Here is a 117,369-nt window from a genome sequence, read left to right as displayed (position 1 = left end):
TACACTTAAAACCTTGCGTTTTGGGGTCATTTCCTGTAGTTGGTACAATTATGTTGTCACTCCTAACAAGCCGCACTGCAGTTCGCTTGGAAAAGGTCCAAGAGTTTTTCAGGCGTCTCAGTGTGGTTATTTGGTGCCACCTGACTGCGAATGTCATTGTTCCCACCTGCCCAAACAAGCAGAAATAAAGGAGTAAACACTCGTGAGTTTGAATAAACCACTCCAAACATGCTTGGTCTGAACGCACCCTTAGATTTTAAGGGATGTTTTCACTTTGGAGGCTGTTGCAGGTTGGCCTACCGTTTTACCATTTAACTGTTGATGTAGGCTACTAGTTAAAAAGAAAGGCATGATTAATTGCTGGTAAATTAGTATCGTAAGAATCTTAGACAAACCTTGCCTTTGTCCTTCCTGAATGACTATCCTATCAGGCCATTATAACTCTTAATAATTTTTAAGGCTGTCTCGACTTGATGTGTGTTTTGGATCTCATTCTTTTAGGTTGACATCCCCAACATCCTGAAGCAGAGGAAACAGCTGGCCAAACTGGTGCTGGACTATGATTCTGCCAGAGCGAGGTTTGTCCATCTACAGCTCACTTTGACTCACCACACATTACCAGAGTCACATTGCTCTTGCCTGACTGATGATGCATCCTGAGAGCACTTTCATAGAACTGATAAACAGAGACAAGTCTTTTTTTTTTTAAAACTAAACTGAAATTCTGTTAATAGCCTGGATAGCCTCATCTTAACTTACCAATGTGTCCTTGCCTCTCCAAACTCAGATGGTTGCAGGCAACCAAGTCGATAATCTCAGGAACAAACACGCAAGCACTGACGGCCAAGGCTGACCTGCTCAAGGAGGAGGTGGATGAGGCCATGAACAAAGTGGAGCTGTGCAAGGTAACAGGGATTATTGTAGAAGACTCTGACTCGACCTTTACATTAGAGCTCTTTAGGACTGTTACCGCATTATGGTTGTCTATCAAGTTCATAGGAGGCCATACTACGAGTCATATATTTTTAGGGTTTTGCCATTAGGTGAAAGGAAAACCTTTGCAAGGTTATGGCCCCCATAAAATAAAACCCTATAAAACTGCAAAAATCTTAAAGTAGAGGTCTTGATCTCATTATAGTACCAAATGCGTCTTATGTCCCTTTTTCCATCCCGCACCGTACAACAGTTGAAGATCTAGTGACTTTGATCCCAAATGAATTGGGAGGGTCAGAGGTCATTTGTGGCCTCGCTGGACTGAGCGAGGGAAACTGGAAATAGGCCTGGTAAGAACTTTAAACTGGGACCTCAGCAACAAGGGGACATTCCAAGACCAGACCCTTGGGATCTTTAGTCCAGTTCGTTGACGCACGCAAATGACTGAAAATGCCCCGTCAGCTCTGTATATATGTGTGTGTGTGTATGAACGCATCCCTTAAGCTGAGTCAGTGGTGTGTGTGTCTGTATGTGTGTGTGTGTGTAGTGTTGCGTGATGTGTCAGGCTTTCTGTCCAGGAAGCTTAGAGCCTCGTGTTTCCCGTTCACCAGCTCTCCCTCCGGGGCTCGTCGAGTCCGGCCAACAACAGGAGGATTTATGACTCACTGTGTGCGCGGCCCAGTGGCTTAGCTGACCGCTAACGCCCACCCTCCTGCTACCTGGAACACCCATTCATTTGATAGATGTCACTGTGTAATGGAGGCAGACGAGATCCTTAATAGACTGTTAATGGTAGACTGCAGCAACACTACACTTTCCCCCCTCGTTTGTCAGTGAGACAGTGAGGCATTCTGTCGCTTCGAAATGGAATTCCTTTTCATCCTTCATTCCTTTCCCAATTTAATTAGCTGTATTTCTTGTGCAGGATCAACTTGCTGCAGACATGTACAATTTCTTCTCAAAAGAAGGGGACTATGCCTGCTACTACGTAATGGTGAGTGCGTTTGCATGCCATTCCGTGGGAATTTTCACAGCTGCAGATTAACTGGGGAACAGAGAATTGGCCAACTATTTTATTTACTTTGCTGTCATGTCTTTTACTGCTTCTCTCGTTCAACCCTCCCCCTTCCCCTCTCTCTCTCTCTCTCTCTCTCTCTCTCTCTCTCTCTCTCTCTCTCTCTCTCTCTCTCTCTCTCTCTCTCTCTCTCTCTCTCTCTCTCTCTCTCTCTCTCTCTCTCTCTCTCTCTCTCTCTCTCTCTCTCTCTCTCTCCTCTCTCTCTCTCTCTCTCTCTCTCCCTCTGTTTTGTTCTGTTTCTAGCTCTTAGAAGCTCAAGCTGATTACCACAGAAAATCTCTCACTGTTCTGGAGAGTGTCTTGCCAACCATCCAGGATCAACAAGGTACAGTACGCACAAACATACCTTTACTTACACACACACACACATACACGCATTTTCCCCCAAAACAGGACAGCACAGTCTGCCATGAAGCTCCCCCCCCCCCCCCTAAAATAATTTTACAGCAAGGTACTAGCGTGCAGCACACCACACTGGACCATTTTATTTCCTGCAAAATGCACACATCACAGAACAGAACAGTCCCCTTTCTTCTTCTACTCCCGTTTTTGCTTGGTTCCAGCGTTGTTTAGGGTCCCCAAAATATATATACCATGTCCCCCTGAATCCTGGATGACGCTGAATGCCCAAACCCCGCCCCCTCCTCCAAGCCCATAAAGGTTTAACTGAGCATGGCAGGAACAGGAACTCTTGTCCATCAATAACACCCGGAGACGGAGGTTATTATGTTCTGGGCTTTCACTCATCAGAGAAAATTATTAGCTGTGTCCTATTTAATGAAAAAGTGGTTGGTGCTGGTTGTGGCATTATAGTACTAGCCAGTTTTACACTTGATTATCTTTTTTTATTCCCCACGTTAATTATCCTGGGAAAGACGACGGAGAACATATGCTCTTTTTCAGCAACACCTTGCTTCAGTTCACACACATTCACTTGGAGCTGCTGAGTACAACCACACTGTTCCACTGTTGGTTTCCAGCTGGCCTGAGGATTTGAACCAGTTACCTTTCAGGATTTGAACCATCTTTCGGTCACAACACAAATCTGTTTTTCTAACCTCTAGGCTAGTGCTGCCCCAATCTTTCTTTGTCGCAGTGTTTGCTTGAATGCCACAAATGAGCCGCAGATATTCGCCTCAAACAGAACATCAAGGAATAATCTTTTGTTTTGGCTCCTTGGCTTTCCATGCCACAATTATATACTTTTCTCTTTCACCCACCTAATGTCTCGTTGCTCACCCGCTCCGTTTTTCGTCTCTCTCTCTCTCTCTTTGTGGTCGTAAAGTCGTGTCTTGTTCTCGGGGCTTGTTTTTCTGCAGTAAACACATGTGGTCTAAACCAGACAAGCCTGGTCTCCCAGCATGTGGCGATGACTCACGTACTCCACACTCACACACCCACCCTTCTCACATCACACCCACCTGGGCTTTGCAGTCTCCCCCTCACTCCCTTCACTTGGACATGAGCTCACACACACACACACACACACACACATGCACACATAAGAAAGAAAAGTGAACAGTCTTGTCACTCCCGCTGGCTGGAAGCATGTGGTTATTATTTGACAGCACCCTGCAGGGGGAGTGAGGACCGGCCCGAGGGAGAGCTGTTGACCCAGAAATCTGCCATCCAGACTAGCACCAGGCCCACTTTCCCTGAATCCTAGCCAGCACTAGCTCTCTTACTGCATACCAGCATGACAGACGGATCATACGCATAACGTGCCACAGTTAATGCCTTATTACAAGGCTTATTTCAAGTCTTTCCAGATTTGAAACGATGCGAATGAAATCACAGTCATAAAAAACACCATTTCAGTGGCTATCCTCCCTTTCTTCTCTCTCTCTCTCCCCTCCACTAATCTCTCCCTCTGTGTCTAGACTCGTGGACGGAGAAACCAGCGTTTGGCACAGGGTTGGATGAACACCTGAAGAGGAGCAGCAGAGAGATCGCCCTGCCCATAGAGGCCTGTGTCATGATGCTGCTGGAGACCGGCATGAAGGAAGAGGTAACTGTGTAGAGATTAAGAGAGAGAGCAACAAGGGAAGGGGAGGGGAGGGATGTAGGGAGAGGAGTTTAAAGGGATTGAGAGATTAGACAGGAGGAGTAAAGGGAAACCGGTCTTATCCATAGTGTTATGTGATGATGTGATGGATGGAAAGGTGGAAGGAGTGATGAATGAGTGGAGCAGAACTGATATGGATCCTCCTCCTCCTCCTCCTCCTGTGAGGTGTGTGCAGTAACAAAACAGCCCAATGACTTATAGAAACTAGATTTAGCTTGTAATCTCACAAGAGTGCAAATTTTATGCTTAAGTGTACCAAGTTTTTTTTCCTTTTTGCTTTATTTTATTTTACTAATATGACTTATTTTCACTTATTGTTTTTTCTTTGATAACACTATTTAAATCTGTTTCTAAATATCTGCAGAATGTTGCCAAAACTGCAACACAATTGGTGGAAAACATTTTTTTTTACAGTGGAAAGCTAGGCAGACTAAAAATACATTAAAAGGCCTTGTGCCCTTCATCCTGTGGTCCTTGTCATAGTCTCATCCTGACAGACGTACGATTCTGCTGATTCCATCAGTTTCGCCGACTCTGTTCAGCAACAGTCTGTCGGCCTGAGCTCTGTCTGAGATGGAGAGGATGTTGTGAAGCTGAGGTTCAAATGTAATTGATAAAGAGTTATACTGGCAGTCAAACATGATTCAGGAGTGTCTACAAATCTGACGCCAAACCAGCTCCCTCTACAGTATTTGAAAGCAACCAACAAGACCTTGTTGTTGCTCCAATTTACAACTTGATTTTGGTCTGGTCTGGTTTGGTTTTTGTTTGGTTTAGTTTAGTTTGGCTTGGTTTGGTTTCTTTGTCCTTCCATATAAATTGTAAGGCACTGGTATAGCTCGCTGAAAGTCAGATGCAGCCGCGGCAGCCATCAACATAATTGAAACCAAGCTTGAAATTGTCTGTTCACATGAATATCTTCAGACTCAAGGAGGTGGGCGGACAGATGGACAGTAAACAGGGGAAAATCCTGCTTTGATTTCCGTAATGCTATTCCCACATCCAGAGAAAATGTCAGCCATTATGCTGCAATGGCGATTTATGATATGTTTATGTGACGTCCCCTCCCCACAACAAATTTAGAATACAATGGAATCTACTTGTCTCCTGTCCATAAATCAGATGTGTGAGTGTGTGTGTGCGTGTGTGTGTGTGTGAGAGAGAGAGAGAGAGAGAGAGAGAGAGTGAGAGAGAGAGTGAAAGACTGCAAGTGTTGATTGCACACAACATTATTTGTCGCCCCATTCATTCCCTGGTGAGTCCAGTCTGTGTCATTATGGTGCGAAGACAGGCTTTGTTTTTGTGTGAAAATAAAGGGCTTGCTGTGCTGTGAGTAGCGGGTGTGTTTGTTCGCCCGTTAATGTTTTTTAAGGTCTCGTTATGTGCAGCCGGGAGGGTGAGTGAACGTAGTGTATTTGTATAAGAGTCTGTCTGTGAGGGAGTGTTAGGAGAGTGTGTGTGTGTGTGTAAACTAAGCTTTGCCTTTGAGTGAGGGCACAGGATCTTGTGTGCACATTCAAAGCCTGCATGCGTCTTTATTGTTGTTTGTTGGCTATGTGCCTGTGGTTTATTTGTCTTTGTCCGTGTGTGTGTGTGTGTGTGTGTGTCAGGGTCTATTCAGGATCGCTGCAGGGGCGTCCAAACTAAAGAAGCTAAAGGCCGCTCTGGACTGTTCCACTTCACAACTGGAAGAGTTCTACTCCGACCCCCACGCTGTCGCTGGTACGTCCCGAACCAGTACCATTCTTGTTTTTTTTGTAGTGGCATCTGTCTTGGATCTCCTGTCTAATCTGTATTGTATTGACTTTTGTTAAATCAAAAAGCAAGTAAAGATAATATGGGAAATCCCTCTCAACACACACACAAACACATCCATGCCACATAAACAGCGTTTATCTATCCAAACGCCTTTGACGAGGAAATGATTAATCACTCTTATTGAAAGATGTTTTAAACTTACCGTTTGTGTTCTCATGTCAAATGTCAAGCCATTTTCACTTTTCACTTCATTTTACAAGCCACCTAAAATTTTAGAGCAGTATAGGACTTCAGAATCATAGTTGGTTACCTACCAAAGTGGCTGAAAGAGAAACAAATTTACCAGCCACCGCCAAATGTAGGTAATTTCTTTCCCTGATTGTATAGCTTTTGGGTGCAAAGCAGGAAACGTTTTTGCCTTCTAGCTAACGGGCTGATAGACTCCAAAATTCCCTGCCACATTTGATACTGTACTGGACAAGTTTTAGAATGAAATATTACCTCCAGATGATATTTGGCTGCCTGCCAACATGGATGATTCTTAAAACGTTGTGGTTTCAGGAGCGCTGAAGTCCTACCTGAGGGAACTCCCCGAACCTCTGATGACCTTCCAGCTTTATGACGAATGGATCCAGGCATCCAGGCAAGGCTCATAACTTTATCAACAGGGATGAAATGCATCATAAATGGATCAACCACTGTACTGCAACTTGGAAGAAAAGAGAGGAGATGAGAGGAGATATTTTTAGTGCATTTAGTCACCTGGAGATTGGACTTGTACTGTGCTCTGCTTTCAGCCTGCCTCTTTCTCTTTCCAGTGTGTCAGATCCAGACAAGAGGCTTCAGGCTCTCTGGGTTGTATGTGATCAGCTACCAAAGAACAACAAAACCAACCTGAGGTTAGCCACTACTCAACTCTTCTTCCACATACCTGAAAGCACTGAATATCTTGTGTTTATACTACGGAAGCTCCCTATTCAGGACTGTATGGTGCCATCCATAGAAATGGGGTCATGAGAGCAGTGTTCCAGTTTTGTCTATTGTGTGAAGTTGGGTCCACACCTTTACTCACTGTGTGTGTGTTGTCATGCAGGTATCTGGTGAAGTTTCTAGCCAAGCTGGCGCAGGACAGCGAGGTCAACAAAATGACTCCCAGCAACATTGCCATTGTCCTGGGACCAAATCTGCTCTGGGCCAAGACAGAGGGGTAAGAGGGGATCAGAGGGGGAGGGGGAGAAAGAAGAGAGGAAGTAGTGATGAGGAAGAAGGATAAAATTCACTTGCTAGCTACTGTATAAAGCAAAGGAAACGTAATCGTCTTTGAGAGGCGTGACTCCAGTCTAAACAAAGAGAAAGGGCAGTGGAGATTTCTTCAGATGATAGTCTGTTATTTTAGTTTATTTTAGAGTGGCCCTCATTATGTTGGCAACCATCTCATTTTCGCCCATCTGTGTGTGTGTGTGTGTGTGTGTGTGTGTGTGTGTGTGTGTGTGTGTGTGTGTGTGTGTGTGTGTGTGTGTTTGTACACCCAGGAGTCTGGCTGAGATGGCTGCAGCTACCTCTGTGCACGTGGTGACCATCATAGAGCCTATCATCCAGCACGCCGACTGGTTCTTTCCTGAGGGTAGGTTCCTCTGTGGTTTGTATTTTGCAGGTCAACTACAAGGTTTGATGCCTCTCAATGAGTTGTCTGTCACACACAGACAAAACAAAAGGAAGCTTTCACAATAGATCTATGCTCTTTCCTTAGATTTGATTTTTGTAGAAGCTCCAATGTAGAAAAATCTGTGTTACAATGGTTCCACCAAAGTTTGTGCGCTGTATTTATCTCGGGATGCGATCACACCTAAAGTTTGTTTTCTTTATTCCGAACCATAGTGGAAAGGTCTTGTAAACAAAAGTCACATGGAATCAAAAGTAGCTTGTTTATTGGACAGAGTTTTGGTAACCTGTAATCTCGTGAGGTTAGAGATTTTGGTGGCGGGTGGGAGTGAAAATAAATCTGATTCCAGCATTTAACTGAGCTATGATGCAGTGGTCTGCGCTATTTGCTGCAATTTACCTTCTCTTGTGTTCGTACATAGTTTACAGGTTCTCCCCATGTTCTCCTGGGAGTCAGGTGGATTGGAGACTCTAAATTGCCCGTAGGGTTTGTGTTTATCTGCCTATCTGTGTTCCCCCTGTGATGAACTGCCAACCGGTTTTTCCCAGTCTGCTGCCCAAGGCATGCTGGGATTGGCTCTAGCCTCCCCGTGACCCTGAATAAAAATAAGTGGCTAAAGAAAATTAATGAATGAATGGTGTTCATATCAGTTCAGAACACATCAGTCGAGGCTGCGGCTTAACTTTCTTACCCTCAGTTCATTTAGTTATTATTGTAGTCTTTCCAGTCATGACTAACTGCTGGCTATCAGATGTCAACATCTGTCCCATTATACCCATAAAACCTTGTGTTTTGGTTCAGACTACAAACTGCCTAACGAGTCTTGGTCCTGTCAAAGTATCCTTGAGCAAGACTGTGCACCACTACCTGCTCACTTATTATATGTCACTCCGGATGAGAACGTTGCCTAAAATACCTAAATTCCATAATGCACTCTTGAACCTTCTGGTGGTGTTGTGTAATTCAACAAAAGCAGCTGCCCTCCTGATAACCTCAGTGACAAACCTGCTCTCCAGCACTAAAAGCCGCTTTTCCTCCTAGATCAAGCCAAGTTGGCGCTCAGCCTAAATAGCACAAGTGTTAGTTAAACCACATTGTTTGTATTGGTAAATATTGCATTCTCTCTTGTCGTTCTGCAGATGTGGAGTTCAACGTGTCTGGCATGTTTGCGATGCCCACGCCTCCTTCCAACCACAACAATCACCTAGACTATGACTGTAGTACCATTGAGAGGAAGAGGCCTGGCAGCATGGTGGGACCGGAGAACGATGCGATGCGCAAAGACAGGTAACCAAGCTGCAGTCGCTCAGTACTGACACCTCCTATGCTCCCTCAGGAGCCCCATAGGTTTCCCTCCCTCACCACATTCAAGAACAGGCCTTGTACCGACACTTCTTACAGAGACAACGGACATCAATGGTTGAAATATAGAATTACTTACACCACTGATTGCTTTGTAAATGATTGTGCCTAATCTAACCAAATCAATAACAGATTTACATGTGTAATATATGGGTACTGAATCTGCTGTTTTTTCTAGTTTTACTTTCTGGTCCATTTCTCTTGCTTCTAGTGATAGAATTGCTGTAATATCCTTTAACACTGTTTTGACGCACCTTTCTCTGTGTGCTTTGGGGTTATGGTGATTCTCTAACATGGGTTAATCTTTGGGTTTCTGATCAGAGCTGTGGTGTTTTCTTTTTTTCTCCTTCACCTCCTAACCCCCTATAGCACCCCTAACAAGCACTCGGACCATTCTACCCTCCGTAGAGGCAGTAACACCTTAGGTAGAAAGCAGCACACTTCGCCCGCCTTCCAGCCTCCCTTACCCCCTGTGGAGGCTCCAGGGCCGGGGCACGGGGCCGGGCCTGTCCCCCAACCCGCGGCCGAGCCCCAGGCCCAGCCCCAAGCCCCACCAGGGGGTTTAGGGCCCGACGCCTCCCAGTCTAGCTTGGCGCAGAGTATGGCTGCTCTAGCGGCCGCTCAACAGCTTCTAGCCCAGCACACAGAGGAGATCAGGTAAGGGCTGCTTCCCTCCCTGCCTGCCTGCCTGCCTGCTGCTGGTGGGGAATTACACAGACACGCCACTGCATGTGATTGAGGAAATGAATTCATATGCTTTCTTTGTTCGTATTGTGGGGAGACGTCTGCGCCTCCTCTCAGAACGGATAAGATCCGTCTGATTGCCGTCTTGAAGCACAGCCGGTTATTAATGCCACGATTCACCCGTATCTTGCATGCACAGCCTCTTCATTTGGCCGCTTTTGTTCCGCTTGTGGTTCCCTAGCAAAACCACAAGTTTTCATACAGCTCCACCAGTTACAGCTATGCAGACAGCCCACTGACACAGCACAACAATGGCTGCTGTCATTCTCACTCCCAGGGCCTCGCTCCTTCCCAAGCCTCTGCTCTCCTCCCTAAAACACTGGAATCAGCAGCAAGTTCAGACCAACTGGACTCAACTGCCTTGGAAGGCCTGGACATTGGTGCCTTCTTATGTAACGATTGAAGGGGAGTCAGTGAGTGAAAGGACAGCATTCATAACCGAGGCGCCCCAGACAGATAACTCTATTCAGTTCAGCATTCTATTGATCCTACAGACTGTATTGGGAAGGTGAATCGAGGAGAGACACACAGAAACATAATTATAGATTATATGTATGAGGTTTCTCATTGCAGCGCCTGACATTGGAGATCAGTTTTCCGGGTTGAGAACGCACTGTATCTGCTTTTAACGGCTCCAAACTGCAATAAAATCCCTCTCTCTGGTGGATGCTTGTATCTAATCATTACCCAGCATTTCAGCAAACTTGAAGTTTTAACAGGCATTTTTTTTTCTTTTTTTTCCTCTCTATCCAGCAACCCAAAGCTACGTGACGCCGGCTCCACCTCCAACCCAACCCCTCTGGTCCAGAGGAACGGGTCCGGAGGTGGGGGGCAGGCTGGCATGGGGACCCCCGGGGCTGGATCCATGGGGCCCAGTCCCCACATGATGCGCAGAGGTGAGAGAGTCTGCAAGTTAATACCCCTTTCCCAACTGAAAACCAGTATTATTACTGTGTTTGCTGCTATTATTCATTAGATTAGATGAAGCTGTAATGATCCCTGTGGGGAAATTGGGTTATTGCAGCAGCAGAGGATAAGAGAATAAGATTAACTGAGTGCTGAAGATAACAAGTAATTACAACAACCAAACATAGTAAAATAATACAGCAAATATATGATGTAGTGTCTTCATTGACATATTTGTAGAATTGAATGGATGTACAAGTATGCATCGCGACCTATTCACATGTGCTAGTGTACAGATATACAGTATACAACATGCATAATAACAGAAATGTGTCCAGATGTGCAAATATGCAGATTTACTGATGGTAGTAACATGCGTGCAGAAAAATGTTCAGAGCATAGTGTACAGTTATGTTTTTCCAATTGGGAAAGAACTCTAAAATAATTTTTGTAATTAAAAAAAAAAATCTATTATATACCTAGAAATGGTAATTGCTGCTTTTATTTCCACTTGATTGTACTCTTGTCTGGTCATAACACACTCTCTCTCTCATATCTGCAGTTGGTTCAGAATGCAGCTGCCAGGCTCTTAACAGGCATTAGGAGAATAGACCACATTACTCTGATTTTTGCTTCCCTGCAATATAAAATGTATAATTGATTTTAAGTTCTTATTGATCACTTACAAGACAGTATGTGGTTTAGCCCCACCCTACATTTCCAAGCAAATATGTCCACATACTGCAGTGAGAGCCCCTAAACTCTGGAATGACTAAATATAAAGTTTGCCAAGTCTGGATCATCTTATAAGTCTCTTTTAAAGACCTCTTTTCATAAACGTTTTTGTATAATTCTTTTTTTTAGACATTATTTTATTGTTCTTACCTTACCTGTTCTTATGTTGTTTCCATTGTTCTCCTTTACCTACAGTTTTTTTTATTATTGTTCTGTTTGGCTGTAAAGCACTTTGTAAATTGTTTTTATGAAAGTGCTGTATGAAAAGTTTATTTCTATTCATATTAGTAGTAGTACCAGCAGTAGTAGTTTAGTTTTACAAATGGTTCACTTTACAGGAATATACCAGAAAGTATTTTCTAACTTGTTTCACACATTTATTGCATTAGATGGTGGTTTTCGGCCCAACTGTAGTGGAAAACAGACTGTTTACCCCTTTAGACCACAACTAACAAACCAGGAAATAATACAATGTTTAGGTCATGGAAGAGCTCCGAATTAGTTATGGAAAGTCATGGAATTTTACATCAGGATCACAGTGGGAGCCATGTACAATATATACAGTAATGTGTCTTGACAAGCAAATGGGGATTGTTGTTATTTACAGACGGAAGCAGCATACACAAAGACACTATAGAACAACTGATATGTTATTATTTTTATCTTTCACCAATTACAAATCTTGATGTAGAGATTCACCTTCTGCTTCCCAGGTACCAAGAAGCCGGCTCCCGCCCCTCCCAAACCGACAAACCCTCCTCCCAGTCAGCCCAGTAATCCGACGAGCCAGCCCCCCTCCTCGGGCTCCTCCCAGTCCCTCAGCCCCACTCCCAGACCGCTCTCCAGCCACTCGCCCACCTCCCCCACCTCCCCGACCCCACAGCCGTGTGCCACGCCCAGGCGCCACTCCAGCAACCAGCCCCCGATCCAGGCACCCAGCCACCCGCCCCCGCAGCCTCCCACCCAGGTCAGCCCCTCGGCCCAGCCCAGATCGTTCAGCCAGACCCCCGGGGAACAGCCGGGCCCGGACCCCTCACCTCCAGACACCCCGACCCCGCCGGACACCCCGCCGCCCTCCACCGCCACCCAGGACGGGCCCGGCGCCGCCCCTCCTCCGTCCCCCTCTCCCTTCCAGTCCGGCTCCCTCCCCCGACCGCGGCCCGTCCCCAAACCCAGGAACAGACCCAACATCCCCCCGCCGCCCCAGCCGCCCACACAGGCCGGCGATACCAACGGGATCTGTGCCTCTGCTTACAAGATCATGGGTGAGCATCCTTTCTGATTTGACTACACGTATCGTCACATTTTTGTATTGCGATATATTGAATTTGGATATATTTTGTCCCATCTCTATTTTGTACATTTATTTCACTGCTGAAATAGTAGTTCAATATGTTCCACATGCTTCCTCTCTAATAGTCTTGCATTGCAATACCTCCACAGGTTAAAGAGGCACTTGTGAGAGGTTTGTTGTTGATTGAACTTTGCATTTGCAGCTCCCGCACTTTTCGTTTGCCTTTTGAAACATCATTTATCACCGCGGCCATTTTGTTTTGCCTGCCGTCCACCTGGCCACCCAGACACCATTATAGCTATCATTTATCACCAGTCATTAACTTCCATTCCCAGTTATTGAAACATCTTATCAGTAACACTTTAAGGGTTTGCAACTGACTGTGTGTTTTTTTTTTTATAATTGCCAAATACAAATTTTAACTGCATTTGCAAAATTTATAGAACCGCAGTGTCATTTTCAAACCCTTTACTATCAATGGAAATATTTGCTCACTTAGCTTCTGTGGGATTACTTTCGCAAGGTTTTTATAGGTTTTTAAATGTGAAACATCGTATTTTGTTTTTCTCGTTGTCTGTCCTGTCAGTATTTTGAGTTTCAAAAGCACTGCCCCAGTATCAAGCATGTTCAACTCTGACATGCATGTCTGTCACTTGATATGTCTTGTCTCTGGTATGTACCAGCTGAACATGATGTACTGATGTGTATTCAGAGTGAATCGCACAGCCTGCATGCACAAAAGCATCCAAATCACAGCATATGCTCTCTGCCTTGCCTTGATTGATTATTGACTATTACTTTGTTTGTTTGTTTTAAATTCAATCTGAAATGGGGTTGATTATTGTTAGGAATTTACCAGTCCTGGTTCTATTTTTTATTCTCCTTAATGCAGTTAATCTTGTTTATTCTAGGAAAATACACATTCAGATTAATATATTCTAGGAAACATATTGATTAGTTTTAGCTCTTTAAGTGACTATTCTTTGTCAAACTATGATTTAAAATATAAATTGGGGATATGCTGCATCATATTTCCTGAACTTGGACTGAAATTAGCACTGTCATAGAGACAGAGTATTCCATTACTTATTGATTCCTAGACTTCAAATCAGACAATTTATCAATTCATAATTGATTTAACCCCCACTTCAGATTAACATAACCTTCTGTTATTTCACTTTCTATCCACTCATCACCACTGCTTGTTGCACTTCACTTATGACTGCAGTCTCTGGCCAAACAGCCCCACCTGCTGTTAGAAAGCTCACTGTGACAGAAACCTTCCTGTTTCACTGCTGAACCTCCCTGCTGTTCCAGCCATGGAAAATATTACACTGCTGCACTGGATGGCATAATTGCAGACAGTTTAAATGTTTTCATCCTTCTGGATGAAATTGCGCAAGTTTGTGTTTTTGGCTGTTGTTCATGTAAATGTGGGCATACATAGTGTGTTGGCCTTTTAAGGATATTTATGTTATGTTTTATGTGAATGCCTGTTTGCATGGGAACATGTTTGCCATAGCTTACTAACACCAAACAGTTGTCAAAGCATCTTGTTTTTATTACAAAAGTGAGTATTTTACAGTCTGAATATGAATAGCTTATCTTTAATTATAGCTTATTTTGTTTTAGTGAAACATTGTTTTGTTTTCTTTTGTTAAAGCTGCACTAGGCAACTTTGCATGTTGGTGGCTCCAAATGGCAGGGAGAGGTAACTGTTTGAAAAATCTCAACTTCAATACCCAGAAATGTTTATCCTATATACCAAAGTAAACCAAAGGGAAAGATCTAACGTTGGTGAGTCCAGCTTTCTCTGGACGGAGCGCTGCTCACTGCTGTCCAGGAGACAGTTTGGATTTCACTTTTAAGTTCATGGTCCTTTCCTGTGGGAGAAGTGACCATACTGACACCAGAATTTCATTTTGGCAAACAGGGCAAATCTACAGCGTCTCATTTAGTGAGGGTGAGACGCCCTTCTCTATTACAGCCCCACTTTGTGAATTAGGCTTATAAGACAGGTGTGTTTTTACATAAAAATCTTGCCTAGTGCAGCTTTAACTAAAGTTATCATCCTCAGTCTTCACCAGAGGCTTATCATTTGTTCTTCACAGTCAGCTGAGTGTGACTTGTGTGTCCTTGGTCTTGTGTTTCCTCTCCAGACCCGGCGATGTCTTTCAAAGGGTTGAGCCGCGCCTTCGTCCCTGAGCTCGCTGTGGACCAGCAGCCAGCGGCTTCCTCCTGCCTGCCTCCTCCCAAAGACTCTGACCTGGACTCTGAGAGCACTGTCCTATAAGGAGGAGAGGAGACCACACCCCCTGCACCTCCTCTCATCCATTCTCCTCCTCTTTTCATCCCAGCCCACTTCTGCAGCGCTCCTCAGATAGATAAACTTCTGCTGTTATATTCTCCACCTGTATAGAGGGCTTTCACATGACGTAACGCACCCTCTGGCGGCCATATTGGAGGTCCACAGTGGCTGTGAACAGCTGATTGTGTTTCTAATTGTACAGTTTGTCCGTCTCAACAGAACTGAATAGTCACACATCTGACTTGCGCACTGGCTAACTTATCTAGTAGAAGCTAGCATTCGCCATGGCTAGTTGGGACATTTTAACATTAACATCAGTGTCTTGCTAAATCTGCCTGCTGGCTAGTTAGCTAGCTAGTTTGTTCAGGTTAACTGAACTCAAGCTACAACTTGTAGTGCTTTATAGTAGAGGATAGGGCTAAAGACGAGAGCTTTCTGTGGGACAATAACCTACATTTAGAAGCAAACTGCCATATCGGACCACTCACTTTCACTGCTAACATCACTGAATTAACTTCCACCCACACCACAATAATCCTTTTCAGGTATCTGTCTTCTTCTAGCCTTGTTAAATATTTAGCTGTTAGTGTACAGTCAGCTCTCCACTGGACCTCCATGATGGCGCCAGACGTGGCTGCTAGGAGATTTGTGACGCAGCTGCCTGCAAAGCCTCTGTACTTCTATACTGTAACATTCGCTCCATGCAGACCAAACTCCAGACAATCAGCTACAAACAGCAGAACCCGAGGACTCGAGCCTCGTGTAAATTTTCCACTGTAGCAACGACAAAGTCCCCATAAAACTTTGTTAACGATGATGCGCAGCAATAAAGAGCTTGGATACTTTCAGTACATGGAGGAAACTCGCTTGTGTTTTGCCTGGGAAGTTGTACCTGAATGGACTGGGCAGGAGGGGGGTGTTGCTGAACTGTGGACTGATGAGACTTCTTTGGTATTTGGTGTGAGGTGTTTTGTATTTTGTTGATGTTGAAAATGGCCTTAGATCAAGAAATAAAGGAGGTGTTTCTACAGCACAGGGGAGAGAGGGGAAACGTTAGAGAGTGAAGTAGAAACCAAAACTGTTGCTGAAAGTGTAGCTGGTGACTGCAGGTTTCCAGTCGTCTCAAACACTTGATTTACCTTTTTAGCCTGTTTTTGTATGGAAACCCATCCTTTTGCTCTCTCTTGTATTTATTTCCGGAAAGAAAAAAAACACAAAAAAAAAAAACACACATTCCCTGTGGCTTGATGTAAGTATGCAGTCTTCTAAATGTAAATCATGCCTTACCGGTTCCTTCCAGAACCATATATTGAAAGAGTTACAGCATTATATATTTACTGTATGGAGGATACACTTTAGCTCCTGATGCTACAGTATTTCCAAGAAGCTAATATCTTGGCAACATTAATATTTCAGGGACGTAAAGAGGCGTTTGACCCTCTGTGGTGGAACTCTTGTTATATGGTTCTGGGTTCCACACAAGCCGTGTATTTAAGATGTGTTTTTGGATTAGATGGCTTTGGGTTTCACAAGCAGAAGTAGCAGCTGTATCTCCCAGCCTGGAGGCAATCAGTATTTTGCCTTTCTATTTTTCCATCTATCTATCTTGTTGTTTACTCTGGTGTTGCTGGGGCATTAGTGACAGGATCTGTATAAAGTGAATGTAGGAAAAGGACGATATCAAAGCACTCTTCATCCCGAACAGCGAGTCACATAAACGGTTGATTTTGCACTTGAGCGCAGCCCAAACCCGAGGAGTGGTTTTTGTAGTGAACAGGTTTCCTTCAGTCTTTCCCACTGAGCTGGGTTTTACGCCGCGCTGTAAAATAAACTCAGTAGTGAGGTGGTGTTAGATTTTTGCCAGGTCAGAAAAATCGCTTCCTTGTATTTTTCTGTGTAAGCTTTGCTTTTGGCCTTGAATATAATTCAGAGTTTGGTTCCCAGAGAACTGACCCGACATGGTACCAACGGGGAAAGTCTTGGATGCTGCAGTTGCCCTGAAAGCAGATTGATAAACTGCTTTTCAGAGACAATCACGCATTATAAATCCCCCCTTTCTCTCTCTCTCTCTCTCTCTCTCTGCTCCCGGACCTCGCTGCCTTATCCCCCTGCATCAAGACTCCTTGGTCTCTCAAGGCTCTTCAAGACGAACAAATGCCATTAAACTAGAAATGATAATGCTGCAATTTTAAGCTCCATAGTTTTTTGTATGTATGCTGTCTGGTGAGCTTAAACATGAAATAAAAAAAAAAAACATGTAATATGAATGCTTGGTTATACCCCCTTTCCAAAGAAAATAAAGTATATGAAGAAAAGCTTGACTGCTAGTCATCATTTATATTTTATACAGTAATGGACAGGTATGTACTTGTGAATTAAATCATATCTAAGAACAAAAATCTTCTCAGGTTGGGGGCTGCATGGGGGAAAAAAAACAAATGGGAGTCTATCATTATATAAGTTACTTTTGATGTTTTTCTGTGAACAATGAGTTTTCATAAAAGAATTGACTGACACCTCCCGTTAAAGCTTAGGTCAAAGGTCAAGCTGTTTTCTAACATAAATGTGTCAGGAATATTATGGTGATACTACTGGAGATCAAAACAAAAACAAACAAAACCCTTAGTCGTTGTTAAGGTCACTATAACCTCAGTGATATTATAGTGATTTTTCATTAGGAGGCACAGGGATGTCAGGCAGTTTTATTTTCAAGCATAATACTTTTTATAGGTCAAAAACATATCCTTCATTTGAAAGCATTTGACCAAAACATATAAAGGTAAAACATAACCGCACGACATAAACAGCTTTCCATGAAAACATATAAAACAGTTATAAAAGGGAAATTGTAGGCAACGAATAAATAAACTTAAACTAGACTAACAGAATCGCTTGTATTTTAAACCTAACTATCCAGGGAGGGTGAACAGCTCCAGATCTTTTTACATTAAAATGCACCAACATGCAAATGATTTGGACGAGAAACACCGTACTACACTAGTAGCAGCTAGGATCGCATTTCAGGAGATCACACAGTCACCTAAGCCTGACTAAAGCTGTGCAGAAATAAAATTGTGCTTTCCTGATGACATTCTTGAAATTCCCATACGAAAATAAATGATGTGTAATGTGGATTTTTAGGACTCACAGGCGTACAATACGGAACAAAAACGATGAACTGTGCATAGCAAACCATGAATGTACAATCTAAACAATATCCCATCAACGTAAAATACAATATAGCTACAGGTACACCGTGGATGAGTCATGACATCACCATGACAACCAGGAGAGTCAGGAAATAACAATTTACAGTAGGAACTTTTTTTTTTTTTTTCTCCACGCCTTTGACATTATACATTTTTTCTTCTTCCATTCAGCAGCCACCCACTTGTTTAAAGCGGGCTTGTGTTTACAACGCTCTAATAATACTCTAGAAAGTGCAGAACCATTAGCCGTCCTCTCTGCCAGAAGCACACAGCGCAGCCTTTTCACATAAAAGCTGGCGTTTATCTTCATATTTATGAATCGACAGAAAAAAAAAACGCTAATTGTTGAAAAAACGTTTTACTATTCCACCCACGCATTTCATGGAACTGAGATGATTTATGGGCCGACGTCCACAAAGTATCTCATATGGTGCTGATATAGGATCAGTGTTGCCGTTAAAGGTGCCACATTATTCAGTTTCCATCATGTTCTCACACATACTATGGCTCAGGAGAAGAATAATGTTCTTCATGACTTTTTGCACATAAATGTAGTTTAGTTAAAAGGGTATTTATTAAATTCATTTGAAGACTAAGTCCTCACAGGCATAACAGTCACAATACTGGACCCTGATTGGATGATGCAGTGCCTGTCCAGCCAATCAGGAATCAATACGTCTCCTTGTTTTGATCTGTAATGGTAGCGCCCCCCCTGTTGGCCCAATTAGTGTTTGAAAATGCTGTAAAACAGTGGTGAGATGCATCATGTCCCCAAGTTTCATCACAATCTGTAGCGCCCCCCTCAGGTAAATCAGTGCAATTTTAAAAACGGCACAATGGAGCGATGAGATGCATCATTCCCCGAAGTTTCTTGAAAAACCCAATCAGTGGCGTCTGAGATATTGTGCGTAACGAATGGACAGACTAATGATTCATAGTCCCTCCCCTGATCTCATTGTGGGGAGCAATGAGACAAACTTGCTGAGCAAACTTTCCTCATTGGAAGGATTTTAGTAATTGTTTAGTGATGGGAGCCAATCAGGATCAAGTCCAGTTGTGATGCGTTGACTGGAGTTAGTCTGAAACTGCCTGGAAACAAGGATGGATTTTGGAAAATGTAAAATTCAACCACTGAAGTAAAATAAATTTTGACAGTGTCTTCATTAAATATATTCGATTATAAATAGAGGAAAAGCTTAATTCCTGTAATTGCGCCCCTTTAAAATCACAACAACATTGTGCTTTTAATTGTGATTTGTGCGAGAATGACTTGATCTGTGATTCTACATCAACATAAAGACTGAGATGCTTTGTGGAAACAGACTGTGGTAAACAATATCTATCATCAAATAATTATCTATGGGAGTCAGTAGGTGTGTATTTACCGTCTCATTAAACACACTGGGGGTTATTAAACCAAACCCCACTCCCATAAACTCCCACTACACTTAAAATGTCTTGATTCCAGATACATCCGGTACAATCAACTGGCATCAGTCTACATCTACACTTAATCTTTACAATTTTCAAATATGATCTGATAGAAAATATATACTTTATAGAGTCATATAATAAACATAATTAATTTGTAAATATTCAGACCAGTTGTTTCCATCGCTTATATCTCCTTTTAATACTTATACTGTACAGCAACGAGATATACTGGAGCAAACGAGTGTATCTGTTGCCATTTAAAATTTTGCTATATTAAAAAGAGATGTAAGCAATGGAAAAACTGGTCTGAGTGGTTTCAGTGTGCGGTGAATTCCTATTGACTTTGGACACCTGAATGTTCCTGCTCTAACCAGCACCTGAAATAACACACTCACAAGCTGCTGCCATCGTTAAATCAATCAATCAACCAATAAATATATACAATTCCATTATTATCGGGTTTTTTTTCCTATTTGCTATAGATGATGAGTTCTCTGTTCCTGTCGGTTCGAGTGTCTCTGTGTGTGATCTTGGCACTTTGGTTGAGGAGAGCAGAGTGAAAACGGGTTTTTTGGCCGTGTTTCCCTCTTTTCTACCAGGCCAGAGGGGAAGACAGTCTGGGGCTTCTGGGGTTTTCTGAGCCCTGCGTCTCACTGAGCGCCCTCTGCAACACAGAAACCAGAATCAGTCTGATTTAAGCTTATTTTGACTGGATACTAGCACACATATCATTTTCGGATTAGGAGTACAATTAGTTATTTCCACAGAGGGCTGCAAAAATCCTTCAGAGCTTTAGCTGCTTTATGGCTTTATGGCTGCAGGCTGTTGGTGTGTATGAGAGTGTTAAAGCTAAATGTGTTGCAGTTTTGAATCTGTGTCAGACACCTGCTGTGAATCTGTCAAATATAACAGAGTGTTAGTTCACCTCAAACTTTGACATGAACTCTGCAAAGATGCCGAAGAAGCCCTCTGTGCTGGTGGCCTTGCTGTCCTCTCCGAAGTAGGAAGCCACCTTGCAGAACTCCTCCATGGCTCTGGACTGCAGCGAGTCCAGAGACTGGACCGCAGGGTGGCTGTTCTCCAGGAAGCTCTGTGGTGCCAGGGGTCAAGGGTCAAACACCGGGGTCGCTCTCTGAAGAATCAGTTCTGCGTAACTCATTTTACTACCACTTCTATCCATGTTAAAAATGGATGGACTCCTGCTACTGTAAGGCCTGTTGGATCAAAGTGTCCGCAAAATGGCAGATGTCATGTTACAGTGCATGAAGCATGCAGTGGAGTTACAGATCAGAAATCAGTAGAGTGCTGCACAATAACAACACATTACATACTGAACCGTATCTCTAACATAAATGTACTGTTAGAATCTGCATGCTGTTGCTGCTTATAAAAGGGCTGCTTTAATGGTTACTATATATTTACAGCGATGTATGTGTGCCGATATATTGGGTATATTGGGCTGATATTGGCTTTTTATTAAATATCTACAAAAACAGTCTATAAGCCTGCAATGAAATGTTATGTTCTTCAAATTCCATTTATTAATTTAATTGTTCAGTCATTTCAAGTAATTTAAAGGCAGTAATGTATCCCTGAGATTCACCTGCTATTGAATTGGTGCAGTGAGTCATCCTGCTTTTAAGAGCTGCTAACACTAAAATAATTTCAATATAATACCAATACTTTCTCCTAAAAGAAACTGTATTGGTTTCAGTGGAGAGTTTTAGTATCATTTGATGGTCTATATGCTACTGAAAGCCCTAATTCATATCCTAATTTATATATTGTTGATATATTTTTGATTTATTTTATATTCTTGGCTGGAAGGATACGCTCATGACGGAGGCGAAGTGGTCCTCGGAGGTGGCGGTGATCTTCAGACAGGCCGTCCTGATGTCCTGGATGGTGGAGTGCAGGTCGCTCAGCTCAGCTGTGATCGCTCTCTGGTTCACTGCACAGAACAGAGGAATTATTACTGAGGAGACTCATCTCCAAAACACTACCAGCTACTAAGTGTTCTTCAGTGGTGGAAAAACTACTCAAATACCATAAGCAATACCATAATGGAAAAATACTCCAGTAAAAGTAAAAGTTCTGCATTCAGAATCTAAAAGTATAGAAGTATTAGCAGATTAGCAAAATGTAAGTATCAAAAGTAAAAGTGCTCATTCTGAAGAACTGAGCGTTTAATTATTGATAACTCTAACAATGCATCATATTCTATGAGCTTATCGTATGTTTTGCATGTACATTCTGCAAAGTAACTGGTAACTCCAGCCGTCAGATAAATGTAGTGGAGTAAAAAGTACAATATTTCCCTCTGAAATGTAATGGAGTAAAAGTATAAAGTCTCACAAAATGGAAAAACTAAAAAGTGCCAGTACCTCAAAATTGTACTTAAGTCCAGTACTTGAGTAAATGTACTTAGTTACTTTCCACTTCTGGTGTTAGTCACTGGTCTAAGACAGTGGTAGTGGGAGTTGTGCTGACTGCTGCCCACAAATGGGAGCAAATCAGGGAGGCTGTATTTTTATACAGTACAGCCTTCCAGTTCAGTCTTAAAATGTCAAATGAAAAAATGCAAACATTATCTTGGTGTAATATAAAAAAAAACAAATCTTAAAAACAGCAGCTGGAACAGTTACAGACACATAAATCTGCATGAAATGAGGTGCTTTTAGTCCCGGTCTGCTGCTCCTGCTGTGAAATTGAAATGCAGAACACTGTGTACTGTATATGAAGCGATGGCATTTCACAGGATGGAACAAATGCATTCTGCTGCAGAACTTTTCAGGAAGGAAAGCAGAGGGAAAAAGAGCCCTGCTGCTGTAATATCAGCGTACCTTTGGCTGCCAGAGGAACTGTTGTAAGGTCTCTGGAAAAGTTGAGCAGCTCGGGGAAATGTTGGCACAGAGATTTGGCCAGAATGTGAAGAAAGGTGGATTTCCCGTCTACTGTTTTGGTTGTGCTTAGCTGTAAGGGACAGACGGGGGAGAATGAGACACGATCATCCACAGACTTGGAAGCAAAGCTGAACCAACAATTCACAGGGAGCTAAATACCGATTCCCAACAACAACAACAACAGCTGAGATGAACATAAAATAGTTCAAGCACAAGCCTCCGTACCTCAGTTAGGAAGTTGATCTTAAAACTAGTCGTCCTGTGGCTCTTGGGCTGGCCGTTGTTCAGGTAATTCCCCATCGCAAGCACAAACTGTGGACCAAGAAAACAAGAAATTTTACCCCTAATGTACTAAAAACTACAATCTCTACACCAGGGAAACTCAAATACCTTCATTTTCTTTTGGTTTTAAATTTTATAGTCACCAATAACCAACAGTAATACCACTGACATCTCACAACAGTATCGTGTTTTACCTCAATTCCTTTATCAAAATAATCAAGAGTGCAGCCACTGTCAGAATGATTGTCGAAGCTTAATAAGAAAATTTCAAGGCCGCAATCTTTTCTTTTCTTGCGGTAGGAAAGCTGAATGGAAACGAGCGTGTTTAGTCTCTTAACCACAACGTTTAGGATTAGGATGAGATGGTAAAATGACGGAGAAGTCATAAAATTAAATACATATCAATGATTTAAGAGAGAAGGTTTTATTAATTCATCTTCATGTATTAATTTAACAAATTTAGGCTACTTATAGTGCATTAATATGATTTGGATGACTCTTTGCGGGCCAGATATGAACTTTGAGAATCTCTGCTCCAAACTGTTCAAACACTGAATGAACTGAGACGTTGTTTCCCATTCACTGAGTGAGAACCAGACTGACTTTACCTCCAGGATCTTGGCCAGTTTCTTGCTGCTCTTCAGCTCCACTGAAGCCTTGTAGATGTAATCGTAGGCAACCTTCATCTCCTCTGTCCGCTCCTGCAGCGTCGTCTTGAAGTGGAGGCTCCGCAGGCGCGTCTTGTACTCCGGCACCATCAGCATCTGACAGAGAGTATGAAAATCATCTCATCTTTGTTCTGGTTCATTTGTCATCTTTAATTTTCTGGCTTGGGAGTGAGATGTTTAAGTAAAGATGAACATTTATTGATTCCCTGTAGGGAAATAAGCTTGTTGCAGCAGCAAAAGTAATAGGATTCAGCAGGGAAAATAGAAGATAAAGACAAAAATAGACTGTAAAATAAGCAATAAAATATAAAAAATGCTAAAACCAATAAATCAATAAGCAATAGCAATAGAACATTATAGAACATTATACTGGCGGCAGTACCAGTAGGAAATATGGGGAAAGAGTATGGATTACTTACATATATGGATTAATTTACAGTTGTTACTTACAGTTACTTACAGTTTTTACTTATAGATGTATATATGAATAAAGTCAGAATCTTTAAACTCAGAATTCTGATTTTATTCTCAGAACTCAAACACATTTTTCACGTGACCCTAATCCTCTGAAGTCTTTTCTCCACTTTTTTTTTTTTATTATTGTTTTATCATTTGTATGCATGTGAAAATAAAGCAAACCTAACCCAGGTGTGTTGGACATGAAACACTGCTCCTGGTTTCTCCTTTGTTTCAGTTTGCATTGGGTAATAATTCAATTTTCAAGCGTGTTACCTGGAGGGTGAACTGGTCAGACTGTGCAGTGTGTGTGTGTTACCTGGAGGGTGAACTGGTCAGACTGTGCAGTGTGTGTGTGTTACCTGGAAGATGAACTGGTCAGTCTGTGCAGTGTGTGTGTGTTAGCTGGAAGATGAACTGGTCAGACTGTGCAGTGTGTGTGTGTTACCTGGAAAGTGAACTGGTCAGACTGTGCAGTGTGTGTGTGTTACCTGGAAGATGAACTGGTCAGTCTGTGTAGTGTGTGTGTGTTACCTGGAAGATGAACTGGTCAGACTGTGCAGTGTGTGTGTGTTACCTGGAAGATGAACTGGTCAGACTGTGCAGTGTGTGTGTGTTACCTGGAAGATGAACTGGTCAGTCTGTGTAGTGTGTGTGTGTTACCTGGAAGATGAACTGGTCAGACTGTGCAGTGTGTGTGTGTTACCTGGAAGATGAACTGGTCAGACTGTGCAGTGTGTGTGTGTTACCTGGAAGATGAACTGGTCAGACTGTGCAGTGTGTGTGTGTTACCTGGAAGATGAACTGGTCAGTCTGTGCAGTGTGTGTGTGTTAGCTGGAAGATGAACTGGTCAGACTGTGCAGTGTGTGTGTGTTACCTGGAAAGTGAACTGGTCAGACTGTGCAGTGTGTGTGTGTTACCTGGAAGATGAACTGGTCAGTCTGTGTAGTGTGTGTGTGTTACCTGGAAGATGAACTGGTCAGACTGTGCAGTGTGTGTGTGTTACCTGGAAGATGAACTGGTCAGACTGTGCAGTGTGTGTGTGTTACCTGGAAGATGAACTGGTCAGACTGTGTAGTGTGTGTGTGTTACCTGGAAGGTGAACTGGTCAGACTGTGCAGTGTGTGTGTGTTACCTGGAAGATGAACTGGTCAGACTGTGCAGTGTGTGTGTGTTACCTGGAAGATGAACTGGTCGGGCTCGCTGAGCTTGGCGGGGTCCTGGTCAAACTGCTCGTACTGTTTGACCTCCTCGTCGTCCGGAGCGTACAGCAGCAGCTGCTTGATGTGAGTGGGCTCCAGACGCTCCGTGGTCATGTTCATCAGGACCTGACGCAGCTCTCCTGGAGACAGCTTCAGGTGAGCGATCAGGATGGCTGTGGGGGGAGAGGTGGAGGGTGGAGGGAGAGGTGGAAGTTGGAGGGTGGAGGGAGAGTGGTTTAACCATAAGGATCATTTACTTCTGTTCGCCTAAGTCAACTTTGTTCAAGTCCCAAGTCAGTCTCAAGTCTTGAGGCACAAGTCTCAAGTCAAGTCCCAAGTCTAAATGTAGAACACCAAGTCAAGTCCATATTATTAATGTCAAGTCTCAAGTCTAAATGTAGAAACACCAAGTCAAGTCAGAACAAATCAAGAGTCCAGTATCAATTTAATATCCTAAAGCAGGGTTTCCCAAACCTCTCCTCGAGTACCCCTTGTCCTGCATGTTTTAGATCTCTCCCTGCTCCAACACAGCTGATTCAAATGATGAACTCTTTATCAACCCCTGAAGCTGCTTGTTAACAAGCTGATCATTTAAATCAGCTGTGATGGAGCAGGGAGAGATCTAAAACATGCAGGACAAGGGGTACTCAAGGAGAGGTTTGGGAAACCCTGTCCTAAAGAAAACTAAACTTTTTCAATGCAATATGGTTTTAATAGGATAAAAACTTGGTAAGAGCATCATGAGTTTGATTTCTATAATCAGTTTCAATTTCAATAAATTCAATCTTTACATACAAATTCAGAACACAGAATTTAAATTCAGTTGTCTGGTGGAACAAATCTTATCACTATCACTATCTAAGTCATTTACACAAACACAAGATCTCAAGTCAAGACTTTAGAAACCTTTTCAAGTCATCAGAGTACAAGTCAAAGTCAAGTCCCGAGTCACCAGAACCCAAGTCAATTCAAGTCTAAAGTCTTCTCTTCATGCATCAAGTCAAGTCTCAAGCAATTAAAACTGTGACTCGAGTCCAAGTCATGTGACTCGAGTCCCCACCTCTGCTTTATTCCCACTACAGACAAAACGTTTTCAGCCTTCTGTGATGCCGTGTAATTTTCCAGTGTATATTTTTATACTTGTCACCATGTTCCCGTGGTGTAAATTTGTATATAGCCCTGGGAATTAATTTTGAATAAATGAACTTGCATCATGTCTATTAGAGGATTCCCTCCAATGTGATAACCTGGGACCTTCCCTATTACAGAGGGAGGTGAACCCATCATCCACAGACACTGATGAAGGCCAGGAAGCCAAAAATGTTTTGTCTGCAAAGGGAATAAAGTGACTCTCGATTAAAGACTATTTTTGTCGAGTGTGACCCCATTTTCTTCAGGATAACGCTCCAAGCTGTCAAAAACTGAACTGACTCAAGTATCTAGCACCTACCATCATATAGTCAATATTTGTATATACTGTACACAACTCTTTACTGGCTGTATACTTGTATATTTATACCTATTTATATCGTTCCACCCCTTTGCACTGTTCAAAACTCATCATCTGTATATATTTACCTCCGCCAATGGAGTTGGATGAGGGTTTTGTTTTTGCCCCGTTCCGTCTGTCTGTTTGTTTGTCTGTTAGCAGCATTTCTCAAAAAGTTGGATTTACACGAAAGCTTGGTCATGGGGCGAGGAAGAACCAATTCACTTATGAACAGATTCACGTAACACCATCAGACTTTGTGGCCAATCAGCAGACAGAAGAAGAGGCAAACCCTCCATTATTGGCCCAATCAAACAACATGGAGGCACTGGAGAGCTCATTCCCGGTTTAGACAGAACCGACCTGCTAATTTTTCAAAAATTCAAAACTTGAGTCTACCAGTGGTAGAAGGGCAGCTCTAATGGAAACTGAACAGATATAGAGCTGATTGGTTAAGCTAATCAGCTAAAATGCTTATAAGTGTGTAGAATGTGAACAGGCAGATCTCATGTCCCATTCAGGTCCAGTCATGAAAATGTGAAACAAGTTGGTAATGTGGTGTGGAAATTATTAGCTTTTGGTGAAAATCCGACATGTGGAACCGGCATATCTTGACAATTCCACAGCAATGGTGGAGGTATGAACTCTACTGAATGCCATCTAGTTCTATTTTTTATTTCTATTACTGACTTCCATAGCTTCCTATCAGTGCAGTCAGGCTCCAACAGAAATCCCATTGAAAGAAATTTCTATTTTATTTTTTTTATATGCTACTTATACTTACATACCACTTTTTAGATACTTCTAAAAGAGACCTATTTCCTAAAGTTTTATTTTTTCATATACTACTTATATGCTACTTCTTATATACTACTTCTGAAAGAGTGGAGTCAATATTGAATTTTTCATATACTACTTTTTTCACTACTTTTTTTATACTACCTCTTAAGAGACCTATTTCCTAAATTTATATTTTATTTTATTTTATATACTACATATATACTACTTTTTATATACTACTTCTAAAAGAGCCTACTAAAACCTACTATTTCCTAAATTTCTATTTTTAATTTTTTAACAATTTTGTTATGTTAAATGTGACCTATCCACCAAGTCGAACACCTTATATATGCAAACTGATTCTGATTCTTGTCACATACTCAGATATCAGTAAAATCAGAATACTGAGCACAGGATTATGAAACGAATGAAAGAACATAAGCTTCCAGCTGTATCTGTAGGTGTTTTTCGGGCTGTGACATCACAGCTTTGACCTCTCGACCCCTCGGGCGTCTGTCATACTCACAGGCGTTGTAGGCTTTCTTATGAGACAGAATCTCCACCACGTCTTTCTTTTTAAAGTTCTCAGGCAGGAAGGCCGGCTCTGGAGGAGAGACTGATAATTTAATAACAGTGTAAGGATTCGTTCTCCAGGCACCGGGGGTGGACACTACACACACACACACACATACAGAGACACACACACACACACACAGACACTGGCTATAAATAATGGTAGGTCGATGGGTTAATGATACAGAGGTGCGTAACAAGAAAGCTCTTCCATTTAATTCCCTGGAGGCCAAAACAGTCTTCGAAGAATATCTGAGACTGAAAAAACAGTTCCCAATAAATAAAGGCAAGCTGCCCTTTTCTCATTGACAGAGCCATCTTGTTACTGAGCTCTGTGGAGATGGGGGGGGGGGGGGATGGAGAGAGGGGTGGTGCCTTATGGAGAATGGATTTGATGAGCAGGTGAATGGACAGGCTCCAAAGCAGGTTATGGAGAACATGGTAACTGTGAAGGTACAAACAAAACAGGTCATGTCAATAGACAAATATACATATATATATGTATGCCTACTGTATATACAAGCTTTCATATCAGGGTCAGAAATTAACCGGGGCTCATGGCAAAAATTCCCCAAAAAGTCCATAAAATACTTAAAAATAAGGTTCAAAGAAGTCCCAAAAAGTTCAAATAAGGAGTAGCTTCTTTTGTTTTCACTCTGTTCCCATTCTAGTCAGTGGGTTGTCATCATAGACTGTAAAAAAAAGATTGTCAAATATTCATGTGTGAGTGCAACTACTGTTCCTTGTGGGCCACCGTAGGTGATTTGTGGGAGGCGATGAGTGGGGGATTCTTTAAAATGCATTCTGGGAAAGAAAACGGATCGGTTTTTGATCAGAAAACAACCAAGTATGCAGCTTGAAGCAGTAGAAAATGATTGTTACTCTGTTTATGTGATGGTATATTATGATTGAAAATAAAGCAAATCTTAGTGGTACAAATGGTGTGTTTATTTACTAATGTGGAATGTAAATGTATAATTTCATAGTTCAATAAAATTAAAAAAAGGACCAAAAAGCCCCAAAAAATCAGACCTAGGGGGCAAAAAATGCCCTCTGGAAAAAAAAAGTTAATTTCTTACCCTGTGTCACAAACAACAAGCAAATGCCATTCACATTAATGGTATCAGCTACAGTATAAGGCAGCACATTTGTAAGCAATGATGACAGTGAACATAATGATAATGCAGGGTGATACAGGGTGAACAGAAGCACAAAACAACTTACTGGATCTGCGCTGAGTCCCAAAGTGCAGCTCCAAGTCCAGGTACTTCACCATGTCACTCAGCTTGTCATAGTCTGAATCCTCTCCGAGCTAAACATAAACAAAGACACACTCAGCACACTCAAGGTTTTGCAAGCTACAACTACCCAGCTAATAACTATTTCTGTAAAAGTGCAAATATCAGCCATTATCCACATTACAGCATGTGTTTTTAAATAGTTTACATAACAAAAACAAGATATTTTTCCTCACGTTGACATGAGCAGTCACAGATAGAGTAGATGAGTAATTCTTTCCCAATATGGCAAGAGGATTGTGGGAGATGTGAGAAAATTCACAGCTAAGGCGTGAAGATTCATAGTTAAGGCTGAATTCTCACAATAATAGAACTTCTACTCTCTTTAATCAAGTAGATACTGCTCAGTAAACAACAGATACGATTAGTAGAAAATGATTTTCTCAAGTGCTTTTAACCGTGATGAGGTTTGATAGCACACAGGTATCGATGAGTGAAGAGTCGAGACCTGACTGACTAAACTGAATCTGCCTCATATTGTGGCAAAAAAAAGATAAACAATAGAAATACCCAAATTTTGTCCAATGAAATGTAGGTTTCAGTACATTAAAAAAGTACTATTTCTTGATTAAAAATTTACACTCCATTACACCTTACAAATGTATTAACCGATGGAAAAGTACTGTAAGTATACAATAATATTTTGTTAGTTTAATGGAAAATCTCCCAAGCACTTACAAGGATCTAACAACAATGTAAGTCAAATAATTAAATTTCTTGCATCATGTATTAGGCAGATTTTCATTAAGTATTTAAGTTTTAAGTTTTAATCAAGTTTTATTGTGGTCTTTCACAGGGTATCTGCAGGTTTCAGAAAGCCAAATTTAAGACTTTTAAAGGACTTTAATGCTGCCGAAATTGAATTTAAGACCAATTCAACAACCAAAACTATTAACTACTTCCAATTGAACGTAGTTAATGAAACTTCTGAAACTATAAATGGGCAGTATTAGAAAAAGCCTAAATGCTTAAAAATAAACCTACATTACATGCAAAAAAATTAAGATCTCAATTTACTGTATTTAAGATGTATAAATATTTTTTAGGGACTTAAATTGGGATTTTTCAGACTTGTTAGACTTGTAACACCCCGTTACACCTTTCCACAGCAGCCGTCTGACTCACCTGACCCCATATGGTTCCCTCTGAGTTCTCCACCTGCTCCCAGCGCAGCCTCTTCACACTCATGTGGTTGGTGTCCGAGGCGTGGGGGCTGGATTTGGGCAGCGGAGGAGGAGCGCAGGGTGGGGGCAGGGGCGGTGGAGGGGGCGGGGGGACCTTGGAGAGCCATAAAACAAGATTTACAAGATGTTTTTTAAACATTTATTTAAAGTGTCCCGACAAACTAAACAGGGATGTTACCTTTTGCGACTGCCGCTCCTGCCGTGGGGTTTCGTAGGTCTTAGAGTGTGTGGGGAGGGTGGAGTGCGCGCTCTGAGTCTGGGACAGCAGCGAGGAGGCGGGCGGGGCTTGGCTCGGGCCGTGGCTCTGGTCCTGCAGGGACGGGGGCAGCGGGCCCTGGTAGCTGTGCTGGTGGTGGAGCTGGTGGTGCCGCTGCAGGACGAGCTGGCTGGGCCTCAGGAGCTGGGGGGACGGCTGGGGGGACGGCTGGCGGACCGGCTGCGGCTGGCTGATCTGCCGCGGGAGGTGGCTGGGGCGGGACGGCTGGGGCGAGCGGCGGGACGTCAGGTGGGACAGTCGGGCGGAGGTGGCCTGGAGGCGCTGGTGACTTCGCTCCACCATCTCCTCTCTGGTGGGGAGCACCTTGCGTAAGGGGGGCCGGCTGGACAGGAAGGCCCTGGGAGGGGGCGGCGGCGGCGGGATGATGGGGTGCTGCGGCTGGAAGGCCATGCGGGCGCGGGGGACGTGCTCCGGGGAGAAGCGGACGGGCGGGAGGGGGTCGGTGAACTGGAAGGGGGGCGGGATCGGGGTCTGGAAGGGCGGCGGGGGCGGGGGACTCTGAGACGGGGGCGGGGGGATGGGCTCGGAGCCGGAGGAGTAGGAGAGGGAGGTGGCCTCGTCGCTGCTGCTGTGGTCCTCGCTGCTGGCGCTGCTGAGCTGACGAGGCATGAAGCCCAGGTCCTGGTCGTCCTGGAAACTCATCTGGAGAGGAGAGAGGTTCACCCGTCAGACCCGTTCTTCACACACATCCTCCTCCTCCTCTGCTAAACTGCTCCTGTCTTGAAGCAAAAAAAATCCTTTCTACCTTCTCCTCTTGCTCTTATATCCTCGCCTATTCTCTATCGCACATGATGATTTCTAGGGTCACAGGAATATTTTCTTACATTTCTTATCAGGGAACTGTGGCTCTGGCTGCTTCTACTGTTGTTGATCTGGGGAATGAAGCTTCTTCTACTGTTGCATTTATTGTAAGTTGCTCTGGATAAGAGCACCAACTAAATCCTTAAAATGCAAAGCAAAAACCTATTCAAAAAACACTTACCTTCAGTTTAAATAGCTTCTGAACCTCTACCCATATATTTATGGAACATATAAAATGTGTACAGTAATGTTGTTTTTCTTTCACTCAGTTTACTGCAAACTACTATAAACTTAAAAATTTCTGTTTTATAACAATTGCAACCCATTGCAGTATGTATAATGCTGAAGACAAACACACAACCATCATGAAAGATGCAAACACAGCTGTTTGTTTCATGATGTTTTTATGTTCCTCTCAACCGATAATAAATACATCTCAGCTAATTGAGGCAGCACACCATTATACACACACCTTATAATTATAGTCAGAAATAGGTAGATATAATTAGTCTCTATTGTATAACACTAAGTAGGTTAATCATTTTTTACTTACAGGCACATCTCTTCTTCTGAAACCATGACAACCACCTTGATATATCTGTTCATGTGACACAAGTGTTCATTGTAGCATACATTAGAGTTACTCTAATGTAAACATGCAACACTACAATTAATTATGTCACTACCACTTAATTATGTCTATGATGTTTCAACATAAGCCTTAGCAAGCGTCTGTACTTCCGAATACACAAAGAATTGCTTATTAAAGACGCTGCGTGAAGCAATTTAACAGCAATGAAAAATATTTTGAGACTTTAGTGTAATTATTGTAAACAAAAAAGATCATCGAGAAGATTGGAAGACTCTAGCAGCCTCTACTGTACACTGCATTTTACTTTGTGAGCCACCAGGATGGATTTGGAGGGAAATTTGCTGGATTGCTTTACGGCACAAAACAGGAAGAGGCCGCTGTTCTTCCAGAGTAGGGCTGCAACTAACGATTATTTTCATTGTCGATTAATCTGTCGATTATTTTCTCGATTAATCGATTAGTTGTTTGGTCTATAAAATGTCAGAAAATGGTGAAAAATGTCAATCAGTGTTTCCCAAAGCCCAAGATGACGTCCTCAAATGTCTTGTTTTGTCCACAACCCAAAGATATTCAGTTTACTGTCATAGAGGAGTAAAGAAACCAGAAAATATTCACATTTAGGAAGCTGGAATCTGAGAATTTTGACTTATTTTTCTTAAAAAATTACTCAAACCGATTAATCGATTATCAAAATAGTTGGCGATTAATTTAGTAGTTGACAACTAATCGATTAATCGATTAATCGTTGCAGCCCTATTCCAGAGCAAACGGAGCTAAAGCTTTCAGAGTTTTTCAGAGTGAAAGGCCGATCACAGAGAAATCACTTCCAACATGTTTATCCTCTTTAGTGAAGCCAAAAAGAAAACAGTTGACAGAAGAATCAATATTCTTTTTGTGAGAGCAAGCAGCAGGGTTTATGGGAAATGTGGTCTTAATTTGAGAAACACTAACAATACCACTTGCGTGAGATATAGAGGCTGCCAATCATTTCAAACATGGTCTAATTTGTTTACGGTAATTATACCAAGGTATCACAATTAATTTGACACAATGATGATGCATTGATGTTTAAAAATGCTACACATAACACCTTTAATTTTAAAACATAAATAACAAATAGATTAAAGATTAAAGACTTTCATTAGGGCTACTTCTCTCACACTTTCTTATCAGGTAACACCCAACAAAACTACCATCCTAATCTCAAACCTAAGAAATATGAATAAAAGCCTTGATATGAAGACATAAACAAATCATGATCATATATGTATATATATATATATGTCATATATATCATCATATATGTGTATGTATGAAAACAACAGCTGGTGTGTCTGATGGCAGCGGGTCTCCCTCACCTCCTCATAGTCGTTCTCCCCGGGGACAAAGTCGTCCACCAGAGTGACCCGGTGGCCCAGCTGCTCGCTCAGGGCGTCCAGGAACTTGTCGGTGTCGCGGCTGCGCGGCGGCCGGGAGAAGGTGAACAGCTTCTTGCGGCGGGTGAGCGGGCTGAGGGCGTCGTCGGAGTGCTGGGGGGAGGCGGGGGGGCTCTCCAGGCTGACGTAGGGGTTGGAGTCCAAGCTGTTCTGGTGGTAGATCTCATACACGGGAGTGGGCAGAGGCTCCTTCCAGGACAGGGACAGGCCGGACTTCCGGCTCCCTGCAGAGAAACAAAATAAAGTTTCAGTTCAGAGATGGCCGCCGCAGTCATGGCGAGTCAGTGTTCAGTGCGGCTTGCGTGACGTTCGACCCTCGCGCTGCAGATGTTGAGGCCATTTAGTGATGGGAATTCTTTTTTACCAGATGGGCTCGGGTTGTAAATCATGCTACTTGACTTTCTTGAGGGAATGATGAGTGACATTATTTGTTGGCGATGTTTTCCCCTTGAGGACCGTTTCCTCTGAGAGGTTACCATGGCAACAAAAAGGGCATGAACCACATGCTTGTGTGTATATGTAGACTGTAGAATTTGAGTGTGTGTGTGAGTTAGAGCAGCGGTTCTCATGCCACGTTCATGTCTTATTGGGAGAAGCAGAAGGACACGTGTTTAACTCATTTTATTTATGAATTTAAAATCAGCTGTAAAGGAATGGCATTTCGTAAGTAAAGTTGATTGTATTAGTGTGAATATAACTGATCATTTAGATTTTTTTAATGGATTTGCTGCCATGTTTTGAGGGCCAAGGGGGAGATATCAGAGCCTACAAAAAAATTCCCACATATCCTACTTGTAATTACCACTAGTAGGCTGACGTGAATAATTTTTCCCAGTCGGAAGTTCGTATTTACAGTAAATCCGACATGACATGAACGCAGCATCAGCCATGTGCCATCAAGGCCCAAAATTATGCAGGTTTTCATTCCAGCCAATCAGTAAACCAGCTGATTTCACTAATACTGGGTTCGAATGAATACCTGTAGACTTTTGGCCTTGATGGCACGTCGTTGAGAACCAGATAGTTGGAGAGAGCATGTGTCTCTGTGTGTGTGCGCGTATGTGCGTGTGTGTGTGTATCTGTACACACCTGTACCTGTCATAGGGGGGAGTGTGAGGGGGGAGAGAGAGCGGTAGCCCTCGGTCTGTCCCAGCCCCTCGGGGTCTGGAGAGGAGCTAGTCTGCAGGGGCGACACACTCTTCCCTGCGTACACGTTCTCCAGCTCTGTGTACACACCTGACATCTACGGGCGGAGGCATGACCAGCGGGTTAGCACACATCACTGCAGCTCAATCAGTTTGAAGGTCCATGTGCACGCTGCTCTTTAGTTATTTAGGAATAATTTGATGACCACAAGTGAATTGCAGCCACAAATTCATTTAAATATCACATAACATTGAATAGCAGTAGTTATGAGCGGACCTTCAAATGATGTGACAGCAGAAAGCACAGATAACATAACCAGCATTCGTAATGCCGGTTGCCGATTGGCTAGGCGCTGAGAAGCTGCGGTTATACCTACATGTTTGAGGTCGGGGGACTCGGGGAAGGAGGTCCCGTCTCCGCACTGCCTCTCCTCCGGACTCCCAGATTCATCGACATGAATTCCTAAAGCACAATAAGGCATGAGCCGGGACACACGGACATACAGTAAGCATCCCCCCAGTTCATCCACCTCAAGCCAAGAGAGGAGAGGATGAAGAAGAAGAAGAAGAAGTAGACAAATAAGAAGAGAACAGCATGGAGGAACAACAGGCAAAGCTTGGCTCCTGGTGCAGGAGTTAGCGATGGAAATGGAAAACAGGGGAAAACGTGAATGAAACCTGGAACAGCCTCAGTTGGAAATAAATCCCACTGAAGTTTGTGCTTTTGAACTGAGAGTTTTGAGACCTTTTCAAAAGCAAAGCCAACTGAGATATGGACTTAGACTTCATGGAGGAACGATTGATGAGATTTTTTGTCTTATTTAGCCTTTATTTATCCAGGGAAGGCTTTGCTGAACACAAACCTTTTTCAGCAACAGCCTGTTTGACATTCTTACAGTTATGCTCATCCCCACCTGGGAGCTGCCCAGTACTCCCACACTCTTATACTGTTTGCTACTAAGCAGGTCAACTGGAGCAATTGCTGGTTAGATGCCTTGCTCAAGGGAACCTCAGTGGCAGCTGTTGAGGGAAAGGTGAGTATTGCTCATTCACTATCCCTGCCCAGATTTTCCTGTCCAGGGATTCAAAACCAAAGAAACGGTCCAGTATTAGTATCTCAATTCAGGAGATTCCAGTAAAAGTTGCTTTCATAACAAAGCTGCAACTAAATCCTCTGTTGGTTAGATGCTGATTCCATGCCATGGTGAAGAATTACCCTCCATGTTTTATTTGCTCATCATGAAACACAAACACTCCCTAACCACAGAGCGTGTTTGCTTTGAAGTTGTGTTTTTCCGGTGGGAGAACTGGCCGTAAAAGCAGAGGTCTGCAGAATGAGATAAACGAATGAACCTCCTCCGGCGTCAGGGTTCACAGAGTTAGTGCTGCTGTGTTCATTCATTTCAGTCAAGCTCCTGCTTTTTCATGAACGACTGGAACATTTCCTCTGATCTTAACTGAACAGTTTCATTTCTCGTTTTATCTCTTCCCTCCTGTGTCGGTGTGACCTGGGTCGATCTCATTTCACCTTTGTTAAAGGTAGGGCTGCAAGTAACGATTATTTTCATTATTGATTAATCTATCAATGATTTTTTTGATTAAACATTAGTCTATAAAATGTCAAAAATAATGGCAAATGCCCATCACAAGTTACCAGACCCCAAAGTGATTCTTATAATTGCTTACTTAGTCTGACCAGCAGCCAAAAAAAATGAATGATTCTGTGAATCTGTAACCAGAAAATGTTTGCTATTTTTACTTGATAAATGACTAGGAGCAGAAGTTTTGCACACCTGTAGATCGACAGGTGCGTAGGAGAAGACCATGGGCCGACTGAAGTTGAACAAAGGGAACAACGTTTCGGTAAAATAACCTGATGAAGGTCTGTGTACCGAAACGTTGTTCCCATTACATTTTTTCTAATTGCAAGTGAAGTAGACAGTGTGCGGGAGTCCTTTGTTCAACTTGATAAATGACTAAAACGATTAATTCTTGTTCATCAAAATTACAATCGATTAATTTTCTGTTCATCAATTAATTGATTAATCAACTAATCATTTCAGCACTAGTTAAAGGTGCATTAAGTAATCTGTGATTTCTATCGACCTCTATTGGTAACCAGCAGGAATCACAACAACATCGACAAGTCTCTGGCACTGCCCCCCCCCACTCCCACCCCTCCCAACCCCTTGAGCTATGGTGGCCTGTAATTGGCACACTCAATAAAGTGACATTTTCACAATAGAGACGAGTAAGTTAGTTAATTAGAGTAGAGGATCCAACAGAAGTCGTAAAATTCCAGGGGGGTCGGGGGTTTTGATCCAAAAGTACGGGCCAGAAAGTGAGTTTTGAAAGCCATAAATCAAATAAAAATAATTGTTGAGTCACTAGTATTGATCAACAACCGTATCAAACCCTGTGAGAGGAAACACTCTTTGTTGTTGTTGTTGTTGTTTTTGTTGTTGTTGTCGTGGTGGTGATCTGCAGCCTACCCATTCCCAGGTGCGTCCCGATGATGCAGTCGTCGGAGCTCCTCTCCCGGACGATGCCGCGGTACGAAGTCCCTGTCACCCGCATCGAGCTGCTCCTCCGGTGGTGCTCCGGCCCCAGCTCGGGCTCCGCCGCTCCAATACACACACACACACACACACACACACACACACACACACACTTAGTATCACCTTTTGCTTTGACTCTGCAGCAGAGATTCGCATGATAATTTACATAACACATGCTTTACATAATAATTACATACTGCTGCTCCCTTGTGTCTCTGGGAATTAACAGTACATTACATCTCACACCAGGTGGTTTAATACAAAAGCTAACTGAAAACAGTTTCCAATCCAAACTGCCATTATATTATATTTGAAGACAAAAGTAATCACATTTAAGAGTTGCTGTTTTTTTAAGATCATTTTTTTAGGCATTTTTAAGCTTTATCGGACAGAAGAAGAAGGAGCTGGATTCGAACCCAGTCTGTCATGTACATGGTTTAAATCTTAACCAACTGGGTGGCCAGGATCTCTCACATTCAGAAGTTTTGAACGCAGATGTGTATAAAAAAAATGGAAAGAAAATCTGGGGCTCAAATGTGATGCAAATGAGGATTTTAAGAGCAAGATTTCGCTCTGAGCAGAAACGCCACGCTGTTTAAAATCAACCAAGAAACTAACTGATCGTCTGCTCATGCTGATAAGTATTAGTGAGGGTTATTTTTTCTTTCTTCCAAATGCAGTTAACCCCCCCGAAGGCCTGCGGTTCTGGCTCACCAGCGCTCTTGAACCCCAGGAAGCGTGAGATCTTGCTTTGGCAGTGCTCCTGTTCGTCGTAGGTCAGCAGCTGGTAGATGAACTCCCAGATCAGCTGTTTGGCCGGAGTATCCAACACCGGAAACACGTCGACGATCAGGGTGTCCACGTTCCTGCAAACACACACACACACACACACACACACACGCCCATACACACATAAACGTCACAAACATGTCACCGCCCCCCTGTTCTCACTGCTTCGTATCATAACTGATTGCAATTCGGTGCAAGGATTTAAATGCCAGATTTAAATTCTCTGCATCTGTAATGAGAAGTTCAGTCGAGAACGAGCGATCAGGATGAAAACAGATTAGGAAAACAGGTAGGAGGACAGCAGAGGAATGTCGGATACAGAAGGATTTGTTGACTTGCCTTCAGGTGTTTGCATGTACGTACAGTAGAATTAAGTTTTTAAGCCTGCCGCGTGTCACGCAAGACGTTTGGATCGTATGTTTGGATCAGAATCAAAGACGCGCACGTAATCCGATTCCTGGTTCCTTCCTCAGCTGCAGTGCTAATCACCATCCATCTCTTCCCTTCATCCCTTCGCCCTTGGAGGAATATCTTCAGAGGTCCACACACTTCCTGCATTCCTCCAACTGCATCACTCTATTTCTCATCGATTCCCTGTTTCTTCTCGTTTCTTTTCCTCTCACCGTCTATCCCTCCACATCCCTCCACTTGGAAGAACATCCTCAGCAACCTTATTCCAGTGTCCCTGTCTCCATCTACGTTCCTCTATCCTCTCTCTCTACTTTTTCCCTCCTCTGTCCCTCCCTCTATCCCCTGACCTGTGTTGGAAAAGCATAACCCAGAGGCCTGACAGACAACACTCTTATGCTGTGTGCCATTCAAAATCGGAAGTCAGATATTCCCAGCTGGTAGGTCGTAATTACAACAATTCATGCCTTCCAGTGGTCCAGCTCGGAAAAAATTGGGGAAAACATGGATGCTTGAGAGATTTTCTTTGCCTAATGTAAAACACTGTTCCCCATGCAACAGCAAATGTTATGATATTTGGCAATGTTAGCTAGCTAGTAAGCGCAGACTGTTAGGGATAAGAGGAGAAAAGTAACATATGATAGATAAATTCCTCATACTCTATTCTATATGGATTGCAAACTATTGGTTTATGAACTGGATCAAATATACAGTGTTGGGCACTAATGGATGCAGATGCAGATTTTGTCCTGTATGTTTATGTTTGGATGATGTTTATGTTTTTGTTTATGTTTATATTTATGTTTGGATGATATCTATGTATTGTGCTGTTAGATGATGGTGGGTTAACATGCCAGAATGAATGTTTGGTTTGTTGTTAGTTAATGTGTCTGAATAATTCCATGAGGGATGGGTCATGTAAATAAAAATAAAATATTCATTCATTCATGTTAGAAGAAGTACAAGTTTCAAATTTATACGTTAACCACACAGGCGTCAAACAATGCTGAAAATTTAACTTTAGGTTACACTAGGCTAAGATTTTTGTGTAAAAATACACAAAAATCAGCCTAAACCACAAAAGAGTATCCAATCTGTGTCCCTCCATCCACTGACCTGTGCTGGAAGAAGGTCTCCAGGGCCTTGCAGACGGTGTACCTCTCCTGGATGGTCAGCAGGTGCTCCAGCTGCTGGCTGAAGGTGCGTCCGTGGACCTTGATGCTCGGCGGGAGGATCTCCGCCACCCACTGCAGAGAGCTGAGGGCCGGAGACCTGGACCGGGGGAGCATGCACTTTATTTTAGCATAATTTATTCCATTCATACATTTATATTTAAAAAAACCGAGAACATCAGGATTTTTTTTTTTTTTTACTGCAGATTGGCCTCAGGCTAGCTGCCATTTTAGGTAGACAGCTCATTGAGATGAGTGACAAGTGTTGGGGCGGGAACTTAGGCCAACTGAGGGGGAAGGGGGCGGGACTAACAATACACTTCCTCTCTCAAAAAGGCAAAAACTTTTGTATAGCTTATTTAGTAGCTTATTACGATGTATTTTAAAGTTTAATCTAATTTAAATCTAATGTGAAATGCAATTTGTAGTTTTTGTATCATTCTCCCAAGATTTTATGGTTACTGAGCTCAGTTCTGTTTATCTTTATCCTCTTGACTTATTCTTTCTTTTGGTCTTTTGTGGTTTCTTTGTCTCACCTGCTCACCTTTGTATTTCTTTTCTCCTTTATTCAGTTTTTAGCATTTATATAAGCAAACAAACCGTAACCTATGACAGAACGAAACAGAACAACAGCCAACCCGAGGGACACCTGACGTGAACTGCTCAAAATGTCAAATCCAAATGTCAGGTTTGTCGTCAGCGTATTGACCTGGAGCGCGGTGCGGCGGCGGGGGCCAAGGCGGGCGAGTCCTCCGGGTCGGTGTGGTCCGAGGAGTAGTCAGACGGTCCGTCCTCCACCACCAGGGTCGGATTCGCTCCGCTGCCCTGAAGCATGGACACCACCTTCTCATGGGAACAGTTCCTGGAGAGAGAGAGAGAGGAAATGAGAGAATAAGGGGGAGAATCTTGAAAGAGAGTGTGTTTGACTGATGCAGGGCAAATCTGGGCTGTATTGGTTTCCAAAAGCAATTTTAATTCACTGTTCACCAATAGAAACACTCATAGCCGATCGATTAGAGTAGAGGATGAAGCATTTCTGAGGAGGATCTCTGTAACACTTAGACAGCAATAAAATCAAGAGAGAGAGAACAAGAGAGGGAGATATGTCTGAGTGTGTTTGTGTATAGTATGGTATATGATGTATATGATGTATAGTATGTATATGATGCAGTATATGATATCTAGTATGTATATGATGTAGTATATGATGCATATACAGTATATGTAGTATGTATTTATGATGTAGTACAGTATATAATGAGGTAGTATGGTTAGTATGCTTGAGAGAAAGGGCTATATAAGTAAACATGACTAGACTATAGGGACAGAAATAGATGATGGAAAAAAGGAGATGATGGACTTTATAAAGGAAACAGAGTGAAGATACATTTAAAGGGGCGTAAAGTAATCTATAACCTTTATAAACCTCTTCTCTCCTTCTACCCAGGTCCCTGGCGCAGCCCACCACCCGCTCCACCCCCCTCATCCCCTTCAATTTTGTTGGCCTGTAATTGAAGAAAACAATAGAGTCCCGTTTTCACCACAGAGATGAGTAAGCTGGCTATTCAGAGTAGAGAGCCAACAGGAACAAGGGGGGGTTGTGGATGACTGCAGGACCTCGGCACCTGGCTATGTAATCGCTGAGTCACTGATATTGATCAACATTATCTATTATGGTCATTTCGTGCCGTGGAGCGGTAAGAATCAAACTTATTGCCCCCAAACACTCTTCTTCTCTGAGGTGAGCAGTCTCTAATGCGAAAAAAGAAATAGAATCTCGTCATCACCGAACTCCAAGGGACTCTGAATCTGCTCCTGCATTGTGTTACATAGATCAGTGGTTCTCAACGTGGGGTCCAGGGACCACCAGGGGCCCTTGAGGGGGTTCAAAGCGGTCCCCAGCAAATTGATGATTTGTTAAACCTCACCATTATTTCATTTACAAGAAGTTAACACAATTAGAGAATGTAGAAAAATGACTGTTTTGATCTTAATTTCACTGTTATCTCTCTACTTGCAATAGAGATAGTCGTGGAATTCTGGACAAAATCATATCTGACAATAAATATATTCTCAGATTTGGGTTCGAGAGACAAAATCTCATCAAATGGGGGTTCGTGGCCCTAATGTGGACTAAATCAGGGGTCCTTGATATGAAAAAGGTTGAGAATCACTGATATAGATCATGGATAAAGCCTCCTGATGGGGATAATGTTGGATAAATCTTACTAACACGGAAGAAAATTGCTCCTACTGTAAAACTAGATTTTGGGTACAATATATTACTGACCAAATAAATCCAAGTCAAACCTATGATCCTCTATGATTTCAACACTTCAGATGTAGATGACAGGAAGGAGACTAAGAGGTTAAAGGAAGATGTTTTAGGGTTTAGAGACGTGGATTGTGCAACAGCAAGCATCCCGCAGTATTTGGAAAGTGTTTTTGTAAACTGCGTGTACATCTATGTTGTATACTCCCACATCATCTCGTACTTATTTTTCTTTCTCCAGTGAACAACTCCCACTGCTCTCCTCAACACCGCCCACTGCTGCAGCAGCGCCGTCTTATTGGGGCGGGCGGGCGGGCAACAAAAATTATACAAACAAAATCAGCGGATCGCACAGCCACGGGAACAACTGTGTGATTCTTATTTCACATGGCTATCAGCGAGGCAGGGCGGGTAATATAGTGTATCTGCTGGCAATATTGGATATACTGTATTGACTTGAGCTCTCACAAGTGCGATGCAATTTTCATCCGGGGCTGAATTCTTATCTGCACTCCTACACTCGTTCTGTGAAAGTGAGTCTGGAAGCAGCGGAGAGAAGGTCACGAAGTTGCAAAGGGCACGAAAGAACAAGAACTCCCACAACAAAGCTTAGCCTTCACGAAAACCTGTATGTTCACGTGCACACACACACACACACACAGCTGACACCGCCTCCATTCTCACCCCACACACACATACTGTACATACATAGGCATGTCTACTTTACATTTCCCTCCAATCGTTTTGCAGTGCATGCCGTATGTAATTCGATTTTTTTAACATTTACTTGTTTTCTGTCATTTTTAAAACACAAACTTCACAGTGTCAAACCTAGCTTGAAATCAACTGTCCCGGCTGACAAAGACGCCCTAAAATTTAGTATAATAAAAAAGACAAGGATGTGACAATCAAGTTTTAGAGGTGACATGTTTTTGAGGGATTATTTTCCTGGAGGAGACTTCCGTTTCTTCCAGTGGGTGTCAGGTGATTGACAGCACAGCGGAGCGGGAACATAACGCAGCGCTGATATGAAAACACTCAACTCGGGCACAATGAAATGATGATAAAACTTTTGACAACACCGAAAGAAAGGCTTCGTGTTTGCTGTTGATGGATTCTCTCGCTCTGTGGAAGCTGTTTTTCATACCGGACGAGAATGAATGGCAGCTAATGGCTTCTAAACGAGCGCTGATATCTGCATCTATGCTGACTGTGTGCAGACACAAGGGAGGAAGAATATAAAGGAGAGAGGCGACCTAGATGCTTGGCACAAACTTAAAAAGACACCAGTATTATCCTATAAATGCAGACCTCATGTCCAGTCCGTTGAGGAAGAGGATGCGATCGCCCGGTTTCAGCCCACAGTCCTCAGCAGGACTATCTGAGAGGGAGACAGAGAAACAGAAATTCATCAGAGATTGAAAAAAAAATATATATTCTGGTACGACTTCACAAGATGCATGGAACAGGCGGGTGAGACGCCGGGAAAGAGGAAAACTCCAGCAACACACATATTTCCTAATGGAGATGATGAATAATGTACTGCTGTCAGTGTGCGTGTGACATCCAACAAATGAGATGATCTCCCCGCAGACACACGAGGCCAAATCTCCTTACGTAAGGAAACAAATGCCGAGCGCCTGGGGGGGTGGTGGGGGGGGTGGGGGATTGTTTTGACAGCGCTGCGGTGAAACACATCAACCGCCGCTACCTCATCTGTCACCTGCTCGGCACTGAATATCCCCCTAAATCGAAAGTCATGTCATGTCTTTTACCTGACGTTTGGGATATTGTATAACAAGCTATTCATGTGATAATGTAGTATGTGCTTGTCTCGGCACATTCACGGGCCACGAGACAGACTTTGTAGGATCTCTGTTCGAATCACGATGAGAGACATGATATCCGCCCCCGCTATCTCCATATCAGCCTCCATAAGGCCCACTGAGTCAGTCCGCTCCAGCAGAGATGGTGGTGGGCGGGAGCAACGGCGTCATCGTCGAGTACACACACATACACACACACAGAAACACACACATACACACACACAGAAACACACACACACACACACACCACACACGCCTCCCCCCTCTCGGCACCGACACACAGAGGAATCTGCCAAAGTCCCTCGACAGAAACTTCACAGCTTCTCTGTCTCTCTGGCTGAAGAGTTTCATCCCAAAAAGATTTAACAAGTTACATGAAGTTCATTACTGGAAATTAACAAAAAATAAAAGTGGTTAAAATATCTGCCGAAGTGTTGATAAATAATTAGAGAATGGCTCAAGATAGCTGTACTTCCTTCACTTGTAGTCAACAGTTGACAGCAATCATTTAATCAGAGTAGGTGTGACATTTTCCAAATCTCTCACTTTAGGATGAAATTTTTAATAATTTCTCACTGGTTTATAACAAAACGTCAGCTAGTCTGTCTGTGTGGATTCACATCAGTCATCCAGGTATTAAGATGTCCAAAAAAAAATAGATAAAAACAGAGAGGCTTCATCAGTTATCAGAACTGATGAATCCTCCCGGATGAGTGTTGAAACGCCTTCAACTCTTCAGTTTAAGTCCAGTGGATTTTGTTTTTATATATTATTTTTTGGACATCAGCTAGTTTAAGGTTTCCATGTTTCACTTAAAATTCATTCAGCAGTGGAGACGCCCCAGTTGTTGGAAGATTGACCATACTGCTAGAAAAATAACACAGTAAAATGTCACAATAAATGTCAAAATTGCATATTTTGATGTAAGTCCACAAATGAAAGACATTTTTAAAGCACAACAGGTGCTAAAAAGCCAGTTTGGGAAAAGGACGGTATGGCTGGTCAATATGGACAACATTAATACCATGGTAATCCAATGATAGTAAGAAATTCTTTTTATATCAATATATAATGATATCTGCTAACATATGAAAAAATCATAAGTTAATCAAATGGATGTTCTTCACATTGAACTGCATGGTAATATAAAGTACGATAAAACTGTAATTTTCATACAGTATTCCCGAATTTGTTGTGGATCTCATTTTGTGAGAGATTTGAATTAGTTAGTTAGTGCTTTTTATCATGAATTTAGACAACAGACTGGTGCATCAAGATAACTCAATATCATATCATATCATTTCATCATGATATCATTCTACTGGACGACGATAAACAATAATACTGAGTTATTGCCTCGCCCTCGAACATGATCATTAAAAATACCACTGCTCCTCACTATACAAAAACACAGAGTAAGATTTTCAAAGCACTCCAACGCCAGATAAAAGTCTGTGTAAAATGAATAACTGCATAACACTTTGACTGACTCTTATAAATCAGCCAACATCTTTCAAACACCGCCCTCTTTTATTGGACAGCACAAAGTATTTTCCTCTCCACATCTGATTGGTGAGTCACACACATCATCCACTTCCTGGTCCAGTCATAGCACACGCACACACACACACACACACACACACACCTCCGGATCACCTACAAAAAACCTCAGTGACTGGCACTAACAACAGATTCACCCACATGAAGCACCTCCACCCCCCTCCATCGAACCAGCAGCACACACACACACAGAGAGAGTTTGAATAGAGAGACGGTACCTGACATGACAGAGTCGATGCAGACGGGGGCGTGGCCTCTCAGCGTGAAGCCGAAGCTCTTCTTCCCCCTGTAGACACGAACGACCCTGAGGAGGGGAGAGAGAGAGAGGTGAGGCGGACCGGGAAAACTCATTTGTAGTCAGCAGATATACAGACGGAGCCATGGGAGTCGTTCTTGGAAGTCTTGAAGTCACAGTGAAATGAGAAATGACTTTTTTCACTTTATTGGCTAATTCTCCATATCATACTGCACAATAAATGCCAAAAAAATCAATTAAATTTTATATTTTCTTGTATTTTTATATTAAATCCCATTACTTCTTCCTGGAAAAAGTTATATTTTTAGTGGTTACTTCATGGCGCACCAGTAGGCATGCATGCAATTTACAACCAATAAGAATAACAGTATCACAGACTTTTTAACACTTTAACAGTTCTTTCCCACATTATAACCCGCCCCAACATCCCGTTTCAAAAGGAAATATGTAGAATTATGAAAGCAAGACACCATCGAAATGCCGATTCCTCGTGACTTTAAGTATTTTTAGTGAATTTGTTTTGTCTGGGAGCTGAGATGGTGTGTAAACAGGAGAGATTTGACGGTAAATTCGGTAAAAAAAGTATTTCAATTCCACTTTATGATTACTGCCGTCTCTTTCCAGTAAAGACTCTCACTCTCTCTGTGTTGTTGCTGTCATTAAAGCTGCACCAGACAACTTCACAGCGTTGGAGTCTCCAGATGGCAGCGAGAGCCAACTGTTTGAAACATTTGAACGTGCGGAAGATGACGTCAGTAAAGTGCAGACAGCACACTCATGTTTACCAACCAGCCGGTCTGTGATGCTTTATACTAGTCATTCTCAAACTTTTTCATATCAAGGACGCCTGATTTAATCCACATTAGAGCCACAGACCCCCATTTGATAAGATTTTGTCTCTCGGACCCAAATCTGAGAATATATTTATTGACAGATATGATTTTGTCCAGAATCCTGCGACTATCTGTATTGTAGGTAGAGAGAAAACAGTGAAACTATGAGCAAAACAGTCATTCTTCTACATTCTCTAATTGTCTAAATTTCTTGTAAATGAAATAATGGTGAAGTTTAACAATTCGTCAGTTTGCTGGGGACCCCCTGGAACCCCCTCAAGGACCCCTGGTAGTCCCCGGACCCCACGTTGAGAACCCCTGCTTTATACCAAAGGAAAGAGAGAGGGAAAAGATCTAATGTTGGTGAGTCCAGCTTTCTCTGCTGCTGTTTAGGAGACAATTTTGGATTTTGCTCTTAAGTTTTGGGTCATCACACTTAAATTTGGGCAAACAGGGTGAATCTACAGTGTCTCAATGAGTGGGGATGGGATGCCGTTCTGTATTGCAGCCCCACTTTGTGATTTAGGCCGATAAAAATCTTGCCTAGTGTATCTTTAGTCCCACACCTCTCCACATTAACACTCATGAACTTGTGTTTTATTCCTTGTGTTTTATTCCACCAGTTTTAGGCCGAAATAAGAAAACAAAAAAGCTCAGGCACCATTGACATTTAGTGAGAGTGACACCTCGTTCTCATTGGAGGAAGACACAGTGAAACCTTCCCACTACATCAAAGATGAGACGGAGGACCCGTGCCATCTATCCGCGGCGCGTTGCCACGGAAACGACTCAAGGCAACACCGCGGCGATACGTAAACACGAGTGCACAGAAGAAAAAGAAAAAGACAAAAGGGACGAGAAAGCAGATAAATCTCTCCTCTGATAGCTATACAGTTACCGGCTGTTATGTAAGAGGAGCTAAATGCAGATGGGTGGGGGTGGAGGGTGGGTGGTGGGTGCTGGTGGGGGTGTGGGTTGGGCGTAGCGCTGTAGAGCCACAAAGAGCAGCGCAGCCTCAGCCTTGGTGTTTAGCGAGCGCACTTGAGAAGGCGAGCGTCGAGGGAGAGAGTGGCTGCGACTGTCAGGCTGTCAGGATGAAAAAGCAGCTCTCCCTCCTCAAGGCTGCCGCCGCCTTCCATCTCCGTATCAGCCTGAACATGAATCACAGCTCCGTACTTCTCCTGTATTTCGCAAGTCATCGAGCCCAGAACTATTATTTAACAACCCGAGAGGAAGTCGAGGTTTAATTAAGTCCGCTGAGACATCAACAACTGGCACATTGTGTAGCAACTCCACTCCTCGCTCAAATACTCGCCTAAAAAGACGATTGCTGATCCATACTGATTAACTTTCTGTATCTGATAGACGATTTTGCGAATTTGCCAGCCCATCAGGCCCCGGGACAATGCTAACTAATAACAAACTGCTCAGTATCGCACACACAGACTCAAAAATAATTGGATGGCTCACTTCCATCCTATTTGCCTTTATCACTGCAGCTGTCAAATAAACGCCACTTTCCACTATAACACCACTTTAAACAGTAGGAAGGGTTTCATTCCAAAATGCTACACATCCATTTTTGAAAGTGATTTGACTTGATGATCATTGCTTAAAAAATTCAAAAATACAACTAACTGTATCACTTGCGATGTAACTATTTTGTAAACAAAGGTCTTTAATCAACTGATAACTACAGTAATAATCCCTGAGGAGTTTTACCTTACTAACTTTATTGTTATGTCTTTTATTTCATTGTTATGTCTTTTTTATGTACTTATTTTTCTCTCTGTTTTGTAAAGCACATACTGCGTTTTGATAAGTACTATATAAATAAAGTTTATTATCATTATTATTATTATTACTTTCGTGTCACATTTATCAAATGGCTCTCTCATTTTGATGCATATTTGTCATGCATGTCAGAAGATCTATCTCTCGCTCTGTCGCTCTATAGATCTATTTTTTAGTTACTGTGGAAACACATCAATGTTACACAATACTCTTGAGGGGTTTGATCAGTTCAGGCAAGTTATCAGCATGCAGCGCGGTGCGGCTCCTTATTGTGATTGTGCCACTTACAGCCGCGAGGTAAATCTCTCCTTTAATACAATCAGCTGCCTCCTGTCGTTACATGACCTGCCAATATGATTATATGATTACACTTGACATATTCAGATGCATTCAGAAAGGATAACAGGGGTAAGCAGCTGGGGGATGGAGGGCGGACGGTGTGTAAAAGCCGGACTGGAGCAGAGGTGTGTGTGTGTGTGTGTGTGTGTGTGTGTGTGGGCTAGGTGCTAAAGACAATGGACTAGGCAGTGACAGTCCCATGTATGAAGACAGAGCTTTGGATTAGTTTGTTAGCTTGTAGTGGGAGTGTGGGAGTGTGTATCCCCCCCCCCCTTTAATCCTGCACCAAGTCCATTGTGGCATTATTAATTGGACAAGCATGTAATCACTGTGTTAGTGGGTGGAGAATAGAGTCGAGGCTCTACAACACTGCAGGATTAAATAGATGATGAATAGATGGTGATCTACACACAAACAGATGGCAGTTTCAGTGTCAGGGAGAAGCCAAAAACAGAATTATTTTTCAACATGGCAAATAAATCCCAACATTTTCTAACTTGTATGGGGCAGAAAATGTTTCTGATATACACACATTTGGGATTTTCTAAGCAGCCGGTTCTGTATTTGTGACTCTGAGCTTTATTAGTTAGAGTCAGAGGAAAACATGAGCGTGAGGATGGAGGAATCAGAAGAGGAAAAGAACAGGGAAATAGGAAAGAGAGAGGAAGACGAGGAGAAAGAGATGCGGGCTCTATCTGAAAACACACACTGTCTACTGGTTAGCATTTTCAATTCTCGCTCAGAGCATCTTGCCTGTAGAACATCAGAATAAAAACATGAATCCTTGACTGCAGATGCTGCTTTGAGTTGAATTCCTGTAGTAAACAATACTTTCAACATAACCAGAGAGACTCAAATGGGTGCAAAAGAAAGTTGGCGTCATATCATAACAAAAAAAAACAAACATGTACTGACCTCTGATTGGGTCCGGCGGCAGGATGTCCAGAGACGGACTTCCTGAATCCCCGGTCCCTCTCGCCCTCGCCCCTCCCCCCGGGCTCCCCTCCGTCCCGGGGCACGGAGCTGGCCCGCTTGGAGCCGTGGTGCCGCTCGGGGTGATCCTCGCTCCGACTGCGGCGGATCCGACCCTGCGGCTCGCTGATGCTCTTGCTGCGGCAGATCCGGTTGATCAGGTTCTGGGAGACGGCCTCGTCGAAGCGCTGCCGGTGCTTCTTGGGGATGAAGATCCTGGCGAACATGGCGGGAGAAGGAGAAGGAGAACGAGCATGTGAGGGAAAATAAAAGGGGGGAATGTTAGTTGTTTTTTTTTGGTCTGTCTGAAGACCAAAGAGTGAGAAACAGGATGGATCTACGTCACAGATCCCCCTCAATCCATCTTAAAATCATACAGTCCATAACCGAAAAGCTTGGGTCTGGCAGTCCGGTGGAAGTCCAAACCTCCAGATTGAGGCGAGATAAGAAGTGACAATCAACCCGATCAATACAATCCAAGTCTGAGCTAATTCAGTTCAACAGGCTTTCCTCCTGAAGACACACACACAAAAAAAACGGCTTTTGACGGACAGGTAGAGAGGTGTTATCCCCGCAGAAGACAGCTGTCCTTAGAGAGGAGAAAGGAGGAGAAGTTGAATGGGAAGAAAGAAGGAAAGAATATTATTCCTCTGAGGAGAGACAGGGAGGAAAATCTTGGCGTCACTCGCTGCTCTGTAGTGTGGAGTCTCACTGCTGCAGCGTGAGGTACCAGAGCCAGAATACAGCAACAGCAAAGGTGTGGGAGTGAGCGAGCATGGGATTTCTCTCTCTCTCTCGCTCTCTCTCTCTCACACTACCTCACTCTTTCTCTCCTACACACACACATATTCCTGTCCCCACTTCACCTCCGTGTCACACTCCATGAGTGTAGAGAAGAGCTGTCGTCATCTTGTTCACCGAACACTTTACCCATTTTCCCATTTTGATAAAAAACTCAATACTACCATTTCAGTTTTTTCAGCTCTGGTGAATCTGAGATGCGTAACAGATGAAATCCTCCATCAGAAACATATGAAGTAAAAGACAAACAACATATGTAATCTAATCAAAGACAGCGCTCAGTCTGTATAATGTAATCAGTAAGTGAGATTGTCCCTTCTCAGTGAAATGGTAGAGAATACAGACTCCAGTATCTTTTCATCAGCTTCATCTCAAGACATTAAAAAGCTGTAATTGGATTTGTGTGTCAAAAAGACAGCAGTGATAACATGATCAACAACCAGTTTCTTCACACTAAGACTGTAAACTGGCTCTTCACATTGACTCTGTAAAGCTTATAATAAGTGCATCCTCTCTGTTTGACAACAAAATATATTCAAAAACATCTGACTATAACTTAAAGATGAAGTATGAATAATATTTGGTATGAAAGGCTGAACAAAGTTTTGCCAGTGAGACAAATTAGCCCAGGTGGTTAAAGGTGGTGAATACTTTAAAAACAAGACATTTCTGTTATTGGAATTTTATACATACAGAAAAATAAAGATGTGTATGTGTATGTGTATGGCTGTGTTTCAAACTTATGTATATTTTAAAATCTATCAAATAAAATCAATCAATCAATCAGTCACTCCGAAGAACCATTTTTGCCACCTTTATATTTCTTTGTGTTTTTCCGTATGTACTTTCACATGTATTTCTCCAATTTCCATTCTCCCTTTCCCGACCAAAAGTGCCAAACGAGTGTATTTAGACGTTATTTTGCAGCGCAGTGGTAAGTCAAACGGGGTGGCGCTTGTGTTCCTGTACATGCTGCTCCATCTGTTCAGAGGGAGTGCTGGCTGTTTGTGACTGTGAGAATAAAACATAATGGGTCGTCCTCCACGAGCGAGGACTCAGCTGACAACACAACAACAACATCTCATTCAACTGATCAGAGCTGCTGCCAAGAGAACAAGACACCCACACACCCGCACACACACATACAGTATACGCACACACACACACACACACACACCTACACACACGTTTGTATTACTATACTTGTGAGGGGGATTCATTCTCTAACCTCTAATGCGTTTTAGATTACCTGCTACAAAAGCTACAAAGCAGTCTGACGTACCGAGCTACACTGTCACCAGTGGAGCAGACACGTGTTTTTTTCCAGGTGGTCACTGACGGTTCATGACATCATCACATTGGGTGCAACAACTAATGATGTCATACTGTCAGAGCTTTGTTTTGATCCCATTTATATTTTAAATATAAAGTGCTGCTAAAAAACTGCTAAAAAACTGCAAAAATGCTGCTACATTTTATGTTTTTCCACTGAAAATGAATGAATTCCTGTTGCTTTGTAGCCTGTAATCTGAAAACACCGTAACACCAACCTGAACCCTCACTACTACATGCCTAAGCTGCATTTCTGGGGCCATTTTGTTGTTTGGTGGTGTGTTTTTCTTCTTTGCGGATAACTGGCAATATGCTGACAACATCATGTCATGACCAGATATTTCCAGCAGCTACAATGGAGTTTAATAGCAGAAAAAAACTGTCAGTTATCTAAAACATCAGCGGTAAATGTCAGGTTTTGGTGTCAGTCCCTCAGAATCAAAGAGCGAGGGCTTCTTTCTAGAGCCGCCATTTTGCACCGAGAGACACTCAACAATCATACAGGGAGAAATCCATCATAGAAGAGGAGAGAGAGACCAATTTCTCCACCCACAGGAGCAGGAGAGAGATCAGAATGCAATGCAGCCACAAGAGTTGTTGGGTTTCGAGTAAGGGGAGAAAGTCATTCTGGGAAGGATTAGGAAATCACTGACTGAAGTGGAAGTAGACGAGGCAGGTTGAGGGAAAGTGGGTCCAACATTTCATTACATAATCACTCCTGCAATGAACTGAACATCACAAATCGATAATATCTAGCAAGAGTATTTTTCCTTTAACCCTAACCCTAACATAAACCTAATCCTAATTCTAACCTTACCCCAAAACCCCAAGTCCTAACTCCTGCACTAACCTCATAAAGAAGTAAGGAGCAAGGAGGAGGAAATTTGTGAGGATAGAAACATACTTATGGGTCCTCATAAGAGTAGAAACACACACACACACACACACACACAGCATGTAGCGTGTCTCACCATCACGTATTATCACAGCAAGACCCGAGGGACATGTGGAAAACACAGATTGTATTGTTTGATGAGAAACAAACAAAACCCCAAAAATCTCAGTTTTAACACATCAGCCGAGTCAGAAGTCAGTTAACTGCTGGTTACACGCTCGTCGAATCACAGCGGCTTTAAAATCAAATTGAGCGTGTCGCCTAAACTCAGATCTCCAAACACAACACCTACACCGGCCTGTTCTGACTGGCCGATCAGATGAATCAGCCATAAACAGACAGCGTGGTTTTTTGCACCGTGGAGCATTCTGTGAAAAAACAGCACCGGTCAAGTAATTAGCAACAAAAAGGGGGTGAAAGGGAGAAGGGAGAGACAACAGCGACAACGTTGTACTTGTCCAACAGGAGCTAATTATGGCGCGTGAAAACAACTTTGACAGCTAAATAAAGCAATTAGGACACAGTTATTGTACAGAGACGGAGAGAGAGAGAGAGGGGGGGGAGAGGGAGAGAGGAAAGCAGATATGAGTCCTGTCCACTGTGTTCATCTCATTAGCTTGCATTGTTCAAGCATTTTCTTACAGAATATTCAGATAAATATAGAGCGTCTCCAGCCTCCTCCTCACCTCCTAGTTTACAGATTACAGAAGCAAAAATTCACAGATTCTGTTAATAACACTGAGCTGGTCGTCTGTATGAAGAGTTGATTTTCAAAACACTGCATATATACTGGAAGTTCACCGTTCAGTATCGCTAAGATATAGAGGATCCAGTCTGTAAAAGTGTTAATATTTTGTTAATAATGAATGAAATTATTGGGCGCCCTGGTGGATCAGTGTGATACATTCGATGTAAATGGTACATTCTGGGTTTGAATCCAGCCCAGGACCTTTGTTGCATGTCATAGCTCTCTCTCACTCTCCCAATCTTCCCTGTCTCTCTCCACTTATAACTGTCTACTAAAGGCAAAATCTATTATTTTTTTGGCCATAAAAATAATGATTTTTTGGGCATAATCGAAACAAGAACTGTTCTCTAAAAAGTGATACTAGACATACTTTGGATCCTTCACTTGCTAGTAGAAAACTGAAGAAAAAATGAATTCTAAAAAGCAGTCACCAAAAATATCATGATTTGTCTTTTTTTTTTTTTTTTGCAATGATAGTTGTTGTTTGCTGTTTTTTAAATGTGGATAAATACTGTTGAAACCAGTCTCTTCATGTAATGTAAATACTGCCGATAGGTTAGAGATTATTTATCTGATGCTCTCTCCATAGATGATGGACTGCATTTGACACAAACTTGATTTAACTCTTGCTGTGTTTCTATAATAAAAGCAGATACAGTATATTGTACTTGCATTCAAGCATATAATCTACTACTATTACAGGTGCAGGTAATCAGACACAGGAGATGCCTAAAAGTTAACTTTCAAAACGCTTCATTCGTTTTGGAAAAACAGAAAAACATTATCTTAAGTTTATTATTATTAAGTTTATTATTCTCAAAAATATAGAGGATATAGACTGTGAATTTGTGGTCACATTGTTAAACAAGGACTTAAGTTACCTACCATCCTCTTAAAAAATATGATCATTTGTTTTAATTTTGTGCTAACAGTCATTATAACGGCGTAGGTGCCACTTTCTAAAATGGCAGAAATCTCATTTTGGAACAAAACTCTTCAGTTACAGATATAGGCCAAATATTCCCAGCCTGCTTCATCCTCTTCATCAGGTTTACAGACATTTCATGGAAGCTTGGGACAGACTTTCCTGAGCACATAGCCTACCGCCGGCTTCAATAGGCAGACTCCTTAGATAAAAATAAATGTACTTTAGTCATGTGGGTGTAGCAGCCCACACAGCCGCTCTCTGTTTTCTATCTGTAGCTTCTCTGGTATTTGCGATCTATTCATACCACAGCGCTAATGTGTACCTGCTGATATTGATATGTATCTGTGCACGTGCATGTGTGTGGGCACGTGCGTGTGTGCGTGTGTGTGTGTGTGTGTGTGTGTGTGTTTGCCTGCCTGCACACCTGCTGCTGCTATCGGCGTCACGTTCCTTCCAAGACAGACAGACGCTCGTCCCTCACAAAACACAACGCAGCCATCTGTTGAAACAGCCGCCTCATCACAAAAAGTTTTTCGACGCCGCCTCTTTGAAACTAAATGAGTTCTGCTCTGATTTGACCTCGTTTATAAAGAATGGAGATCTATAATTATCTGGAAGTGGTGGTGGGGGGGAGGTGGGGGGGAGTGGAGGAGGAGGAGGCAGGCAGGGAGGAAGGGATGGATTTCTCAAAAGGGAGGAATGACATGCAGAAAACTATATAGAGAAGACCTCATTTCACTTCTAGTGTCCAGATGTGGCTGTAATTCAGGCTAATCTGTGAGTTTGATGCTGTGTGAGGTGTGGTGACAGTATGTGTGATCAAAAAATAAAGCGGTTTGGGCTGGGGAGAGTCTTCTTAATTATTTATTAGCTCGTTTTTTTGTTTTACGCTAACAGAGAGTTAAGCACAGCTGCCTGAGTGGTAGGCCACAGATTTAAGGATAAAGCCAGTGGAATTAAGGGATAATTATATGATTTCAAATCTGTTATTAGGGCCACTGGGTTGCTGGTTGGTGTCCAGGATTTGTCAAAAGCAGATGTTTACAAACTGTCTGTGGTGAAACAAGGTCAGACATTCATCATTCATCATCCACTGTGCAGAGATATAGATCTGTTAGTGTGATTCAGCATGTGACCGATCGCTGTGTGATCATGATCAGCTTGGTGATAAAGGGGATCCAGATAAGAAATAAAGAATAAGAAACAACTGTCTGTGGAGTGTGTCAGGATTTCAAGCAAGTTGAGAAAAATGTTTTAAGTACATAAAATGGGATAATTATGCTTTTGATATGTAAAAGTACAAAAATCCAGGTTCAGGCAAAAATGTATACTTTAATTGTAATGTATACATACATATACACACACACACATATATGTGTATATCCATGCCACTTTAATAACATGATGATGTGGATTTGTCGACACCACTGTGTAGTTTAGTCCCTACACAAGATGTACTATGCTGCTGAGGCTTACTGATGATGCTGCTGCAAGGCTGAGCTCTCAATAACTGTACGTTAATGAATATGATTCAGAAGTTATGCTTGCCGGCTGTTTTTTTTTGTTTTTTTTTGCTGTTTTGTAATTTGTTTGTTGAATTTAAGACGAAGCACCAAAGGTGAAAATGGTGATTTTGGCTGGATTGGTCAATTTTTGAGATATTACAATATTTTGTACCTCAAGTACCTGCTCCATTAAGTACAAAATTAACCAATAAAACTAAAATAACAACCATTTTTTTTCAACTCAACTAGATATTGCCACAAAGTTTGACATGCTGCTTTTAACAAAAACAGCTATTTACTATACCTATTTGTTTACAGCTACTAAGTATTTAGTTATTCATCTGAATGAAGCAAGAAAATGCACTCTGCCTTTATCCACTGAGAACAGTTTACGGTAAGCTGATATGCAAATTGATGCATTTTTAATGAAATAAAAGCTAATTTGAATATGTTAATAATATGTAGAAGTCATAATACAAAAATTGGTTCTTGTTTATGTCCATATTCAACATATAATATTTACTTCTGACAGTACTGGATTTTCCATGATGGTCCTTGTTGTTTTCAGCCTGAGTAAGGAGATGACAGGTGTCAAGCACAAGAGCGTGTTCAAGTCAAATCATTATTTGTACTCATATAGTATTGTATATTTCACCTAAATGCATCTTTTATAATTAATAAAGACATGCAAGAAGCCAACAGGTTACATAAACCAGCTACCTCATTTTATCATTAAAGATCAATGGATTCTGGTAATTTATTCCACTCCACATTAGCAATACTGGCTTAAGTGCTGTATCTGTGGTGAGGTACACAGATACAGCACTTAAGACAGTATTGCTAATGTGGAGTGGAATAAATTACCAGAATCCATTGATCTTTAATGATAAAATTAGGGGCTGCCTTTGTAAAATAATTTGCAAGGTACTTGAGGGCCTCTGTCATTTCTGATCTTGTGTAGTGCTGACAAGCTCCAGGAACTAATTTACTGTAAAAAAAAATAAATGTTTTTTTCTAATTTTGAAGCTACTTAAGGGGAAATCTAAGGGGAAAATCAGGGTGCAAGGGGTTAAGTGAACAGTCCACCCTCAGAAACCATGTGTTCAAACTGCCCACATGACTCCTGCAGTCCAGATCAAATACGAGCTTTATCAACTTTTATCACTCTTATATTTTCTAATCCACCATTACTTATGACTGTCAGCAATAAATAGCAAAAGACACTGATAGAAAAATGGTTTAGTTTACAAGGTAGAGCCATAACTGACTGTAAATGTTTGAAGATGAAGATGTTAGTTTGATGTTTGATGAATAGTTATTAAAATCAGAACTGCCTTTCTCTTGCTATTCCACAAAACAAAGCCATGAGCAAAACATCAGGCAGAACAGAGGAGAGGTCAGCAAGGGTCGGCTGCTACTTTCAGAACAGACACACACAGATTAGGTATAATATGGGCGGATAAAGTTTAAAAGGAATATTTATATAATCTAGAATTCCACATGATGCCAAACAATACACACACACACACACACACACACCAAGAGATTACAGCCTAAAAGAGGTGCATCACTCATCCTGATGAGTTCTGTCTCTTATTGTAAAACAGGCCTTTATGTTGTTAACTGTTTTACAAGTGGTTGCTGTGAGGGGTGCGGTCGACAAACTGAATGAACAAATTATCAGTAATGCTGAATCGCTTGAATTGATTAATTATTGATTCAAAGCTCTAAATGGTCAACCGGAGAGGTTGAGAGTGGAGCTGGGAGACAAAAAAACAAAAACATCAAACATTAGCAGCAACATTTTGTGCAAGATTTGTCGTACTGCACATACACAAACGCACACACACACACATACACACACACACACACACACCATTGAAACATAATTTACAACCTTTTAATAGAAATTATATACAATGCATGTCAGGAGAATTTCATGGGCTGATGCCACAAATATCGCAGGCTAGACAAAAATGAAAATAAAGATCTAAAAATAATAGATATTACTTGTGTATATTTATCCCTACCCTACTGTGATTCAAACACTCACACACTCACTCATTCACACACATATACACACAATACACACACACACACGCGCACACTCACACACACACACACACACACATACAAAGTGTGGTGCAAGACGATAATTTGTTAATGTGTCAGCCAGCAGCTCATGCATTAAATCATATTGAATTACAAAGCTCATTCTCCTCCCACTGTACCTGCATAATTACATCTATAACTGTCACTTTGCAGTAAAACCAGTGCAGGTGCCAGAACTATAAACAACATGACAAAAATGAATAAAAACCTCCATAAATAAATAACCATATCTGGGAACCTCAGTTTATACAAAACACACTTGAAATGAAACTGAGTGGAGCTGAATTGAATAATATACTCACCCCAAACAACTCATCGTTTTAGCAGTCTGTCATAGTTCACAAATAAACCAAACCTAGGTAGAAGTTGCAGCATCTAGGTACCAGGTAGTGTTGTGCGTGCCTGCTGCTACAGTGCTGCTATCCCTAAGGTGATGAAGATGAGGGGAAAAAGAGCGTGGTGCATTCAGGAAGCTGCCTTCAGCAAATGTCAGGGGAAAACGGCCACCGCACAGAGAGCGGGGAACAGCCAGAGCTCAGAGCAGAGAATAATGAGAAGAAAATCCATCAGAGCTAAACCCTCTGAGAGAGAGAGAGAGAGAGAGGGAGAGAAGGGGGAGAGAGGGAGAGAGAGAGAGAGAGAGAGAGGGAGAGAGGGGGAGAGAGAGGGAGAGGGAGAGAGAGAGAGGGATAGAAGACAATAGAGAGATGGCATTTATAATGCTATTATTGGTGCTTGTGCAAATAGGAGCATCTCCTCTCATAACACCAACCCTACGAGGGAGCGCGCTCAGTCGACACCTTTTGAATTATTCATGAGCAGCTTCAGACAGAAAAATCCACTTGTGCTGCACCTCAACGCAGGTAGGTAGAGGATAATGAAACTGCCTGGCCTCAAACTCATGGGAAACATTAGTTAGAGTATATCTATACCGCTACAAAGAGTTAAAAAGTGTGATTTAGTATCATGCAGTCCAATGCAGTCAGGGAATAAAAGCTCTGATTGGCTCTCGCAGGCTCGTCATTTGCAAAGCCTCCTGTTGGGCAGCATCAGAGACCCCCCCCCCCCTCCTCCCCTACACACACACACACACACACACACACACCCCAGATTATGATTTACAAATGCTGCATCTACGTACTTTAAAGCGGCACCATCGAAAGTGACAGATAACTCTTCACTCTTCTTTGTGCACCGACTGCAATCTGTGGACAAACTGTCTGGGGGATAAAAAAGACTTCAGAGGAGAGCCGGCTGGCTGGTGGTTTTGGCACAGAGACGCCCAGATAATTCTGCCTGTCTGAATGCTCTTTCACTTTTAGATATCTAAAGTGAGTTATTCCATTTCACAGCAAATGTAACACACCCTCAAAAAACCTTTCAGAGTCTTGGACTAAACCTCTCGCGCCCAGGAAAAATGGGACTGCATGCCCAAAAGCATTGGTAGGATGAAGAGAATACTAAACTAAAACTGTCTTTATCTTCACCAAGCTTACTGTGGATCATCATCACAGACTCCTCCATGCTGTGACTGCGCTACACGTTGCCAAGCCTCATTTACTCCCTCATTTACCACTAAAAAAAACACTAAACTCGAGCGCTTCCATGTCCGTTTAGACTCTGAGACCCTGCGGCTTCACTGGCTCCAATGACATTTTAAGCGACTTGGAGGGTCACAGTGGATTTACGCTGGCTGGCAGATGGGACCCACCTAAACCACTGAGCGTATAGCTTCATAATGGTTGACACTAAGCAAGACCCCCTCTAATCCGTCCTCCAGCAGAATGAGCAAAAGGAAAAGCCTGTTGACATGGTCATTATGAATTAATCCCTGCAGATTATGTTACTTTTCACTGGGACTTGAAAACGAGGACTGGGGATGTGTTGGATACAATACTGAGGGACAAAACTAACAAATAGGGAGACAAAACTAGGGGTTTTAGCTATTGAGTAACAGCACATAACACTCACTCTTATGACTATTATGTCCCAGGAACATACTCAGGCCAAAGAAGTAGAAAGATAAAGCATTTTTGTGGTAATTACCTGGCCAATTTGTTCAGTTTCACATGGTTTTTGAGGGTGGACTGTTCACTTAACCCCTTGCACCCTGATATTCCCCATAAATTTCCCCTTAAGTAGCTTCAAAGTTAGAAAAAAATAGAAATAACCGCCTCGCGGCTATATGACTCCGCCAATAAACTTTGTTTTATCATTGCAAGGACAATCTTTATTTATCGAACATATATAATTAATGTGATTATTAGGTCAACTGAAAGGATTTTGGTGTCTGCAAAAATGACAGCACTTCCACCGTTTTTGTAGAATGACCCAAGATCGTTTTCTCAGCTACAGTGGTAAGCAAAACATTATGATGTCACAGTGAAGTTGACCTTTGAACTTTTGGATATAAAATGTCATCACTTCATCATTTTATCCTATTAGACATTTGTGTGAAATGTCAGAATTAGCGTATGAATTCTTGAGTTATGGCCAAAAACGTCTTTTGTGAGGTCACAGTGACTTTGACCTTTGACCTTTGACCACCAAATTCTAATCAGTTCATCCTTGAGTCCAAGTGGACGTTTGTGCCAAATTTGAAGAAATTCCCTCAAGGTGTTCCTGAGATATGGCGTTCACGAGAATGGGACGGACGTACAGACAACGGAGGCATACATTTTTTTTTCCATAAAGTACAACAATGCCACATACTCTATATATATATAGAGTACTGTATATAAATATATACTCTATATATTCTGTATCTGCTCATTCCAGTGCTTCATTAAAGATAAAGCACGCTTATACTGACTGAAATATTCAAACCTCAGACGCTGCACCATCACATCAAATGGAAAAAATCTAGATCATCATTATACACATTTCCCTCTAATTCTGCATGACATATTTGGTATCTTTGGAAACCTTTGGATCTTGACTAAAATTTAAAAGAAAGTTCTGTGGGTTAGAATAAAGTTTGGCCGTGCAACATGCGATGGTAATGATGGTGGAAGAGGTTAAGAAATCAAACACTGACTTGTCTTTCAACTTTGAATTTCCCAACCTTTCCACTGAACTTGTAACCATCTTTCAACTCTTTTCTCTTCTTTCTACTACTGTGCCATAAAGCAATCCAAAGTGACGGGAGCAGACACCTGTGAGTCTCACCTGATGCTGGAGATGAGCTGCCGCTGCTCATCGGTGATCAGTACGTCTGGCAGGACTAAAGCCAGCCAATCAACTTTCTTCTCCGCTGCGTACTGCTTCAGCACAGCGAAGAGTCTCTCCTTCACCTCTGGATCATCACCCAGAATCTGCTCAATCTGACGGGAGATGGGATGATGATGTTAGAGGTTTGGGTGGTTTGGTAGCCCGAGGTATAAAAAAAAGGGCAAATGCAGTCCCCTCATAGTCTTACAGCATTGCTAACCAGATTTTTTGTGACCTTAACAAAACTTTACCTGTCATACAAAGATACAAGATAAATCCACTCAGGGCTGAACTACATGAGTCTGGTCTCACAATCACTTTTTTGACTCGTCTGGCCTATTTTGACTCAGACTTGTCTTGGTTTCTGCCACTAATGAATGCTCTACTTTTTCCCACCTACCTAAACGTTTTCCACCTGGTCCACCTTTGTGTATTTTCTCCTCTGCACTATAAACAGTTTAAGGGATTACATCTGGGTATTGTGTGGACATTAAACTTCTAAGCATTGATTAGTCAAAATCCTACATTAGATGTTTACTACAGTTTAGTTCGTCCTTAAGAAACTCCTTAAGCATTATTTTTACATTTGGAAAGATATGTACACTCTTTACTGTCTATTTTGGTCTTGAGTAGGACTCGATTTGTTCTGGTCTTGGTCTTGACTTGGTCTCAACCCTCTGTAGACCTAGACTTGACTCGAACTCGACTGGACCTGGGGTCAGTTGCATGAACTTGGTCAAGACTAGTCTAAACCTTAGACTGGTCTTAGATTATCAGGTTAGGCTAGTATAATTAAGATTTTCTGTTGGATAAATATTAAGACTGACTTGAGTTTAGGCCGACTTGTTGCCATAGCAACAAAATCGGCCTAACCTCAGAGTGCACAATTTAAAGACCCTATAGACAACTTTTTTGCTTTAACTTATCATTATGAAGTAAATGTTGATTGCACAGTGTAATGGCTATAGAATAATGACACCATCAGCGTTTAGATTGGTTCCCTATAAGCCTCGCTTTAACTATGCAATTCTGTCTGCCACCGGGTACAATCTCCCGGGAGAATGAAGGCTCAATTTACGGCACAAAGGAAGTGCGTCATCCATTGCGCAACCAAAAGAGGAATAGGATAGTTTTCCCCGGTAGCTATTGGTAGCGTTAGCCATGTTGCTAACGCTACCACTAGCAGCCAGAAAACAAACCAGGAGCTACAAGGAAGCCAGGACCAGCCAGAAACAAACATCTATGTTTGTTTCTGAAAGAAAAGAAACAAACATCTAACTGTTTGTTTCTACTGTTTGCTAGCGTTAGCAACGTTAGCCATGTTGCTAACGCTAGCTATGCTAGCTAACGCTAACGCTAGCAGCCAGAAACAAACAAATGATCCATTGTCCATTTGATAATCTAAACAAAGAACACGTTTTCTTGCAGTGGCCTTTCTAAAATGAGCAGTGGTGAAAGTTACTATATTGTGTTATGATCAAGGAGTTGATAAGCAGACAGATGGTTTGTTCTATTGCACGGAGCTAGGCTCTAATGGAAAGCGATCCCGTTGTCTTTGCGACAGCGGCGCAAACAACAATACCACTTGGAAACGCTAGGGGGGGACAACGGGTGGAAAGTTGAAAAGTTGTCTGCATCCACTTTAAATACTGTAGCTATTTCATACAAGATGGCAAATTTTTGTTTTTTGGAAAGAGCCTTTTCTAAAGCCTTTTCTTTGAAAAGAGCGCTTTCTTCTAAAAAACTCTGAAGAGTTTTTTAGAAGAAAGCGAGTGTTTAGAGACAGAAACAAGAACTGGTGGAGCGACTGCGATTTCCGAGAAAATCTGACTAGGTTTATGTGTCTGCAACTGGCCCCTGGTCTTGGAATTAACTTGAACCTGAGATGATGATCTTGACTTCAGCCTCGACCCCACCTCACTCTCTGAGCTCACCTTCCTGTTGAACTCCAGAGCCTTGTGTTTGCGGTCCAGCCTCATCCCGTCTATTCCCAGCTGACTGTCCTCTATGCTGCTGCTGCGCTTCTGCCTGGAGCCGAGGCACAGCACGCCCAGACGGAGCGTCCTGCCCTGCGAGGCCTTGATCAGCGCCGCCGCCGTCTCGTGCTGCCGGACGGGGATGCCGTTCACCTCCATGACGTAATCCCCGGCCCTCAGGCCCCCCCGGCCAGCCGGAGAGCAAGGCGAGCAGTCCTCCACCAGCAGGGGGCAGTCTCCAACGATGGTGAAGCCGAAACGACCGTCCGGACCTGGTGTGATGTCCATCTAGAATGCAGGGGGAAATACATAAATACATAAAAGCTGCTAGATAGACTGTAACTAACTGTAACTGTAACTATAAATGTTATCACAGATACAACAAAAATCCCTCATGTCAAGGAATGTTTTTACTCTTACGTACAATTACACACCAGACGCAATTTCACGAGGTGAACAGTTTGCCCCCATTCATTGTCTACGAGAAGCGAGTAATCATGTGCAGACAGTGTGACGGGAAAAGCGGTGATGCGAACCAGGCGATGAGCAAAAGTTGAAAAAGTTGTATATTATGCAAATGAGCTCAAAATGGTCACGGCACAAAAACCAATCACATTTGGGCAAAAATCCAGTTCAATATTGGCTGATAATTGGAAAAATAAGAGACTTGGGTACCTAGCCTACAATTCCTACTGACACAGGATGAATTATATTCATTACTGATTGTGAATTTTTAGTTAAACACTCTCCAAAATTGGACATGCTGACGTGTTAACTAGCTAGCTAGCTTGTTAGAGTAAAGCATTATTTCAAGATTACATTTTCCAGACATCTAATTATTTGGGCAAAATGAAATTAAGAAAATGATAAAATACAAAATAGGTCTACATGAACAAATAATATTAAACAAACAAATAATTTGCTCCGACGCCAGAATAACCTACAACCAGTGAAACTCCCACAAGTGATGACTTTTGATAAAGCAAAGCAAAGCGAAGTGTTCACGGTCGTGGTTGGTCTGCATGTACGGTTACTGCACTATGAAATATAATTCCAGACACATTAACCTATATATGCATTCGTGCGATGGGATTCAAGAGGCGGGTGACCTGCTGTATGCGCGACACCACTCCGATGCTGGGCGGGATGTTCTTCTGGGTCTGGGCGATGGCGATGACGGCCTGCGAGCCGAGCGTCGACACATTGTGGCCCTCGATCTCCAGGACCTGGTCCCCCGGCTGCAGCCCCGCCAGGTGGGCGCTGCTCCCCTCCTCCACGGACAGGATGTAGCTGGGTCCGTGCCCTCCCAGCTGGAAGCCAAACTCCTCGGGCCACCCCTGGTTGGACGTCGGCATGTTGAGGACTTGAGGGAGGGGAGGGCAGGGAGCGAGGTGGGAGATAAAAGGATGTTAGATTTGGGAATGGAAAAAAAGTGAAGAGAAGAAGTCTCATAATCCAACATCTTCAGGTCTTCTTTGGTAGTTTGGAGGACAAAAACCTGAGAGGCAATGACATAGCATGCTAAAACAGATGAAGACTCACACATACTTTATACACACTAACATTCAAACACGCAAACACTGGCATACCTGCTAATAGCATCGATGTCAAACCTATCAGTTTCAAAAACAAACCCTGGGATCAAATAATCCTTTGCATGTTTTAAAAGAGATTAAATGCTGGGTGTTCGCGCAGTGTCTCTCCTTCCTCCAGCTATCTCTCCTGTCTGGAGTTGTTCTCTCGAGTGCGGCTCTGTAACCCTCTGCGCTGAACCATGACACGCTCACTGGTCCCTGACCTGGTTCACAAACTCCAAAGGAGCCAATCAAATTAAGGCATCGCAGAGATTTTGACCTTGATGAGCCTGAGGGGAAAAGTTCCTCCAACAACTCTTTCACTCAGAGGACATGCAGCTCTTTGCTGTTGAATGGCTTTGTAAGCAAGCTGCATACAAAACAGCATTAAATAATAAGTAAAAAAGAGAGAGAAATGACAAATATATAGGCCATCATATCTTAAAGGCCAAATTTTGGACTTTGAAATGTAAGCTGGAATATTAAAGTGAGAATGAATTAACCCACATATTACATTTTTCCGAAAACATTCCTGATATGAGTCTTACTACTGCCAAATACAGAATTACAAAAATGTAGATCTTTTGTTAAAGATAATCTACCATTAACCCTACAGTTCAACAGGAGGGTGATGATGTGCTTCACAGCCTCCAAAGCCACGGCACAGCAGGATTCACACAGTGGACGAAGCTGATGAAAGACTTACAGAAATCTTTAGGCGGATACCGAGAGCCCCGTTTGCTCTGCCGAAAAGAGTATCTGCCTTTTTTGACCTGCAAGAACTTCTTCATCTTGAATATCAAAATAGCAGGCGGCCTGCTACCGGGCTAATATCCAATATCTGTCCTCTCAAATATAAAAGTACAGCAACAGAGAAAAAAAACCACAACCCTAAGTCAAACTGAAGGGGTGAAGATTTCAAAACACTGCCCCATCATCAGAGTCCTCCACACTGAAACCATAGCAGCCTCCACATGAGCACGGGGTGACTGTGCAGGAAAAGCGAGTGAAGTCTCTCTGTGAGTGTGTCAAGGAGTTAGTCCTGCGTCTCATCCCTGATTCATCCTAGGGCCGGCCCGCTTGCACAGTGTTAATCAGAAAACTGGGACGCGTGCACCCGCGCCACTCCGTTCCTTAATAATTCTCTCTCCAAAAAGGGTATTGTGAGGCCTCATTTTTCTATAAATACACCGATGTGTCTTTTTCCTCCTCCTCCTCTCTTGGCTAGGTGGCTCTCCAAGGGGCCGCTCCTGGCCCAGAATCACTCAGCGTCGATGCAAGAAAGCTTGATGAGTACTAACTGGAGCGTCTGCCTGCCTGGAAGTCTGTGTGTGTATGTGTGTGTGTGTGTGTGTGTGTGCATGTGTGTTTCCCTATATGTGAGCAGGCCTAAATGCTAAATGTTCAGTCCATTGAGAAGGAGCAGGGGCAATTTAAGACTTTGGCCCATAGGATTAGCAGGATTAAGGGATGAATCTTCAGATCCCCCTCCACCCCTCGTGTGTCATGAACAGGAACACACGCCCCCCTCCCTCAATCACACAGAGAGCTGTGAAAATCCTCACTGACCCCTGGTAGGCAATATGCTGTACCCTCGGGACACAGCACTTCAGCGTGTGTGATAAAAACACTGCAGTCACAAGATGCAGTCTATGTCAGACACTGAGCATCAGTCAAAGCTGGAGAGGACATGCAGGAAAACACTCGGGATTTTACAATTTAGTGCAACAGCAGAATGAGTTTCATATTCTAGATCAGTGGTTCTCAACCGTTTTGGCTTGTAACCCCTTAAGATGAAGAAATTCCTACTTGCGCCCCCCCTGTCACAGACTGCATATGGTGGTAAACAGATCAACCAAAGAATGATTTTCCTTTTTCAGGTTGTTTCATTTGATTAATTATCAGAGGAGGCCTAGAGGCTGAAAACTATTCAGAATTTATAAGAAAAAAAGCAAAAATTTGAGAGAAATCTGAAAAAATACACATGATAATAAATTTGTATAGTAGAAATATGTTTTTTTTTCCTATCCCAAATAGAAAAGGTGGGAAGCTGTATAATGCACAAAACAAGAGGTTTATTTGCTGTAAATAGTGCTAAAAAATACAAGCACTTCAAAGCAATAAATGAACAGAAATATAGGCTTGGTTTAGCAGCTACTCAGATGCAACACGTTTCAAGCTTGGCGCTCTTCCTCAGGCAGACCATAAATCATGTCGGGACCCCCCCCCAAAATGATCTTGCGATCCCCTGGCCGGTCCCGACAACCCAGGTTGAGAACCACTGTTCTAGATCACCAACATTACAGGCAACCAGTAATAAGGAGTGCAAGGGCCAGTGACATGGTGTCCTCACAATACTCTTGTGACCCTTAAATGATCATGTACTAGAAGAAGAAATAAGAGAAATAAGAGCTAAGGAGAGAGGCAGAAGGGTTTTGCTTCAATGTGAGAGTAGAGGAGGAAGATATGGGAGAGAGGATATGATTTGGGGGAACCCTTGCTGGGAAATGTGCATTAACTTTATCTGACAGTAAGTCAGCATGTGTTTGATGATGCCACTGCAGTTAACAAGATGCAGTCAACACCGCTGGAGAGAAAGTACCTGAGATGCAGCCTACAGCAGTGATTCTCAATCTTTTTCATATCAAGGACCCTTAATTTAGTCCACATTAGAGCCGCAGACCCCCATTTGATGATATTTTGTCTCTCAAACCCAAATCTGAGAATATTTTTATTGTCAGATATGATTTTGTCCAGAATTCCATTCCATGACTTTCTGTATTGTAGGTAGAGAGATAACAGAGAAACTATGATCAGAACAGTCATTCTTCTACATTGTCTAATTGTGTTAACTTCTTGCAAATGGAATAATTCTGAAGTTTAACAATACATCAATTTGCTGGGGACCCCCTGGAACTCTCTCAAGGACCCCTGGTGGTCCCCGGACCCCATGTTGAGAACCACTGGCCTACAGGACAGGTTGGCTCATATGAGTGAACTGTCATTAGCGGCAAAGCAGACAATAAGGAGCAGCCAGTACGTTACCAACTGAATAATTAAACACAAATGGTTGTATTTCCAAACAGACGCTGTTCCCTTCAATCAAACTCTCCTCTTACACCTCGGCCAAGATGGATATTTTACTCGTGTGACTGAGTAAGGGAGAGCGAGAGAAAATGGACATTTCACAGGCAATTGAGTCGGTGGTAAGAGAGCTTCAACCTGTATTAACCACTTTGTCAAAGAAAACTCACATCATACTGGTAATCTGGTATTTTCTAAATTAACATTATAGACTAACAATTAAGGGACCTGCAAGAATGAATAAACTGGAAAACATTTAGAAACAGTTCCCAATCCCAAACTATATCTACAAATATACTAAATGCTGTGTGACCTATCAACTACCCCACCATAAAGAGATACCCAAATTGATCAAAGCCAAAAGTCCAGTATGATCATGCGTCCCGTACCTTTTTAAACAGCATCCATAGATGTGCGTGCAGCCTGCAGGAGCTCTCCAGCACTGTGGACTGTAACATGAGTGCCGGGGCCAAGTCGGCAACCAGATCCAACAGGTGTCTTGTGATGCCTTGTTGCATTGTGTGGAGCAGTAGGTGGCAGTGGAAGAGAGAAAAACATTAGATCACTGAGTAAGACGTTTAGTTAAGACACTGAAGCCAAGAGTGTTGTGTACAGTTTTAATCTGAGCTCCAATAAAAATGAAATAGACTGGAAGCTTTTTTGTACGGCTTACTGATTTCACCACATCTCCCCTTCATCCAGGAAACGGGGTTAAAGAAATATTTTGAGATCTTGAAAAACAGACTGAAGAAGAAGGCTGGAAGGCTTCTTAGCTCTGATGTTAAAGATAGTAGGGTTGGGCACTCTGCGGGAAAAGGGGTCTCCCATGAGGAAAAAGAGATCCAAGACACTCTAAAATATGTTCAAAAGCCTTTCTTCTAGCCTATTTGACTATTACAAACAGTGCAGCATTGGGCACAGTTTTGAATATTTTCATAGTGAATAGCCAAATACCTATTTTGGAGTGCCTAGGCCAGTGGTTCTCAACGTGGGATCCGGGGACCTCCAGGGGTCCTTGAGGGGGTTCCGGGGGGTCCCCAGCAAATGGATGAATTGTTAAACTTCGGCATTATTTCATTTACAAGAAGTTAACACAATAAGAGAATGTAGAAGAATGACTGTTTTGATCATAGTTTCCCTGTTATCTCTCTACCTACAATACAGACAGTCTTGGGATTCTGGACAAAATCATATCTAACAATAAAAATATTCTCAGATTTGGGTTCGAGAGTCAAAATCTCATCGAATGGGGATCGGTGGCCCTAATGTGGACTAAATTAGGGGAGAATCACTGGCCTAGGCTCTATTTCCTAAGGCTTTACAAGTAATGCATGGATTGTGGAAAAGTGTGTGCAATTAGTGTCCCCAGTATTTTGCACTTATATTATTTTGCTGTCCTAATATTTTGCATAATCAGAGCTGACATATATACAACCATGTAGTTAGAGATCCATTCAACACCAGCCTCAGCAGGTTAACAAAACAATGCCTGTCCTCCTATTCATCAGCTGTTAGCTTGGCAGTTAGCCGCACCGATGCTAAGGAAGTAGCATTCCCACTGTTTACAGAACATGGACCGAGAGTAAAGCGGGTGGCTACACCACCAAAACAACTATGTTTACTTAAGATAAATCACTGAAAGGCAGCTATGTGTTACCTGTGACAAAAGGTAAGGGGGGGAATGAACGAATGAATAGCTTCAGTAAAGTAAAGAAAGTAGAGATATCGCTGTGGAGCTTTGCTAACGTTAGATAACTGACCTAGCTTGCTAACACAACTTGTTCATTTGAGGCGGTTTTTTTAGGAAGACAAGCTTTAAACTTAACTGAATCGAAACGGAATACGTAGGAAAAACCGATGGGACCTACAATGTAAACCTTGGTTGTGTTGGTAGTCAGCTGTTAGTGAGTTTTATAGCATAAACACCTGTTGTCTCCCTGTCTGAACCTGCCAGGTGAGCCATGGATTTCCTCACTCTTTTCGCTGTCTATGTCGCGGTGGTGCTGACATGCATAGCTCTGGTCTGCAGATACTCAGGCCAGCAGCAAACCCCCTTTAGTTTACTCTTCAACTACATATCAAAGGTGAGAGTGAAGAATCTCCCAACTGTACTTCTACAAACTGGCACTGAGCGGCGCTGTAACATTGTAATACCTCAATACATAGACATTAACTGAAGCTGTGGCTCGCTCATGAATAACTGATTTTTTGTTTTTCTTCACAGCTAACTGCACCTTTTACGCCTAAATGGCTTCAGAGGTTTTCACAGTGGACCTTGCACAGGCTGTTTCATCAAAGGTTTGTAGTGAAAGAAATCCACTCTCATGCACATACCAGTCAAAAGTTTGGACACACCACATTTGTATTTATTTTTACCATTTTCCACATTTTAGAATAATAGTAAAGACATCATAACTATGAAATAACACAAATGGAATTATGCAGTGACCAAAATCAAAACTATCTTATATTTTAGATTCTTTAAAGTAGCCGCCTTTTGCCTTGATGGAAAGGCAAAGGCTTTGGAAAGAAATTCATACATAGGCATCAACTTAACTATTTATATACAATTTACAATTTACAATTTCACATTTGGCAGACGCTTTTATCCAAAGCGACTTACACATGAGATTTGCATACAACACAAGCAAGTTTCTAGATAGGAGAGAACAACGAGAGTAAGTGCTATAGAACTAAGTTCTGGTCCAACAGGACAAAGGTGCTACGAGACAGTGCAACAAGCTAAGTTATATTTGTCTAAGAAACAAATTTCAAGTATTTAAGCATAAGCCTTTATATCAAAATGGCTTTAAGAGAATGAAAAACATAATGCGTACAGGGAGTTGTGTCAAAACTGGTAGTATATATATTTTCAAGTTACTCTGAGATGGGTCTACTCTTGTATATCTGCCTTCAGTCTAGGGCTGGGCGATAATTCAATATTATCGTTTATCGTCTTTCAGTGGAATCATATCGTGATGATATGAAGATATTTTGATATCGTGACACACTTTTTTGCTGTCTAAATTGATCATGACAAGCAAATTTTACTTAAAAACAGATAAAATGAGGTATGGTAGGAATATTATTTGAAAATTTCAGTTTTGTTTGACACCACACCTAACATTACCATTCGGTTCAATGAGATGAACATTCATTTGATAATTTAACGTGATTTTGCATACATGAACCATATCGTGATATATATTGATATCGAGAAAAATCTTTATGATTATCATGATATTGATTTCAACCATATTGCCCAGCCCTACTTCAGTCTTTGTGATTTGGCTGTCTTTCCAGGAACAACATGTTCATCTACCTGCACATCCTGCTGGAGGGCGCTGTGTACGCAGAGTTCACCTACGAGGTGTTCGGCTTCTGCAGGGAGATGGACACCACTCTGACCAGCCTGTCTGTGCCTTACGTCCTGCTGGCCGTCAAATCCCTCTTCTTCTACCTCTGCATCAAGAGAGATCCAGGTTTTTAACTGGTTTTAACTGTCACACACGCTCCTTAGCAATGGGATGTAAGATTAAATGACATGAGAAAGGCCAGGGAAATGTCTGACTTGTATTAGTGTAAGACTTGTACACCTTGACATTTAGAAGGGAAGTCCGCGTTCATCAGCTGACATCCTAACCCAAACTCTTACCCTAACCCAGATGCCACAGACTTATTTGTTATGAGTGTGTGGCTATACTTTAAAGTCTTTAGCCATCTCTGGACGTCATTAGTATTACCAGGGGAGATCCGTAATTTGATTTTACCCATTTACACCGGTAATTTCAGTCGGTTATCTGGAAGGTAAAATCATTTTCTGGGGGATCCTGGTAATCCCCGGACACGTCACACCAGGTCACCCACAGTACAACAAAACACACATACACTCTTTTTTTTCCATTTCCATTATTGTATATTTTTATTTAGTCTGTTTGAGTGCTGTTCCGTATCCGATTTGTCTTTTTTTCCCCGCTGCAACAATCTAATTTCCCCACAAGGATCATTAAAATTTGATCTAATCTAATGCAGTAGTGGGTAATTTCAGGTAATTTAATTTATTTAACTAGATCCGGAGGTGGGTTGACAGATTAAAAAATAACATTCATGTGGGTTTCAGTGAGCGTTTCATCTGATAAGTAAGAGTGAAGTGTAGAAGTCCTTAACTCCCTACAGTATGTGCGTCATGTTAGTATAAAGTTTAACAGGGCATTATTTCCTCTGAACCCCCCTCCTCTCTCCTCTCTCCTCTCTCCTCTCTCCTCTCTCCTCTCTCCTCTCTCCTCTCTCCTCTCTCTCTCCGACAGGCACAGTGACGAAGAAGCGGGTCGCCGGCCAGCTGCAGATTTATCCGTACGACCGGAGGATGTTTCACCCCGGAGTCTCCTGTCCCACCTGCCAGCTGCTCAAACCCGCTCGCTCCAAACACTGCAGTGAGTACATTGTTGAATACGTTTGTTTTATTAATTGCTCTAGTCCCCAAATTAAATTAATATTGCATTCATGATTGCTTTCAACACCATTACAACACATTGTACATGTCCTTAAAAAACCCCGGGATATCCATTTTCCCACAGCTAAATTTTAATTGAAATTAAGCAGCACTTAATTTCAATAAAATCTCAATTTGCTGAGTTGTTTCACCGGCTATTTTCCTAGTCGTTTTCCACTATTGGATTTTAGATTTTAGATTGGAACAAACAAGAAAATGCTGCTGAAAATGCTGCTTTAAACGGCTCCTCTGATTGGTTACACAATCACCGTAGGGCCGTCCCTAATCACTGAGTTGTACTTGCACTTGTATTACAGAAGAAAAAAAAAATTGAGCAACTATCATATTACAAGTTGCAGCTTCTATTTCATTCCATTCATTCAAATATTGACTTGAACATTTGTAAATCCTGTCTGTTAATTCAAATTTAGGACACAGGTGTGTCAATATTTTCTGTGAATGTGAATTCAAATATGCAAGTTCTCAGGTGTTTTGCTACAATAATAACACCCCCCACACACACACACACACACTCCCCCACCCCCCACACTCCTTAATTATAGCAGTGGTCTGTAATTAACACAAACAATAAAGTCTCAGTTTCACAATAGTGCATTAGAGATGAGCAAGACTCGCTAATTAGAGCACAGATCCAACAGAAAGGTCTAGTGAAGAGATGATGTATTGCCATGGTGAATACTGGATGATGATACTGCTTTGTCATTTTTTTTTGGATTGTAAACAAGAATTTTTAGCCTTTGTAGCTGAAATAATAATAATAATATCTTTATTTGTATAGCACCTTTTAACAAGACTGTTTACAAAGTGCTTCACAGAATAAAAAGGCATAAAAACAAAGAAATAAAACAATCGTAAAAAGGACAACAAAGGATAAAATTTTAATACAAAAAAAAAAACACTAAATACATGTAAATCAATTTACCACCAGCTAATTAAAAGCAATGGTAAAAAGAAAGAAATGTGTCCGACATCATTGTGTCGGAGTGTCTTGAAATGGAAATGAATGAATTTTTGATCCAAACGAGAGTAAAGTGAGTTTTTAAAGCCAGAAATCTCAGCACCTGGCCATGTAATCATTAGGTCATTGGTACTGATCAATAACCCTATCACCCCTTACTCCAGATATATTATGGTTGTTTTTTTCCTACGGGGCAGTAGAAATCTCATACTCATTGCCCCTTTGATATCTCAGCTGACTGTCTAAACACACACTCTTGTTTTCCAGGAGTGTGCAACAGGTGCGTCCAGCGTTTTGACCACCACTGCGTCTGGGTGAACAACTGCATCGGGGCCCTGAACACGCGCTACTTCCTGCTCTACCTGTTCAGCGTGTGCGCCATGGCGGGGGACATCGCCCTGCTGACGGGGGACATGCTGCTCCACGCCGTGCTGCGTTCAGGGCTCCTGAGGGCCAGCTACCTCGACGAGCACGGCCAGCAGCAGCAGGCGGGGCCTCTGTTCGTCATTCAGGTGAGACTCAATGCTGTTGTAATAATGTGAGAACTACCTGCTGATGTTGTAATCATCAAGACAGCATAAATAGTTTTTTTTCAGGCTATAATATCACACATTAATCAGTTTTCAATGTTAAACGATGTTAACTGTTAGACTAGTTAAACTGATGAAGGCCATCTCAACCAAATCATGATACTTGTAATAGCAATAGTAATAGGGTTTTTGTTTTTTTTATTGACACAGATGATTACATACATAACAAGAAATATACATAACAAGAAATATACATAATAGAAACTCCATACTTACGTCCCACTTTCCCCCTATAGAGTATTTGATCACCTTGCTGCATACATTTGCATATTAATGAGGAAAACTGATTTTCTAGAAACTACTACAGTAAAACGCTTAATAAACGCGTTAATGCTTTAACGTACTGAGTTCATATTAATACCACCCACGTGTCATGTGAAGACAAGTATTTTGACTGCTAATTATTGCATTCATTGGCGCAATTAATGATCTCGTTAGCATAACTGATTATGTTTAATATATCATGGTGATTATTGGAAATTCTTTATTAGGAATAACCCCTTGAGATGTACCATCTCGTTTTCAAGGGGGTCCTTAACAACAAAAATACAATATAAACATAATTAGACAAAACATTTAACAAGACAAAACAAAACAAAACAACAGAAAAAACAAACCCCCAATAAATATCAAATAATAAGACATACAAAATCAGGAGATCATACTCCAGACAGAGCATGAAAAATGGATCATTCATTCATAGATTATAGAAAAGTATTAAAGTATTAATGATTATGGCAGGACATTAGGCGGTTCCAGTGCTTCTTGTTCAAGTAAAGGGCTTTTATTAGCTCCTAACTTAAATATTGTTTAATCTTGATTCATACTTTCATGCCAGTAATCATTTTGTCAGAGTAGGAGTCATATTTTTCAATAGTTTATCTTATTTTTAACTCTTTAAATAATTGTGTTTGTCTTCGCTCTGTCCCCCCGCCTCTCCTTCCCACAGCATCTGTTCCTGACTTTCCCCCGGATCGTCTTCATGCTGGGCTTCCTGGTCTTCGTCTTCTTCCTGCTGGCGGGTTACGCTCTGTTCCACTCCTACCTGGCGCTGGCCAACCAGACGTCTAACGAGTGGTACAAGAGTCGAGGCTTCGTCTGCCGGCACTGCCGCCCGGCCGCGGCGGACCACCTCTGCAGCCCGGCGCCCGACCGCTCCAGAAGACACTACTACAGCAGAGGGATCGTCCAAAACCTGCGAGAGATTTTCTTCCCTCCACGACCCGTTCATAAAAAGGACAACTGAAAAACACTGGCTTGTATTGCATTATGCTGCGTTCAAGTCCCGATGGATTTACCAACCAGGAAAACAGTTCACACCAGGTTCCTAGAGGTGATTACAAGTAGGACATGTGGGATTTTGTTGCGGAAGTGTCACATACTGCGTCCTATCCACTGATGTCGGCAGTCCAATAAATAAAAATCTAAATTATCAGTTATATTCACGAGAAATGTCTGCTGCAGTTCGTTTATGGATGATTTTAAATTCATAAATAAGAAATGTTTTGGATGTGGCCGTTCCAACGAATTAAACACTTGAACATTTCCAAGTTGAGGCAGTTGTGGCATTAGACACATTAACACTGCTCTTGAATGTGTTGTACTTTATATGTTTTTTATGAGGTAATGTTCTATTTTATGGGGAGCTGGGGATTTGAATAAATTAATTTTTTTAATTAATCAGTTTCTAGAGTTTAATTTCCTTCCCTCTGTCATTGATGTGTGACAGGACGGTTGCACCTACATACAAGAAGCTATTATTGCACATGAGGACCATGAGGTAATTGATGATGCATTCACATGCTGTCGGATATATCGGAAAAACTACTTTCCTACTTGGAAATCTCCCACGAATACCATTCAAAGTCAGATAATGAAGCTGGGAAGTTGAAAGTTTTCGCAGTTTTCCAAGTTATGACGTTATAATAACCTTTAACCTTCTCAACATGCTGGAAAATCTAAAAAGTTTTGTGTCATTTTGTGTATTCAGATGCAGACTGTCATAACGAACATATGTTTAAATCAAGTTCGTTATTAGCTGGTTAAGCTGCAGCCTCCATGTTGGTTCATGGTTTGTCTTCTGGGTTTGATTTTCCAACAAAATATCACTCGGATGTATTTGTCCTCTCAGGTGTTTTCATCATTTCGGTGCTTTCGGATTCTATCCAGATAACAAAAGAAAAAAATAATAAAATTAAGTTAATTGTTAATAAATTTAAAACAGTTTCACGAAATTCAAGCTCTCCCTGTCTTTCCATAATATATAATTTTACACCCTTATTCATTTTCACGTCACGACTGAAAGGGGGGCGGGATCTGGAATCACTTATTTGCTGCTGTAAAATTATGTAACGCTCGCGGTTTAGCAGCCGGCTTGACTTTGAGCTGGAGGTTGTTTTTTTTTTGGTTTTTTTTATTGAACAATTTCCATGTACAAACATCATGGCTTAGAAATCTTCACAATATACCAATAGGATCAGATGCATACCAAAAAGACAGAAAAAGACAATTCAAAACAGACAAGAGATTGAAATAATATTAGTATAACAAAAAGAAAAATGAATAACTTAAAGGGCTAGGGGTTTTTTTGTAAATCATATTCTTCTATTATACTAAAAAGTTCCATTGCATTTTTATTTTCCATGACTTTAAGGGCTTTTATGTAAGAAAGAAACTCATAATGAAATACACTAAACTTAGCTTTCACTTTCATATACTTCGATATGTGTATATAAAATTTTCCAAGAATAAGAATGTTATTAACCAGAAAGTCATCTTTTCTATTGTCCATGACAAGTCCATAAACAATGTCCTTTTGAGAAAGGTTTTCACGTTGAAAAAGCCTTTGGGTAAAGCCAGTCATGTACATCAAGCCATAAAGCTTCAGAATACATACATCGGAAAAATAAATGATCAGTAGTTTCAGTATCATCACAAAATACACAATTATTGGTTTCAATTCCAAATCGTTGCCCGGATGTCGGAGTTTGCCTCCGGCACGTGAACGCACAGTTTGTCCCCTCTGTGTCGCTGTCCCTTTAAGCCGGTGCGGAAGTATCAGTAGAATTGATGCAACTGTGGTGGAAGGTCAGGTTTTTTTTTTTTACTCGTTGAATTTCAGTACTTAGTCAAGTGTAAAACCACGCTAGCCGCTTGAATCAGTTGCTGGCCACGAAGCTGAAGCAGGGCGTGTTTACTGGATTGTTTATGATTGTCGTGAGTTTGCTCGGTAACGGAAGAAAAGTGTAGCACGAGCCAGAGAGCACCGCAGCTATTTATTTTTGAACCAGACAGTACGAGTCTTCCCGGATGGCTGGATCGAAATGCACCCGGCTGAGCGGCGCGCTGGTCAAACAGCTGCTGGACACCGTGGACAGCGTCCTGTTTGACTGCGACGGGGTCATCTGGCGAGGGGACCAGGCCGTCCCGGGGGCCGCCGAGGTCATCAACCTCCTCAAAGAGAACGGCAAGAAGGTGTTTTTCGTCACCAACAACAGCACCAAGACGAGAAAGATGTACGCGGACAAAATGGCCCGCATGGGATTCAACGTGACGGAGGACGAAGTGTTCGGGACGGCGTACTGCTCCGCCGTGTACCTGAAGACGGTGTGCAAGCTGGACGGGAAGGTGTACCTCATAGGGAGCAACGCGCTGAAGCAGGAGCTGGAGGCGGTGGGGATCCAGCAGACCGGGGTGGGACCGGACCACATATCAGGGGGGCAGATCGACTGGGCCAACGTGCCCCTGGACCCCGAGGTGAAGGCGGTGCTGGTCGGGTTTGACGAGCACTTCAGCTACATGAAGATGAACAGGGCGCTGCAGTACCTGACCCAGCCCGGCTGCCTGTTTGTGGGAACCAACACCGACACCAGGCTGCCGCTGGAGGGGGGCAAGGCTGTCCCAGGTAGGGACACACAGTGTGCCATCACACAGTTGGTTGTATAAAGCACATTATCATAGTACAACACCTGTTCACCAGAGTTAATAGGACTTCTAGTGCTGAAACGATTATTCGATCTACAGAAACGTAACCGATCATAATCTTGATAATCGATTAATAATTTAGTCATTAATGAAGCAAAAATACCAAACAATTGCTGCTTTCATCCATTTTATATCATTATAAAACGAATACGTTGTTTTTGGCTGCTGGCCAGAATAAATAAGCAATCAAAAATCACTTTGGGCTCTCATAACTTGTGATGGGCATTTGTCATTATTTTTTTACATTTTATAGACTAAACAATTAATGGATTAATTGAAAAAATAATCAATAGACTAATCCATAACGAAAATAATCCTTAATTGCAGCCCTACTTCTAGATACTTTAGTACTGAATTCAGTGGATTAGAATTTACAAGTGTTCCCACACTCACTTCCACATCAAATTCAAAGACTTCTCAATGACTTTCAAGGTCTTGTTTGGTGAAATTCAAGGACTCAAAGAGAGCATATTTTAGGGTCAGACATGACTGGTCAAAATTAGATATCATATAGGCCTCTTTCTTGAGTTATGTTCTTGTCAAGTCAAGAAACAATGGTGAAATCATTCAGTTTAAAGCTGAACACGGGTGCTATATCAGTGCAAATATCCAGCACAGGGTTTAAAGTGTAAAGTGTTGATCCTAGATGAAGAGAGGTCCAGACAGCCATGATGATGATGAACTGATGATACTGATGAAGCTCTCCTCACCTTCTGACCCCCCCTCCCCCCTCCCAGGTACCGGCTGCCTGCTGCGGGCGGTGGAGACGGCGGCCCAGCGCCAGGCTCAGACGGTGGGCAAGCCCAACCACTTCATGTTCGACTGCGTGGCGTCCCGGTTCGGCCTGGACCGCAGCCGCTGCCTGATGGTCGGCGACCGCCTCGACACCGACATCATGCTGGGCTCCAACTGCGGCCTGAAGACCCTGCTCACGCTCACGGGGGTCAGCACCGTGGCGGACGCCGAGGCCCACCAGAAGAGCGGCAGTGCGGAGAGGCAGGGGATGGTGCCAGATTACTACGTGGAAAGCATCGCCGACCTGCTTCCAGCTCTGCAGGGATAAATCCATCCAGACTGTAGCCGAGTTGAAATAAACCCGAGGATTGGCTAGCCTATCGCAAGCCAGGGTCCATTGTCTCTTCCATTGTCTTTTAAAAGAGATTAGCTTTATTAAAATCATCTAAGAGTCAGAACCGAGCAGCACTAGACTCTTAACCGACTGGTGTGGCTGTCTGATGAGACAAAGACTCTGAACTCTAAGAGAGACTATCCAGGTTTTATCATCAACTTTGTCTTTTACTGTTGGGTTTAAGGTGGAACAGAGACTAGAAAACTAAAACTTTATTAATTAAATCACTATTAAAACCCGTTTATTACGACACGGCATGAATGATTGGCTCCTCAGTATGTAAGAACAATGATTTCCAGTATTGATTAAATGTGCTTTTAAAACTGTTTGAGTTAGTAGGAGGAGGGTTAAAGGAGGGAGGTGTGTGTACTTAAAAGGCCCTTATCCTGTCTGTGATGCAATCGCCCCCTTAAGCAATGAAGTCAAACACTGGGGGGAGCATGCAAAAGAAATGTCAACGATTTGGTAATACATGTGTTCAGCTTTACAGTTCTATTTCTGTATTTGTAAATAACAGGCAGGGAAATGGGATGAGATGCACTGGACCGGTCTGACAATACCTCATCAGGAAATAACTATATAGTGTCAGCTATATAGCATCAAGCTCTTTACACAGGATTTACTTGTGTGTCTTTATGTCTGATACAGTTTACTTATAACCCTCAGCGTGTAATGCTGGTATTTACACTCAGCTCCATGGGTTGGTGCAATGATACCCGGTTTTGTTTTTTGTTGTTTATGTCTATGTAATGTCAGTTATCCTTGTTGAATCAGCCATTAACAGAATGTAGGGATGGGACGATCTGCTTATTGCATGATAAAATTTGATACGCAATATGGGGTTCACGATTCGATACAAACACGATACAATATAATAAATAAAAGTTCAATGACAACAAAGTCTGACTGTGCAGAATTATATTTATTTCTGAACCACAAATCTTTCTAGCAATGGCATTGGCTGCTAGTGCAAATAATAGAATTTCAATGGCGAGCCTATGAAATTTGTCATTACAAATTTGTGATTGCAGAATAAAATATCGCGATTCATTTTTCTGCCCCACGATACTTATCGTCACATTTTTGTATTGCGATGTATTGAATTTCGTTATATCGCCCATCCCTAACAGAATATTCACATTTTAAAGGGCAATGCAATCTTCTTTTTTTTACCATCCACTGTTCCTAACCTGTCCTTGGTCCTTGGCAACAGTATTCCTCTTGACCCAAAAACACTGAAAACACTGGTGAAATCATAATAAAACATATACTTTTACTAAATCAAAGTCTACTCTCTGTGGCGTTACGTCTAAAGTGAACACAAGCACCTTTTCCCACCAAGTCTTAAAGTCACCTTGGTCTGTCAGCGGCTGGACGCAGCAGCAGTCAGGACCTCGTATCACCTCCCCCCTGATGACAGAGGCCGTCCACGCTGCGCCTGTCTCACCCCTTTGTCCATTGTCCGGGTCGGGCTAGCCGGCCAATTGCCGTCACGTGTGTATGTGTGTGTGCGTGCACGTGTGTGTGTGTTTGAGTAGTGTGGGCGCAGGGGCAGTGGAAACAGGTAGAAGGTTAGAGGAGCAGCTGCCATCTTAAGCAGGGGAGGGACACAGTAGGAGGGGATGGCAGGGACACAAAAGCTTGCAAATTGAATTTGGCAAGATTGATGAAGTTTTGTGTGAAGGGGTGCCTGTTTTGGGAGGGAAGCTGAGAGACCATGGGTGGAGGAGGGGGTGGAGGAGGAGGAGGAGGAGGGAGGGATGGTCTGAGGTCCGCAGAGACAAAGAAGAGCCGGCCAGGTGTACTGCAGAGCCTCAGTCAGTGCTGGTCATGACCACAGCTCCATGCCGGTAGCTGTGAGAAGGGAGCAGACCGAGTGAGGAGCCGTCACGGGACACAGGATGGTGAGGTGCTGGAAACATTCAGACAACAGTTTGGAGGAAGCGCAATGCACGGTAAGCAACTGTCTTTTAATGCCTCTGCACAGCTCAGCAGCTAATCGACTCTGGAAAGTTGGAGCTGGAAGCTACATTTTTTTGGTTACAGGTCAGAGAGGCTGCCAAAAATTCACCAGCCACTTTCTCTATTTTACCAGCCAACTAGATTTGTATAAGATGGACCTCCAAAAGATAGTTAGTTAGAGTTACCGCCACTAGGGATGGGACGATCTGCTTATCTCTCAATATGAGTCGATACGCGATATGGGGTTCACGATTCAATACAACCACGATACGATGTAATAAATAAAAGTTCAACGACAACAAAGTCTGACTGTGCAGAATTATGTTTATTTCTGAGACAAATCTTTCTAGCGATGACATTGTCTTGCTAGAATGTAAACAACTTAAAAATGTCATTACAAAGTGCAAATAATTAAATTTTGATGTAGAGCTTGTGAAATTGTCTACTAGTACAGCAGAATAAAGTGGAGCTAATATCACAATAAATTTTTCTGCCCCACGATAGCCTACGTATTGTCACATTTTTGTATTGCGATATATTGAATTTCGATATGTCGACCCATCCCTACCAGCCACAGTCAAAATTTACCATAATTTGGCTGGTGGCTGGTGTTAATTTCCTATCCTGGTACAGGTTGATGTATACATACTACAATAGGATGTCAAATATATATTGCCATAGTTTGAGCGATGGTTCTTCTGTGATACTGTCTCTTCAGGATGGGGGCCCAGCGGTGTCCAGCCGGTTCCCACACAAGGCATTCTGGGTCAGCCTCTCAGCCTCTCTGCTCCTGGTCATCGTTGCCCTCGGTTTGACGGGGCATCTTGGGCTGCCGCCGCTCCGCTCGCAGGTGAGAGACGCGCCTCATCCAGCACGCCAAACATCAACCGATTTACCCTGTCGACCGCCCCGCCTGATATTCTGATCTGAAATCTGTCCTGCATCGAGAAGCTTTCGACACAATCTATTACATTCATCTGAAGTGCGTCCATTAAATCTGTCCCTGTTGCTGTAGTCTTTACAGATTGTCCGAATCACAGTTCCAGATCAGACCGGGACTCTGATCAACCAGTCGGCGGTTGTGGACCAGCAGAACGACCTAGTGACCTTTTCTGTGACCTCACCAGCAAATCACACGTCCACCGTGCTCTTTGATATCAAACATGTGAGTACAGGTCATCTGTGTTGTTGTACTTCGGTGTTCCACATCCCCGTGAGGTCTTATGTGGTTTCTTTACAATGAGTTCAGAAATAATGTGATTGATGTAATAGCTGAAAGAAACTAGTAGGTCTAAAAGTGGATTTTGGGAGAGAAGTCTCAATGTCTGCTGCTGTGTTTCACAGGGTTTGATATGTTACAAGCCTGTCGATCAGGAGAGCTGCTTCCTGCGTAAGATGGAGAAGTCCGACTATGAAAACGTGCACTCCCTCCTCCGTGAGTCAGCACACAAGGTAATAACGCAACGACATTTCAACACGTGAGAAGTGATGTTATACAATAGGATCTCCCTCCCTGCGTGCAGGATATTCGAGACTACATAGTGTAACAACAAAATGCAGTTGGCCAAATTAAGCAGAAGAAAGTCGGGGTTGCCCTTTTAGCTTTGCCAGGCTCCTCTAAAACCCCCTGTGTTGTCAGACTCACTAATGTGTGAACTGGCATTAGTGGTTTCTGAGTGTGACTCACAGCTTATCCCCAAAGCACTGCCTCCACTCAGCCACGACCTGCTGGATTTCATATGTTTTGCATGACTTCCTCACTCCTCTGCCGCGCCGCACAAAGGAAGGGGTAGTAGCAGTGAAGCAGACAGGACCTTGAAGGGCCCTATAGTCTCTCTCCCGCTCTCTCTCTCCTCCATGGCTGAATTCCTCAGCACATCTGATCCTCCCAGCCCCCTCTCCGTGCCCAGGATCTTCTTACAGGAGGCTACAGCAGCAAGCCTGAGCCCTGGAGCCCGCACAATGGACACTCTGTCTGAGGGCTTTTTAGCTTTTAAGGCTCCTCTGTTGGATTAAAGTACAGCCTGATCCGTTGGGTAGTCAGGGACGGGCCTGCACGCTCGATGGCAGATACCTGGACCGCACAGTGACAGGACACAACCAAATCTCTGCCATCTCTAAATTTGTAGTCTGATGATTGATGTCCATACTCTTAAAGCTTGGCTTAAGTGCTCAGTCGGTTCTGAATTGAGTAGTTACCCTGGGGTATGATTTGTGTGGGATCTACAATCTTAATTGTGATTTGACAATATGAGCAGATGAATGGCGAAGGCTATGGGGTAAATCGAGACTGGAGAAGTGATGTGAGACCATGGAGGCTAAACTGAGAGGGAGTTCTGTTCCCCCTGTCTTATCATCTGTTTGTGCAATACCCCATTTCCACACAACAAAAGCAACAGTTGAGAGTCTCAGAGTGTTTTTGTGACGCGTGAGAGTCCTGTCTCTCATGGTGTCACATATCTCATAGAGACAAGTCCTCAGTATTCAAACCTAGCCGTCGATTGTGCTCATTTAATCTTTGAGAGGTGGGATAGGCCCGTATGGGTGCAGGGGAGATGTGAGGTGAGGTTTTGCCCGTCAGCACAATAGTCTTTTTGGGTCTTTTAGAGCAGAGGAAAACAGATTGTTACATGACCCACTCAAGCATAACAGAACTTTAAGTGGTCCACTATCAGAGCTCATCACCAGTGTAAGTGGGGCAATTACACACAGCCTTTGTGGTAAATAAGAGCGCAAATAGGCAACCTTGCTGACCTCATAGGAAAAGATATCAGCCTAATAGCAGCTTAAGTTTCAGGTCAATCGCAATCTCGGTTTCATTTTGACTGCTTGTCATCTCGGTCATCATATCTTCCCTGTTATGACTCCAATTTGCTGTCATTTTATCTCGTCATTATGACTGGAATATGACTTCTCACACTTATTGAATAACACCGCTGCTTAGGAGTTTCCATTCTCTCCTGCTGAAAACAAGACTGCTCCTCTCTGTGGATTTCTGTCAAGATGTGATGATACCCAACAGGCCGGACATGTCTCTCCCCTCTCTCTGTCCTCAGCAGAGCCAGTTCCAGCTGTCTGGCAATGAGACCCAGAGGCAGACGGAGTTCCTGGGGGTGCTGGGAGCCAGTCAGGTGGATGTGTCCACGCTGGAGGAGCCGCTCCAGGCTCTGTGCCGGGACAGCTCCGTCCACTGGACCAGGAGGGCCGACGGTGAGAGCAGACAAATTCTCAGTGGGCATCGACTGTAGTGAAGTGCTTTGATATAAACATCAAGTGACAGTCTGTGAGAAAAATGTTGTCACTGTCAGGTGAAAATAAAAACAGACGTGGTTTTAGCTTGATCACCATGTATTTTTGAGTTCATCCAGTTGGTTTTGAAGTGGTTTCATAAGCACAAGAGTGGCAGAATTTCCTCAACTCTTAGATGGCCGCATATATAATCATTCAATTGCAGCCAAAACACGAAAACCCAAAAGAAAAAAACTGGAGTTACGAGGTTTTCACAAGACAACAGCAGTATATTTGTGTTTGATGATCTAATTCGGGATCAATGTACTTGGAATTTCACAGTGTATACCCATCCTTAGTTTGGGTTTTTGCATGGTTTTAGCTTCTGCTTTGTGACACTTTAAAAGATAGGAAATGAAATGGTGTCACATTTTTCACACCCAGGCACACAGTGTAGATGATTTTCACACATTATAGCACACAAGTTGGTCCTGTGGCACGCAAAGTGGTCTGTTTGTCTCTGTCTTTGGTTAGACACTGTTAGGGTTAAGGGCTTGTTTCACACTGGGGAACCCACTCCAACTGTAGGCACCCATGGTGATATATGGCAATTTGGATAAAAACGTGTTATGCTACAAATTGAGAATATACACATGGTCATAATTAATCCCAGGAGAGATATGGATGTATTTGTTAGTGCCGCCACAGACTGAGGAAGAGTAGTTTTTAAAATCAGTCGGCTAGCAGCTCTTTAAAGAAGCAACGTTAGGCAGGAACCTGATCCTAAACTATGACTCACAGTGACCTTTCGACTGTTGCAGTAAATGACAGGCTGAAACTCCGACCATGTTAACTGACAGCAGATACTCACCATACTGAAGTAGGATGCATATCACAGACTGATCAAGCTGCTCTAGATAAGACTTGATAAGACAGCTATATACATTTAAATTGTAAATGTAACATGTAAATGCAGAAAATTTGAATCATGTCTCTGTGAGCAACATCTTTTTGTGACTGACTCCGTCTCTCCCAATTCAATTCAAATGTTTTACTAGCATGAAATACATTAGTACTTACTGCCAAAGCAAAAACAACAAATAACAGATTATAACCAGATTTGATCACTAAATCAATAGACAAATTAATCCAAGGACAAACAATATGCATCTATTTTTCATTATTAATGTCTTGCCTGTCTGAGGTTGTGACAGATAAATACATATTTTAAAGTGTGGCACACTAGGGTTTTTCTCCTAATATTGTAATTTTTCATTTGGGGAAGGTTTTTCAAAATTTCGACATACTATTTTGAATTTAGGGCGGTTTCCATTCTTTCTTCACAGTTACTACATTACAATAGGAAGTGCCGCTCTGTCTCCACCTCTCTTTGGGAGCACTGCCTACGAAAGCCTGTTCATTTTATTTATTTATTTTTATTCTCAAAGCTTGCATTAATCCAAAGCAATCCTTGACATATTGGCCTCACTCAACAGTTGAAAGCCTGTTACTACGGCCAGGCGGTGTTCACAGTCTGTATCTTGTCAAGGATTTTTTTTAATCAGTCACGATGGTCCGGTAATCTCCATGTCCATGTGTCTCTCTCTCTCTCTCTCTCTCTCTCTCTCTCTCCAGGCCCGGGGAAACAGAGACTGGTCTACTTCTGCATCGACATCTGCTTTCCCAGCAACATCTGTGTGTCTGTGTGTTTCTACTACCTACCCGAGTGAACAGGTATTCTTCTTCTCTCCTCCTAACCCCGCACCGGCCAAGATCAGCAGGGAAACAGAGCCGTCCTTCTCATCTCCCCGCTAAGCCAAGCGCTCCCTAAAAAAAATTAGAAAAAAAAAACAAAAAACACACCTTCGGGGGGGTCAGAACAGAAGCCACCTTTGACTGTTTCCCTTGTGCCATAAAGCCGCCAGTAAGCCAACGAACCAGCCAACCCTCCTAGTACATTTCCTCCCTTCCTCCCTTCCTTCCTTCCGAGAGAGAAGAGATGGAGACAGGCTGTCACGGTTATCGCCAAAGCCCCATCGTCACTCTCTTCATGTGTAATAGCCTCTCTGGTGGCACACTTCAGAGATTATAAAAGAAAGATCCCATTTTTGTTTTTTTGTATGCACCTCTTGTTGTATTTCCTGTAACCCCGCACTGCTGAAGAGCAATTATGTGTAACCGTTCCTGTTGCGATGGAGTGTTTTGATCTGTCCAATAAAAAAAAAAAAAGTCTTGTTGGGTATTTTGGGCTGTTTTGTTTTCAGTAGATTGAAAGAGGGGAAGGTACTGCCAAGACTCAAGGCCAGAGAGGATTTGTATAAATTTCACTACAGTGTTGCGCACAAGAAGTCTTTACTGGGGAGTTATTTTCTGTACAGTCCTCTATCGACAATGTGACCATTCAAAGAGATCACCTTAAACCTTTTAACTTTGATTAGGAATAGAAATCATACATATATCACACATAAGAGATAATCATTTACATGGCACATACAAGCTACATCCCAAGGCTGATGTGAATAATATGGTCCTTTTGATAAATATAGTATAAAAGCAAAGCTTTTCCTGATCCCTCTTGGTGGTACCATCACTACTGATGGGGAAATTAAAAATGAAGTTGCCATAAAGAGATTTGAAAAGCATCTTCCCTTGTGTGCAGAGAGTGACTAAGTTAAAAACCAAACTAGTGAATGAATGCTACCATGCATCTGCTGCATCACACATCCTGAAACTGTGACACAGACTGATTAATCATATGTGGTGCAGTTTATAAAAGAGAGTGATGGGATTATTACAGGTCGACTGCATTGTTGTTAAAGGAAAAATCCACCCAAAGATACTTGTACATTGTTATGTGTGTCTCATCAATCTGTGATTCCAGAGGTTATTTTATGATGAAGTGTTGTCATTTTTTTGGTGAACCCACTTCACCCTGCCTCGTCTACTTCTAATTCAGTTGGTGATTTCCCACATTTCCAGAACGCATTTCGACAAACCCCAGAGAACGGGCCTGAACCTGTTGCTTTTAATACATGTAGGTGGAGAGCAATGGCAGAAAGAGAACGAGTTTTTCCAGCTGAGAAAAAGTGGGAGTCGCACCATTTACTCAAAACACAATATGTCTTGTGGTTGCACTGCATTCTGGTCTATTTACTGGTCTCTACCTCTTCTACGGTGGATTTCTCCCTGTATGATGGCTGAAAGTCTCTTGGTGCAGATTGGCTCTAGAAAGAAGCCCTCGCTCTTTGATTCTGAGGGACTGACACCAAACCTGACGTTTACCGCTGATGTTTTAGATCCATGAAACATTTTCTGCTATCAAACTCCATTGTAGCTGCTGGGAATATCTAACATGATGTAATGTCATCTACGTATGTTTGTCCAGTATCCACAGGATTAATAAAAACAACAAAATCTACCCAGAAATGCAAGATACACCACCAATAGCTGTTTTATAACAGTGTTAAAGTGCTTAAGGGTGGATTTCTCTATTAAGAATACACATCTTGCTATGCAGAGTATTTAACTCAGAGGAGACAAGACTAGAGATGCACCGATCGATTGGCCGGTGACCGGAATCGGCCGGTTTTCAGCTGATCGGCCATGACCGGTGACCGGCCGATCAGTCTCATATATCCGATCTGTGCCGGTCAAATTTAAGACAACGGTAAAAACTCCGCTATTAAGCACTTTTTTATTTTGAGATTTGTTTGAGTGAGAGTGAGAGAAGGTCCTGTAACCTGGTGCAGTTTTGGAGAAAATGTAAGTTATTAATAGTCAATGTTTTATTATGAACATACAATTGAATTTTAATTTTCCATTAAAGAAAAGTTACAAAAATGTTTGCGTGTGCTGTCAATTATAGTTCTTAGAAAGAAAATCGGAATTGGCCAAAATCAGAATCGGCAGGTCAGACTTTTAAAAAAATCGGAAATCGGAATCGGCCAAGAAAATTGCAATCGGTGCATCTCTAGACAAGACCACAAGAGTTTGATACCTGGGACAAACAACTGAGCTTCACTGTAATGTGTCTCAACACAGGGAGGCTAAGCCGAAGCAGACACAAGCCTCCACTTTCTGAAGATGATAATCACCCACATAAAAGATGGGACAATTCCCGTTGACGCCAATGGACGCCCCCCTTCTGGGAATTCAGTTTCTTTTGTGCTAACCAGCCAATCTCCTCCAAAGAGTCCATCGTTTTTTTCCATCCATATTCCACTGGTGCTGCTGCTCTTCTTCTTCTCTTTGCTCCTCTTCCTCAGCCGAGCACGCTGTCGTTGAAGGCCAGACAGACCACGGCCTTCTGGTGGCCGCTGTACTCCCTCTTGATCTCCCCCGTCTCCACACACCACAGACGGGCCAGGTTGTCAGAGGAGGCTGGGAGACAGAAACAACCACAGTCATGTATTACAATTAAAGTTAAATTTCATCATGCATAAGTTATCACACCTGCTATTGTCTAAAAGTCACTTAATCTGCAACTGAATGAATGAATCTATTTTAAAATTGCATACTTTTTGGTTGGTGTTTAAAATGATGGATCCTGACAGTAGCTTGATAACGAAGGCCATCACACTCAAGATTATTCTTCACAACAAATATCATAATATGAAATGACAGTGGGTCTGTAACTATACGAAATGTGTGGTCATATGTGTCATATGAAGGTGTATTGACAATGTACTGACCGGTGACGATATACTGGGAGTCGCCAGAAAAAGCACAGTCCCACATCCAGCCTCTAGAGGTCTCTCCTGGGTTGTTGCTCTTGATGCTCAGCTCGGTCATCAGCGAGAAGTTGGACGTCCGCCAGATCTTACAGGTCTGGTCTGCTGAGCAGGTGGCCAACAGGCTGGAGATGAAGCAACATCATCATCATCATCATCATCATCATCATCATCATCATCATCATGACAGGAAACTAACCTTTTTGTTTTTCAGCAACAGTGGCTAGTAGATCTCCAAATTCAGCCGCCACTTTCACTATTTTAGCCAACTAGACTTTTAAAATAGAATACCATTTCGCCAAAGTAGCTGATTGAATAGACAAACCTACCAGCCAGTCAAAATGTATCTGCATTTGTCGGGTGACCGGTGTTAAGTTTCCAACCCTGATCATCATCAAATTATCTTATCCATAATATTAATTGGAATTTTCACCACATTACAGATGTTGCCAAACCTGGCATGCTAAACGTTGGATAATCTCACCATTAATGAAATAAATTAACGTTCACAAGACAATCTAATAAATTTGCAAGTTGCTCTGGAATCGATTGTTTGTGCTCAATGGTTTCTCTTGATATGTATCACTGATTATCATCATTTGCTATTAGAAAGTTCACAGTCAGACGATGAATTATAGTACGGAGAGGAGGAAGACACTCACGTGGAATCAGGGCTGAACTTGCAGCGTAGAGAGTAGCGTTTGTGTGCAGGAATCTTGGTTTTGGGAATGAGTTGTGTCACCTCATCTCCGATGCCTCCAGCTAGGTTCCACACATAACAGTTACCCTGCGAGGAGACAAGAACACAACGATTCAGTCAGGTAATATTCATTACATTTAAACAAAGTTATCACTACTGAGATTCATTGGCAGACCCCAATTCATGCACCAGGTTTACACAACACGTGCAAAGAAATACTACAAATAGTAAATCTGATTGTCCTTCTTTTCCTTGCGTCATGACTGCGGTTTGCTGATCACTGATATGCATAAGAAATGAATGCAGCATTTGTTGTTTGTTCCTAAACTGCGGCCTGAAGTCACATTGGTGGCATTTTGCACGTGCCAAGAGCCTGTAGGCAGCTGTAATGTAACACGAGCGTCAAGGCTGTCATAAGCTCCACCAATCAGAAGTAATGCAATAACATGAGAGTTCATATTGACTCAGCTGGCTTGATGAAATGACCTAAGGTCCCACTGTGTTCTTTTGTTCGATTCTGAACCATTAGATTAAGACAATGAAACATAAAACCTCTAACAGGACCAAATATATTTATATTACAGATATAGCCATTTTAACTGAAGTGACTCTTTCATTTGAAGTTTTACTGGCATTAGCTTTGCATTAGTGTGTGGGGTCTGGCCACTACTGGCACATTTCCTTCATCAAGAATTTCCTAAGGATGCAGTCACACCTACAGCTCAGTTTCCGAAAAGTTTAATTTGTTCCATTTTTGCATTTGGTTCATTTAGGGTCACAGTGCCAAATCGCACACAAACTCACCTTGTCAAAAAAAGACAGAGTTTTAGAAACATGTCATCCTGCCAAGTTAGAGATTTTCAAAAACAAATCCAATTCCAGTTCCTGTAACTTTAGCTAATCATGATGGACTTGTCTGCACACTTTGCTGTAATTTACCTTCTCTGGTGTTCATACCAGTTAAGAAGACATGAAGAAAGAGCTGAATATGAGTCAGTCCAGACTGCAGTTTGCCCTCAGTCACGCTAATCTCCCCAAGCCTGAGGCACTGCTGGCTATCAGATGTCAGCATCTGTCTCCTTATATTCCCATAACACCTTGTGTTTCGGGGTTGTTTCCTGTAGTTGGATTAAATTATCAGTCCTAACAAGCTGCACCGCAGTTCGCTTGGAAGAAGACTGAGACTGAGTTATTTGGTGCGATCACAGTTTGAATGGCATTGTTCTCACCTGCCCAAACAAAGTGAACTAAAGCTGCTCTAAGACACACCCCTTCCTGGCCTCTAGGTACTGACCGAGCTGTTGACCGCTGCCATGTAACTTGCATCTGGGTCAATGTGGACTGAGTTGATGGAGACCTCTGGCTCAGGAATCAGCTGTTCATTGTGGTCAGTCTTCAGATCCCAGATATGAATCACTCCACTCTGGTCTCCGACAATCAGCTCTGCCTGGAAAAGATAAAACATTAACAGTTTATTTACATTTTTAGGCACCAAATTGACTTACAAGGACATTAGAATCAGCCGAAAACTCTGACAGCAGATGTAACATAACATTCCTGTGGCCCAATCATGTACGACAGAGAAATGGTAGGAAATAATAGAAAGAGGTAGAAAGGGTTTTCTTTAAGACAAGACCATATTAGAGTGAGCAGAGGAGGAAGACATGGAAGGGGGCGGGATGAGATTAAGGGGGGTGGGAGAGGTGAAGTAACATGATTTTAAAACTTAGCAACACTGTTTTTTTTTCATTTACCTAATGCTGCAAGACATAGTGTGAATTGGCTTAATGTCTCACCTGGTTGGGATGCAGGCACACGCAGTTGATTGGAGCGTTGACCTGGAAGATCCTCTGACACTGCAGATTTCTTGACCTAGAAGGAGCAGAAGCAGACAGTCAAAGATTGGTTTGTTGAACGCATCAGAGTGAATGAGTACAAAACACGCACAGAGAGAAAAGATGGACAGACAGTCATGTAGAGGCTAATATGCTGTACCTCAGGTCCCAGATGCGAGCCATGCAGTCCTCTCCTCCTGTGTACATCCAGCGTCCATCTTCATGGAACCCCACAGATGTGATGTTCTTGCTGACGCCATCGTAATTGATCACCGGGTTGGGGTTGTTGGAGTTCAGGTCATACATGCGAATGTGCTGGTAGCCTGCAATGCAGAGAGAAGACTTACAGTGATGAGGTATAACAGCTTTGATCAATTTCACAACCGCAACTGTGTCACTAGCATGATACTGATGTTATAGATGAGGAGCAGGAGCAGGAGAAGGAGGAAGAAACAATTGTGAGCCAACCTGCAGCAGCAATCATACTCCGGTCAGGCGTGACTTCAAGTGAATTTACTTGCTGAGGGCATATGTTAAGAAAGTGAATGATTTAGTTTATGTAGGCTAAGTGCTAATTTCAAAAGATCAATAACAAGTTATATCCCATTAACATCTAAAAACATTTAGCATGTGCAAAACCAGTGACATAACTCCTTTGAATTATGCCACTGGGTTTGCACCTATCACAAGTCTTAGTGCTAACTTTGAACATTGCAAAGGTTTTTGTACCCATTATTAAGGTTTTTGTAAATCTGGCCCTTGGTGTACAGTGTGTGTTAAACACAGTAAGGATACGGAGTCCTGGTGCTGGACCGTCCTGGTGCAGATCCCGCTGTGGGCCTGCCAGAAGCGGACAGTATGATCGTATCCAGCCGTAGCCAGAATGACCGGGTCGCTGCCCACCGTCCCCTGGTTCACATTCATGCTTGACTGATTGCTGTCAACAGACAGATGGAGACACATATGTCACTGCATGCAATATGTAAGGTATGAAATTGAATAAAGTCAGCTGCTGTAGTTTTCTGACGGACATTATTTATTATTATATAGTTATTAAACAGCGTACTGTGGGAATAAAAGTGATAAACTTGTGTCAGCTAATGTAGACGTAGCTAGTTAGCTTGCTAGCTATTATGGAGGCCTGTCACAAGTAACGCTTCTACCTTACAAGCTAACGTGACAAAACACATCATAACTTTAACAATATTGCACTGTATGATATAATTTACGAGAATATCGAAGAACACAGCAAACCCGACGAAAAACGGTTTTGATTACCTTTGGATGTTGATGACAAACCAGTGGCGTCCGTCCCTGTAATGTGTCCGTTTGCAACAGAGCGATGCGTTTTCAAAAGTTCCGTTTCGGTAAACGGTGCGCTGCCGCCACCTACTGTCTTGTTTTATTATAGCAGGATCTGGACAGCCACTTAGTCCAGTTATCTACTAATAAATAAACAATTGAACTGTTTATAAATGGATATATATTAGAGTTTATTAAAGACAATAAAAAAAAAATCAAACAAGTTAACAGTACACATTTTTTTGAATAAATAAAGGTAAATAAATAATGCAGAAAATGTAGAAACATCTATCCACAAATATGCCCAAATCAAGACTAATCTATTCCCCTGGGCACAAGTGCTAGTGCATCTCAACCATAACGTTTCAGAAACAGCTTTTCAGTCGCTCTCAGCAGTCAGGCTTGTATTCTTTCCCATCACAGCAGTTGAAGAGGGCAACTATAACCGCAACATATCTGCTTGCCTGTTCGGTCTCTGACTTCTTTCTACTTTCTTCTGATCACAGCAGGGCGGACATGTGTTGTTTCACTTCCCCTGGGTCGGCCAATGAGCAAGCCACAACCGCCCCCTTGATCCCAGTCCTCATCTTGGTAGAAGGGAGGATCTAGAAAATATTATGATCATTTTGTATTATTTTGAACGTTTTGTTTTTTTTTCTAGCTAAACTGTACAGTAGAGAATAGAAACCCACCTTCACATATATTTTGCATCTCTCCAAAAGAAATTTCCACTTCATTGCAGTCCGTGCCTCCTCGGTCAAACTGGTAAACTCCTCTATCTACAACGGGTGAAATGGAAATGCTGTTTAACAAACCTTTCCATATCCACACACACATTTTAAAATTCCATACTTTTTCCAAGACAGTTGTTTTTAACTGGATTTGAAGATATTGTACAGCATTCAATATGATGTATGCTGACAGTGGCTGGGCAATATTCCTGGACTTATCACTTTATACCTGAAGGTTATTCTATGTACATATAGTCACATGTATATCAGGACTGAACATCAAATAATTCTTTCTTTATAATTTCCCAGATTTCTCTGTTATTCCCAAACCCATTGAGACCTGGATATGATCAAATTCACTTATTCATGTCAACCATTTCCCAGACTTTCCAAACCTGCACAGATCTGAACTTGGCACTTGGCAGACACTCCTACATTTTTACATATAAGAGTTAAAGGTAAATAGTCAATACAGCTGTGGGAGAAGAATTAAGTATTACTGCTATAGTGACAAAGCAGACATGTGGCCTCTTAGCTGGGCTTTTGAGAGATCATGCCCTATGCATCCTGTGATCACAAGTCAGGATCTATACTGCTCTCTGTCTATATATATATATATATATATGTACTGTAAATATTTGCATAGACAACTGATGATTCAAAACCATAATCATAATCCCTTTTGTCCACTCCTTACACCTGAACCCATAACACACAGTGATTTTATGTTGATTAGCTGTTTAAAAGATGTCTAAATGGTTATAAACATCTGGGCTAAAATTAGGCTACAGAGGGTTTAAAAGTGAAAGTTTAGTATAGACTTTTACATATTAGACTATGTCTTCTGGGGTAAATGACAAGAACTAAAGCATTATCTTGTACATATGGACTTCTCTGGTGCATATTTTTATATTTACAGGTGTTTACGCATTGTTTAAATATGTAATAATGTAATTACTATTTGGTCTAAAGCTGGGCTGTACATACCCAAACAGATCCTGGGCTGTATGAGAGCTAAAGTATAGATGCAATGTTGAAATGATGTCTAGTGCTCAGCGGGTTGGTGCTTTTTAAGAGTTACTATCTACGTATATCTAAAGAGTTGTCTGTGTGTGCGGCAGGTGTACTGACAGTGCAGCCGAGCGTCTTCTCGGCGACGGGGCTTCGGAGGGAGCAGGCCTGCAGGGTGCCGGTGTGATCGGTGAAGTCCACCAGCAGGTCGAAGCCCGTGCTCGCCGACACGCCCTGCTCCCCGCCCGGACACAGAGAGTTGGTGCAGCTCTGCAGGTCCTCGGTCACCTGGTACTTACACCTGGAGCTGGGAGAGCAGAGGAAAGAGACTGATCGAAGGATTGTTTAGTAGCTGGAGGTTATGACGAGTGATCAAGAGGAGAGATTCTACTAGAGATCTACTTTCCTTTGCCAACACCTCCCATTCTCCTCCTAAATCACATCAATTTCACATTGTGTTTCTCCTCCCTAGTTATATAAAATTAAATCCAGTGTTTGAGTGTTTGAGGTTGTTTTAAGCACAACCTTGAATCATGATCGAGAGTAGATTAGAAAGTTTTGATATAAATTATTTTATTTAACCCCTTGCACCCTGATTTCCCTTTAAATTTCCCCTTAAGTAGCTTCAAAGTCAGATTTTTTCCCCTACTGTATGACAATGTCACATACAAATACATATTCTGAATCTGCTTGTTCCAATGCGTCACTGAAGTTACAGCACGCTCATACTGAGTGAAATATTCAAACCCAAGATGCCATTTTTTTATGGCTGTGCCATTACATCAAATGGAAAAAATGTAGATGTCTTATGCATCATTTTATACCCATTTCCCTGTAATTCAGCATGACATATTTGGTCAAATCTTTGGAAACCTTTGGATCTTGACTAGAATTTAAAATAAAGTTCTGTGGGTTTGAACAAAGCTTAGGCTTGTAACATGCATTTGTAATGGGTGTAAGAGGTTAATATAGTAACTATTTGATAATGCATCCACTCTTGATGAACTTACCAGCGGGTCCTGATGACTTTTGAGAGAGAAGCATCGAGGTCCAGCTTGGAGATGAAGCTGTAAGTGATGCCAAAGAAAGCCTCAGGACTCTCCTGGGCCTTCTGCTTCAGCTGGCTCACTGTGTAAACATCACTGATGGAATCCACTGGACAAAAACAACACCACATGTTGATGTCTGCAGCTTTGTATTTATCAAACTCTGAGTCAAGACGAGGCAGGCTATGAGACGGGCAGCACTTGTCATTTCAGTATTTTCGCCATCTGATAATTTTTCACTTCGGGAAACATTAAGTGATAGGACTGGATGCACAAAAATCTGATTTTACTCATTCTGTTTTTGCTCATTGCCCACAGATCTTCAAACCAGACATGGAAGTGATCCTGCTTGTATTGTTATCCAAATTCTACATCTACATTTTACATTTTGGGCATTCAGCTGACAGCGGAATAACTTCCATTCCTAGATCATTAGCATTACAAGAAACAAATGGTAAGGAGTGAAAATCAGGGCCATAGTGCACTGACTATATTCTTGTGACCCAGGAATGATTGTGTGTGAAAGAAATGCTAGGAAAAGAAATAAGAAAAATAAGATGTTAAGATGAGACATACAAGGGATTTTTTTTAACTTCAAGATAAGAGCTTACAGTATTAGAATGAGTCAAAGAGGAAAAAAATCTACATACTACGGATGCAAGCAAACCACAATGTGAATATGAGTAACATAAAGAGATGGAGAGGCAGAGGGGAAAAGTAATGCGGACACATATTTAAATTAATAGAACAATGGGAGATGCAGAACAGACATTTTCGGGCCGTGTGTTGGCACACAGTGATGTGACCTCATGTCATCTGATCTTCATTATCAGATCTCATGAATCACATTGAAATGACAAAATGGCAAAAGTGTACGTGTTGCCACAGGGAATTAATTCAATGCTTAACAAAAGAGCTTCAATGATGATCGATGAAGGACATTTTAAAAGACTCAAATCAATCAACTAATTGGTTAAAATGATGAAAATTTCAAAGACGCTTTTTCCGCATTGATTCTGCAAGGGATAAAGATATGATGTAGTCTTCACTGTTTCCTACCAGGCACATTTTCAGGCTTCTCATCTTCATCCAGAGCCCCGGACTCAGAAACCTGCTTGGCATAGCTGAACAGCAGGCTGGCTTCCTTGGTGTCTGAGATCAGATTATAATTGACGTTGACAGCAACAAAGAATACGTCTCATTGAATATAATGTATGTTAATTCCAGGGCAAGAAAACTGATATTTTTTCTTCTGTTGTACACCATGACTAGTGTGGGCTGTGGTTGGCCAGAATTCGTTCTAAAAATCAGATTTTTTGAATGAAAATAAAGGACCTACACACAAAGGTTAGTAAACTTCCAAAGTGACAGGTAGAGTAGGCAAACTTAACTGGGATCATTTTCCACCTTTCCAGCTTATCCTCGCTTAATAGCACAAGGGAGAGTTACATCAGATCCTATGCATTTGTAAATGTCGCTGTGATTTCCTTACCAGGGTTGACAGTGATAATGGTTTTGGAGTTAACCGTTGCTGCCATACAGTTGCGAAAGCTGTCAAAACCAATCTTTGCATCCGCGATGAAGAGCACTTTGAGTGAAGAATAAAAGGCAAAACGACTGTAAGATTTCTCAAATATAAACACAACGTTAATCTCGAATTTCCACTTGCATATTTCTCTTGAAAAAGAGTTTGCTGTCTTAATGGGACATGACAGAAAGGAATAAAGGTTAAGTAAAGATTCAGTTTGCGGCTGAGAAGGAGCAGCCACTGTTAACCTACCCGTCTCCTTTGGTATCAGGGTTTGTACGAGCTGAATGGCCTCTCTGTCCCAGCTGTGTGTGATGGAGAGGTCAGGGAGTTACTCCAGGGAGAACATGGTGAAAATCAAACACACATGCGGTACAGAGGTTCAGGGGGTCAACCTAAAGCTGGATGTCACCAAACTAAATTTGTGGTAACCTAAAGTTACAGGGCAGCGATCCAAGGGGCCAAAAGATGGAATATGGCACAAAGGCAAAAAAATAATGATTCTTTATTCATTTTCCAAATTAATAAATGCCAATGACTCACCAGACTAAGGAGAAGGAAGTGACAGAGTCATCAAAGAGCTTCACTTCCAGCCTCTGCCCTTTGCGTCCGTCTGAAGTGGTGAACTGCTTCGGCTCGGCAATCTGAAAAAAACGTAAACACAATTATCTGAAGTTCCTATCACAATATCTTTCCTTTTCCTGTTAAAAACTGTAGTGACATTAAGTGCAGGATCCGGCCTCATTCTGAACTCTGAGGCGTTTCTTTAGGCCCTTATGGCAGGACTTTGCATTAATGTGTTACAGGCAAACAAAGACCAATGACCATAAAACTGTGTAATCCTTTTTTTATGATGTTTTTGCCTTTTATTATGTTAGTTTTATGCTGTTCTTGTCTTTTATTGTTCCATCTTATTGTTGTTATTTTACTTTTTCTCTCTCTTTCTTTTATTTTGACTGTAAAGCACTTTGTAACTCTGTTTAAAAAGTGCTATATAAATAAAGCTTATCATTATTATCATTATTATTATTATTTTATTATAACCACACTAAACAATATGGACACAAAATACTCTTGTAGGTGATTTAATTTGATTTGTGAAGTAATAATATGTGTTAATATGAAGTAAACTAACCTTTACCTTTTTTTTTTTTTTACTTTTTCTTAGACAAGGAAGATTTGTTAATCATATATGCTCAACAACGCCCTGCTTCATGCTTATCAGCGTTCCCACCATGGACCCTGATGGAAGATTCCTTGACTTTTCCACGACTTTTATAACATAAAAGCGCTTCCATGACCTAAAAACTTTATTCCTCCCCGGTTTGTTAATTTTGTTTTTCAGCTCAGAAAAGTTGATCAGTCTGGTTTCCACTACAGTTGAGCTTGATGTGGAGGAAAAAAACACTGAAAACCACCAACTAATGCAATCAGTGTGTGAAACAAGTTGGAAAATACATTCTGGTATATTCCTGTAAAGCGATCCATTTGAAAAATTCCCCGAAATTCCCTGACTTCCCCAGAGAATTTATCAAACGCCCTGACTTTCCCTGTCTCAAATACACCTCTCAAAAATGATAATCCAGTGGGAACCTTGACTGGCTGATTCAGCAACAAAAACTTATCTTGGAAGTGTCCATTACTACCACAATCCTCTACTCTTGGCCAACTGACCCACCCATGTTTCAAACCAATGATCGTTGAGTCACAAGCTCTTAAAGGAAAAATCCACCCTAAAACACCCCTAAAACTTTTGAGACAAACATTTTGTTGTTCGGTGGTGTATTTTTCTTATTCCTGTGGATAACTGGCCAAACGTCGACAATCTGACGTCATTTCCAAACATTTCCAGCAGCTACAATGGAGTTTGACAGCAGAAAATGTTTCAGCGATCTAAAACATCAGCGGTAAACGTCAGGTTTTGGTGTCAGTCCCTCAGAATCAAAGAGCGAGGGCTTCTTCTTTCTAGAGCCGCCATTTTGCACCAAGAGACGTTCAACAGTCATACAGGGAGAAATCCATCGTAGAAGAGGAGAGAGAGACCAATTTCTCCATCCACAGTAGCGGAAAATTAACCAGAATGCAATGCAGCCACAGATTGCATCTTTGCGGATTTGTCGTCTGTAGTGTAGAGCTGCAACAATTAATCGATTAATCGTTTAGTTGTCAACTATTAAATTAATCGCCAACTATTTTGATAATCGATGAATCGGTTTGAGTAATTTTTTAAGAAAAATAAGTCAAAATTCTCTGATTCCAGCTTCTTAAATGTGAATATTTTCTGGTTTCTTTACTCCTCTATGACAGTAAACTGAATATCTTTGAGTTGTGGACAAAACAAGACATTTGAGGACGTCATCTTGGGCTTTGGGAAACACTGATCGACATTTTTCACCATTTTATAGACCAAACAACTAATCGATTAATCAAGAAAATACAGATTAATCGACAATGAAAATAATCGTTAGTTGCAGCCCTACTGTAGTGTGTAAAATACAACATACTCTTTGATGGCCGTGCATGGCAAACCACAGCATTGTTCTCTGTCCACTTTTTCTTAACAGGAAAAACTTACTGTGCTATCACTATTGCTATCAATCTCTCCACCAAGACGTATACAGTGTTGTTGAAAGTCATTCTGGGAGATGTAGGAAATCACTAACTGAAGCAGAAGTAGACGAGGCAGGTTGAGGGAAAGTGGGTTCACCAGAAAAGTGAATTACAATACTACATCGCAAAATAACTCCTGGAATACACTGAAAATCCCAGATTGATGCTATCTAACAGTGTAACAATTGAATTTTTCCTTTAATACTGAAAGAATCTGACACAACCCAGATCTCGCCGTACCGATCTGACTGCAGCCAGTATGTTTATCACGTTGCCGTCCAGGCTCTGCCCGTTGGCCACGATGTCTCCCAGAGAGTAGAAATCCCTGGAGTCCTTCACTGGCAGGTGGATCAGAGGCAGCAGCCGGTTGATGGTATCCATGTCAGCACACAGACGCACCTGGGAATGAGCCTCCGTCACCAGCAGCCTGAAGAAGCTGAGATAGCAGAGAGGATACGGGCCTTTTTGAACCAGCCAGCCCTTTACACTGTCATCTTTGGCATTACACCGCATTACATCACCAAATACATAACATTTCCTCAGTTCCCTCTAGCTGTCTACAAGCAATGCAGGGTGAACGCAACGATTCACACAGGAAAGCAGAAAACTACAACACCTGCATTAGAAGTGTTTATTACCTTGGTGTTGCAGGGCAGAATCTGTCCTCTTTCTCTGGGTCTTTAGTGACAACTAAAGGATTGTCAATGGTGACTGAAAAAGACAGTAAGTGAAGATGGTGTGTATAATACAAGTCAAAAAATACATCACCAAATGCCAGTTTAACAAAACAAGACACCAGTGCTTTCAAAACAGAGAGCAGGGTTCCCACAGTCGCTTGGATATCAAATTTAAGGGATTTTCGATAACTTGTTCAAGACCTTGTTGTTGAAATTCAAGGACTTAAAATTGGTACATTTGGTGGTAAGACATGACAAAATCAAAATTAGACACCACAGAGGCCTATTTTTTTTACTCATGATCTTGCCAATTCAAGAAATCCTGGTAAAATCATTCATTTTAAAGTGCTGCTGTTTCAACACAAATATCCATTGGACTGAGGCATGTTGATGAATAAATTAAGGCCTTCTTTTATTTTTCTCAAATCCATAAAACTTTTAAGGATATTCAAGAGAGACTTCCTCACCATAGTCTCCGATGCTGAAGCTGCCGGAGAGCCCGTTGATGTACCCATCGTTTCCCCAGGCTGTCACGTTGATGAAGTAGTCTGGCGAGTCCTTGATGGTGAAGCCGAAGGTGAATCTGTCAAAACCAACATCTGAAATCCAGATGTATGGGTTTAGTTTGTGTCTGGGTCAGGAATGTGTCTTTTTTTTACTTTGTTTTCTAGGTCTGTGTTGAAGATAACTATGCCAAAGAAGAAGAAAGACAGAAACTTGGATGGAGGGTTGCAGTTCAGCTCCTCGCCAGCAGAGGGCGGTAGCGTTACAAGACACAGTGCTGCAATGCTGGGTTCAAGAATTTGCCTTTTATATTTGAAAAGAATTGTAGTCTTAAGTGCAGTAATATGAAAGATGTCATTGAAACTAACTTTTTCTGTCAGGGAAGCTCCTGACATCAGTTTTTCCAATGATGACACCAGCCACCGTCTGAAAAAACAAAACAAAAGAGCAATGGTAATGTATTGACTCATCTGGATTCAATGTTAAACAGCAACCAATTACATAAACTGGGCATAAAGCAATGCCGAACCATAGGCCTAAATTGCCAGAGTAGCACATAACTACGTTTGAAAAAAATATTCAAGGCTATCAGACTCTGATGCTGTGTTTTATGGCCTGTTGTGAGATGAAAATGAGATGAAATCGCTGGTTTATGAAATGAAACTCATCTCAACTCACTGGATGTGAAAAGTTGGGGTGCAGCTCAGAGATGGCGACATAGCTCTGGGCAGCCATGTTGTTTACTCACAGTCTGACCGTTATTCCAGTTGATAGTTAAAGACTCTGTGAGGTGGAGAAATGTAACACAGACAGTTAACATTGGCTAGGATTATGAATTCACCGGGACAGCCGTTATTATCTAATAAAAAATGTTACCGTTGATTAATGATTTAACTCAGGCTAGCTAAACTGTCCCCCCCATCATCACGCCTCAACTGACCTCAGGTGAGTCTTTCCTGTTATATTATGGGATTTTATCTGGTTATCGAGTTAAATATAGCTTAATTATATATTTAACACAAGCTAATGTCAGATACCATACTGTAATTTTCGCCGTTTTACCTGGGACTTTTTACTCGGGACTTTTTCCTTGCAGTTTATTCTTTGTTTTTCGCGGCAAAGCAGTTCCGCGAGACTGCCGCGGAAATGCTGCCTTCAGGTGCTGTCGGAAACATCAGAATTAACGATTGAGCGTACTTGAACAACCCAACCAAGCGGTATTGGTTATCTATGTTTTCTGTGCAAATACATGGGATTGTATGTTCCATTTTCACTCGTTGTTTAAAGTGTAGATGTTAAATCTAGCAGAGCAAAAATATAACAACTTTGGACAAATTAATTAATTAAAATAGCCTATCAATCACACGCCTGATGCGGATTTCGCCCCCCTCATTTTGCCATTCTGTCAGTTCTGTGCTTGATTTCTAAAATAAAACAATAAAAAAAAAATGTACATCCCAAATGCTGACAGAATACAATTCACAAAAGAAAAGTAGAGTCTGCACATTGCAAGTTGCTCCCAAGCATTTATTAAAAACTACGTTGTTACAGGTTCGACTTTCTTATTATTTCCGACCAAAAATCGCCTATTAGGAGTGGTATTCAAACTCGGAATTAGGAATTTACGAGAGGCACCTGAAAGCAGCAAAAGCGCGCGTGCGAGCAATATATACCTACAGCCACCCAAGCTTATCTATTCAGCCGTCCAAGAAATAACTTTACAGATTAGATTTTATTGGGTTATATTTCTTTACCAGATGCCGTTTATGAAAAAGCGAAGCACTAATATGGAAAAATAAGGAAAGAAAACCAGTTGTTACTATATCTAGCATTTATGAGTGTGTATATTCATGCATGGTATGAGTATATGTGTGTGTTTCTGCAGTCTGCCTCCCCTTACTCTACCCGGTCATTTACAAGCAAGAGTCCCCAAGTATGGAAGTGGTAGTGGAGCTATATAAATTCCTGTGTCTATGAGCCATTTAATATTTTCCCTTTTTTGTCTTCTTCCTTTTTTTTTCTATCTATCTATCTATCTATCTATCTATCTATCTATCTAGCTGTCTGTCTGTCTGTCTGTCTGTCTATCTATTTTCTACTTTAAAACATCCATTTTTTTTATCCTCCATGAAAAAAATGTAGGCTATAATGTGACCCTAATTCTCATTTTTCCGCAATTTGAACAAGTGGACTAGGCTAAACCTCCACTTCTTTGCATCCTCTGATTCCTCATTTAAAATCAAAATATTCACCAACTTCTTCCAAATTTGTTCCCCAAAAGATTTTATTACCTGTAACTGAGATCGACTATGGCATGAACAGAACGCATCTATTTTTAAAGCAGACTGTAATAAAACCAGACCTGTGTCTATTAGTCACCCAATGTTTTTTTTTTTAGACTTTACATCATGTTGCCTAGCATGAAATCTACAAATCAACACACATTCAATACAGTGAACATCTATACAGCTGAGCAAACAGGGAGCGAAATGGGACTGAACAATGCAGCTGATGGACTGGAGGCACACACACACACACACACACACACACACACACACACTGAAACTCACTGCACCTCAGACTTTGATACTGCCTTGATAATCCATCCTGCTCATCATACACAGCAGGGATTTGCTCCCAGACAGCTACTGAGACAGATTTGACAGCTTCTCGCCTCACCAGCTGCTCAGAGGCGGTTTGATGGCACAAAGCTGTATAGCCGACACGTGACACTGTCATACACACCTGAGCAGGAATCAAAAGGTGTAACCGGAGCCCCTCATTCAGCTTTAGACAGTCTTGTTCCTGTTATACAGTGACTAATCCTGGTGGTTGGGTGTTTGGATCGGATCTCATCCCTGTGACTAATGTTGATTTTCACGCAATAATAATTCTGTTGATGTGATTCTACGCTCAATGTGTTTTAACTTATGATAAAAAACGGTAGGAAGCGCTTTAAATGCACTTTACTCAGCAGACACGTGTGACTCATAACAGGAACTCAGCATGGTGAGATTATTTCTCATCAGACTGCCTGATGTGTAATGTTTCATCAATATATCGATGGGGTTTGTATAATGTTGTATAATGTAAAACAGGACTGATTAAATAGATTGAACATTTAGCTACGCAGAGGAATCGATTTGTTATTTGCAGCGGTGGCTATAGCTATTCAAATGGAAAAAATTTCAAATTCTAATTTCATTAGGTTTTTCAGACTACAGTTTGTGAGTCCATTAATCACAGTGCAGTAAAGCAACATCTGATAAATCAAGTGAAACTTACTTTTGGTTCAATGATTTATTCATAATGAATTCATAGCCTCAGTTAATCAGTCATCAATCATAATTTGGTCCCGTATATTAATTTGTTTCTATCTACACACTGTGTCTTTGAAGCGATTTGAATACCCATCTGAGTTTCTGTATGTATGACAGTCACAAAACAGCCTGGTTCATCACTTCTGATGACATGACTTTCTTCAAAGTCAAGCAGGAAGTGTACGGCCTCGGGCGGCAAACAGAGTCAGTGAAGGAATGTGCTGTGATTGGGTGGCCTCTCCGCCTGGGGTCGGCTCCCCGGAGGGCCTGCAGGGTCTGACCACTCCTCAGCTGATAATCAATCATTTGTGTGAGTGTGTGTGTGAGAGAGAGAGGGAGTGCTTGTGTGTGTTGTTTTGTGTACATGTGTGATGCAAGTGTGTGCAAATACACGGCTGATATGCGTCTGTGTTGTTTGTGTGATGTTCTCCTGAGCGGCCATGACACACTACCATGGTCACTGTGTGGTAGTGATACCAGGCGCAGTTTATCCACAGTAAATTACATGTAATTGCGATGTAAAATGAGGCAAAATATCTGCAATCGATTGTAATGATTGGTGATGTGATACTGGCACAACAGAGGGCTTTCAGGTGGCATAACACACCCTCAGCTTTTGGGTAGCAGTGGCTGTAAACGGCTGATTGTGTTTCTAAAGGTATGACTTCGCCCTCTGAACAGATTCAATAGACATGGTTAATTTCTGTGTTGTTTTTGACTGGGAACTGATCCTTTCACCACTGATTTATCCACCACTGTTGTGTTAACACATCTAATTAGCGCGCTAGCTAACTAGAAGAAGCCAAATAACAACAAAGCCTCTATAAAACATGATAACAGAAGAGGGAGTAAAGACACCAATGACTGTTCAGAGAGCACAAAGCCAAGCCCAGTCCTTTACACAAGGACTGACAGGATGGGACAGCTACACATTTGTTTTGTATAGTTTTGTGTGTGTGTGTGTGTGTGTGTGTGTGTGTGTGTGTGTGTGTGTGTTCTTTGTTAAAAACAGAGCTGAGATTTAGAGCTGTATGGTTTCCTCTAAAGGTGCAATCAGGGAGTCTAAGAATTTATGTTTACTTTTAAAAATGTAATAAAGAGGCAGCGATGTACAGTGTTGTAATTTGTCATTCAGGAAGCAGTATACAGTAGGTGCTCGGTTACTGGTGAAACACACACACACACACACACACACACAGAGAGAGAGAGAGAGAGAGAGAGAGAGACAATGGCCCTATTGTTAGAAATAAAACTCATTGCTTCAGTGCTGCACCTCCTAGAAGACGTGATATTCTGTGAGGATCTAATGGAACCAATCAGAATAATTTTTTTTTTTTTTTTTATTGAATCAGATCATTAAAACATATTGTCCTCTGTGAGCAGTGAGCAATATCTTGGCATGGACCAAACTTCAACATTCAACTATAGCTTTTGCAGTTGTTGGCAGCAGCCGCCACAGTCTTTATTGACTTCCAGAAGTGGAAGGCGTCCAAACTTAGAAGTATGTGTACACTGTAATTTCCCTGCCACCTGTGTGACGGACTCGCTAGCTGCCGCACCGCCGGGTCTGCTTGAAGCCATTGGATCCAGCTGGGGCTCTTTTGGTAGAACAATGCTCCCTGTCTCTCCGTCCCCCCCCATGTCCAGAGAGATGGGGGTACGACTGCGGAGGAAACCTTAAATGATGTTAATAATGTGCTGTTGAAAAGCAGCGCGGATAAAGAAATCAGGGACCTCGCCACGCCATGATGTCAGCCTATCCCTCCCATCAATTATACAGCCCAGTATTGAGGTAATAAGGCGGCATGTTGTGGTGGTATTGCCATGACTGCCGTTTCATGCGTCTTTTACTGTTTTCGAGTTTGTTTTTCTCTCTTTTCCAGGTATCTAAGACTAAAATTAGGCAGGAAACATTATATTACAGCTCAAATTAAAATTAAAAGCTAAAGGGAAAACTGAAAGTGGCATTTCTCCCTGACTTTCTAACTGGAACAAGACTAAAAAAAAAGTCAAATTCTTTTCAGTTGTACACGTTTGACCATTGCCATACTGCGAGTGAATAGGAGAATGAATGCTGTGATGTTTGTGATGGAGGAAATTTTATGTCAGCGTCTACACAAAACAGGTACTACCACCTTCACACCCAGCCAGGCATGTTTTCTGTCTTCCTACTGTCTGGCTTGCTCTGCTATGGCCGCTCTCCAAATTTGCGGTGCACACAACCACACATACACAAGTCAGATCGTACTATGTAATGGGGGATGGGCAGCAAAATTCATTAAGCCTATGCTGGACTATGTTCAGTTATAGAGGCTTTGCAGTTGCGTCACAAATCTCCTATAGTTACCACATCTGCTGCCATCATGGAGGTCCAAAGAGCTGTGCGCAAATAATGGCTAAATATGTAACAACCAGGAAAGGAAAATGAGAGATACCTGAAAATGGTTGAAGATGTTGTAATGTGGGTGTAGGTCAGTTCAGTAATGTTATAAGTAGAAGTGACTAATCTGATGCGGTAGATTCGTTTCCAAATTTAGGTGGCACAATAAACTGTCTTGTCTTTTCAAGTTGTAGCTTGAAAAGCAGCAGCTCAGTGGACAAACAGTTCGTTTTTGGCATCGTTAGTTAGCTAACTATCCAGTGTGCTAATTTAGCAAAACAACTGATAGTGTTAACATGTGACTACCAGCCACTACTAAGGCTAGACTAGATCTCAGATGAGTGTAAGATGAAAATCAGATGAGTTAACAACAGGACTGATAGCTGATTAGCTCGCTAACAAGCTGGTATTATCTAAACACAAAATCTATCAGATGAATCAGTGATGAAATGATCAGTTCCCAGTCAAAAACAGCACAGGAATTAACTATGACTATTGAATTCTGTTGAGACCGACAAGTTAGGAAATGCCATCAGCCGTTCACAGCCACTGTTGCCCAAGAGCTGAGGTCCTCCAATATGGCCGCCACAGGGTGTGGTTATGTCACCTGAAAGCCTTCTGGGACATTTGGTTCGGCCTTAAGGCTTTATGGTGCCAGCAATAAATAACCTCATACTGAACATAACAGGGCTACAGATAAAATGGTTGCAGTAGAAAAGAAGCTGCAGGACTTGGAAAGAAAGGAAAGTATTTTATTCAAATCGATACAGCTCATTCACAAGGATAATAGGCTACTTTACATTTTTAACAGCCCAATAGCCCCCCTCAGCTCCCCATATTACATTACTTTCTGATCTGAATTTGGAAAATTCCATACAGTTTCAGCCCTACAATCAATGCTGAAATGTTAGCCTGTCTCTTATAATGACAGTGTGATATCCCAAGTTGTTTGGTATGAGATATTTTAGTATGGACAACAGTAGGGTATTGTTTTACTCATCCTGAATTTGATTCAGTGTGCGTGCGTGTGTGCATGGTGTGTGACTTGTGGCGAGGGTGTGCGTTTGTGCATGTGTGTGTGTGTGTGTTTTTAAATGTGTGTGTGTGTGTGTGTGTTTGTGGGTGCCCAGCTTTTAGTATCCAGTCAGACAGCACTTGCATCGCTCAGTTCTAACTTTTTATCCACTCGTACAAAAACCCAGCTTGATATACAGCCACTGTCAGTTTAACGTTACCCAGAGAAATTTTCATCCATTCGTCATCTTTACTGTGGAAAGACCCAGAGCCGTATTTCAGCAACATCAAAGCCCGCCCTGCTGTCCCAGTCTATCAGAAATGTCTTCGCAACGTCGAATGTTTAGGTTGTTCCCCTCTGACAAGCCCTGACAGAAATATCTTGCTCTGAATTTGACCCCAAATTTCTTTTTTTTCCCCTCCAAATTAAAAAAGAAGCCTTTGAAGCTTTTTTCAACCCCCCTCCAAATAAGAGGGGAAACACATTTGTTCAATTATTGCTGAGTGATATATGAAACAGAAGCTTTCATTTCTCCTCTGCATGTGTTCCACCGAACAATGAATTCATTATATTCTGGAGCATCGCCTCGAAAGAAGGGAACGAAGCGGCACGCAGTTTCACGCTATATAACAATAATGTCATTCATGAGCTGATTGTTAAATTATTTCAGTGATGCTTTGTTTATGTGCTGATTTTATATGGTATGTGTATGTGAATGCGGGATTGACTTTCAGTGCACGACAAAGTATCGACTGTGTGGCCTCAACATAAAACCATATAGACCTATGCTGCTTTTCTATTATTTATAAAGGCATGTAAAATGAGAAGAGTTTAATTATAAAATGAAATATGTACCATTTGTAAAACAATGGCATCAAGTCTTGTTAAATGCGTACTCATGGTTTGAAAATAAAACTCATTATGGTGTATTATTGGACTTATTGACTGTCATAAGACTTTTGCGCTCAAACGAGTACCAGCTTTGATGAATCATCTGTAGTTTTTTATAACAAACTGAAACTGAACTGGGATAAACAGACACTATTTTTTGCACTAATTTACTGGTGTTACGGTCAGAAGTGAGTCTGATTTGTTTGTATTAAAAATGTAACACAAAAAACATGAATTACAGTTCTGTGTTTGTGTGCATCTCCCCTTTTTTTATGTTTATTGTGTGGAGCATCTCTGGTTTTCTCTCCCTTGTCATTATCTTTATTTTTGAAATAGTGAATCAAGACTTCCAACATTTATTTTTTTCAAAATGCAATATTCAGGAACAAACCCCTTGATTAGCTCACGCGTTCGCTGATGCACTGTCACAGCAATGATCAATTCACTCAGAAGTTAAAAATACTGAGGCTGTAAATAAGAGGCTGAGAGAACTGAATCCATTAATATTCTGACTTCTGCAGCGTCGTGTGTCTCAGACATGAACAGAGACTCCCCGGTTATTTCTGCCCATTTGCAAGACTTCTCTGCTGTCAGGGCTGCATACGATATACGCCGCTCCTCACAGGTTGTGGAGGAGAGTCATTAGGTTTTCTCTGTAGCTCAGGTTGATGTATCACACCAGTCAGAGAGCCCATTAATCTACAGGAGACATCACAGCCTGTATGAAGCTGATTTGTATTTTTGAGATTATCCGCTCGAGGCTCCGGTGACCCATCAAAAGGTTGCCAGAGTGCTGAAATACCATGGGGATATAACAAGCGTTCAGAATAGAACATGATTTCTACCAAAGAAAAGGAGAGGAAGCACATACAGGTACAGATGTCACTGTCAAAGTCCCACTTTTTTTTACTGCAAGCTTGAAGAACTGCTGCTGCACTTGCACTCCATCCCCAAGAGTAGCTGGTTGGAAAAAAAAGATTTGCTATCTTTGAAGCCACCAGATCCTACAAGGAACAACGTGGAAACTCGTTGTTTGAGAGACACTATAGTTTTGGGTTAAAATACACTACCAGTCAAAAGTTTGGACACACCTGATTGAATGTTCTATGTGTATTTTGATATAAAGGCTTGCAATCTGTTTTTGTAGACAAATATAAATATTGAAGTTGATACCTATGTATGAATTTCTTTCCAAAGCCTTTGCCTTTCCATCAAGGCAAAGGGCGGCTGCTTTAAAGAATCTAAAATATAAGATAGTTTTGATTTGTTTAACACTTTTTTTGGTCACTGCATAATTCCATTTGTGTTATTTCATATTTCCTTTCTTTACTATTATTCTAAAATAAAGAGAAATGTGTGTGTCCAAACTTGACTAGTAGTTTACATACACACACACACACACGCAGCACAGGGACAACATGAGGGTTAAAGAACAAAAGGGGGTGTGAAGTGACATTTTCCAATTTTATAGCAGAGCAAAAACAAAACTTTAAATGATTGCATCTTTTTTTATATTCAAAACATACAAAGCATTCATAGTTTTGATTTGTGTAACACTTTTTTTGGTCACTGCATAAGTCCACTTGTGTTATTTCATAGTTTTGATGTCTTTACTATTATTCTAAAATGTGAAAAATAGTAAAAATAAAGAAAAATGTGGCTTGTCCAAACTTGACTGGCAGTGTAGACTATTTTGGTTCAACTGTATGGTATGGGAGTACAAATTGTATCCAGTACTACTGCAGAATAGACGCAGAATAAATGCATTAAAAGAAGGCTTCTACAATTGCTGCCGCTGCAAATATGGTCGTGATGAGAATGAGAAATGTTCTGTTCTTGAAGTCCTGCACTGATGCATTAGACTCTTCTTCCATGCCGCTATGAGACCATATCCTACTCAACGTCACTTAGGCCTTATTCAAACCAAACTCTGCTATTAGAGGAACAGGCTCCGTCTCATCTGTCTCTCCCCGCTCTCTCTCTCTCTCTCTGGGATGGCAGTAACATCACATATGGAAGACATCACGCTGTTACAGAGCAACCCTCTTCACCAAGCACTAATAACAGTGTGGCTACGGGTTTAATAAAAAGGAATGGAACGAATTATGGCCCCATCCCAGCCAGGCCATCATGTACTGCAGTGCATTAGCGTGGCCTCGGCAGCCATTCCAGACCAGCAGAGACTGGGAGGAATGACAGAGAGAGAAGGGGGAATGTGACTGGGAAGAGCCAGGCTTCCCAGTAATAACCAGTCGGGGCTCTTGGGGTTCGATGCTGTGGTGGAGGAGGAGAACACACAGAGAGAGAATGAGTCTGCAGGCATCGCCGAGCCAAGCCCTGCCAGAGGGAGTGGGAACGTCAACAGCAGTTTGACAAAAGATGTTCGGCTGAATCCTGATTAAAATGGAAGCAGAGAATTTTGTGCTCAGCTAAATGAGCGAGTGAATGGGAGCACAGGGAGTCTCTGGAGATTAAACGGTGAAGACGCAGCCGAGGGAGACGGGAAGACAGAAAGATGCTACAGATGTATTTAACTAGAGACTAGAAAGAGTATATAGTTATTTGTTGGGGAAAAAGGACACAAAAAACAGCCTTTGATGCCTGATTGACTCACTGACTGACTGATTGATCGAGTTAGTGACTTAAAGTACTTAAATAAATCTACGTTTTGCTACCCTCTATCACCGATTGATATAACACGATAGTGATTCAGCCAGAAACTCAAACTTCATCAACAGAAAATCCCAGGGAAAAGACGTCACAGTCCCACCCACACTGTTTGATTGACAGGTGATCTCTAGGAAGTACAGAGCAGAAACACCACAGCAATGAGCGCTGAGCAACAAAGAGAGAGAGAGAAAACAAAATACGGATCTCACTGATGATTATCAAATGAATAAAGAAGAGACATTGTATTTGTCAAACCAGGATATGCATCACATCAATACTGAATATCCTAAAATGTTTATGGAACCATTCAGGTGGTATTTGATGATGATTGAATGTATTTGATTTGTTTTTTATCTGTTTTTTATTTGATTCATAATGTTTGATTTCTAAAATGTTTAGCAAGTCAAGACAAACTCTCTTAGAAGTGGAATTTCATGGAATTCAATTTACTGTCATTCCAATTCAATTCACATTCTGTTTCCTTAATTCCTTAATAATGGCTCTGATCCTGATGCACAGACTCCTTGGGGGTTTTTTTTGCGTCGTTGTCTTTGACACTTCTAGGGATCCTCACCCTGACATTTCAGCTCTCATGGGGGTCTCAACCCCACGAGACCACCTTGGATTTCAATCCTCAGTGTGGATCATCATTAAGGACAGTTAGCTCCCGTATTTCTCCTTGTCAACCTACATTAATACTGCTGCTAAAACTCAATCAAGCTCAATTAAGGGAGCGACAGAGCAGATGAAGATAGCAGAGCAGAGCGTTGGCAGTGGAAGTGGGGTGTCGGGGCTTCATGGGTGGGCAGGACAGACCCTAACCCCTGGCTCTGTATGCAGTGACATGTCTGTCCCTAAATCAGCTGCCAGCACAGGGGCTGACAGGTTAGTTTAGACCTACAGCATGGAGGGAATCCTAATGGCTCCATCAGGACAAGTGCGCTGTCTGTTATGTTATATTTGGCCTCCTGAATCCGACCTTTATGTCGCCGTTTCAGTCGCTGCTGCTGATTTTTAAGTCTGCGAAGGCCGCAGCATTATATCTGGCCGCTCTCTGTCTGTGTGTCAAGTTATTTGGGAGCTTAAATCTGACAATTTCACCGCCCTCTCCTTCACCCGCTTGCTGTGTAAGGGGTTATGTTTGGTCACTTGATACTGACCTCCATGCCAACTCACCGTCTCTGTCTGTGTCTGACTTTAAAATGGGTCTGTTATATTTGGATTAATAGAGACCACCTAACCTAATTTGCTCGGTCTCTCTGTCTCTCTTTGGGACTTTTACTTCGACCTTTGAGACACTTTCCCCTTCGCTGTCAATGACGTTATACTTTGGACCACCAGAGTTGGACTTCTGGTGTTTCACTCTGGCCTTTGGCTCACATAACTGTGTAGAATAATTACATCTAGAGAGATTTTTATGAGAACGGTCTTTGAATTAAACATGACTTACTGTTCCTCGGTCCTGTCAGCTGGTTTGATCAAGACAAAGGCTAGACCAGTGATTCTCAACCTTTTTCATATCAACGACCCCTAATTCAGTCCATATTAGAGCCTTTTGATGAGATTTGGACCAAAATCTCTGACCCAAATCTGAGAATATTTTTATTGTTAGATATGATTTTGTCCAGAACCATGACTATCATATTGTAGGTAGAGAGTTAACAGTGAAACTATGATCAAAACAGTCATTCTTCTACATTCTCTAATTGTGTTAACGTCTTGTAAATGAAATAATGCTGAAGTTTAACAATTCATCAATTTACTGGGGACCCCCTGGAAGCCCCTCAATGCTATAACGATATTGAGAATTAACAGTAAAAGTCACTGATGGCTTATTTATCTGCAGAATATTGTGATGGAAATGGAAAAAAAATAGGCATTTGTTCCTCATATTAATGACTGGGAAACTAATTTAGGTTTTAAAGATCATTTGGGAAATTTCCCTTTTTCAACAACAAATCGTTACAATATTCACATCCTGATATATCTGTTGAGACCCATTTATGAATAAGTGCCAGTGTAGTTCTCATATTAACAACATATTCTCCATGTCATTGATTTCCGTTAGGCCCCATGACTACACCAGTGCCTCAGACTGATCAACACAGTGAAGCTGTAGCTGGGCAAGTGGCTGCTACAAATGCAATGGCATGTCATGTTGGGTGAAGATACATTTGTGTAGTAAAAAGATACATTAACTCAGACACACATGCATGCATGGGCAGTCGCAGAGGCACACACACACAGAGAGACATAGAAACACATACATCTGCTCACCCTCTGAGTCCATCAATATCATATTACCTGTTCTTTTAGCTCCGTATTGATCACGCCTGTAGAGGCTGTTCATGTGCCGGTTACGATGTGCTCTATTACCTGTGTCTTAGTGTCAGTCTGTCAGACAGAGGGGGGGATTATGGCCATCCAGGCTGCCCATTGATCCCTGGGAGTGTGAAGTGTCTCTGGTGCAGATGGATGCCTGCTTATGGCATATGGAGGTACATTAAGGCTGCCTGTATAGAGTGTGTGGAGGACTGGTATAGACTTTTAAAGGCTGATAATAGTGAGATTTTTTGGATTGAAACTGCCAAAAGTTGATATTCAATATTTAAACTTGGCAATTTTCACGCCAAAATTACATGGATTTAGTGTTTCCTCCAGAATTTTCCTCTAGTCAGGGTGGAAAAGCCTCTGAAACGGCATTTAGACCATCATGGGACACTAAAACTCTCCACTGAATCCCAGACTAATGACATTCTTTTAAGATTAGCAACTCTTTAAGGCAGGCTGAGCCAGGTTTAAATGTAGATTTTACAGACTTCCACCTCTGAACATGTTGAGTAAAATCATATCTTCGCTTCTATCATATTGGCAGGGGGCAACATGATTGGCTTTTTTATTAAAAGGCTTTGTATATCAGCTTGGTATATCAGTCTATAACTTTGGTATGGAGTATGGCTTATTTGTGTCCAAGAAGTGAAGTGTAGAGTTCGCAGAGAGTTCACTTTAAGATGGATAAGTTATCGTAGAATATAAATATCAACCTTTAAATTTATCGTGAAACTTGTACGGCTGCGTAACCTAACTACTAAACCAACATCACTATTATATTTCTCCTATTTAAAAAGCTTGAGTACAGGGCCATATTTCTAGATAGCACAGTAGGCCTGCAGTTTCATATAATCTAGAAAATGGTGATATCAGTGGTAATGTTTGTCTTTCCAACCTCTTCAGCATCTGCTGACTGATACTTAAAGTCATTGGGATTAATGGCAAAAATAATATGTATACGTATTTTTTTCTTTTTAAATTTCTGGTTTGTCTTATCCCCCAAACCCTAGAATGTCAATTTGATGTCAGAGCATCTGCCTCAGAGTGACATAAATATCAAAACTATAGTGTATGGCCATCGCGGTCGGAAAACAATGTGATATTTTGGAGTGGGTGAACAATAATTATAATTACATTGTCAGTGCAATGATATCATATAATTTTTTATTGATGATGCAAATTGTGAATGATAATCACATCTGTTAGCAGTTACAGCGCGTGATCTTCTGTCTTTGTCTCAGATTGTGCGTTTCCTATCATGAGGGGAAGGGAGAGGAAAGATGAAAAGTCTCTCTGTTTTTCTTGGGCCTTCCCGTCTCATTTCTCTCTCCAGTGCTGATGGCTTGACCTGGACACTGGACCCGTTCCCTCTCTCTCCATCCTTGTCTAATCGCTCTCTCTCTCTCCTCTTGCCATCTCTTCTTCTTGCTCTTCCTCTCTTTCTCTGTCGCATTTAACCCTTCTGCCGTCTCTGAATCTGCATCAATCTTTCTCTCGCTTTCCTTTGCTCCCTCTCTATTTTATTTATATAGTTTATTTAATAGGGACAATGCAATTTAACATAGTGCCACTTCAATTAGTTACAAACAAGTTGATGCAATTGATGTTCTGCATACAGAGATTATGGCTATTAGTTTCCAACTCCTGTCCCTAGTTAGGCTTTTCTTAAGAAAGAAAGAAGAAAAAAGGAAAGAAAATATCAAGGTTACATACAATTATGAAGCATCATTTAGGAAGGAAAGATGAAACAACAACAAATAACAACAAATAACAATAATATCATCAAGTCATGCATACAGCTCTGATTTTGCTTCAGCCAGCTTTTAACATTTTTATTAAAAACCGCAATGTCTTTTTTATTTTATTTTAATTTATTTCAGTTGGGCCACATTTGAGAACTCTTTATAGAAAATGCTGACTGCCTCTTGCTGGCACTCTCTCCAAAGCTTGTGTCCTCTGTTAATTGTGTGTATTCATGTTTGTGTGTGTGTGTGTGTGTGTGTGTGTGTGTGTGACATGGTTCTTATTGAACGCTGACCATAAATCTCTGACCTCCTCGCAGCCTCTCAGCAAAGCGCTCTGATATTAAATAATGAGAGTCGGGGAGGTGATCCGGTCCTCTGTCAGGCCCCCGAGGGCTGAGATGCGATATTGTTCCCATCTCGGACTCCGATGTGGGAATTAAATGCAGCCTGGCTCCCACCAGTCCACAGGAAGAGGACGTTGTCTCCGATCTGCTCCGGTAATCACTGGAGATAATACAGTCTGATGATCCCTCCTCATACCGAAGCATAACATTTGCTTAGACTTAGCGGCTGACGCTCAATGAGAACAACAATGAGTCAGCATGAGACGGTCTGAAGTCGGGTTAGACTGATGTGGGGTTTGAAGGCCGATAGCCTTACAGATATCTTTAGACTGAAGTCACCGATAGTCAATATGTCGATATTCATTATCTTTAAATTTGACCATTTTCATGACAAAATGTAGTATTCAGTCATCCCCCAGAATTGAAGCTGCTGATAGCTGCTATTCAGGATCTTTAAGTTTGACTTTTTTCGTGTCAAAAAAATCCCAAAGATTACATGGATTGAAGCTGCCAAAAGTTGATATTCAATATTTAAACTTGGCAATTTTCACGCCAAAATTACATGGATTTAGCGTTTCCCCCCCAGAATGTTATTCTAGTCAGTGTGGAAAAGCCTCTGAAACAGCATTTAGACCATCATGGGACACTAAAACTCTCCACTGAACTAACGAAGACTAATGAAATTCTTTTTGGGATAGCAGCTCTTTAAGGCAGGCTGACCCAACCCGCCTAAAATGTGGGATACATTAGGCTTTAAAATGAAGAATTAATTTACAAAAACCCAAAATTGAACAAATGAATGCATAAAATGTGCAAAGAAAATACAATTTGCAGACTGTTTTCTGTGATCAGGGAGGAACCTCTATCATATCAACAATGGACGACATGACTGGCCGATATCTGATATTTAATATGAAATATGCAACATGCAATATGCAAGCAGGTATCTTGGTCTAACCCTAGTATGAAGTATCATTCATTGCCAACAAGTTGTAGTACTTAACAGTTTGCTTTATATCATAAGGAAATTCAAACAACTACAGTAAAACAATAATAACTAGATGTTTGTTCTCCTTTGAATATCACCAGGAGTTTTCCTTTGTCTCTCTGCATCATCCCCTTTAGATGAACCTGAGCAGTTGAAAGACGATCGTGTCCCCGAAGACGCCACTCCTCCTCCTCCTCCTCCTCCTCCTCCTCCTCAGCAGGAGCCAGAGGAAACTCCATCTGACCCAGACCTAAGTGAGTCTTTAGAGAAGGACTCCAGCACACAGGAGGAGACCCGACTCCCCAGACATCTGTTATGTGGAATGGCATCTAATTTACCTTTTGGTGCAGAGGAGAGGAGGACAGGAGGGAGGGAGGGGGAGGGGAGGGATAGAATGAGGGGCTGGGAATGGGGAATAGAGGTGTGTGTGTGTGTGTGTGTGTGTGTGTGTGTGTGTGTGTGTGTGTGTGTGTGTGCTACTGCCTACACATGCACAAACATCTGAGTTAAAGTAATAGTCTGTGACATTTTCATATAAATAAATGTCAGTTTTGCTGCTCACTATTGTCAGTTGATATAACACAACAGTGATTAAACCTATATCCAATTCATGAAAGCTTTTTCCATTTGCTGTTCTAAACACCCGGAGTCTGGTCGGTCTTTCCCGGGAAAAATCCTCTGGCGCACAGGAAGTGATGCGTTTCTGCTTTGTTTCTAAATCAACAGAAGAAGAACTGGGTAGTTAGCATGAGCAGCGATCCTAGCCACCTACAGAAACTCAAACTGAAGAGTCTCCTCTGGTCTGTGTGAAGTAAACTTGTAAAGCTTCAGAAACAGCTGTGTGATGGCCGCTCCCACACACACACACACACACACACACACACACACACACACAAACACACAGCAGGCTAATTAACACTGTAGGAGAGTTAACTATAGGAAAGTAAAGCTAGTAAGGCGTAGTGGGGGGTTTGGTCTTCCTGGGTTCTCATGTTACCTGCAGAAGACTCACATAGGCACTTTGATTCTATTAGAGCTGATTTTATTTATGTTTTTGTTTTTTGTTTTTTGTGAAGTGTTTGTTTTGTTCCTTTTAATTTACAATCATTTGTGATTTTGTTGAAGAAAAG

At 41.9% G+C, this 117,369-nt stretch overlaps 7 protein-coding genes across 9 annotated transcripts; 4 read left to right on the top strand and 3 right to left on the bottom strand.

Moving 5' to 3' along the window:
• Positions 1-505: 505 nt before the first annotated feature.
• Positions 506-17,148, top strand: LOC139663718 (rho GTPase-activating protein 17-like). 3 transcript variants are annotated; one of them, XM_071542438.1, is made up of 16 exons: positions 506-578; positions 788-905; positions 1,859-1,927; positions 2,252-2,333; positions 3,889-4,016; positions 5,684-5,795; positions 6,393-6,474; positions 6,650-6,730; positions 6,925-7,038; positions 7,364-7,455; positions 8,634-8,781; positions 9,226-9,513; positions 10,354-10,496; positions 11,955-12,506; positions 12,685-12,706; positions 14,695-14,816. In XM_071542438.1, exons 2-15 carry the CDS (start codon positions 882-884, stop codon positions 12,687-12,689), a joined length of 1,920 nt encoding a protein of 639 aa, XP_071398539.1. In that variant the 5' UTR covers positions 506-578; positions 788-881; the 3' UTR covers positions 12,690-12,706; positions 14,695-14,816. The 3 variants fall into 3 exon arrangements, with proteins under 3 accessions (XP_071398539.1, XP_071398538.1, XP_071398540.1); XM_071542437.1 differs by lacking the exon at positions 12,685-12,706 and having other exon boundaries at positions 14,695-17,148; XM_071542439.1 differs by lacking the exons at positions 9,226-9,513; positions 12,685-12,706 and having other exon boundaries at positions 14,695-17,148.
• A 2,930-nt stretch (positions 17,149-20,078) lies between these two features.
• LOC139663719 (delphilin-like) lies at positions 20,079-64,222 on the bottom strand. The gene is made up of 24 exons (XM_071542440.1): positions 63,969-64,222; positions 62,818-63,147; positions 60,842-60,996; positions 49,296-49,568; positions 45,377-45,462; positions 43,084-43,153; positions 40,210-40,362; positions 39,445-39,600; positions 37,852-37,997; positions 37,066-37,197; positions 34,951-35,036; positions 34,524-34,671; positions 33,351-33,652; positions 30,501-31,241; positions 30,264-30,416; positions 29,065-29,152; positions 27,794-27,871; positions 24,975-25,171; positions 23,280-23,435; positions 22,615-22,701; positions 22,330-22,459; positions 21,319-21,437; positions 20,412-20,576; positions 20,079-20,150 (listed from the first exon to the last, which is right to left on the bottom strand). Exons 1-24 carry the CDS (start codon positions 64,212-64,214, stop codon positions 20,079-20,081), a joined length of 4,269 nt encoding a protein of 1,422 aa, XP_071398541.1. The 5' UTR covers positions 64,215-64,222.
• A 4,853-nt stretch (positions 64,223-69,075) lies between these two features.
• Positions 69,076-75,224, top strand: zdhhc4 (zinc finger DHHC-type palmitoyltransferase 4). Its single transcript, XM_071542443.1, has 7 exons — positions 69,076-69,186; positions 69,472-69,601; positions 69,742-69,815; positions 70,821-70,999; positions 71,825-71,950; positions 73,256-73,500; positions 74,528-75,224. The coding sequence occupies exons 2-7, from the start codon at positions 69,479-69,481 to the stop codon at positions 74,822-74,824; spliced, it is 1,044 nt and encodes a 347-aa protein (XP_071398544.1). The 5' UTR covers positions 69,076-69,186; positions 69,472-69,478; the 3' UTR covers positions 74,825-75,224.
• A 1,435-nt stretch (positions 75,225-76,659) lies between these two features.
• Positions 76,660-79,952, top strand: LOC139663722 (glycerol-3-phosphate phosphatase-like). The gene is made up of 2 exons (XM_071542442.1): positions 76,660-77,482; positions 78,300-79,952. Exons 1-2 carry the CDS (start codon positions 76,888-76,890, stop codon positions 78,623-78,625), a joined length of 921 nt encoding a protein of 306 aa, XP_071398543.1. The 5' UTR covers positions 76,660-76,887; the 3' UTR covers positions 78,626-79,952.
• Positions 79,953-80,592: 640 nt separating this feature from the next.
• LOC139663717 (BRICHOS domain-containing protein 5-like) lies at positions 80,593-85,611 on the top strand. The gene is made up of 6 exons (XM_071542436.1): positions 80,593-80,646; positions 81,372-81,503; positions 81,669-81,818; positions 81,998-82,105; positions 83,710-83,863; positions 85,517-85,611. Exons 1-6 carry the CDS (start codon positions 80,593-80,595, stop codon positions 85,609-85,611), a joined length of 693 nt encoding a protein of 230 aa, XP_071398537.1.
• Positions 85,612-86,227: 616 nt separating this feature from the next.
• On the bottom strand, positions 86,228-92,466 carry LOC139663720 (target of rapamycin complex subunit lst8). The gene is made up of 9 exons (XM_071542441.1): positions 92,425-92,466; positions 91,942-92,083; positions 91,615-91,666; positions 91,307-91,469; positions 91,108-91,183; positions 90,606-90,758; positions 89,274-89,398; positions 88,573-88,736; positions 86,228-88,261 (listed from the first exon to the last, which is right to left on the bottom strand). The coding sequence occupies exons 2-9, from the start codon at positions 92,068-92,070 to the stop codon at positions 88,143-88,145; spliced, it is 981 nt and encodes a 326-aa protein (XP_071398542.1). The 5' UTR covers positions 92,071-92,083; positions 92,425-92,466; the 3' UTR covers positions 86,228-88,142.
• A 482-nt stretch (positions 92,467-92,948) lies between these two features.
• On the bottom strand, positions 92,949-101,290 carry LOC139663724 (meiosis-specific with OB domain-containing protein-like). Its single transcript, XM_071542444.1, has 13 exons — positions 101,234-101,290; positions 100,924-100,981; positions 100,519-100,650; positions 100,013-100,085; positions 99,615-99,810; positions 97,308-97,408; positions 97,017-97,069; positions 96,729-96,824; positions 96,296-96,388; positions 95,201-95,345; positions 94,311-94,497; positions 93,141-93,227; positions 92,949-93,053 (listed from the first exon to the last, which is right to left on the bottom strand). Exons 1-13 carry the CDS (start codon positions 101,288-101,290, stop codon positions 92,949-92,951), a joined length of 1,383 nt encoding a protein of 460 aa, XP_071398545.1.
• Positions 101,291-117,369: the final 16,079 nt, after the last annotated feature.

This window comes from Centroberyx affinis, unplaced genomic scaffold (genome assembly GCF_046629955.1).
Source record: "Centroberyx affinis isolate AG114_WGS23_722 - 3 ecotype Tasmania unplaced genomic scaffold, CSIRO-AGI_Caff_v1 ptg004102l_1, whole genome shotgun sequence".
Taxonomy (NCBI): Eukaryota; Metazoa; Chordata; class Actinopteri; order Beryciformes; family Berycidae; genus Centroberyx; species Centroberyx affinis.
The sequence above is the reverse complement of the archived record's forward strand: the minus strand, read 5'-3'. Positions and strand labels throughout refer to the sequence as shown.

Coding starts and splice junctions, on each gene's coding strand:
- LOC139663718 (XM_071542437.1), top strand. CDS start 882: ATGAACAAAGTGGAGCTGTGCAAG. Junction 1,928..2,251: donor ATGCCTGCTACTACGTAATG/GTGAGTGCGTTT, acceptor TTCTGTTTCTAG/CTCTTAGAAGCTCAAGCTGA. Junction 5,796..6,392: donor CGACCCCCACGCTGTCGCTG/GTACGTCCCGAA, acceptor TTGTGGTTTCAG/GAGCGCTGAAGTCCTACCTG.
- LOC139663719 (XM_071542440.1), bottom strand. CDS start 64,214: ATGCCGACGTCCAACCAGGGGTGGCCCGAGGAGTTTGGCTTCCAGCTG. Junction 45,463..49,295: donor GCCGCCGGACCCAATCAGAG/GTCAGTACATGT, acceptor TCCCCTCCTCAG/GGTCGTTCGTGTCTACAGGG. Junction 27,872..29,064: donor TGGGACTCAGCGCAGATCCA/GTAAGTTGTTTT, acceptor TCTCTCCTCCAG/AGCCGGCCTTCCTGCCTGAG.
- zdhhc4 (XM_071542443.1), top strand. CDS start 69,479: ATGGATTTCCTCACTCTTTTCGCTGTCTATGTCGCGGTGGTGCTGACA. Junction 69,602..69,741: donor TCTTCAACTACATATCAAAG/GTGAGAGTGAAG, acceptor TTTTCTTCACAG/CTAACTGCACCTTTTACGCC. Junction 71,000..71,824: donor CTGCATCAAGAGAGATCCAG/GTTTTTAACTGG, acceptor TCTCTCCGACAG/GCACAGTGACGAAGAAGCGG.
- LOC139663722 (XM_071542442.1), top strand. CDS start 76,888: ATGGCTGGATCGAAATGCACCCGGCTGAGCGGCGCGCTGGTCAAACAG. Junction 77,483..78,299: donor GGGGGGCAAGGCTGTCCCAG/GTAGGGACACAC, acceptor CCCCCCTCCCAG/GTACCGGCTGCCTGCTGCGG.
- LOC139663717 (XM_071542436.1), top strand. CDS start 80,593: ATGGTGAGGTGCTGGAAACATTCAGACAACAGTTTGGAGGAAGCGCAA. Junction 80,647..81,371: donor TGGAGGAAGCGCAATGCACG/GTAAGCAACTGT, acceptor CTGTCTCTTCAG/GATGGGGGCCCAGCGGTGTC. Junction 83,864..85,516: donor CTGGACCAGGAGGGCCGACG/GTGAGAGCAGAC, acceptor CTCTCTCTCCAG/GCCCGGGGAAACAGAGACTG.
- LOC139663720 (XM_071542441.1), bottom strand. CDS start 92,070: ATGAATGTGAACCAGGGGACGGTGGGCAGCGACCCGGTCATTCTGGCT. Junction 91,470..91,614: donor GAGTATGATTGCTGCTGCAG/GTTGGCTCACAA, acceptor TCTGCATTGCAG/GCTACCAGCACATTCGCATG. Junction 88,262..88,572: donor CTCCCAGTATATCGTCACCG/GTCAGTACATTG, acceptor TCTGTCTCCCAG/CCTCCTCTGACAACCTGGCC.
- LOC139663724 (XM_071542444.1), bottom strand. CDS start 101,290: ATGGCTGCCCAGAGCTATGTCGCCATCTCTGAGCTGCACCCCAACTTT. Junction 100,982..101,233: donor ACCCCAACTTTTCACATCCA/GTGAGTTGAGAT, acceptor TTGTTTTTTCAG/ACGGTGGCTGGTGTCATCAT. Junction 97,070..97,307: donor ACTTCCTTCTCCTTAGTCTG/GTGAGTCATTGG, acceptor CATCACACACAG/CTGGGACAGAGAGGCCATTC.